The sequence below is a fragment of the Lepidochelys olivacea genome (assembly GCF_965140295.1).
Source record: "Lepidochelys olivacea isolate rLepOli2 genome assembly, chromosome: 2".
NCBI lineage: Eukaryota > Metazoa > Chordata > Testudines > Cheloniidae > Lepidochelys > Lepidochelys olivacea.
In genome coordinates this window covers 39,386,524-39,517,767 of record NC_140412.1, presented here as the reverse complement: position 1 = coordinate 39,517,767, position 131,244 = coordinate 39,386,524, and the positions used below count along the sequence as shown (strand labels likewise).

Here is a 131,244-nt window from a genome sequence, read left to right as displayed (position 1 = left end):
ATGACAGGTACAGAGGCAGCAGTGGCAGTGACCCAAGGAATGGAAGAGACAATGAAGATGACCAGATGTGGAAGCTGTGGGATGTACATGATCCTGGAACAGGTACCTGAAAAGAGACTCGTTTGTATGAACTGCTGCCTGTTAGAGATGATGGAAGAGAAGATCTAAGGTTTAGAGATGCAGGTAGAAACTATGGTTGAGTTTTGAAGGGAATTTGAGCAGATGATGGAGGGAAGGCGTAGGAGGCTTAAAGGAAAAAGTCAAGACTAACAGATGCAAGCTGGGCTGAAGAGCTTTGAGGGGGAGACTGGTGTGTGAGGAATGTGGCCAGTGGAAGCATGTGACTGAGAACCGGGCATAGGAAAAGACCGGCTAGTGAAAGAGAAATAGAGCTCAGGAAACAGGTTTGTTGAGTTGGAAAATGAAGAAGGGGTACAGCAGGCTGTAACTGAAGGAGGGATGACAAGGAAGAAGAGCGGCTAGTCCTGTAAGAAGAGGAAAAGAGCAAGGGGAGATACCTGGAGTTCAGGGCTCCAGAAGGATACAGGATGACTTACAGAAGATTGCAACGGAGAATAAAAGAGGACTTGTAGCCAGAAAGAACAGGAGGAAGGCTGGAGAATCACATTATCACTAGGAAAAGGCAGGACAACATGACTGGTGACTTCCTACTAGGAAGAACAGACAGGCCTGGCATCAGAGCTGATCCAGAGAACAGAATGGTGCACTTTCTGCCAGGAGCTAAGATATGTGATGTGGACCTGATGATGATGAAGATCCTAATGGCAGCAGTGATTATCCTTCACATGGGAACAAATGACACAGCTAGATTCTCGCCAGAATGTATTGAGGAACACTATTTCAGGCTGCAGAAGACACTTAAGGAAATTGAGGTTCAGGTGATCTTCAGTGGGATTCTACCTGTCCCTAGAGGAGGAGAATGAAGGTGAGACAAGATGATGATGATTAACAGATGGCTCAGGCAGTAGTTCTATAAGAAGCACTTTGGGATGTTTGACCACTGGGAGGCATCCATGAACAGAGGACTCTTCTTATGGGATGGGCTCCACCCGAGTAGGTAGGGAAATAGACTTCCGGGTTGGAGGTTGGCACAACTGGTTAAAAAAGCTTTAAACTAGGAATTCAGGGGAAATGGTTGGGAGATGCTCGTGTAATCTCCACTCCTGATTCTAACACTGAGCAGGGGGAAAATCAAGAAAGGATACAGCAATGGAGAAAGGAACAGCAGTGGGTAGGAGAATGGATGTTCAGAGGAAAAATAGTGCCGATACCAATGAAGCTAACAGTCCGGTAGGTGAAACTGGCAGTAGAATTCCTTTACCCAGTTTGGTGAGGAATGTGGGTGAAGCCAAACAGAAACAACTAAGATGTTTGTACAACAGTGCAAGGAGCTGGGGTAACAAAATGGATGAGCTAGTATTACTGGTGCGGGAAGTGAAACCCGATATTATAGGGATAACAGAAACATGGCGGAATAGTAGTCATGAGTGGAGTACAGGTATTGAAGGTCTGTGCTGTTCAGGAAAGACAAAAGTAAAGCTAGAGTAGCATTGTATATTAATGATGAGAGAGGCTGTAAAGAAATTAGAAGTGGATAAGACAGTGTCTGTTAGGGCCAAAATCACTTTGGGGAAGAAAGCTACTAGAGGTTCCCCTAATATATTGCTTGGGGTGTGTTTATAGACCACCCAATCCGATTTGCATATGGATAGAGACCTCTAATGTTTTTAATGAAATAAATACTTCTGGGACTTGTGTGATTATGGGAGACTTTAACTTCCCAGATATAGATTGGAAGACAAGTGCTACTAATAACAGTAGGGCCCAGATTTTCCTGGATGTGGTATCTGACAGATTTCTTCACCAAATAGTTGCTGAACCAATAAGAGATGATGCCATTTTAGATTTTCTATTGGTGAGTGGTGAGGACCTCATAGAAGAACTGGTTGTAGGGGATAACCTTTGTTCGAGTGATCATGAGTTAATTCAGTTTAAACTAAATGAAAGGATAAACAAAAATATTGTAGATTTGCAAGCAGGGTTCTTGATTTCAAAAGGCAAACTTTAAAAAATTAAGGGAATTATTTAGGGAAGTGGACTGGATTGAAGAATTTAAGGATCTGAATGTGGAGGAGGTTTGGAATTACTTTTATGTCAAGGTCACAGAAAGTATCTGAAGCCTTCATCCCAACCAAGGGGAAAAAATTTATAGGGAAGGGTTGCAGACCAAGCTGGATGAGAGAGCATCTCAAACAAGTCATTTAAGAGAAAGCGGAAAGCCTACAAGAAAAAGAAGATGGGATGGATCAGCAAGAAAAGATTCCTCTTGGAGGTCAAAGTGTAGGGATAAAGTGAGAACTGCTAGAAGCCAAGCAGAGTTGGACCTTGCAAAGGAAATTAAAAGCAATAGTAAAAGGTTTTTAGCCATATAAAGAAAACAATGAAAGAAGTGGGACTGCTAAGCAATGAGGATGGAGTGGAGATTAAAGATAATCTAGGCATGGCTCAACACACAAATATTTTGCCTCAGTTTTTAATAAGGCTAATAGAGAGCTTAGGGGTAGTGGCAGGGTGGCTAATGGGAATGAGGATATGGAAGTAGAAATTACCACACCCAAGGTGGAAGTCATATTCAAACAGTTTAATGGGACTAAATTTGGGGGTCTGGATAATCTCCATCTAAGAATATTAAAGGAACTGGCACATGAAATTGCAAGCCCAATAGCAAGGATTTTTAATGAATCTGTAAATCTGGGGGGTCATACCCTCTGACTGGAAAATTGCTAATATAGTTCCTATTTTTAAGAAAGGTGGGGAGCGGGGGCGGGGGAAGTGATCCAGGAAACTACAGGCCTGTTAGTTTGTCCTCAGTTGTATGCCAGGTCCTCAGTATGTACACTCGGTTGCAGACACAGTGCTGGGCACTGCTCAGGAGCCACCTACCATGGAGCACCCACAGAGACACTACTCGAAGAAGAAGACGATGAAATTACCTTGTGTAGTAACAATGGTTCTTTGAGATGTGTCCCCCTGTGGGTGCTCCATGACACACCCTCCCCACCCTCCAGAGTTCTTGTTATTGACTGCAGTAGAAAAGGAACTGAGGAGGGTGTTATACCAATAAAATAAAAACCAGCAGGATCTTATTAAAGGGGAAAAGGCAAAATACCACATTTATTGTGAATACAGAAAGAATCATAGTAAGCAGTTAGTTATAGCTATAACGTTCCATTCAATCTCATATTTATTCACACATTCATTCATACACACACACATAGGTTCTGCAAGGTTTTTATCATAGTTACCAGCCTTAGAGTTGCTCATGCCAAGCCACTGGCCAGGTGGCCTGGACATGAGGAGGGAGCAGGGCCTTCTCAGATGTTCATCTGATACTCCTGGAAGTTGGTTTGCAGAATCAGACCCCAAAGTTCTCACTTTCTAGAGTCCATTTTATTAGGAATTTCTTCCTATGCCAGTTTATGGGAATTGCTTCATCATGCTGTTGCTGAATCAATCAGCAGATGCCACATTCCTGATGGCTCCGTGCTGCCAGATGTTATCGTGTTCTTTTGATTCTCCCATTCTTGAGGCTGTTGGGTGGATTCCAGTCTGCCCTCCAGGGGTCCTCTCGTTATTTCCACTTGATGCCTTCTTCAGCCAATGGACACTGGATTCTTAGGCTGGCACCTCCCTGATCATTCAGTTATTATCCACACCAAGCATCCATCCACATACATCCTCTATCTCTATTTTAATCACAATTGTTAACAAAGCGAGATGAATACAACAAAAGGGCGGGGAATCTCTGGGTGCTGTTTCTGTTGTTACAGCATATTGCTTTGAGTCTCTCTCTCTGTTTGAGTGGTGGTTGTTACAAAGAATTGCTTTGAGAACAGACTCTGTCTTAGAATGTACTAACACAATTAGCAGTTTGCAAGTTTCACACGTAGAGGGAGAGAAACAGTACCAAAAACCAAGAGACCTCTTAATTAGTAATACCCTGGAATTTAAACTATGGGGAATCAAACTCATTTGTGATTTTAATACAGAACCTCTTTAATATGATCCAACAAGGGTTCACCTACACACGCTGGCTAGCTTCATGGCAGGTGAGGAGCAGTGCATATGCAGGCTGAATGGACGTTGCTACCAAAGTTCTCTGATCAGCAGTGCAGGGATGCAGACACACTATAGTGGAGCAGCCATAGGGACACACATCTCAAAGAACCAATGTTACTGCACAAGATGAGTAACTTCATCGTCTTTCCACAAATCCTGGAAAACAGCTCCCCCATTATTTTATTCTAACTCTTGGAAGTGTGTGGCATAAATGGGTATTCCTAGATCTCTAAAGATATGCACTCTATATGCTTGAGATATGTTTATTGTACCCTGTTCTTTTCATTCTATCCAAAATGCTAATGCCTTAGGGCCTCAAAGATGCTGCAGACAAGATATAAAAATCCTGCACCAGCTGACATGCTAGGCACCTTGGAAACTATTCATAGAAGTCCCTAGAGCAAGGGTCGGCAACCTTTCAGAAGTGGTTTGCTGAATCTTCATTAATTCACTCTAATTTAAGGTTTCGCATGTTGGTACTACATTTTAATGTTTTTAGAAGGTCTCTCTCTCTAAGTCTATATGATATAACTAAACTATTGTGTGTAAAGTAAGGTTTTAAAAATGTTTAAGCTTCATTTAAAATTAAATTAAAATGCAGATCTTATCAGTTCAGTGCGGTGGTTCTTAACCTGGGGTGCACGCACACCGTGGGGGTGCGAGACATGCAAGATTTTTTTAGAAGGTAAATCATTGAAAACACAAATTAAGCACAGGCAAATAAGTACAGCTACTTTGTTTCATCAAACCTATGTATTTATTAACATTATACATTTTTAACGATTACTGTAATATTTTAAGTTTTCAAGCTTTTAAGCTAATTGCAGTGTAATTTTTGATAAGGGTCGCAGAACCCTGGGCCCAGGCCAGGAGCAGAGCCCTGGGCTGGCTGCCGGTACCCCAAACCAGCAGGAGGGCTGAACAGGGCTGGAGGCCTGGACCCCAGCTGGCAGGGGGCCTGGCAACTGGAACCCCAGACCGGCAGCGAGGTGAGCGGGGCCGGTGGCTGGTATCCCAGGCTGGCAGCAGGCTGAGCAGAGCTGGTGGCTGGTATCCCAGGCTGGCAGCAGGCTGAGCAGAGCCGGTGGCTGGTATTCCAGGCTGGCAGCAGCGTGCCAGTAAAAATTGGCTCGCCTGCCGCCTTTGCCACGTGCAGGGCCGTCCTTAGCCATAGGCAGAGTAGGCAGCCACCTAGGGCACCAGTCTGCTGAGGGCCCCACTCTGTCCGGAGCCTGGACAGATGCGAAGCAGTGGAGCATGTAAGAGCAGGGCTGCTGGGTCCTAGAGAGAGCCGGATGCAACGCAGTTTGAGTGAGGGAGGGGATTGGCTGCCGGGGTCTCTGGGAAGGGGCGGGGGTAGGGGAGGAGGAAGGAACTCACCTGTGATTGTGACTCTCTACCCCTGCTTGAGGTGAGGCAGGCTGGCGGCTCTGGCAGTATCCTTTGTTGCCCCCATAACATACATTCTTCTCTCCTCCCACGGAGCACCCCCCTTTCCTCCTCTTCCTCTCCGCCCCCCACGGAGCATGTATTCGGACCTGAGGGTTTGCTGCTGCTGTTGCCACTCTGCACCCTAAGAGATGTATTTTGGAGTCCTGCAGTTTTCCGCCTATCTCCTCCTCTACTGCAGCTATTGGACCAGCAGGCTGGGGGGTGAGCCAAGCATGAAAGCTGTACTGTGTTGCCATTTAGCTTGTAATTTAACAACTTTGTTTGCTAAAAATGCTTGCTAACAATCCTGAATCCAATTTCAATATTTTTTTAAAAAAATCAATATCTTAGCCAAAACCAGAAAATTAAGTTGTTGACAATTATTTGTGACAAGTGTGGTTTGGGGCAGGGAGTGGGCCAGTTTTCATCAGAGAAACAAAAAATGTTGACTGGCTTTCTTATAGCCCTGTTACTGCTAAATAGAGCCCTCTAACAACTGCAATATGCTCAGCTCCTTACTAGTGTATAGAGTGACCATATGGTGTACGCAGAGTCTCTTGCTTTTTTTCCTAGTGAGTCAGTGTAGCTTCTGCCAGCCCAGAGGTTGGGCAGCCAATGTCTTACGTTTTCACAATATTTTGTCCAACTTTCATAAAGTAAATACATGGTTAATATGAGTTAAAAAAGCCAGGGACGCTTCCTTGTGAACAATTTGTGCAGCAGATCATGCTGGAGCTGTGAGAATGTCAGGTTTTGATGGAACTTTAGAGGCAGTGATTTGTCATGTATTTCTGGCCGTGCCCAAAATGTGCTGCTATTGCTAATGTCTTTCCAAACAAAAATAAGGCACAATAGGACTCCTGTTGCATTTCTGTGCTGCCTTAATCGAGAGGAGATGATTCTGGGCTGACTTCATTTTGGTCACTTTGTGCTTTACCTAGGAGTAAAACTAGGGTTATATTTTCCCACTGCTTGGAAACCCAGCTTATTAAACTGGATAATGCCATTGATCTAGTTACAGTATAAGGTTGATAGAGAGTTGTAACTAACATTAAGACTGATGCCCACTATACATTTAAAACTAAAAAGTGGCTTTGTAAAAATGACATGGGTGTCCAACTCTACTGGGTCTCAGTCAGGGCAGAGCGCCTTGTGAGGTGTGTTCACACTAGCTCAAGGTCACAGACTCACGAGTATCCTATATTAGGTATTTTAAATAATATTTCTGATGATCTGATAATTTAAACAGTTATTTCTTTAAAAAACATCCTTATGAGTTATGTCGTATTGAAAACAACTTTCCGGGTCACAGAAAAGAAAACGGAAAGATGAAATAGGATTAGCTGTACAAGCACAGAAGGGTTCTCTACTTAAGTTTGTACGTCATGAAAACAACGAAGTTGATCAAGATCATCAAGTAACTGCCCAAGAAAATTTTTATGCAGAGGAAGCTCAAGAAATGCAACAACACACAGAACAATCATTTGAAACAGATGCAGACACAAAACAGCAAATTACAACAGTTGAAACTGTACTAGCATGGGATATAGATGACATTGGCGCATGGCTGCGGTCTTTAAACAACGAATTCCGTGCCATTATACTTGAGAAAGGCCCTGGGAGAATAAAAGGTCTTGAATATCCTAAAGACATTAGAGGTAGGAAATTCACAGAAAACAATTACTACAAAAGACTTTCTAATGGTGAAATTGTCAACAGATGGTGGCTTGTGTACTCTAAATGCAAAGATGCTGTATTTTGTTTCCCATGCAAGCTTTTCAATAGTTGCAATTTTAAGATAGCAACCATGGGTATTAATAATTGGAAAAATCTTAGTCACATATTACCGCAACATGAAAAGGCACAACACCACAATGAAAGTATGCACCAATGGTGTGATCTGAGTGTAAGGTTAAAAAATCAGACAACTCTTGATGCCCAAAACCAAAGATTGCTGGAGTTAGAGAAGCAGCATTGGCGTCGTGTTCTTGAACGTCTGTTATCTATTGTTGAATATCTATCAACAAACAATCTTACTGTTAGAGGAAGTGTTGAGAAATTATTCCAGCCCAAAAATGGCAATTTTTTTGGGCCTTATACAACTGCTGGGAAAATTTGACACAGTGATGAGTGAACATCTCCGAAGAGTAACTGAAAATGAAATACATGACCACTGTTTGGAACCAAGAATTCAAAATGAACTGATCATGCTAATGAGTGATAAAGTGAGAGACAAAAGAGTTTCATTGGTTACTTTGGCAAAATATTTTGCCGTAATTCTAGATTGCACTCCGGACGTAAGTCATCGAGAACACACGTCATTAGTAGTGAGATTTGTCGACATTAGTGATTCAGCACAGATTACAGTTAAGGAATCATTTATCACATTTTTAGAAGTAGAGGACACTACAGGTTTTGGACTTCTTCAAGCTCTCCTTGATGATCTAAAACGAATGGGATTGTCCGTAATGAACATTAGAGGACAAGGCTATGATAATGGTGCCAATATGAGAGGATGCATTTCTGGCGTGCAAGCTAGATTGCTGGCAGAAAATCCACGAGCCTTTTTTGTTCCATGTGCATGCCGCAGCCTTAATTTGATTTTGTGTGATATGGCCAAGTTTTCCGTAGAAGCTGTTTCTTTTTTTGGTTTGCTGCAACGCGTTTACATGCTCTTTTCAGCTTCCACTCAACGATGGCAGATAATCAAAGCACATGTCAATGGTATTACCGTTGGGCCTCTATCTGAGACACGCTGGGAAAGCAGAGTAGAAAGTGCAAAAACGTTGAGACATCAATCTGAGGAAGTTTATGAAGCACTGGTTGCTATTTCGGAAGAAGCCAGAGATTCAAAAGTTAAAAGTGAAACACCGTCATTGGCCTCTGAAATATCCAGCTTCAAGTTTCTAACATCTGTCATAATCTGGTATGACATTCTTGCTAAAATCTCAAGTGTAAGCAAAATAATGCAGAGTCCAATGATGCAGCTTGATTCAACACTTACCTTACTAAACAACACACAAGACTTTTGAGTGAAATACAGAGAAAATTGATTCAAAGAAGCACAGGTTACAGCAAGGGAGCTTGGACAGGCCCTTGGTATAGAACCAAAATTTCCATGTCCAAACGTGACACGAGTTTCAAGGAAAAAACAGCAAGCGGAATATGAAGGCACAGATGAGCCCATAGACGATCCAGAAAATAAATTTGAGGTTGAATTTTTTAATGTTGTGATGGATAAAGCAATATCTACCATTGATGAAAGGTCACACCATGAACAGTTTGTATTTTTGTATAACATAACTAAATTCAACGAAATAGGAAAACACAAGCAGCAAATGACAAAGTGCAAGAACCTAGAGAGCTTCCTGAAGCAGGGTGATAGTTTTGATTTAAATGGACTTGAACTGTACAAAGAATTGAGTACATTGTCATCAGTGTTGCCACATGCAAAATCGATGATGGACATTGTTAGGGGGCTTATTCCTTCACCCACTTACTTCCCTGGTCCTTCTCGCATGAACAGAGAGCAACAATACCCAAAGTCCAAAGGTGCAAACAATTTGATGTTTATTGGGGTGAACTTCCAGCAAGCATGATTCCAGTTTCCTTCCTTAGTATCCTCCTTCCCAGCTCTGACACCACAGAGCCTTACACCTGTGTCCCTGTTCCCATTCCTACCCTTAGCCAAACATGATTCCAACTTCCTTACTCCCATTCCCTGTTCCCATTTCCCCCTTTAGCAAAACATGATTCCAATTTTCTTACCCCTGTTCCCATTTCCCACACCCTCACCCTCCCACCCCCTCCCACTCACACACACCCAGTTCCTCATTGACTACAGATTATATAGTAAAACTTGAGTTCTGCTTAGCTATACCTTAACCAATCATTTTCCTGAAATGTAACTAACCAATCCTAACATATTGTAACATGATTATGTAACCAATTATATCCCACCACCTTAATTAGTTTACACCCAGCAAAATTAATTATACAGCAGACAGGAACAATCACAGAACCAGAGAGAGATTATACAGACAAACAATAGCAAAGTGGGAACTATAATGACAAAATACAGAAGTGAGGATTTCACATCCCAGCTATTGATAAGTGAGTTCTTACCAGACAGGATGCTATCAAACTAAGTTTCCTTTTACATTTTCTAGGCACTTCCCTTTCTCTGGAGGTGATAGGAATACAATCCTGTCCTGATAGTGCCTAACAGCCCAATAGCACCTTATTTCAATGTGACTAGTTTGGAATGTGAGGATGTGACCGTTCGCTTCCTAGCTTATGGCTGCCTCTGCTGCTTAGCCAAAGGCCTTAGCCTAAGAACAGGGCCTCAGACTGTGACAGTAAGAGAAGGCCCTTACACCAGCAGACAGTGATTTTGATTCTTTCTTTTATACCTCTAGAACTAGCCAAGTGATAAGAATACACCTAAATTCTTAAAGTACAGGCCTTTGCAGACAGGCCTGAATATCTTTATCCTAACATTGTACAGTTTATTCATATCAGCAAACTTGTTGACATATATCCTAATGTGTACATTGCCACTCGTATTCTGCTGACAATTCCTGTAACAGTAGCATCAGAGAACGGAGTTTCTCAAAACTAAAGCTCATTAAAAACTATCTCCATTCTACAATGAGTCAGGAATGCTTGACTGGTCTCGCTATTCTTGCAGTCGAACAAGACATCACTTTGTCTTTGTCATACGATGTCATTATTACTGATTTTTGCAGCCAAAAAAGCCAGAAAGATCGCTTTTAATTAAAAACAAATCCTTGTTTCAATACCGCTTCATAGAAATTTCCAATAAAATGTTGACAAATTTAAAAAATTATATTATTTGCATCATTCTGTCAAGAAATAAATTTTTTTTCTATAGCGCTACTTCTTTACTGCTAGTCCATCAGCCATTACAGGGTGCTCAATGAAGTTAAACTGTTTTTAATAAAGTGCAGAGGGCAAGTTTTCCAGTACTGTAAGTTTGTATGTGTTGCTAAGAGCAAGTCAGGCATAGGGGCACCAGTTTAATAATCCCGCCTAGGGCACCATAAATCCTAAGGACGGCCCTGCGCGTGCCGCAGGTTGCCGACGAATGTATGAGCCTCATCAGAGGAAGATTTGCCAAGTAAGATTCCATTCCTTTACAGAGGTATCCTTTGGTAGCAAGGTGGTACTAGGTTGATTCCCACATAACGTCTTTGTTTATAAAGCTCTTGCTTTAAATGGGATGAACTTCCATTCCTGCCTGTTATTCTACAATAAGTATTAAACTCGGCTCATTCTGCCCACGGCCCCCCGTCCCCTGTGCTGTGACTTGCTGCTCGCTATTTCCTGTGAGTAATGAATGAAGAGAGAAGCTGTGCAACAGAATGAGAAATGACTTACCTGGTCATTTTCTTTCTGTTAGCAGCTTCTCTCCTTGTTCAGCCCACTCTGGTAGTCTGGTAAATGACAAAGGCTGTAAGAAAATCAAGGACCATGATTTTGTTGCTTGAACCGCAGTTTTTGGCAGACACTGCAACTTTTTATAGCTGCCACAATTTCAACACAGCCAGCCCCTGGATGCTGCTGCTAGTAGCATGGACCAACTTCTCCATGGCTGGCTCTGTGCACTTCGGCTCCCCCACAACGGGGAGAACATGTGCCAAAAAACTAAAAAATTCTGTGCACAATATTTTAAAATTCTGCATCTTTTGTCAATAAATAAATGTGGAGCCTCCAGCATGGCAATGAGGAGCACAGGCCACTGGCTGCATGGAGGTGGGAGATCATCCAGGAACTTCTCCCCTCCGGGACACCTACTTGGCAAAGAAGATGCACCTACCCCTGACACAGCGCAAGGCCTGGGCCTGCCCCAGAAACACCACAGGGCCCTGCCCCTCCATGCCAAGTGCACCAAGATAGGAAGTGAGAGGGACATTCTTGCACACACTCCCAGCACTGGCCCCTAATCTAGGTTTGGGGCAGGCAGGCTCAGCCCAGCAGGATCCAAGTGTGGAGGGGCTTAATGTGGGGGGATTCAGGTGTGGGGTGAGTGGGTTCTGTGTGTGGTAATCTGGGTTTGGGTGCCTCGATTTGGATTCACAGGGTCTCATGGGGGGGGTGGTCCTGGGTGCAGGGGGAATGTGACTCCAGAGGTCCAGGTTAAGGTGGTTGGGGCTTAGCAGTGGGGGGCTGGGTGAGGGGGCTGGGACTGGCTGTGGGGGAGGTCTGTGTGGATCCTAATGGCAGCAGCAAAGAATCCATTTCATGGTGAGCAAAACTCTTTTTAAGCAAAAAAAATTATATGTTGGTGTTTTGGCCCCTATTCTGTTCAAGTCAGAGTTGACATTGGCATTGAAAGTGTTGATGTTACCCGGTGTAAATGAAAGTAACGCTATTTGCAATAGCATATTAAGCTTCTTCAGACATTAAAGAAATATGCCAAAGGCAGTGAGCAAAGTTTTTATGCTTTAAGCTGTTTTTAAATGACAACCTGTACAAGGAATAGTAATTTCTTCTTTATTAGGCTGTTACTGAAAGCCAAGCATTTTATGTTACTGTAGATTGAGGTGCTTATTTCCAAGGATAAATTTGAAAACCCTTCAGTAGAGGAGAAAATCTTAATAGAGCAGGAATTGTAGCCTTTATTGCACCTGATTTTTAGAGGGAACTATCCTTTTTTTTCCCTTTCTCTCTTTTCTTTTCCTTTTCCTTGTTTTGTATGACAGGAGTTGTTTTAATCATATCGCAATACCCATGTGATTTGTTTAAAAGAAAAAGTTAAGACATCACTGTAACTTTTGATGTAGCATAATGTGATAACCAGATGATGTTACCCAAGTCAAGATTTCCTTTTGCTCCAGCCCCATCCTGATTCAGCATTCTTGTCTGTTACTGACTGTAATCTATCCATCAGAAATAGTTTCTCTTGGCTGTGTATTCATCAACAGTCAGCTCCATTGGCTGTAGTAACAATGGAAGTTGTTGTGTAGATAAGGTTAAGTTTTTAACACCATGACAAAGTTAAAAACGCCTGAGCCCTATCTTCACTGCAGCTTCCATCATTGTATCACCCGTGGAGAACTGAGTCCCAACTTTCCTAATGTCCCTGTGGGCTTTATTCTTATTCTTTGTTCCTATTCTGAATTCTTGTTGTGTTTCTCTTAAGCCTTTGTGGTCTCTTTCCTCCCAGGGCCACATTATCGATTTTTCTACCCTCACCCAAAATGCTCTCTTTCCATTCTCCTCCCCTGCTATTATCATACATGGTTGTCGTTTGCAGAGGGTGCTAAAGTGACTCTGTGGGGAACAGTTCCATGTCCAGGGAGGAAAAAAAAGAGGTACTAGGTGTTCATTGTAGCTCCCCCTCCACTCCACATAATGCTGAGTACCACAAGCCCAGTACAATGATGGGCAAATGAGAATGGTGGTATGCATGGTAACCCACCTCAGTTTTTAGGGCAGTACCATTATTCTTAGGTTTGTCAGGATTCAATTTAAATTGATGGCGGTAAACATGGCTTTCAACTGACAAACTGAAATTGATGAGAAAAATCCATTGCTAAATGTGGTTGTGAATATAACCTCTCTCTTCTCGGCCCCCGGTTTGTGACTGCAGTGATTGGGTGTTAGGTAGAGGGCAAGTGGGGCCACGATAGGGGAGCTGCAGAGGGCTCCCTGCATAGCTGCTGGGCCAGGGACACTAGATTCTTGCAGGCACAAGGTGGAGGGAAGGCGGTGGTCATGTAGGGACAGAACAGAGACCCCCTGCCAGTCTGCCTGGAGGAAAAGCAGGGTCGTGCACAAGGTGGGACAAGTAGGGGCACAGGCCCCCCTCCCCAATTGTCGAGGGCACAGAACTCCTCCAGCCCCATGGTGGAGGCCAGGGGCCATGAACACCTCCTGGCCCCAGGCCTCTGTGGGGGTGCAGTACGTGCCCCTTCAAATTAGGTCAAATATAAATTCTTGCACATGCTCCAGAGGACACATTAAAATAAAGGACAGTGGACAAAAAGACCGGCATGTATAAAATGATTCCAGCAGTACTATATGTGACATAGTTAAAGATGCTGCAGCCATTCTCCACTAATGAAGGCAAGGGAATCTTGCCTGACCTTCTAGCCTCAGCCTCGTTTACTAAGAGCTTGTTTTAAAATGATCGCTTGACTAGATTCCCAAACAAAAGCCTTCATTGAGGAGTTGAGGTTTTAGGGGTCCAGGGTTTAAGATGGGATTTCCAGTTGTGGTGGCTACACGTCTAGCTTTAGTACACTAGATCGCTCAGCTAGTACGCTAATGTCTGAGTTGGGTATTATTGCTCCAGTGTAGACATACCCAAAGCGTGTGAGTTCCTTTAAGTTATATAATAGAAATTATGTCATTATTTGTTAAAAAAAATTCTACTCCATTCCTTTATCCCAAACCCAAATGGCAGGATGCATGAGTCTATGGTGAATAACTTACAAAGTTTGAAATCTGAGTCTCTGTACCAGACTTGATGCCTGTATGCTAAGTGATCATTCAGATAAAGTTTGATGTCAGGAACATGACCCAACTGCAAAGGTCACATTGTAGCAGCACTTCACTGCATTAATACAAAATTTACTGACATCAGTGTTCATCAGTGGCATCTGACCTGCTGTGTGCCAAGCAGTTACTCCTCCCTTTAAATCACTTAATACTCTTGGAGGAATTCTGTGCCAAAAAATTAAAACTTCTGCACATATTATTTGGCAAAACAACACAACCACACCAGTTTCAATTACTTTTGGTAATTTATTTCAGAATACCTGTAACAATACAGATAACAAAAAAGATTCAGGAAATCTTTTTTGACAAATAGATTCCTTACTAGGCATATTAGTACAGCACTCTGCGTAATGAAACTACAACACAGAACCATATTTCCCACACTCCTTAGAAGCTGAAGTAATGGTGAAACCGAGGGAGAGGGAAGTAAATTGCTGGGAAGGAATCTGGGTGTGAACTTGGAGGGTTGTTGGATATGGATGGGAAAAGTATGGAACAGATGGGGGTTTTTTTGGTGTGGGGGCAGGGAGGGATTGTTAGGGAGCTTCCCCCATGCAGACCCTGGCTGACCCCTGGCCACTCCCATTCAGTCAGGTACATTGGCCCCTGTCCCCATGTGTCCCTGCACCCCCTGGCCATTTGTTCCTCCACCCCCCCCACTCAGACACCCACCACCATGTGGCTCTGTACACCCTCCCCATGTCCCCACCCTGCCACCCCATCCCTATGTAGCTCTGTACCCCTGCCCTTATCACCACGTGGCCCTGCGCCTCCACTCCCATTCAGCCCCTGCCCCCGTCTGTCCTCACCCACTAACCCTAATGAGCCCTTGTCTGACCACCTTCCCCAGCACCCCATGTTGTCTGTCTCCTGACCTCGCCTGCCAGGTGCTGCGAAGAAGGCAGGCTCTTTCTCTTCCCTCACTGACCGGGAGCTGCTGCTTTGTTATATCATCGCTTGTGGACAAAAGGTGGAACTGCAGAAGTTATTCTCTGGTGGGCTAAAAGCAGAACTGCAGCAACATTTCAGCAGCAGCTTTTTTCTGCACAAAAAATTAAAAATGCAGGGCTCATTCATTATGCAGGTGCGCCGTAGTGCAGAATTCCCCCAGAAGTAACTTAAGCAGCATTTGATGTGTTTTGCTAATGAGGAGTGATTCTGGACAATCAAATGGCGCATGTAGAAACATATTTAAAACCCCTTTAAATAAACATCTGTCTGCTAAGACTTGGGGCTTGTCTACATATCACTTTTGTAGGTAACTTAGGGGTATAAAAAAACCACACCCCTGAGTGACATAGTTACATCACCAGACGTACCAGTGTGGACGGCACTATGTTGGTGGCAGCACTTCTCCCACTACCACCGCTTGTGGAGGAGTTTTATTTATGCCAACAAGAGAACTCTTGCCTGTCCGCATGGAGTGGTACACCAGTGATCTTACAGCTGTGTCACTGTAAGCTTGCTAGTCTAGACAAGGTCACAGTGTTTCATGACTACAGCCACAACCTTAATATGTAAATAGTGCCAAAAGTTAACCTGGTTCTAATCTAGACAAATGGCTATGTGGCCTTTCCTTTTTTCTTAAAATAAGCAGTAACACACTTTAAAAAAATCTTTTCCTCAGGTTGGAGGGGAAGTGTTCTCCAGTGTGTGTGTGTGGAAGCCTAATGTATTAGTGAGTGTAGACTGCAAGCCATGTTTTCATAATCAAAGTTTGCAAACCTTTAGAGACAACTTTCCAGGTGTACATGCTGCTATGCTTTCCTGCTGGGTCTGCACATCCCTAGTATCACTATTGTTCTGGTGTATAAAGCAGCAGTGTGAGTTTAACAAGACTGGACAGTGTCATTACTGTGATGTGGAACACCGAAGCCATCATTTCACTTTCAGGCTTTGGACAACAGCAGCCTCAGACTCAGGACTTTAATTTAGGACAGAAGTGAACTCCTCCCCTGCCCCCAAAATAAAAATCTAGTTGCAGGAGGGGGTAACTGGAGACTTCCTCCAGTCCAGTAGTCATAAAGGAGGGGAGATTAAAGGTCTATGGGGCCCTTGCTTTATGTGTGTGGCGTGGCTTCTCTTGCTGTGTTCATAGAGGGCACTGGCTCCCGGCTAAATGGGTGATCTCTCTGCTCCCCTTAAACTCATAGCACTTCAAAGAAGGAAAACTTCAGCATTAATAGCAATTTTATGTTGCAAGCACAGGCTTGTGGCAGGATTAAATAAGGCTAGGGGCTGGCCTATCATACAATAGGACTGAAAGAGAACATGAGCCAGGAATGGTGCCATTCAGTACTTGTGCAGCTCCCAAGGCAATTCCACATTCACTGACGTTTCACGGGGTCTGATTCGACAGGCAAGGATAAGAAGTCGCAAGTGGCATTACTGCTGGTTCTGCATTTAGGCTTCTGCTTTAGCTGATGCTTCTTCCCCTTCCCTAGCTTGATTTTATTCCCTACAGTCACAGAGAAATACAAATTATTAATCATTGATACAGCATTTTACAAGCTAGTGAGAGACATTTTTCAGTAATACTAGTGTATGGTCAGCTGGGAGCACTGCTACAGCTTTTGCACAGGTGGTTCATTACAGTTTGGCACAGGAACCATACCAGGACTCAAGTCAGTCATTAATGCCCAAGAGCCTGACTCATCAGCTGGATGTGATACTGCTCTATTTGGAAGGTTGTTTAGTTTGCAAACCTCCCCTTCTCTCCTCAGTGCACCCAATCCATTTGCTCCAGAAATACTTGATGAATACACTCAGTTCATTCTACATTAGTAGATTCTACTATCTGAGTGACATTCCCTGTATTTAAAATAGGGGTAGACATTAGGTCTAGGCAGTGTCTCATAGAAAGTGCAAGCATGGTAGATGGACATAGCTGAAGTGCTACCTCCTGGCAATGATGCATGTTAAATACTCTTACTTACACCAGATGTGGCCTAAGTGATCACCCAAAATCACACATGAATCGTTCCAAGTACCCCAGATCAGAAGCAGATCCAAGAAAGGCATGATCACTCTCCACTTCTTTATGACTGCTTGAGGGGGGAGGAACCAAAACTAGCTTCTGCTTTAGCATGTTGTTATACTATGGCATTGAAAACCACTGCCCTAGGCCATGGCATAGCAGAAGTGCATCACAACATACTGAGCAGAAAGAAAACTACTACACTGACACTGAAAATCAGAACCACATCTACAGTGCTGGTACCTGAATACCACAGCGAGTAGCACCCTGGAAATGCCAAAATAGCTACCCTAAATAGATGCAAACGATTAACAAGGTAAGAGTGCTTTGTCCATTCAACTGTTTAATGACCTGAAAAATCAAAAAGGGATCCTACTAAAAGTAGGATCCTGGATAAATTGCTAAGGAGGAGTACAAAAGAATAGCACAAGCATGTGGGGACAAAATCAGAAAGGGAAAGGCATAAAATGAGTTACACTTGGGAAGGGACATAAAACAGCAATAAAAAGAGGTTCCAGAAATACATTAGGAGTGAGAGAAAGACTGAGGAATGTGTAGGTTCACCACTTAGCAGGAAAGCAGAGCTAACAACAGATGTGAGCAAGGAGGTTGAGATATTTAATACTTATTGTTAGGATATAGATATTCAGGCCTGTCTGCAAAGGCCTGTACTTTAAGAATTTAGGGGTATTCTTATCACTTGGCTAGTTCTAGAGGTATAAAAGAAAGAATCAAAATCACTCAGGCCTGTCTGCAAAGGCCTGTACTTTAAGAATTTAGGGGTATTCTTATCACTTGGCGAGTTCTAGAGGTATAAAAGAAAGAATCAAAATCACTGTCTGCTGGTGTAAGGTCCTTCTCTTACTGTGACAGTCTGAGGCCCTGTTCTTAGGCTAAGGCCTTTGGCTAAGCAGCAGAGGCAGCCATAAGCTAGGAAGCGAACTGTCACATCCTCACATTCCAAACTAGTCACATTGAAATAAGGTGCTATTGGGCTGTCAGGCACTATCAGGACAGGACTGTATTCCTATCACCTCCAGAGAAAGGGAAGTGCCTAGAAAATGTAAAAGGAAACTTAGTTTGATAGCATCCTGTCTGGCAAGAACTCACTTATCAATAGCTGGGATGTGAAATCCTCACTTCTGTATTGTTTTGTCATTATAGTTCCCACTTTGCTATTGTTTGTCTGTATAATCTCTGTCTGGTTCTGTGATTGTTTCTGTCTGCTGTATAATTAATTTTGCTGGGTGTAATCTAATTATTGTGGTGGGATATAATTGGTTAGCTAATCATGTTACAATATGTTAGGATTGGTTAGTTAAATTTCAGTAGAATGATTGGTTAAGGTATAGCTAAGAAATATTACTATATAAATTAGGGGCAAACAGGAAGTAAGTTGGGATTCGAAAATAAGGAAAAAGGAACTTGTATTTAAGCTTGCTGGAAGTTCACCCCAATCAACATCGAATTGTTTGCACCTTTGGACTTCGGGTATTGTTGCTCTCTGTTCATGCGAGAAGGACCAGGGAAGTGGGAGAGTGAAGGAATAAGCTCTCTAACACCTATTTTGCTGGTCTTCACTAAAAAAGTTAATTGTGACCAGATGCTTAACCCAATTAATATTAATGAAGGGGAAGGAACACAAGCCAGAATAGAGGAAGACCAGGTTAAAGCATATTTAGATACATCAGTTGTGTTCAAGTTGGTAAGATGTGAAAAATTTCAATCTAGGGTACTTAAGGAAGTAGCTGAAGCAATGTTGGAACTTTAGAACTCATGGATAAGGGCCTGACTGGAGACGGGCAAACATAGTACCTATCTTTAAAGAGGACTGGGGAAATACAGACCAGTCAGCCTAACTTCGATACTGAAACAACTTATTAATCAATTTGTAAGCATCTAACAGCTACTAGGGTAGTAAGTAATAGCCAGCAAGGATTTGTCAAGAGCAAATCATGCAAAACCAAATTAATTTCTTTATTTCATTGGGTTACTAGCCTATTGGCTGCAGGGAAGCAGTGGACATGATCGATCTTGATTTTAGCAAAGCTTTTGACACAGTTCACATGACATTCTGATAACCATGGAAGGTAGGACAAGAAGTCATGGGCTTTATCTGCAGCAAGGGAGATTTAAGTTAGATATTAGGATAGTTAAGTACTGGAACAGGCTTCCAAGAGAAGTTAAGGACTTCCCATAATTGGAAGTTTTTAAGAATAACTTTAGAGAAAACTGGCAGGGATGGTCTAGGTTTACTTGGTCCTGCCTCACTGCAGGGGCCTGGACTAGATAATCTCAAAGTCCCTTCCAGCCCTACATTTCTATGATTCCTTCACTGGCCACAAGCCACTACTGGAATTGAGTGCTTCATGAAGACTGAAATAAATCTTGTGTATTATACATGAAACTGAACAAGGTCACACAGGATGGTTGGCACAGCCAGAATTGAGACATTTTGAATGTTGCATTTCATCACTTCCTCAGTTATGTCACAGATCTCAAGCTTCATAGATTCTGCTGTTCTTTGCGTTTCCGTAGAAAGTCTCCATTGTATAATAAAAATACTTCGCAAACTGACCTCGCGTGGCAGCAGAAGCTAATTACAACTTTGGTAATTAAACATGGTACAATTTTAAGAAATTTATTTATAATTTGTTACACTGACAGTTACAAAACAAAACTAGCACAAGAGGCAGAATAGGCTTTAGGAGGAAATCTAGAAGAGGAGGTTACTTACCTGTAACTGGAGGTTCTTAGAGATGTGGGGTCCCTATATGTATTCCACTGTGGGTTAGGCATGTGTGCTGGGAGTTAGAGAATTTGAAACTAGCATGTTACTCCCCACATGTGCTCTGGTTTGCCTTGTGCTCCCAACCGAGGTGATAAAGGGCAGTGTGGACTGAACACCTCTTCAGTTCCTTCTCCATTGTGAATCAGATAAGATCCAAAGTAGAGGGGAAGAAGGGTAGTTAGTGGAATACTGATAGGGACCACACATCTGAAAGAACCTCCAGTTACAGGTAAGTAACCTCCTCTTCTTTGAAAGATGGTCCCTATTGTATTCCTTGGTGGGTGATTGACAAGCAGTATCTAAGTAGGAGGATGGTGCGAGGATGGGAATGGTAGGATTGAGTAGAGAACTACCATCTCAAATGAGGCAGCAGCAGCCACCAAGTCTTGTACCAGAGTATAGTTGTCTTGCAAATGTGTGGCTAGAGCTCCATGTGGCTGCTTATGTCCTGAAGGGATGCTACAGTCATGGCTTAGACTCTTGTGCAGTGTACTTGTACCACCGAGGGGGAGGAGGTTCAAGATCTGATAGAGTAGAATACAGCCCAATATCCATTCGGAACTTCTCTGGGTGGAGATGGTGTGCCATCTGATCAACTCTGCTGTAGCAACAAACAGCCTCGGAGCCTTTCTGAATGGTTTTCTGCAGGTAAAAGACCAGAGCTTGAACATCTAGGGAGTGGAGCCTATGCACTTCTGTAGTCATGTGCAGTTTCAGGAAGAATACAAGCAAATGAATGGATTAGTGAAGGTGAAATTCCAAAATCCCTTTAGGGATAAATTTGGGGTGTAGATGTAAAGAAACTTTAGCTTTGTGAAATACAGTGTATGGAGGGTCTGCCATCACTGTGCCAGCACGATGGCTGTCAGAAAGGCAATCTTCCTGGAGACGAGGGACATGGAGCAAGTTGCTAAGTGTTCAAAGTGGGGGCATGTCAAAACCAAAAGAATGAGATTCAAGCCTGTATCAAAAATACCATCAGGCTGGAGGCTGGGATTGAGCTGTCGTTGATGTGGAGGGCACAGGGAAGTGAGATTTTTGAATCCTTTGCTTTTTATGCAGTTCATAGGGTCTCTGATGGTAGATGTATTGGGGCCTTCTACCACGAAGAGGTTGATTGTCTGTGGACCTTCCTCTTAGGGGCAGGTGTGTATATACCCAAGGATCGAAGGGTAACCCTAGAGTCTTTCAGGGTGTGTAGGACTCATCTGTCTTCTGATTGAAGAGATGAGATTCATCGAAGGGGATGTTCTTGATAGTATTCTGAACTTCCTTGGAAAACCTTGAGGCATGGAGCCAGGAGGCCTTTTGCATAACAATGGGAGTAGCCATGGCTCAAGAGGAAGTATCAACCACATCGAATGCAGAGTGGAGTGGTCCTGGTTATTAGTTTTCCTTCCTCTATCAGAGTTTGGAAACGAGAATGATCCTGCTGTGAGAGACTGTTGGTAAATTCCTCAAACTTAGCATAGTTCAGGAAATCATTTTTAGCCAGTACCACTTGATAATTAGCTCTCCTAAAGACTGGAGGATGAGAAATCCATTTCCCCCAGCAAGTCTAAGCGTTTACCCTCCTTGTCCACAGGGGTTGACCCATGATGATGTTGCCTGGACCTTTCCGAAGCAGCCTGAACCACCAAGAAGTTGGGCATTGGGTGAGAGAATAAGAACTCTGAACCCTTAGCTGGTACATAGTAGCGTCTTTCTGCCTCCAAATATTTCCCCCTCTCATTGAGTGAATCCATACTCTAGTTTAATTTATTTAGTACTCACAAGAAAGGTTATATGCTTGAAACAGCTAACTACTTCAGCTTTGCATAAATGTAGGAAAAATTTGCTACTGCAGGGTGGAACAAAATCAATGATTATAATGAAAAAATGTTTACCCGTCACAAAAAACTAGTCTTCTCAGGTGAGCATAAATTTTGCAGCTGATCTAATTAGAGGTGGTGTTAATGTTCGTGCAACATTTCAAATGTTCCAATTCAGAAACATATCCAGACGTGCATAGAACAGGTATTTTAATGGCTTAACCTTTATCTACTTGTAGGAAACACTGAAACAATTTCCAAAAATGGAAAAATTTCAGTGAGAGTCACTGGAACAAGAGTTCAAGTCATGTCTAAAGTTTCCTAAAGGTGCCATGCTGAATTATTTTTTACTTTAAGCATCAAATAATAAAAGGCTGATCGATCCGGTATGTCCTTGCGATACAATTATCAACAATTCTCTGATATAGTAGACGCTACTAGGAATTCAGTTTACTTCCAATACACAGCTAAACTCCAATTGTAAAATAGCTCAGAGAACATACCTGAATTTAAAAATATGGAATTTAACAGCAGTGGTTGAGTTTCAGCAGCAATCTTAGATTGCAGTTACTTTGTTGCTACTATAGGAAATGATGGATGCAAAGTTAATCTTAGAATAAATGAAAGCCAATAACAGATTTACATTCTTTGTTAAATGCAACAAGGAACTCCTGCCTCAAAAAGATTGACTAAAAAGACAGCCATGTGGTTCTTGCACTTGAATTCATGACCTTGATGGAGAGATTTCATAATAGTTCTGAAAATAACATCCAAGATATGCATATTAACTTCACATTTAGATGAACATCGACAGCTTCACTTCAGTCAATTAGTAAATCCTGATGTTCACCAAAATAAGAAGTTAATATTATTCAGTACCAATGTACTTAGTTTTAAAACTCAAACTCAAAATGAGGCAAATAGAAGCAGTAATGAAAGAAACAGAAGAGGGACAATGACAATAACATAGAACAGATATAGAAAAATAAAGTTAAGCATTTTATTTAGTATAATCTACAAATATAAGAGACAATTTACTTCCAATTACTCTGGTGAGAACATCATCACTATAACGCTAACTCTTGTGATTTGTTATTATTACCAGAATCCCTTGAAGAAAATTACTGCTCACATACAGTTTGGGAATGGGATGGACACATTTATTCCTTTTGTTGGATGACAGTTTCTCACTGTATCATTGACCACCATTGAACATACTGTGACAGACTAAGGGAAAAGACCTAATGAATGTGCTCTTCAGCCAATCAGAAACCTGGTTATCCATAAACATTGTTCAAGTTTGCTGTACTTATGATAAACTGCTTTCTGAGTGGCTCATAGGATTTTGTTTCAGGTGAAGGAAGAAAGGGCATGTGTTTTTGTTTAATTTTCTAAAGGAAAAATGGTAAGTGATCAGCAAACTGAGTGGCTAGCGGTCAGCCCACTTGCTATATGTTGGAAAAATAGCATATGTTTCTGTCAAACAATTATGACATTTCTGTCCTCTGAGTCAACAATTTACTTTCCTGCCTACTGAAGTGGCAATGTGGGTCACTACTTTGGCAGGAGAGAAGAAGAAAAAAGCAAGGTCACCTTGCAGTAGTATGAAAAAATACTTTGGGTGCCAGAAACTTTCACCTCCCATTGAAGCTATAACTAGCAAAATGAATATGAACAAAGGCAATGGGAAAGGAGAGTGCACCACTCCTTGTAGAAAAGTCTCATCAGTGAACTGTCACATTCTTATAAGGCCACTTGTGCACTAAACAAAGGACAACTAAAAAGTTATTATGTAGACATTTATTTCAGGTATGCAGTTTACACGCATATTATTGAGCAAAACTGAATTGCAAATATACAAATACCATAACAAGCATTATCCAATAACATAACTGGCACTAGTGTTATAAGCATATTAATGAACTTGGTGGGGATAAGTCATGGAAGAGGACTGCAGCCCATGGCATTTTTCTTTTTACCATACCAAACTTTGGGTAGCACCATAATGGCAATACTTACGAGGAACACAAGACAGAACATTGTTAACTGTTATTCTGATAGCCACCTTTTTTTTTTTTTTCAGTTTAATGAATTATGCAGCAAAAATTGTAATAGTGCAGACGCTTTTGCCAACTTCAGCTTGTGTTTAGTTGTATATCTTCCATAAGCAAAAGAAAAAAGAAAAGCCAGTCAGATTTGGAACCCATCTTTTGTACTTGTTCAAGCTCTGCACTGTGCTTTAATTCTGTGACTGAAGATGTTCATGTGTTTTGCAGACAGATGTCATGTAAAAGTTATCCACTAAGCCTGAGTGAGTCTTTGGTAGGCTAATACTTCTTTATTATTATACACATTATCTACCACAGTCATTTTATTTTCTATAAAGTTTTCCTTTATAGTCCAAGGTGGTCAAAGAGGACATTCTGGAAAACGTTACAGTAAAATCCTCAAACGACCAGGCACTTAAAACCCAGTCTATTCCAAAGGCACCAAGAATCAAAGGGGCACTGTTCTTCCACTAATGAAAGGTGACTGTATATGCTTCTCTGCAATGTTTACAAGTCAATGGATTCTTATTTTACAGTTTTTATACAGTATATGTAGCTGTATCTGTTGCCATCTGATGCATATATAATTGAATTACCTGGACTGTTGTTCTTCATAAGGAAATGTCACCTTTGTACCACATATTAAGTTCCAATTTTCTTTATTTCAGAATTATGCAAAATGCCATAAACTTGCTCAAGGTGTACAAGTATACAAGCACTTCTGAAAACAGGCTGCATCCAGCTCTGAATATGTGATTCATTCTAAATGCAAACATTTGAAATTTGTGTCCAGTTAGGAAGCAAAATGGTCAGTACAAATATTTAGTACGGACAAAGATTTATTACTGTTAAGGTCTCTGTGACCCTCTCATTTCCCCTAATTAGTGTTCACCCTAGAACGGTTTCATTAAGTTACTACTGCTGACCTAACACCCACTTATCCTAAGCCCCACATTTTGCAAGTGAACAGTATAGTACAGATTGTTCAATTTAGCATTTAACATATTATGAATGAGCCAATTGTTTATCTGACTACACAAGTATATACTTTCAAGCAAAGTTGTGGCAACAATACAAAACATGAACATATTGTCCTGTTGTAATGCACTTGTTAAAGCCTTCATATACTTCATACAGGTCTGTAACAAGATCCACATGAAGCATTCTGCCTTCCTAGACAGGCATATATAAAATGTAATTGCATCAAAACCTTGCTTCTGCTGGCCACTTGAAACTTACAGTAGTCACATGTAGTTCAACCAGCTTTCAGACATGGTTCTTTAGTGGTAAATCTATTTTTGCAGCACTTGCAGGTCTAAATTTCAGTCTGAATTGCAGTGTTTAATTCCACAGCATGCTGTGAATGGTTGTTATTTGTTTCTTTCAGTGTTTCACCAAGACCTACACCTATGTCAGTTGAAGCTCCATGATTAACACATTCTTCAGCAATATAACTCAGCTGTGGACCTTCAGCGCTTGGGGCCGGTGGAGCAAGCACAGGAATTGCACTCTGATGTGGAGAGTTTTCCAAACGGTCATTTTCTACCTCAGGGAGAGCACTAACTGCAGTAAAGCGAGAATGATAATCATTGGAACCATGGCTACATGAGGTTTTCATACTTTCCATATCAGAGCAACTAAACTCAGAAAAATGACTTGAGTGGGAATCTGCTACAGATGGGATACTGTCACTTAGAGAGGGAGAGTCAAATTCACTGGAGTTTGTGCTTTGTTGCTCCAACAACTGAGCATCCATATCCTCTCTGGTCTCATTTATCTTCATGCTACTCTTTTTTCTCAGTTTACCTTTACATTTTTTTCCTGCTGTTGTTTCTTTGGACCACTTGGTGGCACTAGATTTACTTTCTGGCAAGCAGGCCGATGAACCACCAGCATTACTGCGACCTGGAGCACTGCCATCATCAACACTACTGCTTCCACTATTGTGTCTGAATTTAGCTGGTTTCGATTCAATATCAACTTGCACCTCCATACTGTTGCCTTCCCTAGAACATGAAATAAATGGTCAAAGCATCCATCTTTAAGAGACAACTTACAAAAAGTTTCATCATCAAAGCAAAACATGCCCTTGTCTCTTTTCTATGTGCATGACATGACAAGAATGTTAAATTGCAATATTCAAGGTTTTTTCTAAACGAATCGTTTTATACATTTTAAAAGGGTTTTCTAAATCAAAATTAATTAAAAGGAAACAAAATCTGGGATCCACCTATTTACTGTGCTACCATGACAGTATTCCAATTGGGAACATATAGTCATCCAAATGTTTATCATTAGCCTGGCAGCAACTAGCACTTGGATATTGTATATCAGGGGTCGGCAACCTTTCAGAAGTGGTGTGCGAAGTCTTCATTTAGTCACTCTAATTTAAGGTTTCGTGTGCCGATAATGCATTTTAATGTTTTTAGAAGGTCTCTCTCTCTCTAAGTCTATATTATGTAACTAAACTATTGTTGTATGTAAAGTAAACAAGGTTTTTAAAATGTTTAAGAAGCTTCATTTAAAATTAAATTAAAATGCAGATCTTATCAATTTAGTGTGGTGGTTCTTAACCTGGGGTGCAAGCACACCATGGGGGTGCGAGATGCCCTTTCTGGGGGTGCGAGACATGCGAGATTTTTTTTAGAAGGTAAATCATCGAAAACACAAATTAAGCACAGGCACAGAAGTACAACTACTTTGTTTCATCAAACCCATGTATTTATTAACATTATACATTTTTTAACGATTACTGTAATATTTTAAGTTTTCAAGTTTTTAAGCTAATTGCAGTGTAATTTTTGATAAGGGCTGCAGAGCACTGGGCCCAGGCTAGAAGCAGAGCCCTGGGCTGGCTGCCGGTACCCCAAGCTGGCAGGAGGGCTGAGCAGTGCCGGAGGCCCAGACCCCGGCTGGTAGGGAGCCAAGCGGCTGGAACCCCAGACCAGCAGCGAGGTGAGCGGGGCCAATGGCTGGGACCCCGGCTGGCAAGGGGCTGGCGGCCGGAACCCCAGACCATCAGCAGGCTGAGCGGGACCGGTGGCCGGGACCCTGGCTGGCAGCAGCGTGCCAGTAAAAAACAGCTTGTGTGCCGCCTTTGGCACGGGTGCTCCAGGTTGCCGACTCCTGTTGTAAATTGTGGTGTGTAAGATACATATATATGCATAATCCTGAAGGTAAATCTTGTAGATGGAATCCCTTATCAAGATAAGTCATTTGGCCTAGTACCCTGGAAATATCCTTTATCAACTAGACTCATGAGTCTTCTCTGTTTTCCTCATATTGTTCTTACCTGTCTAATGGGATGTAGGAATTCAGAATGGATCCTGCCATTGCTTTGGTACTGGCATTGTCACTAACTGTTCCCAAGCTAACTGTGCCAGATTCTCCACTCAGACTGTACCGTTCTTTCTGCACATCTGCTTGAACTTCCAGCCTTGGAGAGATTTAAACAAATAAAAGAAAACGTCAAAAAAGTTACCTTCATAATATTACCATAATTGAAATACCTGGGTTAAGAGTCAGTATCTCATCTTGTAAAGTTATCCACCATGTGATATCAGGAACAGTTGACAAGTGTCTCCCCAACACTGAAAGATACCTATTTACTGAAATGGTCACTTCTCTTTTGCTCCATCAGTCACAAATGCGGTCTCTTCAATTCAGGAAAATGAGACTCATCGTAAACTAAAAATGAACCGCCTACCAAAAGAAAATGTCGCAGGTCAACCAGGAAAATTGAGCATTATGAGAGACTTCCAGATTAAGGTTTCCAGATTTTGTAGACACTTCATCTAGTAACCAAGAGATGACTACCATAATTTAAAAAGTGCAAAGACCGTTTCTGCCAGCCAAAAATCTAAGTTCAGGCCATTTAATTTCCCATGTTCCTCCTGCAATAATAGAAGACATTGCTAATCAAGGAATGCAGGACAGGGAGCTGCATTCCTTATTCTGCTTTCTGTGATAGTGATGTTACGTATGAACCATCGGAGGAGAATTATAGAAACCAGACCACCCAAATTCAGGTGTGAGCAAGTATGTAAAGAAAAAAATCAGTTTAAAATACCATTGAGATTTTACCTATTGTCTAGCCATACATTCTGACAATGAACTGGAAGCATAGATTTGTTATTTTTTCTTTTTAAAAAGTACTTCTCTTCCCGGTAAAGGAGAAGACAGTTGTACAAGGCAAAGTATCTCTGCTTGAAAAGTTCTCTCTAGAATGTATACAGTGTCAAAACAGAGGTTTCTATCCTGTCCTTACCAATTCAACATACCCTGGATATCTGAATTGTTTAAACCAAAAAAATGGTACTAAAGAAACAAGGTGAGCTCCACCCTCACTGCTAGATTTTGACACTTCTCCCAAGAGATGTTCTGCCTTCTCTGGGGTGGAGAATGGAGCATGGCCAACAAAGCAGCTACGTGCTTCAGATTACTCAGAAGTGATTCCTCGGGAGTTAATTAGTGGCATTTTGGGTCCGCAATGAGGTCTCCAGAGTCCTTCTTGGCAAAAGAAAGGTAACTGTGATGTGAGGCCATAATGATAGGGGCATCTGGGATCTGGTATGAAGGTGAAGCAGCCAATGATTATATAATAGCATCATGTTGTTATCAGTAAAAGAAAAGTTTTTGATTTCTTATACAGACATATAGAGATTATGTGAAGATAGAGTGGGTGCTATAATATCGTTACTGCTACATATTTGGGATGATTATATTACTTATAAATGGCAAAGTCCTGACCTTACACATTTGGAGTCTGGGAATCTTTCTATTGACTTTGGTGTGCGTAAGTATGGCTCATAATGAAAAATAATTAGATTAAAATGTTAAGAATTTGTTTTACAACCTGGGTTACAAACAACTAGATTGCCGGAAGATAATACTGAATCTTGGATTGCTTCAGCATATGGAATTTATCCTCCTCTGTGAGGCAAACGTTTCACAATCCACTTGTGATTTCAGAACCCAAGAGGATAAGCTATATAACACAGCAGTATACTGTAGTTACTATTTCCACATTCAGGCCTGTCAGAAAAATCCTCTCAGCCTCACCCTTTTATTCACACACTAAAACTAGGCTGACTTAAAACAAGGTGTTGGTGTCATTTACTCCTTACTGAAGGCCACTTCACTTTTTCTGCCTTTTTAAAAAAAAAAAGAGTTTTAATTCTGAAGAGTAGCTGGCATGCACATTCAGTATCTGTGTTTATTAATAGTCTGTTAAGCAATGGCTCTGACTATAGATTGTCTGCAGCATGGATATTATGCAAATCCCTCTGATTTCAGTGTGACTTTGCATACTAACATTTAACTGATTAAGTGAACAAAGTGTTTATGCAAAATATTCTTAGTATATAAAATACTGGCAAAATAAACTGCATCACAGCACTCGTTATTTATTAGTGTATAGTACCCCATGGTGTGCTCGGTACTTCACAGGAAACAGAAGCAGTCCCTGGGCCCCAGAGCACTTACAATCTAAATTTTAGGTGAGACATAATGAGGTGAGGACAAATACAACTCTGCAGTTACTCAGTTTAGGCATGTGCACATTATTCTTATTTTTAAAATTACCATTTGAAAGCTTTGAATGGATACTTAAAATACTCATCATAAAATGAGACAGATGCTGGTAAGTTTTTCATTGGGTATTTTAAATGTGGGTTAGAGTAAACAATTATAGCTAGTGGACTCACTTGTCAAGGAACAGACATATTTAGGATATTTTAAATTGTGACATCATGGATACAGGTGAATTATGCAAAAGTACAATTAACTTTACTCCATCTTATTTTAAACATGAAATGATCTGAATATCAAGAATAGTGACACCCCCCCCACACACACACACTTACACTCGCCTCACATTTAAAGCTAGATACCAGAACAGCAGAAAGTGTGGGTCTTACCTGTTAAAACAGCTGACCATTGCACTTCCTGACAGACTCCCTGTTATACTAGCTCCAGCCAGTGCCATGGTGCTAGCAGTTTCACTCAGGTTGTCCCGAATGGCTCCTATTCTATCCATGTGGCTGCCACTTGCACTCAGGCTTCCAGTTAATCCTCCAACACTTCCTTCTCCTATACTAGGGTTATGACGGGCCTCTGCTACTGAAGTGGTATCTAGATAAAAATGTAACAGGCTTGAAATACAAAAGGAAATAGAAAGTTTAACTCTGTCTTAAATGTGGATAAGAAAACTGCTTCTGGAATAACACCAGAAGGAGCCAAAGAATCTAGACAATATGTGAAAACACACTCTATTCACCATGTGAAGATTACAATACGAAGTAAAACAGGCTCTCAGTTGGGACTGCTGGAGTGGCTGTGACTGAAACCATACATTTGTTTGATAAGTTGTTGAAAGGCTTAAAAATACCTAATGCTATATAGGAATGGTAACCTGAAGCCACCTTACATGTAGGAACTCTCCAGCAGGAAGTCTTAGTTTGATTAAAAAACAGATTTATAAAATTCAAGAAAGCAGCAGTAGAACGATATCTGACAGGATGTTTTTCCCTATTAGGCTATGTCTACACTACAGAACTTACAGCGGCATAGCTGTACCACCACAACTGTAAGGGTATCCGTGTAGCTGCTCTTTGCTGGCATAATTAAACTACCCCCAGCGAGCAGCACTAGGTCTGTTAGCAGGAGAGCCTCTCCTGCTGACAGAGTGCTGTGCACACCAGCACTTTTGTCAGCGAAACTTATGTTGGTTGGGGTGTGTTTTTTCACACCCCTGAACAACAAAAGTTTTACCAATAAAAGGGGTAGTGTAGACAAAGCCTTAGAGACGAAGAGATGAAAACCAACAGCTTCATCTTATGTCGCTCCTTTCAGCCTGGGGGAGGACATACCCAGAAGTCAGCACTTGATTAGAACAAGTGAGAGGAGATGTTTGCATCACTTCTTTGAATTTGCACTATGGGAACTAACTATTCGAGAAGGGACACAAGCCTTTGTTCTCTCTCATCTGGGTCTAACACTGCATCCAGTGATTACCAAGTGCCCCAGTGATTACCAAGAAGCTCCATTCAAGTGTCCACTCACACAGATCAATGATCAAGGCCTAAAAAATTAAAATGTGCTTGTTTTGACTAAAACGCTCATTCTTAAATTGTTATTTCTGAGAGAGTGGATGGTACAAAGGGAATGGTAATGGTAATGCAATAGAATGCTTTTCACCTCTAAGTCACCTATTTGCATTCAGCTTAGATCAAGAGTGAGAAAGCGGTTACCCTCTGATGGCTCTTTGGTGATCTTTTTCACTTAATGCACTATTGGAAGGCACTCAGGTATTACAGTGATGAGGGTTGATTAACAACCTACACAGAACAGAACGTAAGACAGAAGGGTAGTGGGCTCAGTCCACATCCCAGGCACCTGTAGTTCAAAAAACATCATGGCACAAAAACAACTACCCTTATTGCTGGAGATGGGTCCTTTAACATGCAGTTTAGGCACATAGGTAAGGCAGCATGAGGCGACTTGCACTGTTGTTACCTGCACTGTAGCTCTTCTGCAAAGAAAGATCTTCAGTGTCCTAGGCTTTCAAATGTAGCAACTATTACAAAACACTAAATTTACAGGAAAAAAAAATATTGAATTCTCTTACCTACTGCTGCATTTGTTCCACCAACATTTATATCATTTTCATCATCAAATTCTATCCTGACACCCTTTCCATTGCCTGCAGACACCCCACAGCCTCCACTGCGACAGAGGGAGATTGGAACAACTCCATACACATAAGCCAACATAATAGGAACACCAATGCCTACAAAGGAAAATATAGAGCTTTTCATTCAATATCATTATTTGCTTCAGCACCTTTTATTAAACTATCCCAGGTTTTGTAACTATATTATTTAATAATGCACAGTTAAAATAAATCTACAGAAGAAGAGAAAGGAATTAAGAAAATATATGGTTTTCAAGTGAGATTTGAGAACAGATGGCAAATCACTAAGGTGGAGTGAAACATGAAAGCTGTTCCAGATAGCAAAAGAGGAGGGAACTGGAGTGGCATTGACCCATATACCCTATTATAGCCTCAACTGAAAGCACAAGGGGGACGCATTGCATGCATGTGGATCAATGGGCACTGCTATGAAAACTTTCCGACTCCAGCACATAGCGTGCATGTGCACTGCCCTTTTGGCATCATCATGCAAAGAAGGTTCTCCTACCAACAATGGGAGACAAAGAGTATAGTATAGTATAGTATAGTATGAGTAGACATGTACACTATGTCCATTACCAATATATATATTACACTTATCGGATTTAATAAGCTTTGTTAAAGGGTATTAAAAACTTTTCTGACGTGAGAGAATGGAACTATTTCAAGTATCTTTAAAACCAGAAATGCCTACTACTGCCAGTGTAATTAAGGGCTTGATCCTGCTCCTACTGAAGTCAGAGAAAGCTTTGCTACTGACTTCAACGGAGGTAAGATCGGCCCTTAAGAAAGTGTCATTATGGGGTTTATGTATCTCAGTTTACAAATGAAAAAAGAGAAAACTGATGAGCAAAGACAGTGAAACATGTAGTAAAAAGGCAGTCTGGGCTAGGCTACACTCATACAAACAGAGCATCATTTCCCACACACTGTAGGGGCTAATCATTTGGCCCAAGATCTCTAACACTATGCACTAGACTATTCTGCTGTTTTGCTGGTGGAAGCCTGTGAAAGGTGCAGTAAAATGGCAGGCTGTGCCAGGCCAAACTGACCCATATGGAGCAAAGCAGCTGCAATACAGATGAATACAGATGCTCTTCAGTCTGCCCTAAAAGGAAGGTCAATAGGTTCCAATTACTGAAAATCCAATTCACTGTAAACTCACACTCAGGATCTCTACTGTGGAGAGCAGTGTGCCTCAAGCTACTCTCTCGAAGGCAAAGTAAACTAGGGTAAGAGTGTGGTGGTGCAGCAGGCCCAAAGAGGCAACCGAAAGTAAAAGGAGTAAGTAAAAAAAAAGTAAAAGGAGTGGGGAAAAAAACCCTGCTGTTACCTCTGTGAAGGAGTAATGAAGAGCTGTAACCCATGAGTGAAGTCCAGGCCAATGGATGCCTAAGTAGAAGATAGATTTTTTTTTCCCTCCCAACTGCTAGCCCTGCAAACCTGTATTGGGATCTGAGACACAAACTGGGTTCCTTTTTCCCCTATTCAGCCAAAGGTACCATTGATTGTATTATTAATTATTATTATTATTAATAATGTTTATTACAGTAGTGCCTAAGGGCCAATCAAGACTGGGGCCCCATTATGCTAGGCACTGCACAAACACAGAGTAGACAGTCCTTGCCCTGAAGAGTTTACAACCTAAATAAATAAGACAGGCACAGGATGGGTGGAAGGGGTAGAACACGCAAGCAGAGTGAACAATGTGATGGCAGCAAACAGCATTCCACGATATTTGTTTTGTTTGTTGGGTGGATTTACTTGGGGGAATGGGGGGAAATGAAGAGGAATCAGACAAATCTGTCTGATCCATTTGTCTGAAAGAGGAAGCTAGATGGAAAGAAAAGGGAAGGGAAGTGAGATGGACAGAGTGGGGGAGAAGACAGTAAGAGGGCAGGTATGGAGTGAGGCTGGGATGAAGAGACTGTGGCAAAGGTAGGGGGAGGGTTGGAGCAGAAAGCCAATAAGCAAAAGGCAGAGGAAGTCCATACAGAACTGTAGACAGAGACAGTTCTGTCCAGAAGTCCCTGCTTTGGCTGCTTCTGCTCCTACTGGCTGGAGTTTCCAGCTGGCTCCTCTCTGCAGTTTCCCCTCCCCTCATGGAGGAATAGCTGTTGGGTGGGAGGGCAATAAGGCTGTAGCCATGCCCAGTACCCACAGAATTAGGGGCGTCTCTCCTACACAGCTCTGGTTCAGGAATATGCTGAGGGTGACACCAGCTGCAACCCTACTTTTCTTCAATGCAAACCTCAGTGAGAGAAGGAAAGAACCCAATTTGTCTCCCGAAGACCAAACTTGAGCTTGCAGTGTCAGATATTAAAGAATTATTAAAAAAATTTCAAAATTCCAAATTGAGCAAATTTGCTCTGGAATCACTGGCACACACATAAGGACCCCATGGTGCCATTTTTAGAGTACCTTTTAAAAGCAGTTTTAAATTATATTTTCTTTTTAAAGAAAAAATGTTAGATTATGAAAATCTGAAAACAAGTTCAACATGAAAATTACAAGATTAAAGAAGTTTTTTATAATTTTTCATTTAGATGCAGCCTCTCTAACGTCTTGACACTGGTCTCTGCTCCAGTGCAATTTACAGTGTAATCTGGGGCAAACCTCAACTTTTTTATCCCTCCATTTCCATATCTATAAAATGAAGCTAATACCTCCTAATTCACTGAGGGTCATTTATTAATGAGAGTCTGTACAAGTCTTCTCAAATGCTTGGTTGCAAGGTACTACTCTCATGCAGTGGTGGTATTTGCTTACCTACAGTTACTGCAGCTACAACTGGAGAAACTATTACAGACAAGGTTACACCACCTGCAATAGCCAAGTTCCGTTTGTGTTTCGAAATGTCTTTGCCTTCATATCGATTGTGGATCTTGAGGGAAGAAGAAAGAGGAGGGTTTCAGGATACATTGCACATAACATAATGTAAATAGTTTTGGCTCTGTTCTGCTATAGAGCAGTCTGTTGTGTGCTCTCAGCTAGAGACTATATACTATTAATTTAAATCCTTATATACTCCTTAAAAGTTAGCCTCTCAAAGAAGGACATTAAATAATACATCTTTCTTAGTGATTTTACATTAATTTATACAATTTAAAAAAAGAAAGCATAAGTATTAGAAGTCCCTATAATCCCCATGCGTGACATTCCACAGGGTACTATCCAGATGGATGAACAGCTGCGTCCCCTTAATTCTCCAACCTGGGGTGCCTTTTACACTACTTCGCTATGAAAGCAACCACTTGTGGTCTGCCCACACACAGCTTCTAGCCTGTAAATCACTCCCAGCTATACTGTATGAGTGCTATAGCCAGCCACCAATGAATTACACTGCAGGGCAATACCAGCAAACTCCCAGTCCCACACTTTCCCCCAAAAATGTGCGTTTTGTACTGCGCAACACCCTCCTGGACAATACAAGCTCATATAAAACCCATCATTTCATTAATCGAAAATTATATGCACAAATCTTGTCATCCAAACTGAAGTTTCCCAAAGTCTTCAGTTCAAACAAACACTGGTTTAGATAAAACAATGAAAAAAGTTTATTAATTACAGGAAGATTTTACAAAAAGAAAAGGAGTACTTGTGGCACCTTAGAGACTAACCAATTTATTAGAGCGAAAGCTTATGCTCTAATAAATTGGTTAGTCTCTAAGGTGCCACAAGTACTCCTTTTCTTTTTAGGAAGATTTTAAGTGATTACAAGTAATGAGGCATAAAAGTCAGAACCTTACTTAACAAGCTAAGTGAATTCAAAGCAAAAGGTCTCTCTCACCATGTTCTAGCAGTCTTATTGGCTGAATCTTTCAGCCAGGATTCCACACACCCCGCCCCCAATGATGCTTCCTTTGTCCTTCAAGTGTTGTTGATGCCATGAGTAGAGATGAAGGGAGAAATGATCTGGGGCTTCTGTTCCCCATTCTTTATACTTTTCTTAGAAAATCATCTCCAGCTTAGGCTCAGGAGACGGAAAGTCTGTGGGATGGAAACTTCCAGCTGTTTGGGGTTTTTTGGGGTTTTTTTGCCAAGATGTAAATTCCTTGCCACACTCTTTTTCCTGCCAAAGAATGGCTGTTTATCCAGGTGATAGTCTATTTGATTTTGTTGATATGTGGCTGAGGCATCAGTTTGCCTTTTGTTTTTGAGGAACCGGTTTGTGCTGGCTTCTCTAAACTTAGAATATGTCTGAATAACATCATACAGTAGAATCTTCTAAGTTTATATATAATGTTGCCACACATTTTACCAGGACATTAATGATCAGCAAATTATAAGTTTTCAAATGATATCTCACAAGGCGTACTTTTACAAAACTATGATAAATTTTGTACAAAGGGGTGAACACACAGACGGGTCATATCTCCCCTCTTGCAATGTCATCCACATATGCTCTTGCAAAGTTCTGTAAATCATTTAACACTTTATTCACCAGACTCCGGAACATGGCCCCAGCATTAATTAAACCAAACAGTAACATTGAGAATTCAGAGTCTGTATCAGGGATGAAAGCAAATTTTTTCTGTGCATCATCATTCAAAGGGATATTCACTATGACTCATGCCAATACTGCTGTTAAGATTTCTAAATTTCACCCTATACACTTCAGGGGTGATTTGAAATATTTGTAAAACAGATTCTTTAAATTAAGAATACATCACAGCTTCCTGAACTGGCAGTTCATTAAATACATTCAAAAATTTACCAGACAGTTATGCAACCATTGTGGGGATTTTCTTGTCCCCAGGAATCTTATGAATTTCACATAGATTTTCAAAAGTGGTTAAGTATTCCTTAGTGCAGTCTGTCTTTCTGTATGTAGGACACAGCTGGTCCTAGCCATGGATTCCTCAAGTGATGGGAGATGTTGGTGACTCTGGGATCTTCCCATGCTTTTCTATCAGCTCCAGATTATATTTCCTCTCCTTCTCCTCAAATTCTTGTCTCAGCTCCATAGCTCGCTTAAGGGGTTCAGCTTCCTGTTCATTAAGCTCCATCGCTCTTCTATGGGTGGCTTCTTCAGCTTCCCATGCAGCAGCTGCTTCTTTCAGTCTCATATCTGCTTTCCACATTCGGTACGGCCGTTCTCTCTTCTTCTGCTACCTCCACTCTAGCCAGCTTCAACTTTGTAATTGTTTCACTTTTGCTCATTTTTATACTTCACCATTTCCATTTCCCTTACCTGAAATAAGCAAACAGAAAACAACGAACTATGCCTCCTTGGACTGTTTCTAGCCACCACACATGAGACTAACTTAAAATTGCTGTACCAGTGCTTAAAATGCAAACTTCACTCAAAACAACAAGCTGTGCAGGTACCCTGCTCCTTGCTGCGCCACTCAGGCATCCCTAGGGTACAATCTGGACTGAGACAGCTGTGTCCCCTCAATTCTCCAACCTGAGGTGCCTTTTACACTGCTTTGCTGTGAGAGCAACTACTCCTGGTTTGCCCACACATAGCCACTAGCATGTAAATCACTTCCAGCTACACAGTATGAGTGCTATAACCAGACACTCATCAATTATACTGCAGGGCAACACCAGCAAACTCTTGTCCCAACTTCCCCCTAGAAATGTGCGTCTTCTACAGCCCAGCACCCTTCTGGACAATACAAGCTCATATAAAGTCCATCATTTCATTAATAGAAAATTATTAAGGCTGTCAAGTGATTAAAAAAATTAATTGCGATTAATCACGCTATTAAACAATAAGAGAATACCATTTATTTAAACATTTTTGGGTGTCTTCTACATTTTCAAATATATTGATTTTAATTACAACACAGAATACAAAGTGTACAGCGCTCACTTTATATTTATTTTTATACAAATATTTGCACTGTAAAAAACAAAAGAAATAGTGTTTTTCAATTCACCTAATACAAGTACTGTCGTGCAATCTCTTTATTGCGAAAGTTGAACTTACAAATGTAAAATTATGTACAAAAATACCCTGCATTCAAAAACAAAACAATGTAAAACTTTAGCGCCTACAAGTCCACTCAGTCCTACTTCTTATTCTGCCAGTTACTCAGACAAACAAGTCTGTTTACATTTGCAGGAGATAATGTTGCCTGCTTCTTGTTTACATCACCTGAAAGTGAGAACAGGTGTTTGCATGGCACTGTTGTAGCTGGTATTGCAAGATATTTACATGCCAGATGCGGTAAAGATTCATATGTCCCTTCATGCTTCGACCACCATTCCAGATGACGGGTTCTGCTTGATAACGATCCAAAGCAGTGAAGACCAACAGATGTTCATTTTCATCATCTGAGTCAGATGCCATAAACAGAAGATTGATTTTCTTTTTTGGTGATCCAGGTTCTGTAGTTTCTGCATCGGAGTGTTGCTCTTTTGAGACTTCTGAAAGCATGCTCCACACCTCATCCCTTTCAGATTTTGGAAGGCACTTCAGATTTTTAAACCTTGGGTCAAGTGCTGTAGCTATCTTTAGAAATATCACATTGGTACTTTCTTTGGGTTTTGTCAAATCTGCAGTGAAAGTATTCTTAAAACAAACAACATGCACTGGGTCATCATCTGAGACTGCTAAAACATTAAGTAAATGGCAGAATGAGGGTAAAACAGAACAGAAGACACAATTCTCCCCTTGAGGAGTTTAGTCACAAATTTAATTAATGCATTTTTTTTTCTTAAACGAGCATCATCAGCATAGAAGCATGTCCTCTGGAATGGTGGCCGAAGCATGAAGGGGCATATGAATGTTCAGCATATCCGGTATGTAAATACTTTGCATTGCCTACTACAAAAGTGCAATGCAAACATCTGTTCTCACTGTCAGGTGACACTGTAAATAAGAAGGAGGCAGGATTACCTCCTGTAAACGTAAACAAACTCTTCGTGATTGGCTGAACAAAAAGTAGGACTGAGTGTACTTGTAGAATCTAAAGTTTTACATTGCTTTGTTTTTGAGTGCAGTTATGTAACAACAAGAACAAAATCTACATTTGTAAGTTGTATTTTCATGATAGAGATTGCACTATAGTATTTGTTTGAGCTGAACTGAAAAATATTTTTTATTTATCATTTTTACATGCAAATATTTGTAACAAAAATAATATAAAGTGAGTAACATACACTTTGTATTCTCTGTTGTAATTAAAATCAATATATTTGAAAAAGTAGAAAAATATCCACAAATGTTTAATAAATTTCAACTGGTATTCTATTAACAGTCCAATTAAAACTACAATTAATTTTTTTTAATCGTGATTAATTTTTTGAGTTAACCATGTGAGTTAACTGCGATTAATTAAACAGTCCTCAAATTTATGCAGACAAATCTTGTTATCCCTAATGAAGTGTCCCAAACACTTCAATCCAAACACACACTAGTTTAGATAAAACAATAAAACAAATTTAACAGAATACAGAAAGGTAGATTTTAAGTGATTACAACTAGTGAGGCATAAAGTCAGAATTGGTTACAATGAAATAAAAAGTAAAAACACAACTAATACCTAACTTAACAAGCTAAGTGAATTCAAAGCAAAAGGTCTCTTCTTACTACTGGAGTCTTACTGGCTGAATCTTTCAGCCAGGATCCCTCCCCAGTCCAATGATGCTTTCTTTGTCCTTCAAGTGTTGTTGATACCATGAGTAGAGATGAAAGGAGAGACAATTTGGGGCTTCTGTTCCCCATTCTTTGTACTTTTCGTAGAAAATCATCTCCAGCTGAGGTTCATGAGACAGAAAGTCCATGGGATGGAAACTTCCAGCTTTCTATTTTTGGCCAACATGTAAAATCCTTGCTTTACACCCTTTTTCCTGCCAAAGAACGGCCGCTTGATCAGGGGATATTCCATTTGATTTTGTTGATACCTGGCTGGGCATCAGTTTGCATTTGAGGAACAAGTTACCAGAAATAGGCACAAACTGGGAATATGCCTCAGTAATGTCATACAGTAGAATCTTATAACTTTACATACAATGCTGCCACACATATTTTACCAGGACAGTAGTGGTCAGCAAATTATGAGTTTTCAAATGATATCTCATGAGGAATACTTTGTATAAAATTATCATAGTCCTGTAAGAGGGGTGAACAGACTGCCACACCATGTATTCTTTGCCTTTTACATATATTATTTTTGTAGCTGCAATCAACTTAAAAAAGGAGGGATAAATCACTGTTTCTTCCTTTCAATCACCTTTATTAAATATTAAGCAATGGCAAAATCTTGTTAAGTTAATAACTTATTTTTCCATATAGTTTTAATAAAGTGGGACATGAGAAGGGGTTTCAGCAGCGTAGCCTTTACCAAGGTTCAACTGAGAAGGAGGAGGGCAGGAATTGTTCCAGTGCCCTTGTCCCCACTTGAGAAGAGTTTGAAGGCAGAGGTAGTTAAGCCCTATGGGTCTTACTGCTCTCTTACCTATGTGGGGTTTGCAGGGCCAAACCCCTTAATTTATGGTCTGCTCCCCTTAGGACTTCAGAAATTTGCCAGGCCAAATTGCTTGTCTGCAGCAAATCTTACATGAATTTGCAAAGTCTTGGTGACCACTGTTGCACAAAACTTGGCTAGCAAGCCCTCTCCATAGCTCTTAGGGTCAGGAATTAGACGTGGACTCAAAGGCTACGTCTACACTACAGCACCTTGGTGCAGCTGCTCCGCTGTAGCGCTTGTGGCGGAGATGCTCTAAGACAATAGGAGAGAGCTCTCCCTTTGGCTCAATAACTCCTGCCTCCACTAGAGACAGTAGCTGTGTCAGTGGGAGAAGCTCTTTCACCGACATAGCGCTGTCCACACCAGTGCTTAGATCGGTATAACTTCCGTTGCTCAGGAGTGTGGATTAGTCACATCCCAGAGCAACGTAAGTTATTCTGAAGTAACTTACAGTGTGGACAAGGTCATAGACTAAGGTCAGAAGGGACCAGACCATCACGATCATCCAGTCTGATCTCCTGCACGTTGCAGGCCACAGAACCCACCCACCCACTCCTGTGATAGACCCATAACCTTTGGCCAAGTTACTTAAGCCCTCAAATCATGATCTGAAGACTTCAAGTTACAGAGAATCCACTATTTACATGAGTTTAAACCTGCAAGTGACCCTACCCCCTCCCAGAGTCTCTGCCAATCTGAGTCAGGAGAAGATTTCTTCACAATCTCAAATAGGGCGATCAGTTAGACCCTGTGCATGTGGGTAAGACCCAGCAGCCAGATACCTGGGAAAGAATTCTCTGTAGTAACTCAGAGCTTTCCCCATCTAGTGTCCCATCACTGGCTGTTGGAAATATTTGCTGCTAGAAGTCACAGATCAGCTACATGCTATTGTAGGGAGTCCCATCATACCATCCCACTCAGTAAACTTATCAAGCTCAGTCTTAAAGCCAGTTAGGTATTTCGCCTCCACTGCTCCCCATAGAAGGCTGTTCCAGAACTTCACTCCTCTGATAGTTAGAAACCTTCTTCTAATTTGAAGCCTAAACGTGTTGATCACCAGTTTATAGCCATTTGTTCTTGTGCCCACACTGATGCTTAACTTAAGTAACTCCTCTTCCCTCCCTGGTATTTATCCCTCTGACATATTTTTAGAGAGCAATCATATCTCCCCAAAGCCTGCTTTTGGTTAGGCTAAACAAGCCAAGCTCTTGGAGTTTCTTCTCATAAGGTAGGCTTTCTATTCCTCAGATCATCCTAGCAGCCTCTCTCTGCACCTGTTCCAATTTGAATTCATCTTTCTTAAACATGGGAGAGACAGTATTCCAGATGAGGGCTCACCAATGCCTTGTATAATGGTACTAACACTTCCCTATTGCTCTTGGAAATAAGCCGTCCCTTTTTTGATGTTACTCTTCAGGTTAGGCTATGATGTAAAGGGACAATACTTCTCTACCTCAAAGGGCTGTTGTAAAGGTCAATTTATTTATATATGTGTGGTGCTTAGGTGATCTGGGTGTTATAAGAACAAAGAGAGAGAGGGAGAAGCTATTAGTAATTTGTATGTAAATTCAACTATCGCTATTGTTCTTCTCTTTTGCTAGGACCCAGCAAGCGTGCTAAAACATGAGGGAATAGTGTGGATTATTTTTTAAAGCAACAGTAGCAGAAAGTGAGAAAATTTACTGGAGAGAACGGACTGAAAAAGGAGGGGCCTGGCAGAGATGAGTCTCCACAACTCCAGACCAGCATCAGAACGGGGGCAGAGGCAAAGGAAAGGAATGACAATTTCTTGGAGCACCAAGAGGCAGACTGGCAGATGCAAGCGTGGACTAGTCAATGGCACCACGAGTTCAAGTTGATAAAACAACATAAAATAACCTGAGGATTTAAGAAGTTCAGGATAGCGTAACTCAAGTGAAAGATCTGGCATCTTAACACTTCAAAAAACAGCATTTCAAAGGTCTTTGGATAACTTACTTTTTGACCCTGAATTACAAAACTTGGAAAAGATAGAACAAACACACAAGAATAATTTTATCTGCTATTTGTTATTTGCTTTGCACTAGTACTCCTAGTAGTAGTCCTTATTGCTGGAGGAAAGATACCAACTACTTACTGGTTAATGTGTTAATTCCTTGTCTATTCCCACATCAACAAAAAACACTGCGTTTAGCTGTGGATAGTTGCACTTGGTGATCAGTAAATGTATATACCCTAGTAACTTAATGAATTTGGAAGCCACTAAGTACAAACACAGAAATGTGTGGGCATATGCATATGTATATAGCAGGATTTTCAACTAATATGTCAATGGATTCTTTCTTGCTCGAGATCCAAAGGGAAAAGCTAAGAATTTATTTTTTTTACCACCTTTTCCTCTTTTATTGTCCAGATCTGAGTAGGGTTAGGGAGGTTGGAAACTCAGGACTTTTAAAAATCAGGCCACTTATTTAGGTGCCTAAGTAAGGATTTATAGGCCAAATTATAGGAATCAATTTTTAAATATTTTGGGCTGTGTGTGTGCAAACGGAAGAGCCACATTTTGAAAAACATGGCCCCTCACAAATAAAATGAGGATGCTAACCATTTTTAAAGTTATGGCTGAACCTATTTGGGAAGGAATAGTGAACAGAGCCAACTGAAAGTACACCAGTGTACATGATCAAGAGTGTTGCATTTCAAAACAGAAGCAAGGTAAGCAGCACAGTGCACTTTACCTTACGCCCCACATACACAGGGATTCCAATAATCATAGCAGGAATAGCAATGCCGGCTATTAAAGCTATTCCTACTGGAGCTCCAACAAGTGTTCCCAGTTGCCACAGTATCTTCTTCTTACGGCTCCATGGTTTCTTTCCCCAAAATGTACAACCTGATGGGCTAATAGAAATGAATTGTAAACAAACACAAACAACTGCTTAGAAATGAGCCAATGATAAGTTACTTTAAGACATGACAATATCTAATAAAATTCATGTTACACCGATGGTGACTGAGTGTTTAAAAACTATTTCTTCAGACCTTTCAGATGCTCCAATGTCCTTTGAAATGCACTATGAATCATACCACATAATGTCTTGTGCTGCTCAGTGCTAACACAAGTTATCACTTTCACATGGAAACTATAACTTCCAGTTATATCAAGTTAACACTCAAAATAAATAATCAGCACTAGAACTGCAGTAAAAGTAGCTATTGTGAACATCTACACCATTTCATTCATTTGGTCACACTAAGTATGTGCTGCATCCACCTTTCTGAGCTTGAAACAAAGTGAGAGAACATTTGATTTTTATTTTCTGAAATAAGACGAAATGACTATTTTAAGGACCTAAATGAAAAAAATATATTGAATTTCTCATACATAAACACTAGAGGATAATTCTCTACTCTGCTGAGACACAAGACAGCCTTTGGTTGACTGGACAACCTGGCCCTAGATATTTTAGCACAGAACATTTATTCATCCAAGCAGAACTTTAAATCAGTCTGCACTTGTATAAACACTCCAGTCACTCCTGAAGTTAAACAAGAAGTCAAAACAGGGAAAAGCAAAGTAATGAAAAATCAGGAAACAGGATGTAGGTAAAATTCTGAATGTATAAAATGAGAAAATATTTGTCTCAGATAATCTATAGCTATAAAGATTTTTCCTAAACATACCTTAAATAATGCAAATCCGAGATCTCTTTCATGCATAGCCAACAGAATTCACAACCACATACAGCACAAGTCATGTGGTTGCAGCTTCCATCATTCATTTTTATTATGTAAGCAGCACAACGCGGGCATGGCTTTATATCATCAGCTGTTTAAAATGAAACATGAAGATCATACTATTTCTATGAAAAAGTGAAATTTATCTAAATGCAGACAAGAAATACTTATGAGATTTGACTGATCACAGTAGTTCTGACGCAGACATATCTAAATCTTATTTATAAACATGCTTTACTAAATCCTTAATTGCAGGTGGTTTTTAAGTCATGACCCTTTCAAACTATCAATAAACTAGAACTAATCACAACAAATTAACATATATCACATTTAGATACATCAATAGCTTCACACACACACACACAGATTTTCGAAGTCAATAAAACATAAGTTAGATATTAAACAGACAAAATAATAAACATGAATGATGACAGGCAGTCTTTGCATATAATCCCCTCCACATTTCATACTTCTGTAATCTTCACTCCTGAGTCCTAACCCTTATTTCTTCCTCACACTTAATATGCATTTCACCTTCAATATTCCATAGTTTTTGTTCTCTTTTTCACTCCTCTGCTCTTAACTCCGCTCCATGGCCTCCCCTTAATGGCTCTTTCTCCCCAAACCAGATAAATTTATATTTGTTACAGAAAACAGACAAATCAGAATCTTTCTAATACTATTAACTGAGCTTAATACTGAAAATATCGCTAAGGGTTTATTTCTGTCACTGACAAGTTTAAAAATGAAAGTTTCCCAAAGAGTAACCTTAATGATAGGAAAGACAAGATATGGCATACTGACAAGACTTTCTGTTGCAATTTCTGGACTATTTCCCAGACTGCTACTCTGATTCTGAATTACAGGACAAGCAATTCACCATAGCAACATAAATCACCCCCTGTGTAGCAACATTAGTTATGTAAAGCACGCCCCACTGATTAGCTGGTCAGAAATAACTTGGTGGTGCAGAAGAAAGGTGCAGTCCAGTAGGCTTTCGATGGAGAAAATGAGGCAGTGGAAAACTCCTGCCAATTCTCTCTGCTGGAGACCATGCCTAGCATGGGAGAGTCTGCCACAAGTGTAGAGTCAGCAGAACCAGCTCCTACACCAGAGGTGGGCAAACTACGGCCCGCAGGACGGACCGTCCTGTTGGCCGGGGAGACTAGCCCCTGGCCCCTTCCCTGCTGTCCCCCCTCGCCCGCAGCCTCAGCTCACTGGGCCGCCTGTGACGGTGTGGCTGGCTCCCGCTGGGCGGTGCACCTGCCAGTCCTGATGCTCTGAGCAGCATGGTAAGGGGGTGGTGAGCAGGGGAGTTGGATAAGGGGCAGAGGGTCCTGGGGGGAAGTCAGGGGACAGGGAGCAGGGGGTGGTTGGATAGGCGTGGGAGTCCTGGGGGGCCTGCGAGGAGGTGGGGAGGTGGATAGGAGTCGGGGCAGTCAGGAGACAGGGAGCGTTGGATAGGAGGTGGGGTCCCGGGGGGGCAGTTGTAGGGGCGGAGGGTCCTGGGAGGGGGCAGTCAGGGGACAAGGAGCAGGGGGGGTTGAATGGGTGGGAGGTCCTGAGGGGGGCAGTCAGGGGGCAGAGGCCAGGCTGTTTGGGGATGCACAGCCTTCCCACCTTGCCCTCCACACTGTTTTGGAACCCCAATATGGCCCTCAGGCCAAAAAGTTTGCCCACCCCTGTCCTACACCATCCTCCCCACAGACCGTGATGCACAGGAAGAGGCAGTGACAAAAGTATGGTGCATGCTATCGATTCCCAACTGGCATGTAATCTCTAGGGGACCAGATGCATACTGTACAAGTTAGAGCTGCCCCTAGGCTAGGGTTAGGTCAGAGAATCAGGGAGACATAACTGGACACAGAACGCAGGAGAGAATCTTTCCCCCCATATGTCTAATTAGTCCAGTCAGAGAGAAGAGTCGGTTGGGGAAGAGATAAACGAGCAAGAGAGTTTAATTTGACAAAGTGTGCGTCAGACAAAACAGGCAACGCTTGGCGATACCAAATCATTGCTCCACTGATTAGTCAAACCTTCCTTCTACTCAGTAACAGTCGCAATAGACTAAATTTTCACATGTCTGAGTTATTTGATTTCTGGCTGGCCAATGCAGAAGCACTTTATTGACAAGCAGAAATTACCTTGATATATCCCTCATGTGTAGTAACAGTTTGTGCATTCTTATACAGGGTGTGGGTATTGGGTAAATCAATCATCATTTTGCTTTTTCAGGTCTATTTACACCAGTATTCTAAACCTTGTCAAAATTCCACCCACTGGGAAAAATATTGCGTTTCAGCTGTGGAAGCTGTGCAGTTGGGAGGAGAGTGGTTCCAGCCAGCCAGCAGTGTTTCAAGAATACGTGGCTGCAAGTTCACTGAAGATTACACTTCTAAACTATAAAAGAACTCAAGATTTAAAAACCCTAAAAAGGCTTGTAACAATTGAAGCCATCAGCGCTATACCCTCATGATTTTACCATTACTGAAAACCCAAAGTTTCCCATATTAGAAAAAAAAAAAAAAAAAAAAAACCAAAAACCCAGCACTTTTTTTTTTAAAGTTAATCTAAAGTTGTATTAATGTTTTATGGTTCTGAAACTGGTACCAAAAAAAAAAGAAAGAAAGAATGAGTGTTGGAGCTAATGAAGTCATCACATATTTCTTTCTTTGGTAATACTAATCATGTAACTGTACTAGTAAGACATTCTACAGAGACACACGATCACACATACCTGCTGCTCCGGACTCCTGGCTGTAACTAATAGATGAAGAACGAATTGTTCTCAGGCGTAGACTATGGGCTCTTTCCTGGCGAGCAGCATCACAGGTCTGGTTTGGATGCCAAATCTGTTTACAGTGGTAGCAGAACTCAGTACCACAGCCTTCACGCCCACAGGTAAGTTTGGGACAGCTGGCACAGCCAAAAGCAATCACAGCATATCTTAAATGATCAAAGGGGTAGGAGAAAGATTTTTGTTAATACAAAAACAGTATCTATAGACCAGCTACTAGGGCAGCAGCTTAAGCATGTACTGTTGGACTGGGGAAGAATGGGGCCCCTAGCCACGGCCACCCCACCCACCTACTCAGATCCAAAATTGTGCAGAGCAGACACCTCCAGGGGCACTAAGACAGATGCAGAGGGACTTCCCCCCCTGCCATGTAGGTTTGGGGGAAAACTGCAGGGAGGAGCTAGCCAGAAACTAAAGCTGTCAGAACGCTCCTTCCTCTATCCTTTGTATTATCTATTGACAGTCTAAGCTCTTTGGGGCAGGGACTGTGTACTACTCTATTTGTACAGTGCCTATCAGAACTGGTCCCCAATCTCAGTTGGTCCCTAAGCACTAAAATAAACAAACATGATTTATAATTCAGTGATTCAGTATGGCATAGTCCCCTGCAGCAATCACTTCTTGGGGAAAAAGTAAAGTCAATACTCCAGCACGTCTGACACACTGATGCAACACCTACAAACATGAAATGATAAATTGTCTTTTTGGATATCTATTAAGTGTCTTAAGAACACAAGCTAATTGTCTAAAAACAGGTTTTCTTTTAGGGGCAAATATGTGCTGAGGTTAGGAATTAGAGGACAAAGCACAGATTTTTAAAGGTATCTAGGTATTGCTGCACTCAGCATTATAACCCTTAACTGATATAGGAGCCAAAATGGGACTTAAGACTAAGTGCCTAAACCCCCTCTGAAAATGAGACTGGCTCCTAAATCAGTCTAAATACCTTTAAAAATCCAGGCCTGAGAGCATACCCAAGTGTTACAACAGAATTTTAAAACGGCAAATCCCATGTGACCTCATTCCCACCTCTCTGTGCACACCAAATCACATATTCAGGGCCTTTTGCATCCAGGAGACATGGGATCTGGGTTTGCCTCTAAGAATTTCCATAAGTTGCAGTTACAACACGTAAAGATTAAGTTACTGGGAAACTTTACTGATTGTCCATTTGCCTATAGTTTCTTATGGAAAACAAAACATTCACATGAGTGTAATTACCTGAAAGAGTTATTTGACCATTTTAAAAACTAAAGATTAGCACAGCATTTGAGTGGATTAGTCTTTTCAGCATGCATATTATACAGCATTTGTTTACAGCAAAATTACCTTCATACTACCACAAAACCAAATAAAGAACAGCCTAGAGAGGTCTAATGGAAGCACAACATGTGCTGCCACAAAGAACATCCAAGTTCAGATGTCTTGCCCAGTCCCTTACTCCTAGGTTGATGAAGATAAAGAGTATGGGAGAAACAGCACGTTCAGAAAAAGATGCACAGCAAATTGCTGTTTTGCTAATCCACTCAAAAAAGTTTATAGTGTTGTGTTTCAGGTTTCACAGAGAGTATGTTTCCTCTGATACTACTGTGTTGCAAAGGGGATCACTGTGACACAGCATGCATAAGATTAGAAGGATGGGGGAAAGGAAAGTGAAGCCCTTGGGCTCCTCAAGTGGCTCTGAGGAAGGAAAAAGAAGTATACATTAAACCGTTAAGGGGGGAAAAAAATCTTCATGTTGGCATGGAAATGTTAACATTCAACATTTTCAAATGTAATTAGTGATTTTGGTTCTCTCCATTTTTAAGGGCTATCCTGAGACACCTTAAAGGAGCCTGGCTTTTCAGAGGACTGGTACCAACACCAACCTCAAACTGGGCACCCATAGTCAATAGTCTTTACTGAAAATCTTAGTCAATGATTTTACATTTATAGAGCACTGTCAACACTTAGATACTGTGGCAATGGGCACCACAGAAAAAACAAGGAGAGACAGATGTTTAATTCAGAAATTAGTTCACATAGTACTGAAAAAGTAACATTTGAGGCTGAATACGATGGCAGGTGATTAACATTACAAAAACAACAATAGTATAAGACAGGAGGGGTAAAATTTTTAATAGCGCTTAAGTGACTTAGGAAGCTATGTCCCATTTTCAAAAGTGCCTGAGTCACTTAGGCACCTATATGATCAAGGGGCTTTTGAAAATGTTACCCAAAGTGAATAATATTGTACCTAACTGAAATTTGTGAAGTTTACAGAGAAGATGCTATGATGAGATTGCCTACAACTGCATGTGGCCACCTGCAACTGCTTGTAGCAAATATTCCCAATGACCAGAGACAGGACAGTAGATGGGGAGGGCTCTGAAGGGATGTCTACCCAGAAAAGAAAAATCATGGTTGACCTGTGCCAGCCAAATTGGAACTGCAGGGCTCTGGCTGCAGGGCTGTTTCATGGATGTGTAGAATTCTGGAGCTCTGCGACCCTCCCACCACACAGAGTCCTAGAGCTTGGACTCTACCCCGAGCCAAGAATTCTATACGGCAATGAAACGACTCTGCAGCCCGAGCCCCGTGAGCCCAAGCCGGCTGGCACACATTAACCGTGGGTTTTAATTTGCTGTGCAGACATGCTCTGAGTTACTCAGAGCATTCCTTCCCAAGTGTCTGGGTGGTGGGTCTTGCTGACATGCTCAGGGTCTAACTGACCATGGAGGAGGAACACACGTACAGTGGCCCTGAATTGTGGCACATCTCACAGCAATAACTAATTTGAGAAAAATAAACCTTCAATTTTATCTATGTACTTTGCATGTTAATACTTTTCAGTTTGTCAAAGCACAGATCTAGAAGAGAATGCCTAGTGCTGCACCATGCAACAGTTAAAGCATATGTTTGTTCATCTGGAGATTGTGTATTTCTTTAAGAATTTATTCTTGAAATTATTTTATCCAATACCAAAATAGCTGTGGAGCACCTAGCAGTCATTCCCCTTAATTTTTAATTTACAAGCATTCAATAAAGATGTTCTTACTGTACATGAAAATGGCACACAAGTATCTGTAAAGTATTTGTATATTACACAGACACACAAAACGTATGAAATGAACATTAAGGTTGCAAAGTGTACTCAAAAGTTAGGAAGTGAAAGAATTAAGATTGCCCAGAAAACCTTAATTTGACTCCTTTGTGCATAGGTAGGTATTATGATACAGTCTTTAATTACACGATCACATACTATTTTTCCAAAGACCCATCTTACTCAGTGCACAGAATGGATGGTGCTCACTTAATGAGCAGCTATTCAATATTTTGTGTTACCCTCATATTTCAATGTGTGGACCCTGGCCTTAATTTATTGCACACTGTTCAAACCCTGCTATGAAAGACAGAATTAAGTTCCTCATGGGCTTTTCTGTGGTGCCTATTACTATAGTATGAGTGCTTCACAAACACCAATCAATTTATCTTCACAATACACAAGAGGTGAAGGGGTGATATTATCCACATTTTACGGATGGGGAATGGAGGCAAAGAGATTAAGGTCAAGACATCCACTAAATTTGGATGCCCAATTTGAGATTCCCAGGGCCTGAATTTTCAGAGTATTTAGCATTAAATAGTATTTAATTTGCTCAAAGCACAGCTCCCACTGATTTTAGCTTTAGCTTTGAGTGGTCACCACTTCTGCAAATCAGACCCTGGGGTATCAACTTGGGCACCAAAAAATGAGGAACATACCATTAGTGACCACCTGTAAAAAAGGATGGTTTAAGTGATTGGCCCAGCATCTCATAGAAAGTCCAGCAGTGGCAGGGATTCAGCTAAAACCCCTCACTTCATTCACTACACATCTTCCAACTTTTTCAACAAATGAGGCAGGAGTCCAACAGACAACACACTTTATTACACAACCCTGATCCATCCCCAGAGCAGGTCCATCCTGCACTGAATGCAGCACACTGAATGTGGAAAAAAAAAATAGTCTTTAATTATACGATCACTTACTATCACAATCCATTAATTCTGGCATTTCCGAACTTTTGAGTGCTTTACAATGCAACCTTAATAATGTCCTTTTAACAGTTTATTGTGCAAAATTTCCCAATTTTTAAAAAAAAGCAAACTGAAAAAACAAATTCCATCATCTAGCACTATACTGCCACCCACTCGAGCCATCAGCAAGACTGCCTACATCTCGGTCACCTGAGCTGAGTAACGGATAGCAATACTAGGCTGCCATTCTGCAAGTGGACCAGCACTAGAGGGCAAGGGTGCACCGTTGGCTTCGCAGGTATGTGCGGACATCAGAAAAAGGCTGAAATCTCTGGTCCCATTTCAGGCTCTGAATGGGAGTGTACTCTTCTAGTGGGCAGACCTCTTCTCTGCTTCTTCCCCCCAAGCTTGAACCCTTTGCCCTGCCCCAACCCTCTCTTACAGCTCCCACCCACCACGGCTCCTTATCTCAGTCCTGTTTTCCTTCTCTAGTCAATCTCAATCTCCACTCCTCCTGCTTCTCATCCCAATCCCTTTGTCCAATCAGTCCCACTCTTCCATTCTGGATTTGCTGTATAAGTCCCAGTGTCCCCCTCACGCCCAGTTTCTCCCCTTCCCTACATCCGGCCCCAGCTTCCCCCCACCCCTTCTCAAGTCTTTGTGGATCTGTCTCTCTTGTCCTCGCTCCCCTGCAATTGGCCCCCAGGTCTAGTCTCCCTTTTAGTTCCCTCATCCAATCTCGGTCTTCTGCCCACACCCTCTCCTTGGTTCACAGATTCCAAGGACAGAAGGGACCTCTCTGGATCATCTAGTCCGACCTCCTGGATAACACAGGCCATAGGACTTTCTTGATCAGTTCCTTGTCCCAATCCCCCCACTTCCTGCCTTCTTGTCCCAGTCCCTGCTCAGACAATCCCATTCTCTCCCTGCACCCCAACTCATTGTCAGAACTGCCTTCTGTTCCCTCTCACACACACTCATTCCTACTACCAGTCTCCTTCTCCAGCCAGTCCCGGTCTTGCCCTTTCTCCCAGCTCTTCATCCAATCTGTGCTGCTCCCCAAACTCCCACCCAATTTTCCTCCCTGGTTCCCCAATCCCAGTTTTCCTGATTCCCAATCTCCTTGCCCAATCAGTTCTCCTCTCACCTGCCGGCTCACAGTCCCAGCCTCCCCACCCAGTCAGTCCCAATTTCTCTCCCTACCTCCAGCCCCAGTCTCACCAGACTCCTTTTCCAAATCTAGGCTTTACGGCTATACTGGTCCACCTTGTTTCTCCTCTGCATTTCACTGGGGCTGCTTACTCCTCCTGCTGCCTGGGGGCCACCAAAGTGGAGGAGGTCCAGCACTGAGACAACAGGAAAGTCAGGTCCAGTGCCTGGACCTTATCCCTGCCCAGAGCAGCTGGGATCAACCATTTCAAGGAAGTCTGTTGCCCTGGGCCGTAGCATGTTCAGTTGCTGTGTGGGGATGGCACAAGTGCCATCTGGTTAGCACAAGATGAGCTATGCTGGACCATGTAAGGATGCAATCTTTGGAAATTTTAGCAGTTAAACTCTAGAACGTATCTACAGAGTATGTGTAAAATGCAATTTTTAAAAGGATGACTTGGCCAAAATTTGGGAGATTTTTACTTGGATAGCAAAAGGCACATCTCTAACACAAAAGGTCACCCTGCCTCCCTTCTGTCAAATTTCAAGTTCCTGCTCCAAAGCATGGGGGATATTAAAAGATTCTGAAAGAAAAGGTCACTAGATTTTTTTCTCAGAAATGGCTGAACTGTTTTGGCTGATATTTTCTACAAATATTCTACCAGAGGCAGACACCCAGCATGGAAAGTTCTTTCCCAAATGGTGGAAGTTTGATAAAAGTTATAAGCCACTGAAAACAGGATCTTATAATGAAAATTGTCAGGCAAACCTACCAGGTAGGGCTATAGAACTACCTATAAAACACACAAACTTAGGTAGGCTCAAAAGATACTGTATTCTTATTAAAAAACTATTAGAAAAACATATGAAAACATTCAGCACTACAAAAAGTGTATGTGCCAAAGTACTGTAAATTTGTCTGACTAGTTATGTTTCATCCTAATTTTGTTTATACTGATGTGTTCCTAAGAGACAGTGTGAACACCCTTAATGTTTGTGTTTTCAAATGGCATTTCTCAGTTAAAATTTATGCTTTTTTTTTTTTAATAAAACTCACTGTTGATACAAATTTAAAGTGACAGAATTAATTAGAAACTCCAAATGGAAAATACCCCGATTAAATTTGCAAACCAAGTATGTTTTTCTAAAATATACTTAAATTCCAAAATTAGGTTGTTTATTAAAAGAGTTTATACAGAATGTAACAAAAGTTTTTGTAACACTAAAAAATGAAAATAGTTTGTTTGGATGTACACATTCCCCTACAACCATAACACCATGGTAGTGCAGGATAACAAAAATGTGAAGCTACTCTATTCTTTCTTCATACTGAGTGAAGTACAGAATATAAAGTAATAGGTATCAGATTTAACAATTTTTTGTTTTAATTTGCTAAGTTTTTATCATGCAAGCAAATTTTAAATCAATGATTGTACTTAATTGAAAAAAATAGGACACAAGCACAGAAGAAACTCCCTAACTTGCAGTAGTGACTGAGAAACTATCACAAAACTGGACAATCAAAAGGGGAAGGAATGAAGGGGACGAAACAAAAAAGCAAGATCTTTTAAAAGAAACTTGCCTACCCTAAGAATTTTTTGTAAAACTTCCAACTACTGGGAACTCTGGTATAAATAAGGCTCCTATAGCTAGATCCATTTACCACTGTGTCTATAAAACCTACTTTTCAACAGATTTAAGCCAACAATGGATTATAAGAGTTGATGAAGACCTGCCTACCCTAGGATTCTGATTTTACAAACATTTATACATGTGCTTAGCTTTAAGCACATACTGACAGGTTTCAGAGCAGCAGCTGTGTTAGTCTGTATTCGCAGAAAGAAAAGGAGTACTTGTGGCACCTTAGAGACTAAACAATTTATTTGAGCATAAGTGAAGTGAGCTGTAGCTCATGAAAGCTTATGCTCAAATAAATTGGTTAGTCTCTAAGGTGCCACAAGTACTCCTTTTCTTTTTAAGCACATAAGAATTCCTATTCAAGTCAATGGCACTACCCACACATTTAAATTTAAGCATACACATAAATATTTGCAGGATCAGGGCCTAGAATTCCTACCAGAGGAATTTTTTGGCAACATTTTATATTCACTTATGGTATGTCCTATTTTACTTATTTTGTCATATTACTATTTGTTATCCTTATCCTTCCTTGCTCCTCCCTTCACCCTTCTTCCCCTCCTGTTTATAAGCCCAGAATGTTGTGCCATTTAGACTTTAAATTATAGCTCTTTGGGTCAATGAAAATGTCTTCGCCCTGTGAGGTACCTACAGCATTTTACAAGAAGTGCTCAATAAATACATTTTGTGAATTAGCAAATCAATCAAGGATACATCACAAAATGAGATCATCCACCCCCCTGCTCTCTATCCCCTGACCGCCTCCAGACTCCCTGCCCCTAACTGACCCCCCACCGCCCGATCCACCCCACCCTCCTTCCTGACTGCCCCCCCCGGGACCCCTGCCCCATCCATCCACCCCTTCTCCCAGACCGCCCCGGGACCCCCACCCCAACTGCCCCCCACTGCCCCATCCAACCCTCCCCTTGACTGCCCCCCCGGGACCCCTGCCCCCATTCAAACCCCCTGTTCCCTGCCCTCTGACCGCCCTGACCCCTATCCATAGCCCAGCCCCTGACCGCCCCCCAAAATCCCCTGCCCTCTATCCAACCCCCCCGCTCCCTGCCCCCTTAACGCAGGGTCAGGCTACGGCTCTGCAACTGCGCTGCCCCAGGAGCTCACCGCCCCACCACCCAGAGCACTGCACTGGTGGCGCAGTGAGCTGAGGCTGTGGGGGAGGGGCTGGGGGCTAGCCTCCCGGGCCAGGAGCTCAGGGGCCAGGCAGGACGGTCCCGTGGGCCGGATGTGGCCTGTGGGCCATAGTTCGCCCACCTCTGATTTAAACAATAGATTCAAAGTTTAGGCAAACTTCTTCTGGTACTAAACAGGATCAAACTGGAGGGAGTGAGGGCCCGGGCTGTGGTGCGAGCTCTGGGGTGGGGCCAGAGATGAGGGGCTTAGGGTGCAGGAAGGGGCTCAGGGCTCCAGTGGCGGTGCAAACTCTGGAGTGGGGCCAGGGATGAAGGGTTTGGCTCAGGTCTGGGGCTGGGGGTGAGGGCTCCGACTGGGGATGCCAGGGATGAGGGGTTTGGGATGCAGGGGGGGGGCTTAGGGCTGGGGCCAAGGGCTTTGGATTGCGGGAGGGGGTGTGGGTTCTGCAAGGGAGTTCCCAGCTGGAGCAGGGGGTTGGGGCACAGGAGGGGGTGAGGGATACAGGCTCTGGGTGGTGCTTATCTAAGGCGACTCCCGGAAGCGGCTGGTATATCCCTGCGACCACTAGTCACAGGGGTGTCCAGGAGGCTCCACGCACTACCCTTGCCCACAGATTCCCAGCCATTGGGAGCTGCGGAGCTGGCGCTTGGTGTGGGGACAGTGCACAGAGCCTCCCTGGCCAGCGCTGTGCCTAGTGGCCGCAGGGACATCTGAGCCGCTTCAGGGAGCCGCAGAGGCAAGGAGCTTCCCTTAGCCCTGATGAACCGCTGACCAGACTTTTAAGAGCAGTGAGGGTCCCTTTTTGAGCAGGTGTTCCGGTTGAAAACTGGATGCCTGGCAACCCGAACAACAGTGGGTATATCTCACAACCAACAGCAAGTGGACTGTTGTCTGCAGGTGAAGAGAACTAGAATTAAAAAGACTTTTCAAGCAGATTTCTCAGGGTGTTTTTCTTTTATATTAGATATCAATAATGCTTTTTAGCTTATATTTAACTCAGTAAATTAATTTGCTGGAAGTACTTACCATAACTTGTAAAAAAAAAAAAAATACTATAACCATTTGATCTCACTACCACAACAAATGAATTATCACAGTTTTACAGTCACCCTTCACCACAATATCTGAGTGTCTTACACATAAAATCAAAAGCAATAGCAATGTCCCTAGTGTACCTGATAGAGTCTCTAGCACGTCTCCCTTTCTGGGGTCAGAACTCTGGTTGGAGTAGGGTTTTTTTGCTGCTTCCCCCCCAGCTGCTGGCACTTGAAGTGCCAGTGCTTTAAGGCACAACATTTCATCCTTCCTTTTAAATAGCCTTACACTTAGTACTTGGGGCTCCATGCACCTATCTTACCTATTTTGTCACCTGATTTGCTTTATATACCTTATTCACAAACTAGAACAATCTGTTTCCACAATTTTCTTGGTTAGAGGATAAAACATTTTGTCAACAATAATGTGGAAATGATTACAACATTAGAATTACTCTAATTTACTTGTTACAAATTCAAACAATAATGTAGGGAGATGATAGGGGAGATTTGGTGACAGTGATTTTACTAGTTAGAGAAGTTCAATATGCCCCACTGGATCAGATGGGAAAAGAAAGGATGGGGGGGTGGGGAGGGAAGCACTCTTACCCACAGTCTGGAGCTGGGCACCATCTACAATCCGGGTCTGCAACTAGCCACCGTCTAAGCATGAATTCTTCATATTTTTCCATCAAGATGTCATCATTTAATATCAAACGAATATCATGGGGATTAAATCGTTCAGAGCATTCTGGGCAGCTGATATTAACTCTGCTCTCAGAGATTTCTATCCGGAGATACTGACGTAAGCAATCCACACAAGACCTATGGTGACAAGTCATTATTTCTGGGAATCTGTCTTTAGAGTACCGCAAAAGGCACAAGGGACACTCCATGAAGTCGCCACTTGGTTTGCTGCTAGAGGTGGCTCCACTGTCTGAAGAGGTATACGTGGAGAAAATGGAGTTCTTGTCTGTACACATTTCCGAATGTATACTTTCAATACTTGCAATTCCATCCACCCCTCCATTTAAATCCCTGGATTTGCGTTTTGTGTCCTTTTTCCTCCGAAAGATAGAGGCCAATGAAATTCTTCTTTTCTTTGGTGCCTTTTTAACTGAAGGCAAACTCACCGAGGAGGCAGAAGACTGCAGGTCCCGATCAGAACCCATTTGCCGATGCAAACTCATTTCTAGAACATTCATCAGAAGTGTATTGAAGTTAACATGTAACCCTAATCATTTTTAAGGCTCAATTCAATATGAGAGGACATATGCTAAGTCATGTTGTCGGGTAATCGCTACTGGACAGACAGTCTTCATGCAGAAACTTCTTCACACGCATTTATTTCCTGCCAACTCTTCATAGAAATTATCTGAATGGGGGGGAGGAGGGGAGAGGAGCAAGGGAAGGAGCGGGGGGTGGGGAAAAAAGGACAGGTTAGAATCATATTCATTCAGTCCCTTTGCTAATTCTAAAAAAAAAAAAAAAAAAAAAAAAAAAAAAAAAAAAAGAGCGTAGTACCTGAGCACCGTATTTCTCATATTATACATATTACTGCTAACTCTTCCTCCTTTCTCACCAACAGCCTTATCTATCTGTTTGATTCATTAATCTGCTGCACCTTTGTCATTTACCAAGGTTGTAAGTTGTCTTTTTACTACACTGTGCTGAGAATAAAACAATAGGGCAACAGCTCCTGTAGGAACTACTGTAATACAAAGTAATGATAAAACAACAATGGAAAATAAAATATAAGCAGCTCTTCCAATCAGAAGTATAGGGTAATCAGTGGATTTATAGTGTTTAACCTATTAAGGCTACAATACTTTGTAGTTGGGGCGGGGGGGAGGGGAAGAGGAGGAAGAGAAGAGACACATATAGAACCACTATAGCTAAACAAAACAAAACAAAAATTTTAAAAAAACATGCTCTATATGAATATCCTTCCACTCAGGGTCTGTACTTCTAGAAATAGGGCAAGAGGGGAAAAAACAAACATGGGATTTCCATGCTGAAATCCAGGAAGGAGGTAATAGAGATTGGAGCTGTACTTCCTTCAGGTTTCCTTCTGTGGCTGCTACTAAGCAGCTGCCAGGAGACTCAGACAATGGCAACATGGTTCTTTTACTGGATCTTGCTTCCAGGGAAAAGGGGAACCAGCAGAATAGTAGCTGCCCCTGCAACACAGCATGGGTCTCCCTTCTTCATGGATCCATGAGACTGGGAGGGAGCATGGCCTCCAAAATCCACAACCTCCATTTTCCACTGTCTTCTAGCAAAGGAGCCAGTTACAGAAAAATGCAGTAAGGGCACCTCCATTACCCATCCTTCCCACAGGTTTTTCCATACAGGGGGCTAGCTGGCTCTCAGAAAACATGAGACCTGATAATACGACTTTTGATAATAAGGGGAAAATGAGAGGTGTTTCCTAGAAGATGTCAATGTCATACAATTGGATGTACTGGCTTGCTCCGGTGTACTGTGGACTACCACATTGCTGGCCTTTATATTTTGTTTCTCAGTGTTTCAAACTTTACCTCAATATGGAAAAGGAGGACTGCAACTGGTTTTCAATGTGTCATACTGAAGTTAACTGCTAGAAACAAATAGGAAGGAGGAGGAGGGATTTATAGGGTTTACATAATGTGATATATTACAAATTCTATTTTTTTATACATGTTGGTAGATGGGAGACTTAGGAATCTGTTAAGTGTCGGCATATTGAGCAGGAGACCTTGAGCCAATGCATTTGAGCCTTGAGCCAATGCCAATGAGCATATTACAAAATTTGTATCCTAGATATAGGACCAGCTACTGATTGAACAGTAACTAAGTGCATGTCTACAGACCCTTCCCACAACAGCCAAATCAGCAACACCTAGAACACAAAGTCAAGCAGGGGAGGTTTCAAAAGAAGATTGACTAGCAGTGGAAACGTCAACCCACTGATCTCTCCAAGAGGAAGATCTGATACCATGTATGTGCAACAAGAAACAGTAAATCAAGATATAAATATGGTCATATCATGGATAGGCTAGTGCACATATTTGGGGAGGTCATTCTCATCTTTGTTTAAAACCAATACAAAACAAAAACAAAGAAAATCAAAAATCCACACCCTAAAAACAACCTCTCAAACAGCTGTAAACCTGCAGCCAAGAGGATAATTAAAACACAGCCACTAACACAGCACATAGCGATTACTGTGAGGAGAATCTAATGTCTCACTTCCCACCACATTTTACACTTTTAGTATTTATAAGCAGTTTCTATTTCCATTTTATTGACATTTCAATTTTGTAAGCAATACCTGATGATTTCATCATATGACTGCTATGCTGTGAAAATACTGAAGAGTCATGAAATGACAGCTGGTTTCACTAACACCAAGAACCATGGTTAGGCGCTTTAAGAGTATTTCTTTCAAAGTTGGTATATTTCAAGTCCTGCATTTATGGGACTGTGAAATAAAATGTTCATATTCATCATGCATAATTCATGCAAACAAATTCTGCAGTCACAATATACATAAACAATTTATACTAAATGGAACAAAGTATTTAAACTACTGTATTATGCTCTGACAAACTGATTCACCAAGAACAGATTACTGAGATCTTACAGTAACTTCATCATCCCTCTGCTGCAACAGCATTAGCATTTACATGTAGGATGCAAGTATAGAAAATCTAGGAGTCATCTCCATAGCAACTTTGCTGCCAGAATGTGTAAAGGAAGGCCTACTTTTAAAAACCTGCAGCTTCATACTATTATTTGCATTCCCAGTTAACAGTCCAGTCACACTCAAACTGATGTCCTCTCTTGCAAATTGGAAAAGGCTGCAAGGCCTTGGGAATGAGGAATTTCGCAAGCAAAATCCATTCAGTATTGTTAAAACACGTTTTTTCTCTTTTTCACTGATGGGATGTTTGGGTTGCTAGGTGCCTGGTTTTCAACCAGAAAGTCTGGTCGAAAAGGGGACCTGGCAGTGTCCGGTCAGATGTACTGATTGGACACCAAAAGGCTGGTTACCATGGGGTGGGTGGAGGCGACGGGTCATTAACCTGTGCCAGTTCCTGCTCAGGCAGGGCACCCTCCTACCTGCTGGAAGGCTCCTTGTCAGAGAGCAGCAGCTCCCATCCCAGCCCCCGGAGGAGGGGGAGAAGAGGGAGAGTGGAGATGACCCAGTGAGCGACAAGGGAGGAGAGAGAGTAGCAAGGGACGGGGCGGGGCCTCAGGGGTCTGGTTACCAGCAATTAGAAAGGTGGTAACCCTAGGGATGCATTATGCTGTAGACTGTATCTGAAGTATAATATTTAAAATGCTATAATAAGTAAATTAAAAACAAGCTTCTATTTCAGAGCATCATGCACAATAGTACTAAATTCATAGCTGAATTCTAAAAAAGCTATATTGTTCCTGGTTGAATGATGACTGTTCTCTTGTATCGTGCCTCACTTCACAGTGGTTAAAATTACTATTACATCTGTAATAAGTTGTTACTTCACAAACCAAATTTCTCTAATATCCTGGGAACAACACGGCTACAACACTGCATATTACATATATTGACATGTATGATTTAACTTGACTGAGGGTAAAAAAAAAATCTGTTAGGATCCAAAATACTGTATCTCCTGAAGCAAATGAAGGTTCATTTGTCAAAGGCACTGCTGTTAAGTAATTGTGTACTAAATCCATAAACTAAATGAAAACAAAATGCTTGTAGAATTCTCCTACTTATAAAACAAGTTTACAGAGCTTCAATAACTAATATTTTTCCACTTTATAAAGGAAAATGAGACTTCGTGTCAACATGCAGTATCATTCCATTTTTATGACAGGTTTCAGAGTAACAGCCGTGTTAGTCTGTATTTGCAAAAAGAAAAGGAGTACTTGTGGCACCTTAGAGACTAACCAATTTATTTGAGCATGAGCTTTCGTGAGCTACAGCTCACTTCATCGGATGCATGCCTTGGAAACTGTAGCAGACTTTATATATACACAGAGAATATGAAAAAATACCTCCTCCCACCCCACTGTCCAGCTGGTAATAGCTTATCTAAAGTGATCATCAGGTGGGCCATTTCCAGCACAAATCCAGGTTTTCTCACCCTCCACCCCCCCACACAAATTCACTCTCCTGCTGGTGATAGCCCATCCAAAGTGACAACTCTTTACACAATGTGCATGATAATAAAGTTGGGCCATTTCCTGCACAAATCCAGGTTCTCTCACCCGAACCTGGATTTGTGCAGGAAATGGCCCAACTTTATTATCATGCACATTGTGTAAAGAGTTGTCACTTTGGATGGGCTATCACCAGCAGGAGAGTGAATTTGTGTGGGGGGGTGGAGGGTGAGAAAACCTGGATTTGTGCTGGAAATGGCCCACCTGATGATCACTTTAGATAAGCTATTACCAGCTGGACAGTGGGGTGGGAGGAGGTATTTTTTCATATTCTCTGTGTATATATAAAGTCTGCTGCAGTTTCCACGGCATGCATCCGATGAAGTGAGCTGTAGCTCACGAAAGCTCATGCTCAAATAAATTGGTTGGTCTCTAAGGTGCCACAAGTACTCCTTTTCTTATTCCATTTTTAAGGTACATGGAATATAATTATTGTATTATACACCAACCAATTCTTTGCTACTCATTTTTATCAAATTCTGTATGCCAAAAAATAAACTGAAAAGTAGAGTTACTAATTTCAGTGAACTGAAATTAGTACTCAGAAATGGAATTCCATCTCCAGCGCCAAAAAGTCAGTGCAAAGCAATTCGATGGAATGTCTGTAAAACTGGGGATAAATTAAAAAATGATGGTATTGCTGTTAATTTGTCAAACAGTATCAAAACTGAATGACAATAGTTCTAGGTGGAGGTCTAATCCGGACTACAAACTCACAAGTCTGTAGGAAGTAATCCAACGTTAAATAATATACGTATATTTCTAAATTGGACAAATTCTAGCAGAGCCGCATGAAATAAAGTATACATTGTGTTAAAATGTAACTAGAGAGCCAAATTTTAAAAGGCAGCTCTTTGACCTAAAGAGCAAAATTCTGGGGTTACTCATCTGGATTTGGCAAATCAATAAATATGAAGCCAAAACAACACCTTCAGAAAATTATTTTATTTACTTTTACAACCATTAAAGTGAGGAAATGGATTTGCTAAAATACAAGCATGCAAGGATGTATAATGGTTCCATACCAATGATTAATGTTGCGCTAGCAGAGCTGATGCAGGACGGTGTGCAGTTTGGGAACCCGGACCGGTGGATCCAGTGAATGAGGAGCCGCCTTCTCACTCTTTGAGCCTTGGAATGCACGCCTCCTCCATGGCCAGAATTCATGGACAATGCAGCCTCTTTCTTGGATCTGGAAGAACACTTACTACCATGTTTATGCACATTCTTCTGGGTTTCATGGCTAGGCCCCAGCACAGTATCCAAAGCTAAGGCAAAGTTTTTGTCATGGATATTTTAGTAAAAGTCAAGGACAAGTCACGGACAATAATGAAAAATTAACAGAAGCCCGTGACTTGTCCTTGACTTTTACTAAAAATATCCATGACAAAATGGGTAGCCTGGGCAGCTGGAGGGGGAGAGCGGGGCTGGGAGCTCCAGGGTCACCCTCCACTGGCGGCTCCAAGCTGTGGGGGTCCCCCGGCCTCCCGCTGCAGCTGGGAGCAGCAAGGGCCCCTCTTGCTGCCTGTGGCGGCTGGGAGTGGCAGGTATTTCCCCTGCTGCCCAGGGTGGCTGGGATCCCCCCCGCCACCCCTTTCTGCCAGGAGCAGTGGGGATTCCCCCCGCCGCCTGTGGTGGCCCAGAGCGGCAGCGGGGAGCTGCAGGGCTCCCCCTGCCACCCACAGTGGCTGGGAGCTGCAGGGGTATTCCGCAGCTCCCTGCCTCCACAGGTGGCATGGGACCCCACAGCTCCCAGCCAGTGCTGGCTGAGGTCTTTGGATTCCATGATTTCCATGACCTCCGTGATTAAATTGCAGCCTTATCCATAGTGCAGGTACCGACAGATCTGGACTGGGACTCTGCGATAGGAGGCTCCTGGACCGTTCAGGTCAGCGTACATGATGTACTGCTCAGGATCGGACTACGGCCCCATATGAGGTGCGTCTTAAGCCATAGGGCCTGGCCTTCCTGGGCACAGGCAGGGAAGGAGAGGCAGATACCGCACCTGGACGTGATGTGGGCTTCCTCCAAGCAGTACAGGATTGTCGTTGAATGAAAACAAGCAAAGGAAAGAAGTGCCGACCTTGAATCCTGGTATCTTTGGTATAGTCCAGTGCCCAGACACAGGTGCGGGGGTGGGGGTGAGGGGGCAGGGTTGGTGGAAAATCACCAAAGCAGAGTCCCAAAATCCTTGATCCTAGAAAAATTACTATGAGCACTAAAACTACTACTAAAATCAGTCAAATCTGAACTATATACACAAGAATAAAAACGCAGTTTTTTTGGAAAGTGCGTCACGAAAGAGGAGAGAAAAAGGAAGAAGCTCTGACGCGGATCTTGGGTGGTGTGAAGGAACTGAAGACATGGTCGATTGTTCCACCCTTTATGGTCTCGGGTGAAACCACAAGGCAATGCCAGGGTGCATGTGCAGACACTATTACTTGGAAAAGCTCTGGCTCTGGGAACCTGGCACATGCGCACATCTCTCAGTGGAATACTATAGGGACCATCTCTCAAAGAAGCAACATTTATTCTTGTTTCTGATACAGGAACACTGTCAACGTGACATCTGGTGAAAAAAATTTTCACATACTACACTTGCTTGAGTTCCCCTGCCGATTTTTATGCTTTTACAATCATACTTTCTCTCTCTCCTGTTAACGAATTTAGTTTCCCCTGTCTTCTGTGTGGGTCTTAATGATAGTGCAACTGATCAAATACTATCGAATGCACAAAACAAACAACCTGACAAAACCGAACTCTTTTTGGCTAATGTTTCCCTTATCGTAATCTTTGGTGTTGAAAGCAACAGTAATATATACCAAAGTGTTATCTTCAGGCACAAGTATGAAACAAATCAGTTATAGTAAAAAAACATTAATTTATGGTGATAAACTTGTTGGAAATAAACTCTCTGAAAAAGTATAGTAACCAAGAAGAAGAATATAAGCCTCCCTCCCTTCCTTTCTCTAGAGAGGAAAGAACACGCATTCCAAGATTTTTTTGCCAATTTCAACAGATGTGCGAATCAAGAAATAGCAGCTATGGTGATTCATCAACTGCACTTTTTATAAGCAAAGTTTTTCCCATGTTCTAATAAATGTTCTCTTTCAGTTTGGTGTTCTCTTTGCATGGGATATATCAATCATTCACTCTCCAGCAAGACCAATTCCTAAGAGACTTTGCCTCGTTTTTGGAATACAGAAGTTGCCACTTATTTAAGGGCAACTTACAATTATCCTATACCAGATTCAAAATCTGAAAGACAGAGTTAGCCATTCTCTCTTTTGTAGTAGATGTGGCTTTTATTATTAGTTACAAAGTTTTAAAAAGAATAGACAACACATGAGTAGCCATTACAGAAGAGAGGGTATAAAGACTAGCTTCACTGTGATAACTTAACTAATTATGGTCAGATCCGCACAAAATAGCACAAGACTTAGCAGAGCAAATGTGAAATACAATGAAATACAATGAAAAACAAAAAACTAAAAGCTCAGCTCGCAGTGGCAGGTCCTGTCCCATGGGGATGGGGATTTTTTCCACTCCTGAGCATTATAGTTATTCTGATCTAATTTCCTAGTGTGGACCGGATCTAAGTTAATAACATTCCTGCTAACATTTTCCAAGTTACTGTGAGCTTTAAACACTGTTGCCAGCCCTGCAGGCAAAGGTGGGTCAGGAGAGGGAGAAAGGAAGGAAGATCACCCCAAGACAGATATTTCACCCTCACTGCCAGAGGTGCAAGTTGATGTTGTTGCACAGATTAACTGGCCAAGAAACTCTCCTGATTTACTGGGGGGAGGAAGAGGAATCAATATTATTAGTCCAGTGAGCTCCTTAGCCAGCTCTTTTAAAACTTTTGGATGCAAGTTACCTGGACTTGCGGATTTAAAAATGTCTAACATCAGTAGCTGTTTAACATTCTCATGAGTTTCTACTGGAATGGAAAGAGTGTTATTATCGGACTACCCCTACTGGCTTTCTCCCAGATTAATGAGAAAAATGGTACGATCTATGGAAAGATACAGCAAAATGGATATATTCTTCTAACTAGAAGAATGCCTCAAAGATTATCTAAAAAAAGATTTACTTGCCAAGACTAGAGCTTAGTCCTCAGGTTTCTACTGCAACATTTGGGATCATTACGGGGGGGGGGGGGGGGGTTGGATAGCTCAGTGGTTTGAGCATTGGCCTGCTAAACCCAGGGTTGTGAGTTCAATCCTTGAGGGGGCCATTTAGGGATCTGGGGTAAAAATTGGGGATTGCTCCTGCTCTGAGCAGGGGGTTGGACTAGATGATCTCCTGAGGTCCTTTCCAACCTTGATATTCTATGATTGATTAAATAAATGCATAAGAAGCATTCCTCATAAGTTGTGATGTTTAATTTTTTTCCTCAGGGAAACAAACTATAGAGGCAGAGCAATTTTGGTTAAATATGATTAAATCTATTTAAACCGAGGAAAAGATTGAATATAATTCTTACTTTTCCTTTTTTAAAAGGACACAATATTGTTTTATTTTAATTTTTTTCTTTGTAACGGTCTCTTCAAGCAATTTACATGCTTTTCTACCCTACTCACTTTGACCTTTTCCACTCTACATCATTTCCAGTCTTTTGAATAGAACAGAAATTAATCTAACATTTGTTTTGTTAACACTTCAACTTACCTAACAGTATGTCATGCTGAAAAGTGTGTGCATGCACCAGTACCAATGGTATCAGCAATACTCTGGGACCAGTATGTATTTTCATTGCTGATGCTGCAGCAAAGGTGAGCAAATACATGTCTATTAAACACATATTTGAGTTTAAGGTAGTTTTTGGTTTCCATTCAAATCAATTTTTTAAAGAAGATCTAGAATTAGGTGTAACTCATCATCAGGATGCATTTTTCCATTTAATGTTCCTAAGGTTAATACAAATGTGGTAAAAATAATTATTTGACTCCCCTAGCTTGAATTTGAAAATAGAGAATTTAGATAGCAATATTGGATTTTATTAAGACTATTAAAACTCAAATTTATTAAGATTCTTTAGCGGGAAAACAGACTTGAAATTAAAACACAAATACATTTATTAATTATAGAAAAGAGATTGAAAAATGCTTTTTTTTAAATGTAACTAGTCCATTCACCCTGCAAATACAGGAATTTTTCATGTAATATATTAGGAGCTCTGTCCACTCTTGATTTACAATGTCCCAGGTGTTGAGGTCGTTACGTTTAAAATAAGACCTCAGTGTTACACAAATTTGTATCTGATATTCACCCTAAATTTTCCTTTATTTAGTTTCACAGTCTTTCTCTTAGTAATCTAAAGAATTTATGGATAAACCCTAACCAACCAGTATCACCAGCAGGACATGAAATTCTTATTGTAGTATTTGGTACCATTCTAACGTCTGCATAAGAGGGCAATATTGTTTTGGTTTAATTTTTGTCTTTATTTATAGAAGTCTCTTGGTTATTTACATATACAGGCACCAAAACTTTTACAAAGAGGAGTATAGAGTTAAGCTCTTATTTGTATTTAGGCTCCTAAATAAATGACCCAGTTTTCAGAAGTGGCTCCTGTTGAAGGTACTATGTATAACATGTTAGAATACCATCAAGGAATTTAAAGTTTATTTTGTCACTGACAGTCTCCATTTCTCCTCCGAATCCTCCCATCATCTCAGTTACTATCCTTACTGTGTAGGAGGACTGGAAAAGCCTTGTAGAATCTGCCATTTTAAAAGATTAAAAACAAAAAACAAACCAAAAACAAAAAACCCCACCCAAAACCAAAAACTGAAATCTTCTGTATGGAAATAAGAATAATATAATTAAGACAGACCACTTTTAATAAGTTCATACACACTAAGCCTTTTTTTATTTTTTAACTACTAACTTATTTGAAGTTTGAAGAAAGTAATTTTCTTAGCCTTGCACACATACCTAACTCCCACTAACCTAACCCCACCAAATATTACTAGGAGTCATGAAGAGGATTTATTGTTATGCAAAGGGTTAACTTTACTTAAACAAAAACCTCTAAGATTTGCGGCTATCTTAAAGCTTTTTAAATAGTGACCTGCTAAAATTAAACAAATATTAACCAAAACACAAAACAAAAACATACATCACAAATCAACAGAAACATAAGACCTTATAACGCTGCAATACTCTCTTGACCTGTCCATCAACATTTATCACTCAAACTATGTTATTCTGAATTTAAATTATAAGTTCTTTGGAGCAGGAGCCATGTTTTATATCGGTCTGTAAAGAACCTCTTAAGATACAAACGTTATGTTTTCTAACCAAACTTTATTCCTTGCTTAGCTCTCTATTTTCTGTACTATGCCAAGAAAATGTATTTAGATTTAGCCTGACTGCTGTTGGATACCAAGATTTAGCTAGGGATAATTGCTGATGGACACTTTACAAATAAAGGACTTAGTCTGACTTCACATGAGGGCAGACCAGAAGTTGGGGAAGTGCCCAGTGTGGGTAAAGGCAGCTGCAATTTTCCTTCTCTTGACCCACATACACAGGCCATATACAAATCCTACCACTGTTTCTTCCATAACATTTATAAGATTCAGCCTTAGGAATGGACAGAAAAGGGTGTAACTCTTTTTCAGGCCTTCATCTCTTGTTTATTTACCGTCATCTCCTCCTCTGTGAGCTTCCCAACTCCCACATTGCTCACTCCCATCCACACAAAATGTGCTGCCAAGATCACCTTCATAGCCAGTTGATAACCATACTCTGGCACTGCTCCCTTTTTCTAAGGCACCAAATTCAAGCTTCTTGCCCTTGTCTTCAAGTTTTCTACATAAATGTGCCCTTCATATATAGCCATCCTTATCACTTTGTATCACCTCCTGTCCTCCCATCACCGTCATTAACCCATTCTTCAAGACCTTTCTCAGCCATCTTTGCAACTTCTTCTATCCTACCCCCTATTTGCAGAATGCCTGCACACAGATGATCTGTGAAGGGACTATGCGCTCTCCTTTCAAATCCCCCATGAAGAGCCACGTATGATATGACGACTTAAAAAAAAAATCTAGATAATTACAGATAGGCTAGAGAGACTTGCAGATTCACACATTTTACCAAAAAAGGCATGCTGTACTCCCTTTCTCTGTGAGTCTGCTTTTCTGTTGGATTCAACCAGTAAGGGCTTCAGGTCAGAGATTATATATTCTCTGGTCACAAATGTCAGATGCACCAAACTCACCTTCAATGCAGCTGAGGGAGGCAAAGGTTAGCTACATTATGCCTCTCGCAGGGTGACTGGTGCAACAAACTAATAAGGAGCTCTCCACCAAATGGGAATTGGCAAAGGGAAATACATATGAGCTCTTACACCTTCCACTTCCCCCATCCAGCTTCAACTCATTCCTTGTGACAGAGGAGCTGGCATAAAGCAAGGATCCCTCCTGTTGAAGGAATCCTCAGATGCACCCTCAGGGTAGCTCTAAGGTTACTTTGCATCAGTCCCACTGAATAAAGTGATCTTAACAAGACCAGGGATCTGGACCACTGTTTAGAAAGTGCATGTAGCCAATTTTGAGCACTACTGTAAACAGGTAAACACCATCACATAGCAAGGTCAAAAAGTGATCAGCCAGATATCATTTAGTGTAGGCACATGGAAACCCAAACAACGCAAAATGTATAGATCTGTGCAGTACTGCACAGCTACAAATTAAGCTCTTATGCACAATTTGAATTTTTCCTCCATTAAACTCCAAAACATCACAAGCATAGATTACATAAATATATTTAATCCTTCTGTGACTATGGACAAGTGTTCTCACCTCTGGCTTCTGTGGAGGTATACTACTTATGGGGTGTCCTAACTCATTTAATTTGTTGGCTGTCTGTCTGGAAAATGCTATCAACCTAAGGGTTTAAGAGTGATAAAAGAGAACTATTCCATGAAACTGCACAAATAGAATACAAATCCAACTGTAGCAATACTTTCATTAAAATGAAACACAAACTGTTCCTTCCCCTCATTTGAAAAGGGAGCCAGCTTGCATCAAAGAATCACTCCAATGAAGAATCTCTTTCTTGTTTGACCTGCTTGTAGGCCAAGTTAGAACACCAAAGCAGGATTTATAGAAAATTCAGCATTTAAAACCCTAATTAACTCTAAGTGCAGACCACATTAGGATGATCCACGGAATGGAAAACTTGTCTTATGAAAGGAGACTCAAGGAGCTTGGCTTGTTTAGCCTAACTAAAAGAAGGTTGAGGGGAGACATTAATATATCTATAAATATATCAGAGGGATAAATACCAGAGAGGGAGAGGAATTATTTAAGCTCGGTACCAATGTGGACACAAGAACAAATGGATGTAAACTGGTCATCGGGAAGCTTAGACTTGAAATTAGATGAAGGTTTCTAACCATCATAGGAGTGAAGTTTTGGAATAGCCTTCCAAGGGAAGCAGTGGGGGCAAAAGATCTATCTGGCTTTAAGATTAAACTCGATAAGTTTATGGAGGAGATGGTATGATGGGATAACATGATTTTGGTAATTAATTGATCTTTAACTATTCATGGTAAATAGGCCTAATGGCCTGTGATGGGATGTTAGATGGGGTGGGATCTGAGTTACCCAGGAAAGGATTTTCTGTAGTATCTGGCTGGTGAATCTTGGCCATATGCTCATGGTTTAGCTGATTGCCATATTTGGGGTCGGGAAGGAATTTTCCTCCAGGGCAGATTGGAACAGGCCCTGGAGGTTTTTTGCCTTCCTCTGTAGCATGGGGCCCGGGTCACTTGCTGGAGGATTCTCTGCTCCTTGAAGTCTTTAAACCATGATTTGATGACTTCAATAGCTCAGACATAGGTGAGGTTTTTCGCAGGAGTGGGTGAGTGAGATTCTGTGGCCTGCGTTGTATAGGAGGTCAGACTAGATGATGATCATAATGGTCCCTTCTGACCTTAGTATCTATGAATCTATGGTGCTAAGGAATTTAAATATAACCTGTCTTTTCTGAGAAGGTTCTTAGGGCATTAGGAAATCCTGAATATAAGGAATTAGAGTTACCTACAAAAAGGACCAAAAATTTAACTACTTCATTAATCCAGTCTTGACAAAGACCCAAATAAGCAGAACAAAATGATAGATCTGGCAGAAGTTTTCAGTCAGTATGAAGCTTATTTTTCACTTTAGTCAAATTAAAGCTGACACTCCATTCTTTTTGCTTTTTAAACTGCTTTTGAGTTAAAGATTCTGCCTCTGAACTTTGTTCATCTGCATTTTATTCTTAACAGTAAAAAAATACCATGAAGTACTATGTTTATACATAGGTTGGCTGCAATTTAGCAAATAAATCAGAGTTTAGTCCCCCACAACTTCATTCACCTAACATGGAAAACAAAAACCACCTGGGAAGCCACCTGATGTGCTGAGATACCACTGAGTCTACCTGTTCTGCCAGCATGGGCCCCTTTAACCTGTCTTGCTGAGCCAGGCACGTAAAACCTCCTCTAATACACACACACAGGCAGGGCCGTAACCAGGCAACAGTAAGAGTTCCCAGGCAGGTCCCTTCTTCATGGAAGGGGGAGAGGAGAAATGCACTTAACTCTGATCCTTTGATATCACACAATGACTCATCTGAGTTTAATGAGCAGGATTTAACATCTAGTTAGAGACCATCATTACACAAAGCTTTTTTCCTGTTTGATGAGTTACATGTCACAGAGATTTACAATGCAAATGCTATCACTTTATAATATGAGGTTTAGTCGAGTGAGAACAATGTAGGTAGTATCCTACAAGCCTTTTACAAAACACTAAAAACATTATCAATTTAACATATAATACTTATTTTGATAATGCTAACATAAAAGGTAAGCAAGACTGGTTTCCAGCTATGCATTTGTAAGGGTATGTCTTCACTACCAACGTGAAAGCACTGCTGCGGCAGCGCTTTAACATGGCTGTGTCGTCGTGGCTCTCCCAGCAGTGTAAAACAAAACAAAAAAAAAACAAAACCCACGTCCATGACGGGACTAGCTCCCAGCACTGGTGCACTGTCTACACTTCTACTTTACAGTGCTGAAACTTGCATTGCTCAGGGGTGTGAAAAAAAGTTTCAGCGCTGTAAAGCAGCAGCGTAGACAAGGCCTAAGTGTTCAGTTAGGCCTGGGTCTTTGGCATGAGTGGTACCTGGTCTGCCAGCATCAGAGGGCTAGGTTTGTTTAAGACGTCTTACTTTGCAAACTGTCCTGATGCAAAGTGTGTGAGTGTGGGGGTAGGGGAGGACGGGACATTCATCCCAGGGTACTTAAGGAACTAGCTAAAGCACTCATCTTTGAAAGCTCCTGGAAATCAGGTGAAGTCCCAGAGGACTGTAGAAGTGCAAGCACAGTATCCATCTTTGTTCCCATTTAAAGAGAAACTGTGGAATTACAGACCAATTATCCTAAATGTATGAAGGGGCATATGAATGCTTAGCACAGGGGTTCTCAAACTGGGGGTCGGGACCCCTCAGGGAGTCATGAGGTTATTATGTGGGGGGTCGCGAGCTGTCAGCCTCCACCCAAAGCCCCGCTTTGCCTCCAGCATTTATAATGGTGTTAAATGGGGGTGGGGCGGGGAGTAGTCGCACTCAGAGGCTTGCTATGTGAAAGGGGTCACCAGTACAATAGTTTGAGAACCACTGGTTTAGCATATCTGGCAGATAAATACCTTGCAATGCTGGCTACAAAACTGCCATGCAAACGCCTGTTCTCACTTTCAAGTCAGACTGTAAATAAGATGTGGACAACATTATCTCCCGTAAATGTAAACAAAACTTGTTTGTCTGAGTGACTGGCTGAACAAGAAGTAGGACTGAGTGGACTTGTAGGCTCTACAATTTTACATTGTTTTATTTTTGAGTGCAGTTAGGTAACAAACAAAAAAAATCTACATTTGTAAGTTGCTCTTTCATGAGAGAGATTTCACTACAGTACTTGTATGAGGTGAATTGAAAAATACTATTTTTTTTATCATTTTTGCAATGCAAATATTTGTAACCAAAAATATAAAGTGAACACTGTACATTTTGCATTCTGTGCTGTAATTTAAATCAATACATTTGAAAAGTTAGAAAAACATCCAAAATATTTAATACATTTCAATTGGTATTTTATTAACAGCACAATTAAAACTGCAATTAATTTTTTTAATTGCAATTAATTTTTTTTTAGTTAATCAAGAGTTAACTGTGATTAATTGACAGCCCTACAAACCAACCTGATTTTCTTTTCTCACAGGGTTATTGGCTTAGTGGAGGGGGGGAAGCAATAGCTGTGAAGTACTTTGATTATAGAAAGGCTTTTGACAGTCCCACATAACATTCTCATAAGTAAACAAGGGAAATATGGTAATGAAATTACTATAAGGTAGGTGCAAAACTGCTTGAAACACCATTCTCAAAGAGTAGTTATCAACGGTTTGCTTCAAATTGGAGGGCTAATCTACCGGGGCCCCATAGATACTTCCAATACTAGATAATATTTTCATTAATGACTTGGATAATAGAGTGGAGAGTATGCTTGTAAAATCTGCAGATGACACCAAATTAGGAGGTAAGCACTTTGGAGGTCAGAATTAGAATTCAAACAGCCTTGACAAATGAGAGAATTGGTCTGAAATCAACAAGATGAAATTCAATAAAGTGAAAAGTACTTCACTTAGAAAGGAAAAAATGCACAACTACAAAATGGGAAGTAACTGGCTAGGTAGTAGTACTGCTGAAAAGGATCTGGGGGTTACAGTGAATCACAAATTTAATACGAGTACATGATGTGATGCAGTTGCAAAAAAAGCTAATATTATGGGGTGTTTTAATTGGAGTGTCATATGTAAAGACATGGGAGGTAATTGTCCCACTGTGCTCGGCACTCAAAAGGCCTCAACTCATGTACTGTATCCAATTCTGGGCGCCACACTTTAGGAAACATGCAACAGATTGGGAGTCTAGAGGAGAGCAACAACAACAACAAAAAAAGATAAAAGTTAAAACAACTGGCATGTTCAGCCTTGAAAAAAAGACAACTGAGGGGAGACCTGCTAACAGTCTTCAAATACATTAAGAACTATTATAAAAAAGGACAGTGATCGGTTGTTCTTCATGAAGATGAGAAGTAGTAGCCTTAATCTGCAGCAAAGGAGATTTAGGTTAGATATTAGGAAAAACTTTCTACCTATAATAATAGTTAAGCACCAGAACAGGCCTCCAAAGGAGACTGTGGAATCCCCATCATTGGAGGTTTTTAACAACATGTTGGACAAACACCTATCAGAGATGGTGTAGGTTTACTTGATCCTGAACTTCTGTGCACTTGATGACTTCCAGGTGCCTCCCAGCCCTACATTTCTTTTATTCTGATTCCCCACCTCAGCAAACTTAGACAGCAATTTATTTCCCCACCACCACATCCTAGTATCTTTCATGACATTCAATGATAGATTAATATTAATATAATAGCTTGGTGTTTGTTTCAATGATTAGCACAGAATTAGCTCATGTTTCAAGTATTATCATGAGGCTTTAGAGTTAACAGCCCAGAGACATGAATGGAAATCATTCACACATCTCAGAGCTATTCTTTCATACTGACCACACACTGAGGAACACAATAGTGTGTCAGATTTCACTTTGTATTTTGCACATTTTCTTTGCAACCATGAAAGCTAGATACTTTTCTGAAAAAATTGAAAGCTTGGATACTGGACAAGAACTGGACAGTAACTGCAAAAAGAAGTTGTGCAATTATTTACATAGTTACATAGTCATATTACCCAGTAGGGAGTTGTGTACTGTTCAGTGCTTGATTTGAGCCAGTGTGACCAACTAGCACTTTCTTTCCTTTTGTCATGCTCTCAGATAAGTCAGAGGCACTGCTCTCCAACATCTTCACTATGCAAGCAAGCACCAAGCCTTATATGGAGCACACCTTTATGTTGCTTCATATCTTCTATTGCCACAGAACATCAGGTTCAGCAGCCAGTAAAGAAAGCAAGGGCAAGGAGGTTTAATGATCCCACTCTTCAGCAGGCAGGGTGAGTAAGGAGAAGGGAGAAAGACAGCAAAATAAAACAATGTACTATTATCAAAAATAATTACATTTATATAGTCTATCACCCTAACGGGTAGTAAAGTGCCTCATGAAATATATATTTACAGTAATACTGCAATACAGCCACTTCTGGGGGGAAAACAGCAGCCTATACACAGCATATGGCACAATAGCAGGGAGAAAGGAAAATGTGAGGCGAGATCTACAGGACAGAAAAATGTTTAAGTATATTGAGCTCTACGTAAGGTGGCCCACATTACTATAGCATTTGAGGGCCTCAATCTTTTAGTTGGTCAAGCCTGCACAGCCTTACATACAACACAATGGCACTTCTGTAACACAATAACTTTTGAACAATACATCTGATCATTTTCAAAATTTCGGGGAATGTTCTAAGGCATTAAGAGACAGAATCCTCTTGATCTTTGGGGGAAACTGGAAAACCAAAATGGGGAGCACAGGGGACACATGGAGCCCCTGCCATCTGTTCAGAACAAATTTAACACAATCATAGGTCCAAGCATCTCTGCAGTTTTCTTTATGCCAAACGAAAGACTAATGGCACATATTATGTCTTCTAGGATACAAATGCCCTCATTTATCTTCATCCTCCCATAGAGTTTAATCATGCTGACACCCTGAATGACTTATCTTCCAGACAGACAACAAATAATGGTGTATGGATGAAGGGGGAAAACAGGGCAAGCACACAGAGGCCCTGGCTTGGGGCACCCTCATATGGAGGAGGAAGAAACAGGGCACACATAGAACCACTAGAAGGGGGAAATTAGGAGGAGTTGCAGTGAGTCCCTGAAATAGAGGAGGATGACACTTAGGGAGCTTGTGGGTGGGAATGGAGAGATGAAAGGAGCCCCTGGTGTGTGCAATAAGCTCAGACTAAAGATGCTACAAAATGTGTAACTCCCTAATGCATTTATCCTCATAACCAGGGATCCTAGAAATCTGATTACCATGGAATAATGCAGAATTTGCATTTTTACATAGAATCTTTAGTTTTTACATTTTGTGAAAAAATAAAAACCATGTACAGTAGAACCCCATTTATCCTAGCCTCCATTATCCGGATTATCCAAATTTTTAATCAAATTATCTGATCTGGCCCTGGTCCCAGTTAGATCAGATAATGGGATTCTATTGTGATCGTCCCCCTCTATTCGACATTGGTGAGGCCTCATCTGGAGTACTGTGTCCAGTTTTGGGCCCCACACTACAAGAAGGATGTGGATAAATTGGAGAGAGTCCAGTGAAGGGCAACAAAAATGATTAGGGGTCTAGAACACATGACTTATGAGGAGAGGCTGAGGGAGCTGGGATTGTTTAGTCTGCAGAAGAGAAGAATGAGGGGGGATTTGATAGCTGCTTTCAACTACCTGAAAGGGGGTTCCAAAGAGGATGGCTCTAGACTGTTCTCAATGGTAGCAGATGACAGAACGAGGAGTAATGGTCTCAAGTTGCAGTGGGGGAGGTTTAGATTGGATATTAGGAAAAACTTTTTCACTAAGAGGGTGGTGAAACACTGGAATGCGTTACCTAGGGAGGTGGTAGAATCTCCTTCCTTAGAGGTTTTTAAGGTCAGGCTTGACAAAACCCTGGCTGGGATGATTTAACTGGGAATTGGTCCTGCTTCGAGCAGGGGGTTGGACTAGATGACCTTCTGGGGTCCCTTCCAACCCTGATATTCTATGATTCTATTGTATATCAGTAAAACACTGTGTTCAACTGATATTTATGTATATTGTGGCTAGGGAAACTAAAGCTCAGTGTTTTATTTTAATCATAGAAAAATGTGGATTTTTATGGTTTATTGTCATCGAGAATTTGGGGGGTTTTAATCATGGAAACTAGGATACAGCTCAGAACACCCTTTTAAGGTAGGGAAGTGTTATTACTCACATTTTACAGATGGGGAATGGAGGCACAAAGACTAAGGGTAAGTTTCAGAAATGGCTAATAAGTGACTTATGTGTTTAAGACATCTTTAAAAATGTGACTTACAGACTTAAGAAATTTTTATCCTAAATGACTGATGCCAGGTCATATAGCAAGCCTATGCTGGAGCAAGGAACTGAACCTGGGTCTCCCAAGTACCACGCTAGTATCCTCATCACAGGAACAGCCTTCCTTTTATATGGTCTATGTTCAAAATTGTACCAGTTTAACTAAAGATGCAGCTGTAAACCCAAGTAGTTAAACCAGTTCAAAACCCTGTATGGACACACTTAATTCAATTGCATTTGGCTAATCTCAATTTATCTTAACTCCATTCCTTATCAAGTTAACCTAAAAACAATTTAAGACATGCTGAATTAAATTTTTTTAAAAAGTGTAGATTTTGCACTAGTTTAATATATCAGCCTAACAAAACAAAATCACACCTTTATTTAAACCGGTGCAACTTTCTTTCAAGATAAACCTAAGAGAAGATGGCACAAAAGAAAAGGGGCCAAACAACAGGAGGAATAGAGATTGAAAAACTAAACGAAGTCAAAAGCTAGAGAGACAGAGAGAAGTCCAGAGAAATAAAAATAATCCATCCGAGAGACGTTCTGAGTAGGAGTCCCAGATAGGAAACATTGCCTACAGCAAAGCCATTGCAAAAATGGCAAAAGTACAAAGGAGGCAGACACATCACCTAACAATGCAGAAAAACTGGAAAAAGACGTCCTGATTCACTGTGATAGCCCAGAATGCGGCATCATACACCATAAATTTCAGTGGATTCCAATACAGTAGCCTATTATGGATTGCGTGGTTTCTAATGAAACTTCTGAGATATTGTCAGTGAGCTAGGAAGTACCACGAGGATTGCCCAGATGGGAAAAACACAATATTTTTAAAAAGCAGTTAAAATTTCTGTGCTTAATACCCTTAGGAAGCTAATTAGTGGGGGCATGCTACCCAGAAATCTCAGACAACTAATTTTTTGTTTTAGCTCTGCATTGCACCTTAAAAAATGAAATGAAGTTATTAATGGGACGGAATGACTGATGCACAGGACATTTAGGGAACCATCCTTTGAACAACAGGAAGCAGGTATTTCATATTTTTAGTGGCTCAACAGTTTCTGATATTGGAAAAAAGATTTATAAACTATAACCTAGTTTTGATGCTTTCAAAAATTCTTGTTTTGTAAAGGAGACATGCATCATTTTCTTTCTAAGAGTCATTATTCCAAACTCCTTTAAAGGAAAAAAGCTACAGAAACAGTCTTTTGAGATGGCTAGCTTTAAAAACTAAAATAAAAAATTGTTATTCAAGTTAAAGAGGTGGGCAAATGTAAAAAATGTAAGTATTCTATGAAAAGTTAGCCTACTCTGTATACATTACAACTCAAAAATTTGTTAATTCAGATATATTTCCTATCACATACACAACAGTTGCCATTGACATGCATTGCCAAATTCCTTTTTCAATTCCAACATACAACCACACAATTCCTTGAGGGGAAGAGGAGAGAAGAGGCGTCGGACACAAATCACACTCAAAGGCAAACTCAACTGTGACCTCAACAAGATACTTTAAATTTTGTCAGCAGACACTTTTGAAGCCTAGGATGTGCTATTACCCCCTAAGAAAATCTGAGGTTGGCGTCCTTAACAATAAGTGCCATTTAAAAAGAGTAGAGAGTGGGGGACAGTACAGATAAAGATGCCGGACAGCTGAAGACTGCTGCTGCGGTATAGGGAGAGCTTCTCCATGTGGCAAACCTCCAATGGTCTGACTTCTGCTGCAGAAAACTGGTATGTCGACGGGAGGCAAGGCATAAAGAGAAGACAATTAAATGAAGAGGCTAGCAAGGGGGTAGCTGAGGAGCTACGGAGACATTCAGGGCAGCAAGGAGAGGGAGGAAAGGTATACAGGGATGATGGAGCCAGGCTAGAAAGGAGTAATAGGGAGGCAGAATTCTATTCTATTCAAGTCCTTATTGCCCCTGATACAGCCTGCATCACAAACACCTGCCTGGAAAACTGCTCAAGCCTTATGGTGGCACACCATGTTCCTCCAAGCCGCTAAGCCTGATGTAGACAGGATAAGGCAGGGAGGCAGCATTGCATTCATCTTTTCTTCAAACGTCAAATCCAAAAGAGATGAGACAAATAAAACAAGGCCATTTGAATTACATACCAGAGTCAGAGCTAACAAAGCATGGGCACAATATGGACATCAAAGACTAAAGGGTTTATAAGGGAGCTCATTGATACCTTGTCAATGATGGTGGTGAAGTGTTCCAGACAGGTGATCCTGGGAAAACTTCAGTGTTGTTAGTAACAAGGCCTCAGATGTTAAAGTTCAAAAAAACTCATCTCCTCACTTGCTTCTTTAAGACTTTCACAGGTCACCTCTTGTCTAACCCACATAACTGGTCATACTTTGGACCTGATCCTCACATTAAATATCAATAGTGAGGACATCACAACCCAGGCATTATCTTGAACAGACCATCACCTCATACAAGTAATAGAGCATTTATAGCTCCCAGGCATAAAGAAAGACACACGATCCTGATTCAAGCAGGAAGTGTCATGGGCCCCCATCAAATTCCAAAATATACTAAAGGATAATAGCATACTACCCACAGAATGAGTTGAAGATCTTGTGAATCATTATCTTCATATTCTAGTTTCAACCATCCCAGAGGGCCTCTTCATCCACATATACTAGATTGAGAGGGAAAGAAACTTGAGCGTGATGGTAGAAAACAAGGGCTGAAACAGGTTTAAAATGAAGTTTTTTTCAAAGCCTACACCAAGACAAGCTTCCACAGCCTCCACAGAAGTGCCACATCTCACCTTAAGGAGCTATCCAGGGTGGTAAATCAATTCATAATCCTGATTACCACACTCCACAGCAGAACCCAGCAGTGAGAACTATCATCTTACTTTGCTGAAAAGATCAGGAGCATTTGTAAACACTTCTCAAACTGCATGGATCCATTCCCCCTATACTGGCCAATAGACTCAACACCTGTGACTCTGAAACCTTGCCTTTCCTGGTTGGTGAAAGAGTCATGAGCCACTCATGGCTGAAGTTCGCCAGTGCTGCCTTTAGGGAGGGAATCTTCCCTTCCTCATTCAAAAACTTACAATAGTGACCAACACTGAAGAAAACTACCTTGGATAAATAGGAGCTAGCCAATTACTGTGCAGTATCAAACCTTCCACTTCTGAGCTTGTAGTTAGGGTCTCTAAGTGAAGCCAATGTCTAGAGTTGGCAGAATCTGGTTTCAAGTCAACACAGCTTTAATACAAACAGCTTTAATGGCACGGATGGATAACTTCCTGGTATTGATGGATAGAGGGCAGACATCCACCCTCACTCAACTACACCTCTCTCCAGCATTTGACACTGGCAGCCAAGAGATACTACTTTCCCCACTTGAGAGGTGGCAGAGGTCCATGGAAACAAGTTAAAATGGTTTAAGTCCTTCCTGAAGGAATGCACCCAAAGGACAAAATAAAGAGAAATTACATCTCTCCCACCAGACCCCCTCACTTGTGGCATCCCCGTATGGCTCAATTCTCTCTGGGCCTATTCATCACTGACATGCAGCCATTAGAAAAACTGCTAAGATGACATGGACTCAAAGTGCCAGCAATATGCAGATGAGACAGCTCTATTTGAGCTTTACCACATGCCACTAAACACCAAGCTGGCCCACTGTTTGGACATGTTCAGCTTATGAATAACGAACAGGTATTTGATACTCAATACAAGCACCAGAGATGTGATACTGGTGAGCAGAGGAAAGCTTTGAAGAGTTGGAAGCCATGGTGCAGTCTTCTTTGGTTGAAGGTATACATCAGCAATGAGTCAAATCTGTCTTTAGGTTAGGTATGCTCCTTGCTGACACTAAACTCTGACACAAAGTCTTCAAGTAATGCTTTCTATTGGACTAGGAGACTCTATCCCATCCTGGTGGGTGATGATCTGCCCTTAGTTATATGGTAAATCACATCCCAGCTGGACTATAGCAATGAAATATAGTTGGGCACAAAGCATCAGCCCTTAGGTAATTCCACCCAATTCAGAATGCAGCAGTATATCTCCTCAGCAACATGGGCTATTGAAAGTACATCAAAATTATCCTCTGCTCTCTACCCCTGGCTTCCCAAAGAACAGGGAGTCAAGTTCAAGGTCTCAGTCCCTATCTTCCAGGCTCTCAATGGCCTGCTTCAAGGATGTCTACAAGATTTTTTAAAGCTGCAAGAAAAAGACTGTGGTCAACAACTCTGCTCTTCAGGCACTACAGAACTTTTTACCGCAAAGGTAATGATAATCTACACAGGAGACAGATTTCTCAGTGGCTGGTCCCAGACTGAAGAAGAAATATCCATGGGAACCAAGAACAACGCCAAACCTCACATTCTGCTCCTAAATTCAAGACATACTTATTTAACCTTGTCTTCCGCAATATAAACACAAAACAGTATGTGCTTATTTGGTTTATTTTTTAAATTACCCAAACTTAGACTGTATACAATTTCCTTGCTGAGGAGGGGATCAGAGAAAAACTGAACCACATGTGACAGATGTTAGTAACTTTGCTTAACGCGCTACTAGATGGCACTCAAATATTACAGTGATTAGGGTTATATAAGAACCTACCTGCAACAGAATAGAATTAAACCAGGCCTATAACTCCAACACTGGCAGAAGGAAACTTTCTGCTAAAATTCAGTGGTCCATCTGCACCCAGAGGGAAAACATGGTGAACACGGTAATTAAATTTACTTTATTAATTTCAATTATTTTAAAATTAACTAATATTTCATGTGAAATTAAGTGTGTAAGATAATGACATAGAAAAGTTACAGAATTTAAAAAACAAAAGATTCTCAAAATTGTCAGTTGTAATGTGGCTTTCCTGTAATGTGGCTTGTTGAAATTCTAAGTTTTTAGAATTTGACAATAATCTGCAAAAATCAAGTTTGTTCTTATTAAAACAGTACTTTGCATAATGGTCACTGGAAATTTTATTTAGCTTTAAGTTCTAAAATTATTTACCCAGCTCTATAAACCCGTGAATGTGAAAAAACTGTCATATGATTTATTTAAAAATATTCTAAAAATGCACCAAATTGTAATTATTCAACCAGCCACACTATAAAAATTTTTTTTGCTTCCACGTGTTCTCATTGAGTCCTGTGCATGTGATACCATCAGAACTGCTTAATGTTTATATAACCTTGTCAATTACCAGTGCATTATATCATATCTAGTAGCCTATCCCAGGATGGGCTTGATCAGTGCTGCTCTGCCTCTCTATTTTCTCAAGTCTTCTCTCTGCCCTTTGTTCTGCTATGCCTATGAAATGTTCATTGCTGGGTGGTGATACAGAGACAGAAAAATTCTCTTACCTCCCCTTCCCCCCGCCACCTTGTTAATTCATAATTTGCAGCTGAATTGCCTAAAATGTTTTTTACCCCAGAACTGTTCTACTGATCAAAGAGCATTCAATTGCTGCACATTACATAAAATGTCATTTACAGAATAATTCTTTCAAATTGGATCAAAATGTAACAGTAGTTTGTTACAAACATACAGACATTACAAAAGACACTTCATAGAAGGAGCAGCAATACCACTATTGCTCAGCCAGAGCAATGAAGAGATTCACCTCATGGCCATCAGGGAGCTTTGTTCCATGACTGTGACATTAGTCACGAAATGGGATTTAAGTTTAAGAAAAAAGGTATACCTAGAGTATTTTAGTCAGTACAAGTGCAGTATGTGTATTAAATACAAATAACGATCTGCCAAGTTAACTCTGCCATGATAATGATCTGCCAAGTTAACTCTGATGTCACAATTCTACTACCCAATAATGAACTGTTCTATCTTGGATCCTAAAACCTTCTTTGTCTGCGAATACTAACAACTTCAGCCCAAGCTATAATGTATGCTGAGCGAAGCTTTTTAAATAACCATGGGTCAGGCGGACATTATATCCTAGTAGACAAATGAGCAGTTAAATTTAACAAACAAAAAATATCACTGTTCTACTCATAACTTAGTTTAGATTTAAATGAATACAAGCAGAATATTTTAAATCAGCCCACTTCCCCACTAAAGTTAAGAGCAGCTTCAGCTAGATTTGTGGCTATTCCTCAAGTAAATGCAGCAGAAAATAAGGCAGAGGCTAAATCAGAATTAGCCAGTGAGATTGCTCCTAAAATGTAAAAGCTTTGACTGTGTGGATACAATCCCCACATGCTCTATATATTATATCTGCCTACCACCAGCTGCGCATCCACTTACCTCTGATGTCACAGTGCTGCATAACAACTAGGACAGGTGGAGGAGAAAAGGGGAAGGAACAAGGGGAAGAGAGATGAAGTGGGGGTAGGGGCTGCAGGTAAAAAGGGGGCTGCAGGTAAAAGGGAAAGCTACCTCCAAAGTCACAAATCTACCAGTATCAACCAGTCTATATATAAATGGTATTGTTGGCATGTGAGCCCTTGATGCAACCTCATTTGTTCACTCATTTCACCTCACCAATGATATCATAGCATGCAAATGATCTGAACAGGCAGAGGAAAAAACGGGGGTGGGAGGGTCTGATGCAGTGAGAGGATAGAGGAACACCTCTTCCAACACCAGTTCCAAAACCCATTAATTTCATTGTGTAAGTAGCTACCTCAGCCTACTCTAAAAATATACAACATCAGACCCTCATTTCCCTTTCTCAGGTTTGGCTTTAACAAATAAATTAATAATATAACAAAGTTCAACTCAAGCCTTCTCTGCAGCCATGTCCACTGCGAGGGTTCCTACCTCAGGATTTCTCACCCTAGACCCTTTCTCCCAAGAAAGCAATTTCCATCCCCCTTACATATGGGGGAGGTAATGAGCCTTACTGGGTCTTTTCCCTGAAAAAACACCAGCTGCTAAATGGGTACAGTGCTGCAGAGAGACACTCCCTAGGTGTTCGTGCACAGGGACTATTTTATTTAAAGGCATTTTTAATGTTGGGAGCAGATACTTTCCACAATACGTTCAATTATAACACATCTCATTGTTTTGGCATATATAAGCTATTGAATGTCTCTCCAATAAATATTCTATTGCATCTCAGATTTGCACACATTTTATATGTACAGTAGATATATTCAAATACAGAAAAAAACTGCTAAAGGAACGTTAAGGTTGCACAGTGAAGCAGTGTAAACTTAGCAAATACCACAATTAAAGTTCCTTGTGAAACCTTAATGCAAGCGCACAAGGGAGCTGAATTACGATGATGTTTAATTACAGGATCACAAACTATTTTTCAGAAGACCCTGGCCTCATTAAGTCCACAGGATGGAGCTCACTGAATAGGTAACTTTTTCCCTCATCATTCAGTGTGTGCTTTTATGCCTTTACCACACACCATCCAAACCCAACAGTGAAAAGAGAATTATTACTTCTCTCATGATATTCGTTTTCTATAGTATTCATCACAACAGTATCTAAGTGCTTCACAAACATTAATGAATTAATCTCCATAGTACTCCTGTAAAGGAAGTATATTATCCCCATTTTGCAGATAGGGAACAGAAGTACTGTGATCTTATGGCCAAAATTGTTAAGCGACCACCAGTGTTGCATGCCCAACTAGAGATACCTTGAGCCTGATTTTTCAGAGTACTTAGCATTTTTATATTACCCTATAGATTCAAAGCAGCTCCCACTGACTTCAGCTGCATCTGAGAGTGCTCAGCACTTGTGCAATTAGGCCCTGGTTATCTTAAATTGGGCAGCCAATAAATGAGTAACATGCAGTCAGTAGCCACCTGGATGAAGCTTGTTTTAAGTGACTTGCTCTGCATTACATATGAACTCTATAAAGAAAACTGGCATAGCATTTAATTCTATAGTGTGGCACCGCACTGCCATAACCACAAAACCCTCCTTTCTCATCCTATAATCCCGTCTCAATCACTACACACCCTCTCTAACTTTTACACTAAATGAGGCACAGGTCCTTCAGACAACAGCCTCATTCCCTACACAACCATCCTGAGCACTGAATGTGGCAGGTATCCTATGGGAACAATCGTATGGGATCATCTAGTTAAAGATGTAGCATAATGCAAATGGCACAAGGAGGCCAGAACAATGGTTTCATAGACCCTTAATTGAGTGCTTGACTTTATCACCTTAACATTTGTTTAACATGGGGGGGGGGAAGAGATTAATGTAATTTTTCAAGCTTAAACACCCCCCTGACCAAACACACATTCCATCATGTGGAACCATCCTTACCCCACATGGGTTATTAGCAGGATTGGGAACTCAAGGACTTTAACACAGACCTCTGCAATTTAACTAATGGAGTAACTGTTGGTAGTAGTAAGCCATTATCCTCTATGTGCACCAACCACTAGAAGATGATGAGACACATCTTATCAGTGGGTTTCACAGCTATTTGCTAGACAGATGAATGTTGGAACTCAGGAATTCCAGATTCTGGAGGGGGTGCGTTCTACGGATTACAGACCCTTCTGTTGTTGTCCTGTCCCCCAGCATGCCCTCTTCTGGGGCTGTCCATTGGCATGTCCCCAGTCCCCATCACCTTCTCTTCTTTATCAATCTCACAACCCTTCCATGTCCTCCCTCTGAATCAGACTACTTCCTCTTCCTCCTCAGACACTAGCAAGAGGAACAGAGAGCTTGTGAGAGTCTTCTAGCACTCAATTCTGTGCCCAGAATCACAGCAGCCCTCTGGCATGTGGAAGGAGCAACTGTAGGGAAAGATCTGCTCAGCTTCAAAAGCCCTGGCGGGAGCATGCTTAAAACAGGTAGAATCTTTGGAGAATTTGGCTGCCCAACTAACAAGCCTCTGAGCAGGTGTCAACAATGATTTTTCAAAGGTTTAATCATCAAAAGCTAAATGTGTGGCTCTTCACAGTGATGACAAAAGGCTGCTTTCTGGCCCTAGGGCAACACCTCTGTCCAATTTCAAGTCCCTGCGCCAAAGCATGGAGGCACTAGAGCAGGGGTTCCCAAACTTGGTTTGCGGCTTGTTCAGGGTAAACCCCTGGTGGGCCTCAAGATGCTTTGTTTACCTGATCGTTCGCAGGTACGGTCACTTGCAGCTCCCATTGGCTGCAGTTTGCCGTTCCCGGCCAATGGGAGCTGCGGGAGGAGCTGCGAACAAGTCGCAAACCAAGTCTGGGAACCCATGCACTAGAGCTTCTCAATGAAACAACTAAGTTTTTTGGTTGTTTCCCCTCTTCTCCCCGCACCAAATACTGGCAATAAAACTTTCTTTTGATATTCTCAAACAGTTGAACCATTTGTTCTAAAACATTAAAAAAAATTCAGCCTGAGGCAGACACCCACCTTGGCAAACTTCAGCCCAGTTAAAGTTTTGAGCAACTAAAAACAAGGTTTTGTAATAGGAAAAAGTTTTAGGCAACTTTATTTACAGAAGTCACTGGCAGTTCCCATCTACTTCACATATATATGTATATATATGAAATAGATGAGAACTGCCAGTGACTCCTGTAAGTAAGTAAGTAAATAAATAAATGTGGGAGGAGGGTTCTATATATATTATATATAAAAAAACCACATACACACACTCTTACGCATACTAATTTAGAACACCTAGAGGCCCCAGCCAAGATCAGGACCCACTATATTAGGCACTGTAGATACACAGATAAGACATTCCCTGCCTCAAACAGTCTAAATAGAGAAGACACTAAAAACAGGGGAAAGGAAGTATCATTCCCATTTTAGAGATGGTGACCTGAGTCAGAGACTGTGTGACTTGCCTGAAGTCACACTGGAAGTCTGTAGCAGAGTCTGATATTAAACCTAGATCTCCCAAGTCCTAGAGTCCAATATTTTAACAAGGCTATTTCTAAAAGACAAAAGCACCCTTTTAAACACATGAATTATATGTTTAGAATATGAAACTTAACCCTCTCTCTCTCTCTCTCACTCACTGACACACCAGTATATTTTCCTCTTAAAACCCTCCAGGATTTGTAAGTACAAAAATACCACAGGTTTCAGAGTAACAGCCGTGTTAGTCTGTATTCGCAAAAAGAAAAGGAGTACTTGTGGCACCTTAGAGACTAACCAATTTATTTGAGCATGAGCTTTCGTGAGCTACAGCTCACTTCATCGGATGCATATGAAGTGAGCTGTAGCTCATGAAAACTCATGCTCAAATAAATTGGTTAGTCTCTAAGGTGCCACAAGTACTCCTTTTCTTTTTTTAAAAATACCACACAGTCTTCCTTTTAATAAATCACTAATCTTTTGAATGTCGCCCCTATTACTGAAGAAAAAACCCTGCTGGATTACTATCTGAGCAAGGAATTTGGGCTGCAATGATAGCTTAGATGTCCTTCTACATAAGATCTCTTTCCCCACCCTCAAAAGGGGATGCATATTTAGGAAGAAAGAAAATCTCAATATATGAAAAAAAATGCAATCCTTTAGGATTTGTGAAGTACCTATTATTTTTTCATTAGCCTACAGTAATTTTTATGGAACACTTTTTAGTACTTCTTGGAAGAAAAAATGAACTAACTATCTATATGTAAGCACTTGTCACAAGAAACATTCTTTAAATGCAGCTGCACTTTCTCCACACAAATAATCAGAAATTTAAAATGGATTTGCAGCTTTATTCTGCTGTTTTCACTTTAGAGAAGTTTTTCAAGTAAAAAAAACTTCTAGGAAGACTAACAAGTCAGCTGCACTGTCACCACACCTAAATTTGAATTTCTGAAGTCTACAAACATTAACATTCTAAATAATATAATTAAATATTAAATAAAAAATTATACTTCTAACCTACCTCTACCTGATTATGTTCTGTAAATGTGATTTTCTGTTATTTCTTCCTACTCCACAATATTATGCACTAAAGGAGAAGCTGTGACATCATTAGAAGTTCCTGACACACATGCTCTTCCCCTTCCCCTCCTCCCCCCCACACACCTGCTTGAAAGGAGTGGGATTTGGGTTTCTTGAAAGGAGTAATCGGTCTTCTCACCTTTTGAGAAATGTAGAGTTGTAACTGTTGTTTATTATATTGTATTCTGGCATCTTGAGCCTAAAGGCCACATTTTATAAATATTTTTTAAAATGATAAAAGTGATAATTCACCTAAAGACGGGGTGGCCAAGGAGACTGGGAGTGAGAAATAAGGGGTGGGGGAAAAGGTGAGGGATCAGAGGAAGTGTGCGGTGGGGGTGACGGAGAGAAGAAGAGACCTGTTTATTTGTGAGAGAGAGAACTAAGACTGGGACAGGAAACCAGGGAGGGAGGAGCACAGATTGGACAAGGAGAGAAAAAAATCGGAACCCAGTGGGGACAGAGAATAGGAGGGCGGAGGAAGATTGGAGGCCAGATGGGGGAGAGAGATTGAGACGGGAACCTGGATTGGCTGGGCAAAGAGACTGCATTTGGGGGAGAGAGGGTCGGGGAGAGAGGGTGTTTTTTCCTTCATTAAAAGTCCTAAACAACTCCTTGTAAATTAATAAGTTACGAATTTGCTAGATTTAATTAAAAAACAAACATTTGAAAGATAACATATTTCTACTTTTGGCATCACATTAGCAGAAAAACAGGAAATTAATCAGCCTGCAATAATAAACCTTGAAAAGTTGAAACGCACCATGAAAGTGTTCGGTCCTACCATGAAAGTGGTGGGGTGGCAGGGAGGGGTGTTTATGCTTTTATGATAGCAGCTTCTATAGCTAAACTGCCATCTCAGACAGCATACATTTTGATGGGCATCAAAATGATCTTTGGGAGTGGTCAAGAATAGTACTGGCTGATATAGTAAAATCCCTAGCTGGGAATAGCCAAAAGGTTGGAAGGACAGAAAATTGCTACTGCTAACAAATTAACATAAGAAAGCTGATGAGCCCAATAGCAGACTAAATAGTAGCTTTTTCAGAGAAAGGAAAAGACAAGTTATGTCTCCTTACAGCAAGATGCTAACCGGTCCTCTTCATCTGGTCTCTGAAGTTTCAAGTTGTTCAAATGGATTTCGTTTGTTTTGTAATTGAGAATTACACACGACCTGCACGCAACTGGGCTGACTTGCAAAACAATAGCAAAGGTGAGAAAAGACTTCCATCTAAAATGTCACTACCAGGTTAAAAATCTGTAAATATTCACAGAAGCTGAAGAGATGTGTTGCTTCTCAAAGAGCAAAGTGATCTGTTTCCTATTTCTTTCCCCCACTATAAAATAAAACAAAAAACAAAAAAAGCAAATGCACCCTCTAATTTTAATGTTGCAACTTAAATTTTTACTGATAGTACATAGCTTTCACTCCTAAGAAAATTACTATGTACTGTGCAAACTTGTAAGACTGATATTTTCCCTGTTGAAATTCTGTTTAGTCTTTATCTTCTATCCACTCTGATTGGATACAAAGTATGTAGTGACCTCTATAAACTGACAAAAGCTATTAAAATTTAAAAGAGTAATATCAATAGCAACTCTGGAGCTACTGCTCAGAGGAATTATTTTTAAGACGCCATTTTAGGGCATTTAAAACTTTGAGGGGAAAAAAAATCATTAAAATGTCTTGTGTTCGTATACTGTACTATAAGAAACAAGAAGTTTGGTAAAAGCCTGTTCAGCCTTTTGAGTTATCAGGAATGTGAAAAGGAAGACTATTTTATACTTTAAGAAGCATTAGATCTCTTTATATGCTCAGATTAATTCTAATTCCTGCATTTGAAGTTAAAGTGTGCGAATAAAAAGAGTCTGCAATGAGGAACGTGTGCTCTGAGATTTAAAAAGTCTGGTTGAGAAAGTTAACCAAGCAAATACGTAACTGTATAGTTCATATTTTGTGTGCTCAAAAAGTAAAAAAAACTGATGGTTTCTGGGGGAACCATAGCTATCACTTGGCCTTCTTAGAAAATACTGTATTTGTGAATCATCCTAAATCCATGAAATATTGCATATGTACAAGAGAGTTAAATTCCAACTGTAGTGGGAATCCTATTTTAATCTGATGACTTTTGTACATGTAAAATCAACTGTAATGTCACATTAAAGTACTTGCTTTTTACTTTTGGCATAAGATTCCATTTTACATCTGCTTTTTGCCTCATTTAATGCCTGCACAATACTTTGAAGATATAATACACTATACAAGTGCTAGATATTTAACATTTAAGTTAATTCTCATGCTTGTAAGAGGTGCCGGACTGACTGAACAGGTACACCACAAGTAGTACAAATATGCTCACACTATTCTAAACATATTTCTACCTTGAACGTATTTTAAAAGGGTTGCTTGCTTTCCAAGAGGGCATACACCCAATTAAGGCTATGCTTTGGCCTCTCCCACTAAACTCCACTCCTCCCCTCCCAGCAGAAACAAAGATTCTTTCTAGGTAGAGAGAAACAGAGGGATAGAGTTGCTCTACTACTCCCACACAACTGCTTGGATCAGCATTAGCATTCTATCAGAAATGTAGCTCTATCCTCCATCCCAACTACCAGGGTAAAAAGTAGCATGTAGAGAGGAATGAAGACATGATAAAGCACAGGTAAGCTTACAGGGATGTCTCCTCTAGACTGCTAAAAGTGGAAAAACAACATCGCTGCTTTGTGCCTACAGGTGGCACAGGCATACAGTAGAACATTTTTCATTTGCCCTAATGAGTGGGAACCCCATTGACAATCTCAATTTGGTGAATTAGTAAGAGAACAAACAAACATCTCTTATGATACTTGTAAAAAATCAGCCAATTAAAAACTGGCAAGTAAAGGGCAGATGGGGATAGTCAACTATTCTACCTATAAATTTACTTTTTTTATTGTATATATTTGTCTTCCCTGTCCTGTCCCCTTCCCTTCCCTCACCCCACCCCAGCATTCATTTTATGTTCTTTTCTTAAACTGTAGGTTCTCTGACTTCAGGCATTGTCTTTTCATACAAATCAATATACTACCTAGCACAACAGAGCCCAAGACCCGACTTGGATCCCGAATGCTACCACAACTTTTTAATAATGGTAGCTGGATGCCTGACTAATCTAATGGCTTTCTATGACGAGATAACTGGCTCTGTGGATGAGAGGAAAGCAGTTGATGTGTTATTCCTTGACTTTAGCAAAGCTTTTGACACAGTCTCCCACAGTATTCTTGCCAGCAAGTTAAAGAATTATGGGCTGGATGAATGGACTATAAGGTAGATAGAAAGCTGGCTAGATCGTCAGGCTCAACGAGTAGTGATCAATGGCTCCATGTCTAGTTAGCAGCCGGTATCAAGCGGAGTGCCCCAAGGGTTAGTCCTTGGGCCAGTTTTGTTCAATATCATAGAATCATAGAATATCAGGGTTGGAAGGGACCCCAGAAGGTCATCTAGTCCAACCCCCTGCTCAAAGCAGGACCAATTCCCAGTTAAATCATCCCAGCCAGGGCTTTGTCAAGCCTGACCTTAAAAACCTCCAAGGAAGGAGATTCTACCACCTCCCTAGGTAACGCATTCCAGTGTTTCACCACCCTCTTAGTGAAAAAGTTTTTCCTAATATCCAATCTAAACCTCCCCCACTGCAACTTGAGACCATTACTCCTCGTTCTGTCATCTGCTACCATTGAGAACAGTCTAGAGCCATCCTCTTTGGAACCCCCTTTCAGGTAGTTGAAAGCAGCTATCAAATCCCCCCTCATTCTTCTCTTCTGCAGGCTAAACAATCCCAGCTCCCTCAGCCTCTCCTCATAACTCATGTGTTCCAGTCCCCTAATCATTTTTGTTGCCCTTCGCTGGACTCTCTCCAATTTATCCACATCCTTCTTGAAGTGTGGGGCCCAAAACTGGACACAGTACTCCAGATGAGGCCTCACCAATGTCGAATAGAGGGGAACGATCACGTCCCTCGATCTGCTCGCTATGCCCCTACTTATACATCCCAAAATGCCATTGGCCTTCTTGGCAACAAGGGCACACTGCTGACTCATATCCAGCTTCTCATCCACTGTCACCCCTAGGTCCTTTTCTGCAGAACTGCTGCCTAGCCATTCGGTCCCTAGTCTGTAGCTGTGCATTGGGTTCTTCCGTCCTAAGTGCAGGACCCTGCACTTATCCTTATTGAACCTCATCAGATTCCTTTTGGCCCAATCTTCCAATTGGTCTAGGTCCTTCTGTATCCTATCCCTCCCCTCCAGCGTATCTACCACTCCTCCCAGTTTAGTATCATCCGCAAATTTGCTGAGAGTGCAATCCACACCATCCTCCAGATCATTTATGAAGATATTGAACAAAACCGGCCCCAGGACCGACCCTTGGGGCACTCCACTTGATACCGGCTGCCAACTAGACATGGAGCCATTGATCACTACCCGTTGAGCCCGACAATTTAGCCAGCTTTCTACCCACCTTATAGTGCATTCATCCAGCCCATACTTCCTTAACTTGCTGACAAGAATACTATGGGAGACCGTGTCAAAAGCTTTGCTAAAGTCAAGAAACAATACATCCACTGCTTTCCCTTCATCCACAGAACCAGTAATCTCATCATAAAAGGCGATTAGATTAGTCAGGCATGACCTTCCCTTGGTGAATCCATGCTGGCTGTTCCTGATCACTTTCCTCTCATGCAAGTGCTTCAGGATTGATTCTTTGAGGACCTGCTCCATGATTTTTCCAGGGACTGAGGTGAGGCTGACTGGCCTGTAGTTCCCAGGATCTTCCTTCTTCCCTTTTTTAAAGATTGGCACTACATTAGCCTTTTTCCAGTCATCCGGGACTTCCCCGGTTCGCCACGAGTTTTCAAAGATAATGGCCAGTGGCTCTGCAATCACAGCCGCCAATTCCTTCAGCACTCTCGGATGCAACTCGTCCGGCCCCATGGACTTGTGCACGTCCAGCTTTTCTAAATAGTCCCTAACCGCCTCTATCTCCACAGAGGGCTGGCCATCTCTTCCGCATTTTGTGATGCCCAGCGCAGCAGTCTGGGAGCTGACCTTGTTAGTGAAAACAGAGGCAAAAAAAGCATTGAGTACATTAGCTTTTTCCACATCCTCTGTCACTAGGTTGCCTCCCTCATTCAGTAAGGGGCCCACACATTCCTTGGCTTTCTTCTTGTTGCCAACATACCTGAAGAAACCCTTCTTGTTACTCTTGACATCTCTGGCTAGCTGCAGCTCCAGGTGCGATTTGGCCCTCCTGATAACATTCCTACATGCCCGAGCAATATTTTTATACTCTTCCCTGGTCATATGTCCAACCTTCCACTTCTTGTAAGCTTCTTTTTTATGTTTAAGATCCGCTAGGATTTCACCATTAAGCCAAGTTGGTCGCCTGCCATATTTACTATTCTTTCGACTCATCGGGATGGTTTGTCCCTGTAACCTCAACAGGGATTCCTTGAAATACAGCCAGCTCTCCTGGACTCCTTTCCCCTTCAAGTTAGTCCCCCAGGGGATCCTGGCCATCCGTTCCCTGAGGGAGTCGAAGTCTGCTTTCCTGAAGTCCAGGGTCCGTATCCTGCTGCTTACCTTTGTTCCCTGCATCAGGATCCTGAACTCAACCAACTCATGGTCACTGCCTCCCAGATTCCCATCCACTTTTGCTTCCCCCACTAATTCTACCCGGTTTGTGAGCAGCAGGTCAAGAAAAGCACCCCCCCTAGTTGGCTCCTCTAGCACTTGCGCCAGGAAATTGTCCCCTACGCTTTCCAAAAACTTCCTGGATTGTCTATGCACCGCTGTATTGCTCTCCCAGCAGATATCAGGAAAATTAAAGTCACCCATGAGAATCAGGGCATGCGATCTAGTAGCTTCCGTGAGCTGCCGGAAGAAAGCCTCATCCACCTCATCCCCCTGGTCCGGTGGTCTATAGCAGACTCCCACCACTACATCACTCTTGTTGCACACACTTCTAAACTTAATCCAGAGACACTCAGGTTTTTCTGCAGTTTCGTACCGGAGCTCTGAGCAGTCATACTGCTCCCTTACATACAGTGCTACTCCCCCACCTTTTCTGCCCTGCCTGTCCTTCCTGAACAGTTTATAACCATCCATGACAGTACTCCAGTCATATGAGTTATCTTCATTAATGATCTGGAGGATGGTGTGGACTGCACCCTCAGCAAGTTTGCAGATGACACTAAACTGGGAGGCGTGGTAGATACGCTGGAGGGTAGGGATAGGATACAGAGGGACCTAGACAAATTAGAGGATTGGGCCAAAAGAAATCTGATGAGGTTCAACAAAGACAAGTGCAGAGTCCTGCACTTAGGACAGAAGAAGCCCATGCACTGCTACAAACTAGGGACCAAATGGCTTGGCAGCAGTTCTGCAGAAAAAGACCAAGGGGTTACAGTGGATGAGAAGCTGGATATGAGTCAACAGTGTGCCCTTGTTGCCAAGAAGGTTAACAGCATTTTGGGCTGTATAAGTAGGGACATTACCAGCAGATTGAGGGAGATGATCATTCCCCTCTATTTGAGATGGGTGAGGCTGCATCTGGAGTACTGTGTCCAGTTTTGGGCCCCACACTACAGGAAGGATGTGAAAAAACTGGAAAGCGTCTAGCGGAGGGCAACAAAAACGATTAGGGGACTGGAACACATGACTTATGAGGAGAGGCTGAGGGAACTGGGATTGTTTAGCCTGCAGAAGAGAAAAATGAGGGGGGATTTGATAGCTGCTTTCAACTACCTGAAAGGGGGTTCCAAAGAGGATGGATCTAGACTGTTCTCAGTGGTAGCAGATGACAGAACAAGGAATGATGGTCTCAAGTTGCAATGGGGGAGGTTTAGGTTGGATATTAGGAAAAAAAATTTCACTAGGAGGGTGGTGAAGCACTGGAATCCTTTACTTCGGGAGGTGGTGGAATCTCCTTCCTTTGAGGTTTAAGGTCAGGCTTGACAAAGCCCTGGCTGGGATGATTTAGATGGGGATTGGTCCTGCTTTGAGTAGGGGGTTAGATTAGATAACCCCCTGAGGTCCCTTCCAACCCTGATATTCTATGATTCTATGAACATCACTACAGAAAAACTTTAGTGAATGCCTCTTTCTTGCATGGGAACTCATCTCCAACGGCAAGTTTGGCCTTTTAAACCTCATAATGCAATAGATGGGAATAAATCCAGTGGGGCTCTTCCTGTAGTAACTCCTTCCCTAAAGGACCTAGAAGGAAAGTGTCTCAGTTTACAATCTAAGTCTTAGACAGCTCGCAGCAAGATTTAAAAAAAAGTTCAGATTTACTTGTCAAAAAACCAAAATAGTTACTTTACTTTTGAAGGAAGTTCTCCTGGACGCCAGAAACCTCACTGTTTACCTGAAATCATTTATTTCCTCCTACAGTTCCAAAGAAAATAATTACACAAATACACTAGAGGAAGCACTTATATAATTCCACTTCAAAGACATTAACATTTTATTAAAAGGGACATTTTATGCTATGGAAGGGGATCTTTCAAAACACAATTAAGTTTTTTTTAAAAGCAGTTTGCTATGGTATATGTAATTTAAATATGTATCTTACCATTTTAGTTAAACATAAAAACTACATAGCACAAGCTATGCCATTCCTACAGAACCAACAGTAGAAGTGCTACAATCAGTGTTCTTTAGCACTTTAAGCAGACCACTATATGAAGTTCTAGTTATTGTGATGGGGCAAGGCCAGATGGTTATAGGAAAGTAGTGAGAAACAGGTAGGTTAGCCCCAGGCTAAAGAAATCTGTGTGACCATGGTAACCAAATGGCAGTTGCCGCAGGTTAATCAAGACACCTGGAGACAATTAAGATCCTTCCAGAAAGCAGCTAGGTTGATTGGGACACCTGAAGCCAATCAGGGGCTTGAGGAAACTAGTTAAAAACCTCCTAGTTAATCAGGTGGGTGTGTAAGGAGCTGGGAGTGAGAGGATGTGCTGCTGGAGGACTGAGGTGTACAAGTGTTATCAGACACCAGGAGGAAGGTCCTGTGGTGAGGATAAAGAAGGTGTTGGGAGAAGGCCATGGGGAAGTAGCCCAGGGAGTGTAGCGGTCATGCAGCTATTCCAGGAGGCACTCTAGACAGCTGTATTCCACAGGGCCCTGGGCTGGAACCTGGAGTAGAGGGCGGGCCTGGGTTCCCCCAAACCTCCCAACTCCTGATCAGACACAGGAGGAGTTGGCCTGGTCTGTGGGATCCACCAGAGGGGAGGTCTCTGGGCTGTTCCCTGACCTACATGGTGGATCAGCAGAAACTGTGGGGGTTGTTCTTCTCTTTTTCCCCATGCTGGCCAGTGATGAGGTTATCTGAGTGAATGGCAGATTTGAGCCATGAAAGTGGCTAAACTGAGGGCTGCTGTGAATCACAGCAGGACCCACCAAGGTAGAGGAGGAACTTTGTCACATTATACAAAGTTCCTAATATCACTGGAATTAACATAATCAGTCAAATGTGCCAACCAGAACACAGGAGTGCTTTACAGTTACTAACCCACAACCATGAACTGAGTGCAAAGGAACGTGTGTTAGCCTGGATATATTTATATCTTATAAATAGGTAATACCTTAAAGTTAAATCGCTTAAATTTATTATTTGAACCATAATAGCAACTAGAAGCCCTGTTGTGCTAGATGAAGAACCTGGGTTACCCAATGAAATGAACAGGCAGCAGATTTGAAACAGAAGAAAGTACCTCTTCACACAATGCACTGTCAACCTGTGAAATTTGTTGCCAAGGGATGTTGGGAAGGCCAAAAGTATAACTGGGCTCAAAAGAGAATTAGATAAATCCAGGAGAGATAAGTCCATCAATGATTATTAGCCAAGACTATCAGGGACACAACCCCATGCTTTGGGTGTCCCTAAACCTCTGGCTGCCAGAAGCTAGGATTGGAAGACAGTGGATGGATCACTTGATAATTGATCTGTTCGTTCATTCCCTCTGAAGCATCTGGCACCAGCCACTGCCAGAAGACAGAATACTGGCCTAGACGGACCATTGGTCTGACCCAGTGTAGCCATTTTTGTGATGTATAAACACCCTAGACACAACTACACTTTGGGGCTTAGGCTATGTTTATGTTAACTTTCATAATAGCATATTTGCAAATAAAAATAGAACATTTAAAATATTAGGAATTTTTACAATTAGGTGGTCTACAGAAAACTACTATTAGTACTGATATAATACCTTTCTATTTGCATTTGTTTGTTATTCAGTGCCTTACTAAAAAATAAGGTAACAGAAAAGCCTGCTGGGATTAGATGAAAATAGATGATGGAGGGAAAGAAAAAATAAGTACTGCAGAACCCCATTTATCTAAAATAACTGGGATTGGGGTCAAACAGGATATTCAAAACTTTGGATAATCCCAAGAATAGGAAAGTGCAAGGCTGCAGCACCATCTCGTGGCCACACGAGAGGTCACCCGCTTCTGGACCTGTGCGCTGGCTGTTCAGTTAATATGGAGAGCTGGATAATTGAAGGTGGATAAACGGGGTTCAAATGTATTTAAAGATAAAGTATTACCTTTCAAAAATATGGGGAGTGGAGGAGAGGAAAGGGTGTTTGTCAAGCATTTTTTCTTGATTTCTAAAACTATTTTTAATAGATTCTCTGTCCTGCTCTGTTTCAATTTATTGTGCCATGTCTGCAGTTAGCCTGTCCATTCTAAGATTTCATAAAGTCTTTGACAGGTTTCAGAGTAACAGCCGTGTTAGTCTGTATTCGCAAAAAGAAAAAGGAGACTAACCAATTTATTTGAGCATGAGCTTTCGTGAGCTACAGCTCACTTCATCGGATGCATCCCGTGGAAACTGCAGCAGACTTTATATACACACAGAGAATATGAAACAATACATCCTCCCACCCCACTGTCCTGCTGGTAATAGCTTATCTAAAGTGATCATCAGGTTGGGCCATTTCCAGCACAAATCCAGGTTCTCACCCTCCACACAAATTCACTCTCCTGCTGGTGATAGCCCATCCAAAGTGACAACTAGTTGTCACTTTGGATGGGCTATCACCAGCAGGAGAGTGAATTTGTGTGGAGGGTGAGAACCTGGATTTGTGCTGGAAATGGCCCAACCTGATGATCACTTTAGATAAGCTATTACCAGCAGGACAGTGGGGTGGGAGGATGTATTGTTTCATATTCTCTGTGTGTATATAAAGTCTGCTGCAGTTTCCACGGGATGCATCCGATGAAGTGAGCTGTAGCTCACGAAAGCTCATGCTCAAATAAATTGGTTAGTCTCTAAGGTGCCACAAGTACTCCTTTTCTTTTTATAAAGTCTTTGGTAAGTTTCACTTTGCAGTTCATGGCTCACATAAAAGAGTAAGCTTCTGAGCTCACAAGATGGCATGCTTCACTCTATCCTTTTACGATGCATCATCCAGGGCTGCAGTGTGAAAACAGCACACTACTTTGTACATTTAATTGGCTGCAATGTGCAACACATGGAGTGAAGCAGCACTTAAGAAGCTGGCTGACTCCAAAAGGCAACAGCAGGATTGCAGGAAGGGTGGATGTAGTATACTGTAGTTAAGCAGCAGCTCCCTCTAAGGCTGAGGGGAGGCTAAGCAAATAATTATACGCTAAGATGGAAGAAAAAAAACCCACCTTACACTGTTCAAGCTAGAAGCCAGTGTAACAAGCAGTCAAATGTGTTATGACTCACCCAACTTCTACATTTTATCAACAGTATTTCTTATTTCTATGCTGGTCTAGAAGCGCAGCCTATTAAGATTGTCTGACACCTCCCATTGTAAGACTCCACTTTAAACTACTTATAACTTCACCAAACTTAAACCATTTGGGTATCTGCCTCAGGCAAATTTTTTTTTTTAAATTGCCACTAAGATCAGCCATTCCTAAGAACAAGGCTAGGGGGGAAAAATACATTTTGCCTACGTTAAAAAATATTTGCGAACTTTTCTTTGAAGGGCTCTAGTATCCCCACACTCTGGAGCAGGGACTTGAAATTAGGATGTGCCTTTGGCCAGCCCTGTGAAAATCCAATCAAATTTGGTCATGTTGTAAGCATCGGTGGGGAGGGGGGTCACAATTCACAAATGCTTAGCAGAGACTTAAGAGTTTAAACAACTAGAATCTTTGGAGATTTTATCAGCACTGAGCATGCTCCAGCCCTGGGATAAGCAGAACTTTCCCTGAAATTGCTTTGGGTCCATGTGGGGGCCGGTCTTGGCCCTGGAAGCGAAAGCAGAGAGATTCTCTCCTGTGCTCTCAGTAACCACCCTACCGGGCCCAAGAAGCGTGAAGCTTCCTGATTCAAATGCAGAGGGGACACAAGATGGATCTGCAGGGCCTGGGGGAGTACATTGGGACAAGGAGCTTAGTGTAAGGGCAGACGAGGACTGGAAAGCGGGAGGAGGGGGACAACTGGGACTGGAAATTCAAGTGGAAGAGGGGGGAAGGCTGAGATCAGATGAGGAACAGAGAATGAGAGACTGGGAACAAGTTGGGTGGGGAGGCTGAGGTGAAGGGGAGACAAATCTTACAAGGACTCAAGGGGAGGGGAATTTTCTAGGCACATAGACTGGGACAAAGAGCTGAGGTGGGGGGGAGGGAAAACAGACTGTAAGAGGACTCTGGGGAGAGACAGACTGGGAACCAATGACACTGGGGAACATGGGCAGGGCAAAACTGTGGGCAAGGAGAGAAGTAGATTAGACAAGGAACAGGGCTGGTGGAAATGGGACTACTGGGGAAGGAGATTGGGACTGGGAGCCTGGATAGGGAAAGAAAGGAAAGGAAAGTGGGCCTGGAATGAAAAATCTGTGGAGCAAAACTGGACTGAGGCAGAGAATGGAACTGGGATGATGTGAGGAAGAAAACGGAACTGGGATGATGTGCCATGGATTTCAGAGTCCTGCCTCTTTGACAGGGAACTGGTCAGAATAGATCAGGCTTGGGAAGGGGGGAAAAAAATCAGGTCACACATGGTCACTAATTGTGTGTTCCTCATTTTTTAGGTGCCCAACTTGATATTGTGGGGTTGATTTGCAGAAAGGCTGAACACTCACAGCTGAAGCTGACATCAGTGGGAGCTGTGCCTGAATATGAAGGGCTATATAATTAAGTACTCCGGGGGGGGGGGGAATAAAATCGGGTCCTGTCCCAAACTGGGAACCCAAAATTATTGGATACTTTTTACTTTTATCTCTGTCCTCAGTTCCTCCTCTGTAAAGTGAGATTAACACTCCACCAAAGAAGTTTTAAGAAGATAAATTAACGTTTGTAAAGCACTATAGCAATGAGAGCCACAGAAAGACCGAGGAAATTAAAAATTCTGTGTAGAGCAGTGTTTGAACAGTATGCAGTGAGTAAGGCATGGAGCCACACATTGAACAAGAAGAAAACAAAATATTGAGTAGCTGCTCATTAAGTGTGCACTAAATGATTCAAGGGACCTGGGGGGGGGGGAACAAACACACACTAAGACTGGATACATACCGGTGAATGAATTAAGGATGCACAACCTTCCTTAATTCTAGCATTTATCTTTTGACTCCTTCAATTTACAACCTTAACAACATCCTTTCAAATACAGTTTGTGTATAATTTTATATTTAATCTCATTTTATTTATGTGTAACCATGCAGTAGATGTTCAAAAAAAGTCTGCCATATACCTGCACTGACAGATAATTTCCCCAGAAACTATATCCACTCATCTAGATATTTCCAATGCGCTCATCATGGTATTTGGGTAACACCACAACTAGATAAAGCCAACCATTGGCCTGAAAGAGCCCTTGTCCTAACAAATACTGCAAGAGTGCATTCTCACATTGCAGTGCATTACAAACAGCTAAGCCATAGTTCAACTGAAAAGAGTCTTTTTTAGAGAGAACAAAATAGTCATACACCAAAGAAAAACAAAGTTCATATATTTTACAGAAATTAAAGTTCTTGCAAAATACATATTAAAGTATGGCTTTAGACAAAAAATGGTTACCTACTTTAATGTAACTCTTGTTATTTGAGATGTGCTGCACGTGTCCAATCCACTGCAGGCATACGTGTGCACCTCATGCACAGTTGTCAAGAGAATTTTTTCCCTCAACAGTACAAATGAGGGTGGTTGAGTGCCCTCCACCGATGTGCACCACTGCATGCCAGTATAAGAGGGAAGTGTCGCCCCTGATCCTCCTCAGTTCCTTCTTACCAGATAGACTCCAACAGAGTGGGGAAGGATGGCAGGTTTGTGGAATGGACATGCATGTCATCTCGAAGACCAACAGTACGGAAAGGCAGGTAACCCTTTTAATTTGAGTGATTGCACATCCATTCCACTGTAGGTGACTCACAAGCAGATTAATGTGAGTCTCAGACTCTACCTGAACAGCAACTGTAGATCAACTTGTCTAAAACTAGCATTATTCTGGACTGACAGAAAACGGTATAATGAGTAGCAAGAGTGTACTGATTACCAGGTTGCTGCTCTGCAAATGACTTGAACAGGTATTTGCACTCGGAACACTGCTGAAACTTCTTGCACTCTAATCGAATGAGCTAATGCTCTAAGGGGTGGTATGTCATTACCTAATTGGTAGCACCAACAAGAGGAAATCCAAGAGGAAATCCCAACTTGAAACCAGTTTGCCTTTCATCCTGTCTGCAACTGCAGCAAATAACTGCACTGAACACCTAAAGGGTCTAGTGTGGCCCAAGTAGAAAATAACTGCTCTCCTCACATCCAATGAATGAAGCTTCTGTTCATCAGGAAAGACATTGGTAAATACATTGCCTGATTAATGTGGAAACTAGAAGCCACCTTTGTCAAGAATTCTGGGTAAGGGCAAATGTAAATTTTAGCCTTATGGAAAATTGTATAAGGAGGGTCTGGAAACCAAGGCTCCCAGTTCACCCACTCTCCTTGCTGAGGTTATCGCTACCAAAAACGCCACTTTCTTAGAGGGGCGGAATAGGGAGCAAGCCACAAGAGGCTCAAAGAGAGGCCCCGTTATTTTGTTAGCGCAAGGTTGAGATCCCATGGGGAAAACAGGTTTCAGAGGGCCTAGAGCCCATGGAAGCTTATGCCCCAATAAATGTTAGTCTAAGGTGCCACAAGGATTCCATGGAGAAACAGGTTCTTGTATTGGAGGGTATAGTCTGTACAACCCTTTTAGAAATCTAATAGTTATGGGGTTGGGGGGAAAAAAAGTTATTTACTACCTACCCACTGGAGGGTGGAATACCAAAATCACTCCAATATACTTTAATGGAACTGTTAGGCCTTGCTGTTTTTAGGTGCAATAGATAATCCAAAATGTGGTTAATGAAAGCATGTACTGGAGACACACATTTCTCCGCTGAAAACAGCTAAAAAATGTTTCCATTTGGCCAGACAAGTATGCCTAATGGAAGGCTGTCTGCTATAAAGCAGCACCTTCTGAAATGTTCTTCAAACCAGCCATTCTCAATGGTGCTTGCCAGGAACCAATCATACTGTCAAGTGGAGGGCCTGTAGACTGGGATGGAACAGACAGCCATGCTCCTGAGAAATCTCATCTGAATCTAATGGGAGGGGTAGAGGAAGCTTCACTAATAATGCTAACCGAGTTGAGAACCAGTGTTGAGGTCATGCTGCTGCTATATGCCTACAGCAAGCATGATCCTGCTTGCCCTTGAACAGGACTCCGGATAGTAATGGTATCAGAGGAAAGGCCACATACAACAGGGAATTCATCCATGATAGCGGGAAAGCATCCATCAAAGCCCTAGTGCTGTGACTCCCCCTCCCCCCTTGGGAGCAGAACTAACGACATTTTTCCGTCGACCCTTGTTGAAAACAGGTCCACGTGGGGAACTCCCCACAACTGGAAGATGGGCCTGGCCAAAGCCAGATGAAATGACCACTGAAGACCTTCTTAAGCGATCCGCCAACTACTCCCAAGGCAGAATTGCCTTCTGGCACAGTTGGGAAGAATGTGGCCCCTCCCTGTTTGTTAACAGAGAATATAGAAACTATGTTTATGTAAACACTAACAGATTTCCCGCCGAGAACACGGGGACAGAAGGCTGAGCAGGCTAGATGGGTAGCACATACAGTAGAACCTCAAAGTTACAAACTGACTGGCCAACCACAGACCTCATTTGGAACTGGAAATGCACAATCAGGCAGCAGCAGAGACAAAAAGGAGCAAATACAGTACAGCACTGTGTTAAATGGCAAAAAAAGGGAAAATTTAAAAAAATATTTGACATGGTAAGGAAATGGTTTGTGCTTGTTTTACTTTAAAAAAAGTTTAAAGCAGCATTTTTCTTCTGCATAGTGAAGTTTCAAATCTGTATTAAGTCAATATTCAATTGTACATTTTTGAAAGAACCATAACGTTTTTGTTCAGAGTTACCAACAACCTCCATTTCTGAAGTGTTTGTAACTCTAAGACTTAACAGATTTATGTGGGCATAAGCTTTTGTGGGTAAAAAACAAAAAGCTTATGCCCAAACAAATGTTAGACTTTAAGGTGCCACCGGACTCCTCGTTTTTGTGGATATAGACTAACATGGCTACCCCCTCTGATACTTTTAACTCTGAGGTTCTACTGTAGTTTCTAGATGTTTGTACGAGTCCTCAGATCCTGTGAGGGCCACATCCCTTGCGCCTGTAGGATTCTGATGCGCGTTCCCCCCAATCCAGAGACAAGACATCTGTGAGCGATGGCTGCACAGAAATGAAAAGGACTCCTGTAGAAATGTTCTGAGGACCTGTCCACCAGTCCAGAGAGGACAAAATTAGTTCTAGAACAAGAAATAATCTGTCTCGACAATGACAATGGGGAACACAGACTGAAGGCAGCCAACCCTGAAGCTCCTGAGGCGCAGTCTGGTGTGTTGTGCCAGAGAGGTACACGCTACCATCTGCCCCAGAAGTCTGAGGCAAATGTGTGCTGTAGTAATAGGATATGCTTTTAGATTCAATAAAAGGGTTTGGCGCACTTGGAATCTTGAATGGGGCAGAAACACTCTGGTTTGTATAGCACCTGGGAGTGTTCCAATGAACTCTATTCTTTGCACAGGTTTTAGAATTGATATGTCTTAACCGACTAAGACCAATGCATTGAAGGTGGCCAGAATGATTGCCATGCTGGACAGCACTTGGAAGTGAGACTGGCCCCTCACCAACCAGTCACCCAAGTAAGGGAATACACAGTTTCCCAGTCTTCTCAGATATTCAGTTACTGACTCCACACACTTTGTGAAAACAAGAGGGGTTGTTGATAGCTAATGGAACACATTACCAATTCACAGTGCTTCCATTTGGCCTACAAACTTGAGGAACTTGGAGCAGTCTGGACAAATCACTGTATGGAAGTAAGTGCCCTTTAAGTCAAGGGCAGCATACCAGTTGCTCTGTTCCACGGAAGGAATGAGGGGAGCTAGGTGTAACGATGCAAAACTTTACTTTCTTAGACCTAAAATAGGTCAGACTGCCTTTTGCTTTAGGAATAAGTAAGTAGAGGAATAAAAACCCTTCCCCCGAGGAATAGAGGAACTTCCTCTATTACTCCTGCTAGAAGGAGAGATTGGACCCTCTGTTGAAGAACAGTCTCATGAGACTGATCCCTGAAGAGAGACTGGGGACAAAAACAAATTCAAGGGATTACCCCAGATCCACTATGCTTAGCTTGCACGATCCAATATGACATGAGTCCAAGTATGGAGGAAGTGGGATAAACAACTGGCAGGAACAGATCGGTCTGCAAGTATTGGTATGCTGCCCTTGACAGGCCTGTCAAAATGCATGTTTAGACTGTGCTGTTGGTCGAGAGGAACCTGCTGTTGCACGATGGGGGGGGGGGGGGGGGGTGTGATCACCTCCAGTAATTCCTGCACCTTTTTCTCAGCAGGTCTTGGGGCCAAGGTATAAAGCTCTTATATCTATGAGCCTACTAAGACTGGAATCCTCTCCTCTTCGTTGCTCATGTGTAAATTCCACGGGATTTCAGTGCTACCCTTGAATCTTTTAGGCTACGCAGCTTATCGTCTGTCTTTTCCAAAAAGTGGGATGGACTCTCAAATGGCAAATCCTGGATGGCCTACTGTACTACAAGAGGGAGACCAGAGAATTACAGACATGAACACCACCTCAAAAATAACAGATGCCATGGAACAAGCTGCTGAGTCTGCTGCATCCAAACTGTTTTGATGAGCTGTCCTTTACACCAGCTTACTCTTCTCTACCATAAGAGTGAACTCTCACCTGGAGTTCTCTTGTAGCTTAACTTCATTATGTGTTCCCATAGGGCGAAGTTGTTACAACTTAGGAGAGTTTGCTGATTAGCAATTCTTTGCTGCAGCCCTTCTGTCAAAGTTTATGACCAAACAGGTCCAGCCTCTGATTCTTTACTCTTTGGAGTCAATGCAGGGAGACCCTGCCTCTCCCGCTACTCAGCTGCTGCCACCACCCAAGAGACAAGGGGCAGGTAAGAGAAGAGGTCTTTGAAGGCCTTAGAAGGACATAGTATCTCCTCTCTGTCTATTTCAATGAAGGCAGTAGAAGGGGTCTGCCAAAGCATTTAAACTGGTTCCAGAATTGCTTAATCAGAAGCACCACTTGGGAGGGTCCCGCAGAAGCTAAAATGTCTACTGGCTTGTGGGATTTCTGGTGAACCTCTTCTGCTTGAATATCTGAGTCCTTTTTTAAGCAGTTCTTTGTGAGCCCTGTAATCCTCTGGTGCTGGGGGGAAAAAAATTGCTCACAGTTTCTACAAACTCATCTGGAGATGAGGAAGGACACACACCAGGACACTGAGGCAATGATTGATCTGCCTCTTTCAGTGGAGAAGCCATCTAAGCAACTGCCAGTTGCATGGTACTGGTTATCTAAGAACCCAGTCTGTGGTACTGATGAACCTGGTGCACCCTCGAGGAAGTCAAGTCAGACAGGTGAGGAGAGGTTCTATCAAGGGGAGGGACACCCCATAGTGTCCAGAACGGCCACAGACCTGGTGGTGGGCCCCATTTCTGAATCTGACAAAGATGACTGAGTCCTGCAATCACGGTGGAGCAGAACCAGTGTGGACAGGAGACAAGTAAGCCAAACCCAGAGGTGGCATTACCGGGCATATTAACTGCGGCTTGCCCTTGGAATATACTGGCCTCCTAGGTACCAGAAGTAGCATTGATATTTGAATGTTCTTGTGGGGCTAGAGTACGGATTACAGTCACGGATACCATCTGAAACCCCTCCTGCATAGATGGGGACACTGGTACAGAAAGGTTAAGTAATTCTTTTGTAGAAGCATATGCTTGTGCTGGCATCAATACCAGGACTGGGTCTTGGGTCTAACAAATAGAAACTTCAGGGGTTGGCCTCGATGGACCTGGCACAGGTTCTGGAGTTGACTAACTTGTCTTTGCAGCAGAGGAACACTCTAGGGAAAGCTTCCCCTCAGAGTCCCTCCCAGAGATCTTGCTTTTAGCTGGATGAGGTACCGGGTCCTTCTCAGATCGGAGTCTCTTCTTCGGTACTGGAGACATAGAACTTAGTGCTGAAGACATCTTGGGAGGCACACTCTGCTCCAATATCGCCATACTCTGAGTATGTTCTGAACCGGACAGCTTCTATGGAGGGCAAAGTGCCACCTCCATAAGGAGACACTTAAGTTTTGCTGCTCTGTCTTTGAGCGAGCCTTAAACCCTCTGCAAATGTGATACTTGTCACTGATGTGGGACACCCCCAGACAGAAAATTCAGGCAACTGGGGTGCAGGTCACTGACTGGCATCGGTCTGGCATACAACCAGCAGGACTTGGTCCCCAGAGAGTGAGGCATAGCTCTAATATCAAAAATAAAATTGGGTAAAACCTCTAACTACTAAGTGAGAAACATACCACAGATAAAGAGTGAAGGAAATAAACTTGCAAGAGCAAGTCTGGAAGCACTTCAACAACCATCATTGGCAGTCAGTAGGAACCGAGTGGACTCAGGGGCAGCTCTGCCCTCTTATACCAGCAGGCAGTGGTGCACAGTGATGGAGGGCACTCGAGCTGCCCTGACCAGTACTGCTGAGGGGAAAAGGTCCTCTGACAATTGTGCCAAAGGCGCGCGCGCACACACCTACTATGGCATAGACATGTAAAATTACTCTAAGAAGAATTATTGTTCAAAGCCATACTCTGATTAGTTAGTTTGGCCTTTCTGGTGATTTGAGATTAATGTACCAACTACTAATGAATGCAACACTGGTACTGCTCATCACTGACAAATGAATTAAATGCACATAACTGGAAGTCACTCAAACATGGTTTATCTTCCAGTCATTCATCTCTGAGCTTCCTTGTTTAAGACCATTTTGATAAAGAAAAGTGTACACTTAGGAACAAGTTTAACTTCACATATCTGAGTCATCCCACTGACCTGAAACAGACTATTCGCATGAGTGAAGTTCAGCATGTGCCTCAATCTTTTCAGGATCGAGTATCTCTAACAATCTACTTAAGCTTCCTTTAACTTCCACTGCCATATGGTCTCCTGTATTGAAAACTGGAGGCCCCCAGCCCTGCTCCCTTTATAGTTCTAACTTTTTCTCTGAAATTTTTTTAAGCATAGTGAAATTATTTTCCTTTCAATCCCCAAACACACTACCATTAAATGATCAAAACTGTCCGCTATATTTTTGATGTACTTCAGTAGCACTAAAACATGTCAAAGATATGCATTTCTTTACTATTGATGCACTGCTCTGGTGGTTGGCAGCACAAACCAAAGGCATGAATCAACAGCCAAACAGAGCTAAATAAAGCATAACTGCAATGAAGTCAAAGAAGCTTTGCAAAAAAAAAAAATATATATATATGGCCTATAGAATATACCTTGCTGCAGTTTACTGCTTAGTTATCCATACATCTTCTCTATCATAATGGCACTACTTTCAGGCCTAGTAAGCCCCCGGCAATGTTAATCACCTAACTAAAAAAACCTAATCAAGTCTGCAGTATTATTGCATGACCTTCCTTGCAAGTCTTTTGAAAACAAAAGATCTAGCTTTAAAAGTACACTAGTTATACTGCAGGTAGTGAAAACAAAAAACAAGTATTGTGGAAACCATGATTTGAACATTTTTTTTAATCAAATAACGTCTAATACCTTGAATCGGCAATACAGGAGAAATTTATCTGTGTAGCTGTTTTTCTATGATCTGGCTAAACAAGTGCTGAAAACAAGAGTTTTTGTTCTTCCTTCCTTAGTCAGGCAAGGTGCAGATTGTCCCAGTGAAGATATTTTGCATTCTTGCAAGGAAGGGTGCATCCTTCTCTTTATTCCTGTTGAGTTTTCCACAGCTGAAAACAAATTAGTTAATCCATGATCTACTTTATCCTGGAATTGTCACTTAATTGTTAATAGTGAAAACTCTGTATTCCTCCATTGAGACTTAGAGGCTTTCTTGTACTCTTACTCTGGTTGGGTGTCTGCAATGGTGTCAGATCACAGAAGAGGTAGAAAGGTTCATTTTTCTGAGACTCGCTGCCACTAATGCAGATAAGAGTTGGGACTAGAAGTCCACCACACAAGAAAATGTAAACCTGGGCAACAAAAAGGGGAACAAGCAAAGGTGGCAAGAAGAAGGAGGAGGAGTCAGGTAGGAACTCTGAGAAATATTCTTGGCATCCAGTGACCAAATGCAGTATCAGTTCAGGTACAGACATTTAAGACCACAGAGTTTTGGAAAATGGGGAAGAATCACCAGGAGGTAGCTTTGCACTGTTCCTCTCTCTATTCTCCTAGCCTAGGATGCTTGAATGGGGAATCTTACACATTCCCAGGCACACCAGCACTTTGGCTTTGTAGGCTCTGGATACCATTCAGGGTCCATTTGGTTAGACAATCTGAAAATGTGGCAGCTCCATTTATGACCTTCAAATTGAATGAACAGGGCTTCTGACTTCCTCTGGAGACATGATTTAGGCTCTCCTAATATTAAAACAAAATACAAGTATCTTGCTATTTAATTTATAAAGGCAACAAAAGTAAATAGCTATACCCTTATGTGGAAGCAGGGGAAAAAGATCACTTTTGGTAGGAAGCTGAGACAAGTGCAAAGTACCACCTGGAGAAAAGTAATAAATAAGCAGTGTATTCCTAGGTTGAACAGCAAAAGAATAAAGAATGGAGTACTGATTTAGATCTCCTAGGGTGAGGTATTTGATGCAGGACATTGATTCCTTTGTGGAAAAGAAATCTTCCTTGAAGATACATTATTAATTGGTCAAGATTAAAGAATTTAGCTTCCAGACTCAGATCTCACAGCTGAACTTGTTTGCAAATCAGCAAGTCTATTGTAAAACTGTTGGCTCTGGAAACATGAAGAGCAGATGGGGGGGAGGCGAGGATACTTCTGCACAACTGACCAAAAGAACCAGTTTCCTGTTGGGCTCTACTCTTCAATCCCCTTGCCAATTGGGCTAGGCCACTACAGACATACCATCCGTTCAAAGTCAGATGTCCTGTGGTGCTACATGTTTGGAAGACAGGACAACCAGCATTAGTATGCTTACCTAGATGATGAAGCGAAGGGCCTAGGTCATCCTGGCGCCTAAGTGGATTTCCAAACAGCCTGCTGGTTTCTGTTATAACATGCAGTCAGTCCAATTATAACCAAAAAGACACTTCTACCATGTCTGGCTGTTCAGTGATTAAAGTATCACAGAATGAGAGGGACTAAGAAGAGATCGTACTGACAGGAAGAGTTGCAGCATTTGAAGTCTGGACAGCGTACAGCACCAAATCCTCAAGCCTGAAAAGGTGACTTGAAGCTCTGGGGGACTGGTGTAGTTGAAGACTGAAACTATCTGGTTTGAATGGATCAGTTTATTCCACCCTCTTCATGAGGGGAAAAAAAATTTTCTACTTTGATGTCTTATCGGAGTCTCCAGAAAAAGATTTACTGCAGAAGTATCAGTCAACATTCTCCCTCATGCCCATTCCTGTTTACCACTAAGCTAGTTAACTAGAATATACTGAAAGTTCTGTTCCTTCACAGAAAGGGAACTGGATGAGTAAAGTGTCTAGGTAGGGCCCCATCAACATCTCCCCTTTTTGAAGGGCTACAACTGTCGTCATCATCATGATTGTGGTTCAGGTTCTGCAGACAGTGTTTAAAGGGGAGGGAGGGAATAAAAAAATATACTCCTGGTATACCATACTTTAGGAACACTGGTGCTGTAATGATAGAAACTTGACAGTAAGCTTCCCTTAAGTTGATAGGCACTGTAAAATCCCTATGTTCAGTAACCCATGTTCACATGGCACAGTTTCCAGCCCAAACCTCTAGTCTTTAATAAAATGATCTCTTTGAGGTTCACAACCATTATAATTCACCTTGAAAGCTGTTTCTCCAAAAATTAAATGGGATAAAGCTGGCTCCCAGGAGCTACTCATATGGAAACAGGAACATGGCTGTGCTGATGTCTTGGAGCTTTGGCAGAAAAGGAAGTTTTTCCTGTTTTGGAAAAAAAAGTGTCATTCTGTCAAGTACCTTTTCTTCAAAACTAGAAGGCATCACTGACTTGAAATAATTTTTGCCCAGATTCCATCAAAACAGCCAATTTATTCTCAATGAAATCTGATTAAAGTAGTCAACTGCTAAAATTGATACTCATTTAAAAAAAATTCCCAAAACTTGAGGTGACACGGATAATTTGTGAAAAGGATAAAATGAGAGAATTCCATAGAAACAGCCCTGAGGGCATAGTCTAGTTCCTCCACAAAATATGTGGGACTACTGAAGGGAAGGGCAATGAGCTTTAGTTTAAAAGAAAAGCTCCATCCCCCACGTGCCAGAAAATCCAGTGGACTACAAATGAGATGGCCATAACATTGTTTGGCAGCTTTAGAAAGTCCAGAGCTATGTCAATTACCACATTAAAAGCCAGTAGGTGTTTTATAGAGTATTTTCTAGATTATTTGGATAAAATGAAGTGTATGTCAGGAAGAACTACTTAGAAAGTATAAAGGAACAGTTAAGCTATGATAAGCACAGCTGCAGCAAACTCAATTCCTGATGGGCACCTTTCAATTGTCTTTCTGAAGACATGTTTTGTGAGGTCTGAAGCCTTTTTCTGCATTAGGACAGCAGCAGCCATGAGCCAAGGAGCAGAACGTCTCATCCTGACACTCCATCTAAATTACATCAAAACAATGAAATATTGGGCTGTTAAGAAGGTGCTCCTGTCCCAATAGTACCCACCATCACCAGATAAAGAAACAAATCTTAAGATGTTTAAAGAAAACTTTGTTTGATAGCATTCTGTCTGGCAAGGAACCACTTCTCAAAAGTTGTGAATGTGTAATCTATAGTTCTTTATTGTTTTGTTTTTATGGTCCCTATTTCTCTATTGTTTAACTGCATGGTTTGTCTGTTGCATGACTAATTTTGCAAGATTTAAATCAACTAAGGTGGTGGGGTATGATTGGATAAAATATTGTTTCGTAAGGGGCTAGAATTGGTTAAAAATACGGTTTTGTAGTACTTTAGTTTAAAATGATTGGTTAAGGTTTAGCTAAGCAGGACTCAAGTTTAACAACGTAAACTGGGGTCCAAAAGGAAGTTCTTTGGAACCAACTCCAGGACACAACCCAAGATCAGAGCTGCCAGTCCTCAATACCCTGCCAACTATATCATGCAGACGCTGGAGTCTCCAGATGACCAGATCCTGACTGGCCACTAGGAAAAGTTCATCTGCCTTATTGGGAGTGGTGATCATTATATATGCTTAGCATATGCATTCTGTTTTGGTAACTGTTAATAAATAGAGGCTAAGGATATTGCTGTGTAAGGCTCTTTCATTGGTAAAAGGCCCCGCAAGCCCACAGAATATTATGCCCTGAGCTCTAGAAACTGGGTAAGGATGGCCCTGTCTGCTCAAAAAAATGTTCAGAAGTTAGCTGTTTTCACTGAAAACTTTTATAGAACACCAGAATGTAGTTACATTTTAATAATGTTGCCAATCCTTCCCTTCTGATAAGGAAAGTACTGAGGGTAGTGGCTATATGGGATCATAACTGTATTCTTTTTAGCAATGGTCCTTAGTTTGGAAGATCCTAGCTTGGGTCATTTATCTATATTTGATAAGTGATTAGTACTTTTATGGCTATTGATTTTTTTCCCATTTTTCTAGTTTTAGTTTATTGTATAACAGACTAATAGAAATCTACAAATGAAACGATAGCCATATCTCGTGTTTTTCTTGAAAATGTCCTCACTCAAGATTAAAACAAAAAAAACACACACAAAACATGGAAGACTGAGTATCAAGAAGGCAAATTGCATATAAGTCTGAGTCAAAGGAAAAAAAAAAAGTCACCTTCTGCCACTAATCAAATGTACTAAAAAATTTGTATTCTACTAGGTATTTATGTAGCTTTTTATTACAGAAAATAAAAATATCACAAGTCACTGAAAAACAAAGCTTAAAGCATCTTGTTACCTTCTTGGTGGAAGTTTATCTCCCTGTGCAAGTGAGTTGTACTTAGCAATTCAACATACAACACCATTTTTATCTTGAAGTTGTGCATGTGCATTGGTTCATCCATAGTTACACATCTTCCATCAGCTAATGCAGAAGTGACACTGGAAACTTACAGCTGGAATAAATACAGAGGGAAAGGAAAATAAAAATTAGCTCCCTTATGAGTAAACAACCATAGAACATTAGAACTGGTCCTATGAAGAACTTTTATTAACCGTAAGCAAGAATCAGTTTGAGCCTTGGCTCCTGTTACAGATTAGGAGTCAGACCAAACACTTTGGAATTTAAGTGCTTGTGTGTCTATGCTCCTGTTTTAATTATTAAAAATTCTTCTCCAAAATCTGGTGACTTATCGACAGCAGACTGCATTATAATTCAGGGTGCATGTTAGAGAATGATTTCTCCAAGGCCAAGGGCCAGAATAAAGTAACAACATACCAGAGACAATGCACTTGGGCATAAAAGGACATGGGTGCAAAAAAAATAGCTGCTGCACTTGAAAGCTCACAGCCCCTTTGTCACTGGCCTCAACGCAGGATTTTTAGTACTAAGGAAGGATTCAGATGTCCTGCCCGCAAGAGCACTGTGGTGGGTACCACAACAGGGTAAAAGGGGCAGGGGGGAAAGGAAGTTAATAAGATGTATGGAAGAGCAACCTACTTACTGGACAAATAAGAAGGGAAACAGTCATAACATTTTGTTAACTCAGGGGACAAGACAGACATACTTTATAAAGGTACACATTTGCATCCGTCAAATACCTTCCCTCTTCCTGATCCACTGCTGTCATAACTAAACAGAAATTTAAGAATTCTGATGACTCTTGCATACAAGTCCTGCCATTTTGCATATATAAGACACAGTTATTTTTCAGTTCCCAATTTTAGAATTAATGATCAAACCTATCCTCATTTTTGCAAAGCTAAGAATGGCTGGAAATGCAGAGAGCTTGAGCAAGGCCCAAGACTTCAGATCATTTAAAAGCGACGACTACTTTTTACCTTAATATTTATATTTTGTTCAAAAAAAAAGGGGGGGGGGTGGAGGGGGGTGTTGATAAAACAGAAATGTTTGCCAGATTTTTCTAATTTCAAGACTAATGTATTCTTTTTTTTTAAAACATAAGCCTTTTTCTGTAGAACTGTAGTCCCAAAAGGCAGCAGCATTACTGCCTGTGCAAGAGAAAGTGAAACTGACTGGTTTATTTTCATTTTCCAATCTGAATAAAATGCAAAACAGCACTAATTTTCTGGGAATACAGAAAACAAAATGCCTACACGTTTTCCTGATTTTTAACTACACTTACATGTGCACTGGGCTACATAAACTGCTTCAAACACAGTTTCACAGTTCAACATGAGTAAAATTTAGCAAAACAGTGCAGTCACATAAGGCCATCACCATTTTTGTAGTTGCAAATGAATTTTGCCACTTTTGTGCAATTTCCATTTTATATTTTACTCCCATTTGGATCCCTCAGATTTGATCCACAAGTCAGTTGACAGATCTCTTGAAAAAACTGAATTAGAACATTTCATTCTCAATCATAATACTAAACTGAAAACCTTCCTTTGCAGTGGACACAGTGAAAAGTATCTCACCATATGCTGAAATCCAGCCTTTCCACTGGCAATACTGTTTTAGAAGTTTTATTTGGAGGTGAGTGGGACAAAAGAAAAATATCCAGGGAAATAAAAGAAGAAAATCTAAGGTTCTGATTAGACCTATCTGTAGCATTCAGCCCTGCAATTCCCCACTCCTCAAATACACTTTGCCCTTTTCACAATTTTGACCTTGGTGATGATTAGCATCACATTTTGAGGAATAGCTGATATAAAACACTAATCAAAACCAATGCCCGCTAAAACATTAACAGAAATGAAAGCTGTTGTGCCCACCATGTGGAAATAGTCATATTGTATTAAGAATCCTCAAGAATACCAATGCCAATCTCCTCCCCTGCTTGTTTGCTCCATGCAGATACTAGCGTTCTACATCTTGCTTCTTAAAACATAACCAAAAGACATAGGAGACTCCCTCAAGCAGAGCTGCCCCTTATGTCCTTATTTATGGGTAGAGCCCCAGGGGATGCCACCTGCAGACCTGCACCAGTTCAGGTCCCTCAGTCATTTGTTTGGTGGGGTGGGGGTCCTCCCTGGATATTTCATTTTAAGGTTGTGTTTCCAGCTCTATTTTCCTAGCCCAACCACACCCTCACCCACTAATTTTAAGGCTCTATGGCTGTGTCCACACCAGACTTTCTGGGGGAAAATCTCCCGCTCCTACATTACCACCAGTGCAAACTCACTGGTAAAAATGCTAGTATAGACAAGGCACCAAGGGGCATTAACCACTTAACTACCCTCCAATCAGGTCCACATATTAAACATGCCAGCAGCAGCCCCTGGAGGCTTGTCTACACTAGCACTGGCCCATTACATAGATGATGGGTCTTAAGTAGATGTAATCCAGTCTCTTGTGGTGGGGGCATTAGTCTCCCTCCCGCTCTCCACCCAGGGTTACTTTTAAGGTTCAATTCAAAAGGCATGTGTTAGTCGCTGCGCCAGACCCATTTCCAGGTGTGGGTGCTACAGGCGCCCCACAATGATTTTTGGGGAAGGGGGGGGTTCCTCACAGTCTCTCCCCGCCTGGGGATTAATGGCAAAACTGGACATGGGGCTAGTAACGTCTCCCCACCCGGTAGCCATTCCCAGGCCCCCTCGCCCTAGGGGGAGCCTCGGCCCCCGCTAGCAGAGCCTGACCCACCCCGTGCGGGGCCACAGCGCGGCGGCGCCCCCCAGCTCGGCCCTGGCAGAGCTCCCGGCTGTGTGCGGCGAGGGAGGGGGACGCGCCCCCCTCGGCGCCGCAGCCCGGGCTCCCCCCGCTGGCGGCCCGGCCGGGAGCTGACGGGAGACAATGGACACGATGACTTCACCCGCCAGTAATGTGAGGAGCCGCCGCCGCCGCCGCCGCCTCCGGCTGCCAGGACGCTGCTCCGCTGCCAGCGCCCGGGGCAGCGGGGATCCCGCCCGGGGCCTGGGGACGCGCTACCTGCCCAGCCTCTCACTTACCGACCCCGGCCCGAGGGGCCCTGTCCAGAGGCGGTTCCGCCCGCGCCTCCCCGGCGCTTCGGGCGGCTCCCTGCCGGGCACGCCGCGGAGACCGCGTCCGGGCCGCTCCCCGGGCAGCAGGGGCCCCTGCAGCCGCGCCAGGCCGGCCCCCGGACCTTTAACTCGGCAGCCGCCGCCGCGACCCCGCTGCGCCCGGCCCCGCGCAGGAAGCGTCTGTGTGTGAGGCGGGAGGGGCAGGAGGCGGCGCTGCCGGGACCGGGGCGGGCCGAGCTGGGCTGCGCCGGGCCGGGCCGGGCCGCTTGGTTTCCGAGCCCCCACCCCCGCGCGGGGCTCACCTCACACGCGGCGGGGCCCTTTGCCCCGAGGCCCTCGTCCTGCCGCCTGGCTGCGGGCGGGGTAACGAGCTGCTGGGACGGGCTGTTTTCATGCCGAGCCAGCCCCCCACCGCCGCCACACACACACTGAACAGCTCCCCTGACTTCCCATCGGGGTGACTTGTTGCCTGCCACCCCTCACAGCGGAGGCCTCTTGCCAACCCCAGGCATTCAAAAGCCAGGAGCCCCCCTTCCCCCGAGCACACTTACCGTTGGGCTCAAATCAGGAGCTGCTAGAAAATAAGCAGTTTGGGATTCCTTGTATTTGCCTGCTGCGTCTTGGGACCCTACTTTATCTTCTTAAGTCTCTCCCCACCCCCACCCCCATTATGAAGAGGGCTAAAACCACCCTGATTTGTTTAAAAACAAACGCTCACGACTCCAAGAGCTGGGGCTTTAAAGGAAAACACCAAATATCCTGAGATCCATGATAAAAATCACAAGAGTTGGCGGCGCTCCCCGTCTTAAAGAAGGAAAAGCCTGTGCATGCATCCATCCAACATCACTCCCAGGCCACCCCCACTTAGCACTCCACCCAGCTTTTGGAACCAGAAGACTGTCTTGTCATGACTTGTCACCAAGTAATAGCTTGTTGCTGTTTTAAGGCAGCCTGGGTGACACAGCATTATGTCGCAATACCATACCACATTAGTTGGTCCCACTAGACAAACTCCAAACAAGAAAGTGCTAACCCATTTAGGAGATTACCGCTCCCAGCATGTGATGCTCCATCTCCAGCCAAGCAGCCTGGAGCTCCTTTGTAGAACTCCATAGGCTGCATTTTGGCCACCCCTGCTGTCACTGAAAACAAAGGAGGAAAGGGAGCAGTTTAATTTATTTGCAAGAGGATTTAGGGCAATATTAATGTTAATTTATCCAAGCATGAAACTGATTTACTGAACTAGTGTGCAGGGACTTCACAGTTTTGCTGGCAGCAGCACCACCAACACAAAGTAATTATTTACTATTCTGTGGACTTCATACCCATTAAAACGTAAAAGTGCAGTGAGAAGAATGAACTATTGGAGCGTTTCTGTAGGGCAACATTGTTGAGTGCTGATTAGCACAAACTACATGTAGCAAAATACAGACTTTTCCTTCATTTCTGTCCTTCATATTGTTGCTTCAAAAATAAACTTTCAAAATAATTCTAAAAAAGTCTTGTTTCTTCTTACATAATTCCACAATCAGTGGAACTTTCTGTCAGCACTTGTTTCATGTTCCTATCAATCCTTGCAGAATTTAAAATCTGTCACTTCTCTGTATTCCTTGCCAAAACCCTGATTCAAACCACTGTTCTCTCTTGTTTGGTTTACCGTAATCTCCTCTGGCCTCCCAGATTCCAACATCTGGTAACACAAGTAATCATCTGCCTCTTCTACCACATCACACCACTCAAGTTCCTTAACCAATACCCAGACTTTTTTCAGACAAAGTTCAAACACTTCTACCTCACTTTCAAGGCCCTGGTTAGCACTTCAGCTGCCTACATCTCATCTCCTGCCCACCCATTACATTCTGCATGTTGCCCCTTCCCCTTGTCTTATTGCTCCATTTATCTCTTCTTCTCATACTGACCTTCATGCAATGGTGAGCTGGAGCCAGTTCCCACCAGTTGTTAAATTTAGAAGCCCTTTTAGAACCAGTTGTTCCGCAAGGGACAACCGGTTCTAAAAGGGCTTCTAAATTTAACCGGCCAAAAGTGGCGCCTTAGGTGCCAACTCCATGGGTGCTCCAGGGCTGGAGCATCCAAGGGGAAAATTTGGTGGGTGCAGAGCACCCACCAGCAGCTCCCCGCCCCACCCCAGCCCCAGCTCACCTCACCTCTGTCTCCGCCTCCTCCCCTGAACACGCCGCCCCGCCCTGCTTCTCTGCCCCCCACAGGCTTCCCACGAATCAGCTGTTCGCGCAGGAAGCCGGCGGCGGCTTCGCACTCAGGCCCAGGGAGGCGGAGATGAGCTGGGGCGGGGGGTGCGAGGCGGGCTGCCCGCGCCGCAGCAGGTAACCCGGGGGGCACGCAGGGGAACCGCTCCCCACCCCAGCTCGCCTCCGCCACCCTCAGCCTGAGTGTGAAGCTGCCACTGCCTGCTTCTCAGCCCTCCCAGGCTTCCCGACGAACAGCTAATTCACGGGAAGCCTGGGGAGGGGGCGAGGAAGCAGAGCGGGGCGATACATTTAGGGGAGGAGCGGAGGTGATCTGGGGCCGGGCACGGGGTGGGGAGCTGCCGGTGGGTGCTCTGCACCCACCAAATTTTCCCCGTGGGTGCTCTAGCCCCGGAGCACCCAGGGAGTCCACACCTAAGGCACCACTTTTGATGTGATCAGTGAGGGGAGCGGCCACTCCCCTTACTCCCCCCCAGCTATGCTCCCCCGCCCCTAGGAGCCAGAGGGACCTGCTGGATGCTTCCTGGGAGCTGCCCCAGGTAAGCACCACCGGGACTCCCCACCTCACCCCCCAGCAGGTCCCTCTGGCTCTTAGGGGTGGGGTGGCACCCACTACGGTGGCCCATGAGACCCTCCTGCCCAGTTCTGGGGGCAGTCAGGGGACAGGGGAGGGGGGGTGGATGGGGCAGGGGTCCTGGGGGGGGCGCATCAAGGAACGTGGGGGATTGGATGTGGCAGGAGTCCCAGGGAGCGGGGGTGGGCAACGACCCCCTCATGGAGTGAGGAGGGAACCAGTTGTTAAGATTTTGGCAGCTCATCACTGCCTTCTTGTCTTCTTTCATGCTACTCCCTACGTCTGGAATTATAACCTCCATCAAATGTGCTCACTTTCCTGCAGACCTGGCCTCAAAACCCACTTATTTTGCTTTGTTTGCCACCACTGATCTCCACTCCTATACTATCATATCCCTCTACTCTTCTCTTACCTTATTCAGAGATGTAAGAATCACTTTCAATACAATTCACATTATTTTTGCTTTAACCCTCATCCTGCCTTTCTCTAGCCCTTCTATATTCTGTATATTCATCCTTTCCAGAATTGTTCTTTAATTGGACCTTTCCTCCATGACTGTCCTTAAATATTGCAGTTAGAAATATTCTGTTCTGCATAGGTTTTTATACCGGACTCATCCCTGTAGTATATGAGTACCTTCCAGTAGTTCATTAAGCAATATGACTACACATCTGTCACATGTTGTTTGTTCTCTCATCTTCTCCCCAGGGAGAGAAGCATGTGCAGTGGACTGTCTTGCTTTTGTAGGGTATTGGGTTTAGTGTTTGTTTGTTTTGGGTTGGGGGAATGGGATAGTTTTGGGGTTTGGTTTGTTTGTTTGTTTTAAAAATACATGTTGCTATGTGTTTATGTTAGAGAAGGCAAGGTCAAAGAAATGCACCTTGCACTTGGAACAGAAAGTGGTGAGGTTTATAATGGCCCTTAGTTCCTGGGGGAGTTCTTTAGTTTTGGACTGGCCCCTGAGAAAACTCTGTCTCCTGCACAAATGAGCTTTACACTTATTGTTGAGAGTTCCATTGTATCCGAGGAGTTTAGCTGTAAACCAAAGTCTTCATTGCTGAGCTTTTGGATGTCTTTTAGATATATTGGCCCAGGTCATTGAGGGCCTTGAAGATAAGGACCAAGACCTTGAACTTGATTCAAAATTATCTGGGAAGTCAGTGTAGACTCTACTGTAGAGAATGGCGAGTGCAGCCAGCTGTTCACCCATGAGCTGATCTCATCCAGTCACTGGGCCATCTCAGTAGTAATGGTAAGGTCAAATGTGGTGAATATAAATTGTGTACATATAAATGGTTCTGCATGTTTTGTTTGTTAGTGGTGTTTTGGATTTGGGTTTTTTGCTGTTGTTGTTGATTCTGTTTGTGGTTTTTTTGCTATGGGGACAAGACCACTCCTAATCATGACTATGTAAATGGTTTGGAGGGTCCTCCTTCCTCCAAGCTCTCTGTGTGAGTGTTAGGGAGACCAGCTTGAGAAGGAGGTTATGATGGTCAAGACAAGAGACGATGAACTTTTTGACAAGAGTTTTGGCTGTCTTAGCAGCAAGGACAAATCTTAGAAATGTTATGGTGGAAGGAAGGGAAAGGTTTGGAAACAGCCTGGGTATGTTTGCCAAGAGAGAATAGATTGAGGATGATTCCGTTATGGGCTGAGTAACAAAGATGATGGTGGCAAAAAAATTTTAAAACAAAACCAACTTTTGGCTTGGACAACTATACTTGACATTTCCACTTTTATATAATGAAATCATATCTATCCCACTTACCATTCCAATAGTAACTCAGGAGGATGTTAAACAGAAGCTACTAAAGTTAGACATCTTTAAATCAACAGATCTTGATCATTTGCATCCAAGAGTTTTAAAAGAGCTTGCTAAAGAGTTTGCTGGATCGTTAATGTTGATTTTTTAATAACTCTTCGAACACTGGGGAAGTTCTAGAAGACTGGAAGAAAGCTACTGTTGAGCCAGTATTTTAAAAGAGTAAACCAGGGTAATTATAGGCCTGACAGCGATTATAGGCAAAATAACTGAATGATTCAATTAGAATTAAAGGAGGATAGTATAACTAATGCCTGTTGTAGTAGAGAGAGCGAGCCTGAAGCATAGGCCTGGTGCAAGGCCTGAGGCCTGAACCAAAGGTAGCAAAAGTTATGCTCTGAGCAACAAGTCACAACCTGTCAAAATCAGATGCTTGCCTGCAAGTCAGTGTCCAGTACACGAACTCAGCACCAGTATTTCTAGCATTGCTAAAACACACTGAATATGTAAACACATTCCAGCAGGACAGCACAAGAACACCCCAACCAAGCACATGATAAAATGATTTGAGAAAAGTGATGAATAGAGGTATTTTGTCTGAAATATCAGGAGTAAAAGTACAAAGCCAGGTGGTGAACAGGGATATTTTGTCTGAAACATCATGAGAAAAGTACAAGGGGAGGTAACAAACATGTCATGAAAAACGTAAGGTGACACGTAAGTTGTTTATCCCAGATTGTTTGTCTCAGTCTATAAATGTTGGGCTACCTCACCTTAACCCTTCATCCAGCCTAGGGAGCAATGGCAAGTCCTGCCACTGACTGAGCTGTGTCATTGTCACAGGCATACATGTGCTAGTGTAACTGTAGACATTGAGCCGGGGAGCTAGGACCATGCATCACTGGCAATAAACCTGACCAAGTTTCTTCGCTACTAAAACAGGTCTTGTGGTCTTATTGGGCAGTTAGATCGAGGTGTGCTGTACAGGCTATCTAACCAGAGCCAGTGCCGCACACAGAAAAAAAAACACATGCAGACGAACATCTGATGACACCAATCAACATGGGTTTATGGAAAATAGATTCTGTCAAACTAACTTGATATCTTTTTTTATGAGACTACAAGCATGGTTGATAAAGGTGTTGATGTAATATACTCACACTTCTATAAGGCATTTGACTTGGTACCACAAAACATTTTGATTGAAAAGCTATAACAATACAAAATCCACATAGAACACATTAAATAGATTTAAAAATGGCTAACTGATAGGTCTCAAAATGTCATTGTAAACAGGGAATCATCATTTAGTGAATGTGTTTTTAATGGGATTCCGTAGGGACTAGTTCTTGGCCCTTTGCTATTTAATGTTGTTGTTTTTTAAATGACCTGGAAGAAAACATAAAATCATCACTGACAAAGTTTGCAGATGACACAAAAATTGGTGGGGGGTTGGGAGGCTGGTAAACAATGAAGAGAACAGGTCACTGATACAGAGTATTCTGGATCACCTGGTAAAATGGACAGAAGCAGATAATATGCATTTTAATATAGCCAAGTGTAAAGATATACATCTAGGAACAAAGAATGCAGGCTATACTTGCAGGATGAGCTACGCTATCCTGGGAAGCACTAACTCTGGAAAAGACTAGGAAGTCATATCGAATAGGAGTAGTGTGGTTATATTACCTCTGGATTTGGGACTGGTGCAACCACTACTGGAATATTGTGTCCACTTCTGGTGTCCACAATTATAGATTCATAGATATTTAGGTCAGAAGGGACCATTATGATCATCTAGTCTGACCTCCTGCACAACGCAGGCCACAGAATTTCACCTACCACTCCTGCAAAAAACCTCACCTACGTCTGAGCTATTGAAGTCCTCAAATCGTGGTTTAAAGACTTGAAGGAGCAGAGAATCCTCCAGCAAGTGACCTGTGCCCCATGCTACAAAGGAAGGCAAAAAACCTCCAGGGCCTGTTCCAATCTGCCCTAGAGGAAAATTCCTTCCCGACCCTAAATATGGCGATCAACTAAACCCTGAGCATATGGGCAAGATTCACCAGCCAGATACTACAGAAAATTCTTTCCTAGGTAACTCAGATCCCACCCCATCTAATATCCCATCACAGGCCATTGGGCCTATTTACCATGAATATTTAATTACCAAAATCATGTTATCCCATCATACCATCTCCTCCATAAACTTACCGAGTTTAATCTTAAAGCCAGATAGATCTTTTGCCCCCACTGCTTCCCTTGGAAGGCTATTCCAAAACTTCACTCCTCTGATGGTTAGAAACCTGCGTCTAATGTCAAGTCTAAACTTCCCAATGACCAATTTATATCATTTGTTCTTGTGTCCACATTGGTACGGAGCTTAAATAAGGTATTTATCCCTCTGATATATTTATAGAGAGCAATCATATCTCCCGTCAACCTTCTTTTAGTTAGGCTAAACAAGCCAAGCTCCTTGAGTCTCCTTTCATAAGTCAAGTTTTCCATTCCTCGGATCATCCTAGTAGTCCTTCTCTGTACCTGTTCCAGTTTAGATTCATCCTTAAACATGGGAGACCAGAACTGCACACAGTATTCCAGATGAGGTCTCACCAGTGCCTTGTATAATGGTACTAAAACCTCCTTATCCCTACTGGAAATACCTCTCTGATGCATCCCAAGACTGCATTAGCTTTTTTCACGGCCACATCACATTGGCGGCTCATAGTCATCCTATGATCAACCAATATTCCAAGGTCCTTCTCCTCCTCCATTACTTGTAATTGATGCGTCACCAGCTTATAACTAAAATTCTTGTTATTAATCCCTAAATGCATGACCTTACACTTCTCACTATTAAATTGAATCCTATTACAATTACTCCAGTTTACAAGGTCATCCAGATCCTCCTGTAGGATATCCCTGTCCTTCTCTAAATTGGCAATACCTCCCAGCTTTGTATCATCCGCAGACTTTATTAGCACACTCCCACTTTTTGTGCCGAGGTCACTAATAAAAAGATTAAATAAGATTGGTCCCAAAACCGATCCTTGAGGAACTCCACTGGTAACCTTCTTCCAGCCTGACAGTTCACCTTTCAGTAGGACCCGTTGTAGTCTCCCCTTTAACCAATTCCTTATCCACCTTTCAATTTTTATTGATCCCCATCTTATCCAATTTAACTAATAATTCCCCATGTGGCACGGTATCAAACGCCTTACTGAAATCTAGGTAAATTAGATTGACTGCATTTCCTTTGTCTAAAAAATCTGTTACTTTCTCAAAGAAGGAGATCAGGTTGGCTTGGCATGATCTACCTTTTGTAAAACCACGTTGTATTTTGTCCCATTTACCATTGACTTCAATGACCTTAACTACCTTCTCCTTCCAAATTTTTTCCAAGACCTTGCATACTACAGATGTCAAACTAACAGGCCTATAGTTACCTGGATCACCTTTTTTCCCTTTCTTAAAAATAGGAACTATGTTAGCAATTCTCCAATCATATGAAACAACTCCTGAGTTTACAGATTCATTAAAAATTCTTGCTAATGGGCTTGCAATTTCATGTGCCAATTCCTTTAATATTCTTGAATGAAGATTATCTGGGCCCCCTGATTTAGTCCCATTAAGCTTTTTGAGTTTCGCTTCTACCTCAGATATCGTAATATCTACCTCCATATCCCATTTGTCATGCTACCATTATCCCTAAGATCCTCTTTAGTCTTGTTAAAGACTGAGGCAAAGTATTTGTTTAGATATTGGGCCATGCCTAGATTATCCTTGACCTCCACTCCATCCTCAGTGTTTAGCGGTCCCATTTCTTCTTTCTTTGTTTTCTTCTTATTTATATGGCTATAGAACCTTTTACTATTGGTTTTAATTCCCTTTGCAAGGTCCAACTCTACTTGACTTTTAGCCTGTCTCACTTTATCGCTACATGTTCTGACCTCAATAAGGTAGCTTTCCTTGCTGATCCCTCCCTTCTTCCACTCCCTATATGCTTTCTGCTTTTTCTTAATCACCTCTCTGAGATGCTTGCTCATCCAGCTTAGTCTACAACTTCTGCCTATGAATTTTTTCCCCTTTCTTGGGATGCAGGCTTCCGATAGCTTCTGCAGCTTTGATTTAAAATAATCCCAGGCCTCCTCTACTTTTAGATCCATGAATTCTTCAGTCCAATCCACTTCCCTAACTAATTTCCTTAATTTTTGAAGGTCAGCCCTTTTGAAATTAAAAACCCTAGTTGCAGATTTATTTTTGTTAATCCTTCCATTCAGTTTGAATTGAATCAGCTCATGATCACTTGAGCCAAGATTATCCCCTACAACCATTTCTTCTATGAGGTCCTCACTACTCACCAAAACCAAATATAAAATGGCATCCCCTCTAGTCGGTTCAGCAACTACTTGATGAAGGAATCCATCAGCTATCGCATCTAGGAAAATCTGAGCCCTATTATTATTACTAGCACTCGTCCTCCAGTCTATATCTGGGAAGCTAAAGTCTCCCATGATCACACAGTTTCCATTAGTATTTACTTTATTAAAAACATTAAAAAGGGCTCTATCCATATCCAAATTAGATCCTGGCAGTCTATAGCACACCCCAAGCACTATCCCAGGGGAGGCTCTAATAGTTTTCTTCCCCAATGTAATTTTTGCCCAGACGGACTCTGTCTTATCCATTCCATCGCTTCTTATTTCTTTACATTCTACCTCATCATTGATATACAATGCTACTCCACCACCTTTACCTTTATTTCCGTCTTTCCTAAACAGCACATACCCTTCAATACCTGTAGTCCAGTCATGACTACTATTCCACCATGCTTCTGTTATCCCTATAATAACTGGTTTCACTTCCTGCACCAGTAACTCTAGTTCCTCCATTTTGTTACCTAGGCTCCTCGCATTAGTGTACAAACATCTTAATTTTTGCTATTTGGCCTCACTCACATTCTGTATCCTATTAGGCACGGTCATTCTACAGCCAGTATAACCTATTAGACTGGTATCTACACTGCCCTTCCTCCTTATATACATTCTCCTACCCATGGCTGTATCCTCTCTTACTTCGTTTTCTTCCCTCTCAATGCTAAAATCCGGCTTGGAGATTACCTGGACATCTCCCAACCATCTCCCCCAAATTCCTAGTGTAAAGCTCTCTTAATCAGTTGTGCCAACCTCCATCCTAGAAGTCTATTTCCTTCCCTACTCAGATGAAGTCCATCCCAAGAGAACTGTCCTCTGTCCATGAATGCCTCCCGGTGGCCATACATCCTAAAGCCTTCCTTATAGCACCACTGCCTAAGCCATCTGTTGATAGTCATAATCTTGTCACACTTTTGTTGCCCTTCTCTAGGAACAGGCAGAATCCCACTAAAGATCACCTAAGCCTCGATTTCCTTAAGCGTCTTCCCTTAAAGAAGGGTGTTAAAAAATTGCAGAGGGTTCAGAAAAAAGCTGCAAGAATGATTCAAAGATTGCAAAATATGACTCATAGTGAGACTCAAGGACATGGGCAGTGGGTATTGCAGGCCAGGGGCGGCTAAGCCTCCCCAAACATCCAGACATGGCCCTGCCCATCCTCCGCCCTGAGGCCCCCTCCTGCTTCCCGCTCTTCCCTGAAGCGAGCTGGGGTGGGGGCCTCGGGGCAACTCGGGCTGGTGCCCGGGCTGCCTGGGGAAGGGGCCGCCCAGTGCTCTGGGACTGGGGGCGCTGGGGCCAATCGCCCAGTGCTCTATGACTGGGGTTGCTGGGGCTGCCAGCCTGGTGCTCTGAGCTGGGGGCACTGGCGCTGGAGGTGGGGCTGTGCTGCCCAGGGTTGGGGGTGCTGGAGCTCTGCCACCTGGCACTCCAGGGCTGGGGGAGCTGGGGCTGCCTGCCTGGTACTCCAGGCTAGGGGTGCTGGGTCCCCACCACCTGGTACTCCAGGGCTGAGGGCACTGGGCCCACCCACCCAACGCTCTGGGACTTGGGGGGCGGGGGCTGGGGCTGTGCTGACCGGTGCTCCAGGGCTGGGGGCACTCCAGTGGGCTGGCCGGGGGGCCCAGGGTGGGGGGCTCGGGGCTCCGGCGGGGGAGGAGGGAGGAAGGGGTGGAGAAAGGCCAGGGCCTCAGGCAGCTGGGGTTCATGCTCCACTCATGCTGAAGGAGCTCAATCGGGTTAGTTAATTGAATGAAGGTTAAGGGACGACTTGATCACAATTTATAAGTACTCACATGGGGAACAAAAAATTGATAATAAGCTCTTACATCTAGCCATCAAGGGAATAACACAATCCAATGGCTGGAAGTTGAAGCTAGACAAATTCAGACTGGAAATAATGTGTACATTTTTAACAATGAGGGTAATTAATTATTGGAACAATTTACAAATGGTTGTGGTGGATTCTCCATCACTGACAATTTTTCAGTCAAGATTAGATGTTTGCTCTAGTTCAAACAGGAGTTAATTCAGGGAAATCTTATGGCCAGTGTTATACAGGAAGCCAGACTAGATGATCACAATGGTCCCTTCTGGCTTTATACTGTAATCTGTGAATTTTATTGTACTGTTTCATAAGTAGAATGTTAATGCTACACTAAGTCAGCACTCTATGCAAATATAGATTATTTGAAAGATATTGTAAATTAAGAGCAGAAGGTTATGAATGTCATCTCCCTCCTCTTTTCTCTCCAGCTTGGATAAGAAGCATTTTTCCTTCCCAGGCTCTCTTCTTCTCTCCTTTTCTCATGTTTCTATTATGTTTTCCTTTCTGCTCTATGACAGTGGTGCTGCATGTTAATGACTTTTTGGACTACACCAAGTGTTCCATTTTGAGGCTAATATTTTTGGATTCTGAACAATCACTCTGTATTTTCTGCTAGCAGCTGAATTCAGCTATCCAGTTATGCAGGCTGAGTATTTCAGTCCTAGATGCTGTCTAGAAAATGTTGTGAAAACAGATGCTAATCTGTGTTTAGAAATCATGTCTTGTCATTGAATATTACAGGTGTGAGGTATTTCCTTTCCACGTCATTAAGGGGTTTTGAAAGCTGACACTTTATTTTAATACTTCTCTTCCGTCTCGTTCTGTAAGAAACATAAAAACAATAATTAATAAAATAAATCCTATGTATAAATCTAAACAAATGTTACTAGCTTGTGTGTATACTTTGTGCAAAAATAACACCCCTTCTGCATTAAGATAATTTATCATTTGAGTATTTTTCTTAAAGTGCACTGGCTTCACTGGGATCCCACTAGCCTCACAGCAGCGGCACCCCAGGGCTCCAAAGTGGTTGCTGAGCCTTCCAACTTTTTATTATTTCTCCGAGTTCCTGATATCATCCACCCTTGCTACCTAGAGATGATATGGATCTTTTTTAGTCAATACATTAATGCTTGGGTTTTGGTTTTGGTTTCTTTTTTGTTCCTGTCGCCAGTAATTGCCAGTTCCGATATTTGAGTTTCTTAAACAATTTGCTTCTGGCGATCCAATCAAATTGTGTTGCCCTGTTTTACATTGCAACCTACATTCTCATAATCCCTGCTCACTTCTCTTTTCCACCCATTTCCACCTTTTCCCTTCAAGACATACCTCTCCCCTTGCCTAGTTTTGGATCCTCTACTTCCCTTACTCTGTTTTCCTCTTTACCAAACTCCATAGGTTAAAAAAAAAAAAAAGTGTAAGCATCCATCCTGCAAAGACTTATGCTCATGATTTCTTTTCTGCATGCATTATACAATAGAACTCAATGGGACTAGTCGTGTGCATAAAATTACTTAGGTGCATAAGCATTTGCAGTATTAGGGCCTAAATAACGCACTTAGCATCTAGAAAGAAACAAGGAACTGCTACGATTTGTACACAACATACGAGTACACAAACATAATCTTAGTGCTGTTACTCCTATTTTGCATCTCCCCTTCCTCTCATTCTTTGTTCTAATAATTTGTTCTGTAATTTCTAACAAGTCTCTGATCTTTCAAAGACTTACATGATACAAACCCTGTAACAACTGTAATGAGACTATGCACATGCATAAAGTTAAGCATGTGTGTCTTTTCAGGACCCAGACCCTTTGGTTGTAAACTCTCTAGGACAGGGACTATTCATGTTACTTGTCTATAAAACATCCTGCACATTTTAAATGCACTATACATCATACCATTAATAATCATAGCAGATTTTTTGGGATTCCACAGCAGCTAAGTGGAAGGATCCTTGTGCTCTACAAAAAAAGGGTGATATAGAGAAGATCAAACACAACAAATTCCTCAGAGTCTATGCCGAGGCTATATTACAGGCCAAGAGAACCTTCCTATCAACCTCTTTTGAAGCTGCCAAATCTGCCCCAAGGAGCTATCCAGTGCAATGAAACTAATTCATCAATCCTGAGCACCTACAGTCTGCACTACCTAGTTGGCGTCAACTGTACTGAACATAACGGACTCAAAATATACATATAGTATAGGAAAAAATCTAGATGGGTTTTCTCAAAAGACATCATCAGCTTGAAGCTAAAATCAAAGCATGTCTGAATGTTCAGATATCACAGTGGTGAGCACACCACAAATACCTAGAGAGAGAGATTAGGGAAAAACAGAAGTAGATTAGCTAGACAGAGCACCTCCTTATCAATCATCAAGGATAAAAGGATACTAAACCATCATCGAAATAACAGCTGAAGGAGAAAAACTTTCAGGATTCTCAGTGTACCAGAAAACACTAAGGATGAATATTTGCATCACATTTTCAAAAAATATTTTTAAAATCTTTGATATCTTAGCGCTAGACAGTATACCTGACCTACTCAATGTACAAAAGTTGCACCAGGTTCCTCTAGTAGTCAGATAAGGAAAAAGCAAGAAATCGCAATTTAAGGGTTCTGGAACTGCATACTTCAGAATATCCCTGTCCCTGAAGAGGAAAAGTCACTTGAAAATAATCAAATATTTATTTCCAGATATGAGTTTTCTTACTGAAGTTAAAAGGAAGGAAACTTTGTCTAAAGACCTCATCCCACATTGTTTACTATGGCAAAATTTCCATTGACTTCAATGGGAGTTTTGTCTGAGTAATGAGTTTATGTTTGGGCCTGCTGAATTGAGAATTAAATTCCAGGGGCAAACCTAAATTTTTAGGGCTTACCTTCAGCAAATCTATTTATTGGCAAAGCTGTTTGACTACTGGTGTGTATCTGACTCCCAACGAGAGTGATGACTCTTTTTATGAACATTTTTCAAGACACAATATATCCCTCTTAACTGACCTAAATTGCTGAGCTAAATATTTTCATTGTAGTATTATGCCAGGCTATGTGGCTTTTGAATTTAGGTTGAAAGTTGTGTTTTGTGCCAATTCTTTCCTACAGTTAATCATAAAGTAAGAGATGGAAAAGACTATAGTAAATCATCCAGTAAATTTCCCTGCAAATGCCTATGTAGCATGGTCTGAATGAGCTCTCCTCTGATATCTAGTGATGCACTGGGGAAAAAACTTCAGGAGCAGACTGTGTTTGCATAGACACAACTACTCAGCATAGGTGCACAGCATGATGGAGCTGATTTGCCAAAATGATCAATTTTTGGCTGGTTTTGGTTACAAATCACTCTAGTACTTGAATGCAGGGGTAATTAATTGTTGTTATCCTTATTGTATGAGTAAAAGGCAGCAGAACTGAGATCCTGTGTGAAAGACAGCCCAGAGAGTGTGCTGGCTGACAGTGATTTCAGCAGGTAGTGGGGAACCTAAGAGCTGGGTTGAGTGGCGGAACCTCAGAACATGACATTGCAGGAGCAGCAAGCAGTGGTGGCAGAGAAGCAATGGCAAAAGAGAAGCAGTCGCGTTGCTTGATTGTCCCTCCCACCCCCCGGGGTAGGAGGGGAATGCACCTCTGAACCCTGTATCTCCACTAACCAAGGACAGCTAACAGTGAGTGGGGTGCAGCAGAGGGCCAGGGGAGTGATGTGGTAAAGGGATGTTCATTTGTCCAACTTGCCCACTGCAAGGTGGGAAACTGAGGCAAGGGACACTCTACAACAACGTGCTGTGGGGTTGGGTTTGCGTATGATCACATGCTTTTGAATGTAGTTGCAGTGTTTTCCCAAATTAATGCTTGATTTCCTTTCCCTTTTAATAAAAGTTCTCTTTTGTTATACGCAGAGTCAGTACTTGTGAGTGGGGAAGTATTGCCTCTTAGAGGCACGCCGGGATAGTGTTAAGTTTAGCTGATTATGGGGTGGGAGCTCCAGCCAGTTCTATTTTCTGTTTTTGAGATAAACCTCTAGACACTGAACCCAGCCCTTCTTGCTGCCGACTTCACCTGGCAGAAGAGTTACACCTACAGTACATTTTCTAGTGATTTGTTCAGAAATATTACATTTGCTGTGTTCACTGCTTCTAACATTGAAATCCTATTTTGTTTTGAAAATTATGAACACTCCGTGTTTGCTTGAAATGAAATATTTGAAATGAACCAAAAAAAGCTATGGCAGATTGTAAGAGTACAGCATTTTCCAGCCACATTCTTATGGACAAAGCAGCACAACTATATATATATATATGCCTGCCAGTGTTAATATGATGGTTTTATTTCCTACTCTTCCTCTATTGAAGTCAGTGGAGCTATGACATTTACAGCTGCTGAGGATCTTCTCCCAAGTATCTACAAGCTTTATATGAGAGTCCATCCTTCATTTGCCTTTCCAGCCCAGGAATGAAGAGAACAGTCCCTATTACCTGTGTTCAGACATTTATATTTACTTGGACCAATAAGAGGTGCCTTTTCAGATCCTCAGCCTAATTAATTATTTGCACTTTTGGTTCTTTGTAGGAAGAAAATGACTCTTCTTGTAGCCCTGCTGGAGGAGGGGTTAAAAAAATCACTATTCCTATCGAGTTCCTTTGCAGTTTATTAGTATCTTTTTTGCTAAAGTGAGTTTCCTGCAGAAGAGCTATTCCACCATTAACCTTTTTAATGTAGTTAAAAGTTTTTTCCAGTTGAAAGGGGACCGATTTCTTTCACTTTTAATTATGCCATTTTAAATCAGATTAGGTGTCCTAGTATTTTAGTGTAAAGGCCACTTGCTACTACTCCCTGCTCTCATATAGAGCCAGATACTCACATTACACTGAACTGTGGGTGCTTTCTGAGGTAGGAAGACTGTTCTAGAAGAAGAAAAGAGAACCAAGTAGGAGTTATAGCAAGAGTAGCAGTAAATCTTGTTGTTCATGTTGCAAAATACTCTTTCCATTCTAGCCCCCAATTTGTTTTTCTCCACATGCTCACAGCTTTCTGAAATTTCCATTTTTTTGGGTTGAAGGAGTCTATGCTTAGTCTCTATCCAAAGGTGAAAATGTTTTTGGAAAGCTTGAGCAAAAAGTGGTTCAAGTATGAGGAGAATGAGACAGAAAAAAGTTGCATTAAAAAAATGTTTTAAAAAACAGCTTGTCCATCAAAATAGCTAGTGGAAAGTTGAAAATTGTGAGGGAAATAGCCCTGGCTAAGGAAAGCACCTTGGGTTGTTCACAAGAAAACTGCTTTTAACCAAGTTATTAGCCCTTGAAAAATCATATCTTTAGGAGGCTTAGGCAGAATCAGAGTTGCCCTCCTCAGGGGATGAATTTCTGCTCAGGCACAGCTGCCTCCAAAGTCACAGAGTGGTGTACATTAGACAACCATGTTTCACTGGGATGAATTAACCCCCAGTACTATGTGATTTATGTGATAAATCATTTAGAGTCAGGTCATGCCCTTTCATGCAGAACCTACAAGAAGGAAAAGGATAAGTAAATGCCACACAATATCATATCTGGGAGTGGGTAAGGTTTGTTGATCTACATTGGCCTTTTAACCATCCAGTTGACACAAAAGTCATGGCAAAATCCCTGGAGATTCGCCATAGGACCATTGGTTTTCAAACTGTAGAGTGTGCCCTCTAAGGGGGAGTACAATGAGGTTATCAGGGGCACGAGGATACGATTCCTTTCACTCATTGAGGCTTCTGAGGCTGCTACCAGGCTGGAAGAGCAAGGAGGAGGGAGGGACCAGGAGCAAAGGGGCCAGGCCTCTCCCTGCACAGGAGAGGAATCCAGCTCCCTCACATATCCAGGAGCTGATGTGGTGTGCCTCCTTAGGAGATAGTTCCTCTCTGCCCACACAGTCTATTGCACATGCATGCTGGGGATTGCACCAGGGCCCAAGTAGCCTGTGGCCTATGAGTTATTCTGTGGGGTGCTGGGGCAGGGGCACAAGGGAGGGGTGCTACCCAGCTGTCTGTGTCCTACTGAGACCACCTGCCCAGTACGTGTCCTGGGCAGAGGATGCTGGCAGGCTGGGGAGCAGAGGAGGTGCCCTGGCTGGGATGGGCTCCTGGACTTAAAGCATCTGTGGAGAAAGAGGGGGCTGTACATGGGACACGAATCTTTGAAGGGGGAGAGCAGCATAAAAAAAAAACGCCTGGGACCCTCTGCCATAGACCATGGCAACTGTGTAGAGGCTCAGCCATCCAATGTTGATACCCAGAGGGGAGGCTAAGGCCAT

The 131,244-nt window shown here is 42.0% G+C and overlaps 1 protein-coding gene across 8 annotated transcripts; it reads right to left on the bottom strand.

The window, feature by feature from the left end:
- Positions 1-23,461: 23,461 nt before the first annotated feature.
- RNF19A (ring finger protein 19A, RBR E3 ubiquitin protein ligase) lies at positions 23,462-115,276 on the bottom strand. Of its 8 annotated transcripts, XM_084621861.1 has the most exons (13): positions 114,119-114,354; positions 111,006-111,162; positions 108,898-109,018; positions 61,545-61,711; positions 55,936-56,701; positions 46,295-46,503; positions 43,504-43,648; positions 42,558-42,720; positions 34,187-34,301; positions 31,352-31,513; positions 29,643-29,856; positions 27,017-27,160; positions 23,462-25,730 (listed from the first exon to the last, which is right to left on the bottom strand). In XM_084621861.1, the coding sequence occupies exons 5-13, from the start codon at positions 56,529-56,531 to the stop codon at positions 25,040-25,042; spliced, it is 2,439 nt and encodes an 812-aa protein (XP_084477987.1). In that variant the 5' UTR covers positions 56,532-56,701; positions 61,545-61,711; positions 108,898-109,018; positions 111,006-111,162; positions 114,119-114,354; the 3' UTR covers positions 23,462-25,039. The 8 variants fall into 8 exon arrangements, with proteins under 8 accessions (XP_084477987.1, XP_084477989.1, XP_084477990.1 ...); XM_084621863.1 differs by lacking the exon at positions 61,545-61,711; XM_084621864.1 differs by lacking the exon at positions 108,898-109,018.
- Positions 115,277-131,244: the final 15,968 nt, after the last annotated feature.

Excerpts from the sequence above, each read along its gene's own strand:
- RNF19A (XM_084621865.1), bottom strand. The coding sequence starts at position 56,531 with ATGAATGTTCTAGAAATGAGTTTGCATCGGCAAATGGGTTCTGATCGG. Across the intron at positions 27,161-29,642 it reads ATGGTCAGCTGTTTTAACAG|GCTGGAAGTTCAAGCAGATG; the intron begins GTAAGACCCACA and ends AATCTCTCCAAG. Across the intron at positions 25,731-27,016 it reads TCCTACATCCCATTAGACAG|GGAAGGCAACAGTATGGAGG; the intron begins GTAAGAACAATA and ends TTCATGTTCTAG.